We start from the raw sequence: 105,635 nt of genomic DNA, 5'->3' as shown, positions 1-105,635 counted from the left end.
CCCTGTCATTCACATGTAAACTCCCTCAATAGCTCCGCAATTCTTTTAGTTTATGTTGTGTCAGCTGTCTCAACACGAAGCAGATGACAGGGTCAAGTCAGGATAATTCACAGTGAGCTTATGTACAAAGGTGAGCCACGCTGGAGGAACTGCAGGCACCGTGCAGTCCCTCGGGATTCGTAGCCAGGAAGCTGTTTCCACCCTTGTGCCTGCCAGGATGGGTATAGAGAGGGGGCATCAAGCCCAAAAGGAAAGCGGAGCTTCTCCAGCCATCCGCTGAAACCAGATTTGTGGGCTTTGTTTTCATTTTGTTTGATTTTTTTTAAATCTAATTCTTCTCAGACTAGTTCTTCTGTAAAATACAATAAAAGATTATTAGAAAAAAATAAAATTTGAACACACACATAAAATACAAGCCCCAATTTTTTATTATTAGATTCAACAGGTAACAGATATAAAATATCTCTTTCAAATTGCTATAAAAGTTTATAAACTCTCTCAATTTCTGTTCTTATCATAGGGCCAAGATAGGCCCGCCAGGAGAGAGCCAGAGGATTGAGCGCCCCAGCCTTACTCCTTACTCACCTCTCACTCCCACCACCTACTAAGCCCCACTGGTCAAACCCAACCAGAAACCAGACAGCAGCAAAGATCATTCACACTGCCTGCTGGGCAGCCTCCCAGGGCAGAGAGCGGAATGCAGAATGCAAATGGCGGGCCAAGGAACAAAAACCAACATCAGAGAGCCCAACCCAAGGTACCCCAGAATCCCATTTTCCACCCTGTCTTCTTCCTGCCGTCCAATATTCTTCCTACCCGAACCAAATTACCCATATTCCCACAGCCCCACACCCACAGCCCTGTACTGTTCCTCATGCCTGGAAGTTTCTACTCCTCTGCTCCTGGCCAAGTCTTCCTCATGCCTCAGGACCTTAGAGGTGATCATGGTCTGGGGTACTCAGAACATTTGTCCATCAGGCTCCTTCTTTAAGTAGCAAACCCCACTTTCCTACATATGAAGTAGGCACATGGCCAAAATTTAGTTGGTTCGTTCAGTTAACAAATGTTTACTGAGAATTTAGTATGTGCTGTTCTGGGTCATAGTGTTCTAGGTACTGCTAATACAGCACTGAACAAAAGAGTACTCATTCAGATAGGGGAAACACTTGTTTACTGACTGCTAATCATAATTACGGGCTTCCCCAATGGCTCAGTGGGTAAAGAATCTGCCTGCAATGCAGGAGCCACAGGATCAATCCCTAGGTGAGAAGATCCCCTGGAGGGGGAAATGGCAACCCACCTCAGTATTCTTGCCTGAAAAATCCTATGGACAGAAGAGCTTGGCAGGCTATAGTCCAAAGGGTTGCAAAGAGTTGGACACGACCGAGCGACTAAGCACACAATTATAATCCACCCCCAGAACCAGGCTATTGTCATGTGGAAAGCCCTGTTCTTTGTTCCACTAGGGAGGCCAAGCCAGGAGGACATGCATGTAGCCCTCCTCCCTGGCCACAGTGAGAAAGCATATCCGTCACAGAGAGTGACTGGGAGGGGAAGAGAATTGAGACGAAAAGAGAGCACCTTGATTACCTTGTTATGCCTAGATCTAGTCAAGCCTGAAGTCTACACATGAGTTTCCCAGTTACATGAGCCAGTAAGTTCCCCCTTTTTCTTTTAGGCTTATTTGGCTTTGATTTGTGTCACTTGGAACCAAATGAGACATGGTTAATACAAGAACTCAACTCAAATGTTACCTTCTTCTTGGTATTTTCCCAGAATGCCTGGTGTAAGACGGCACAGTTTGAATGCTATGACCACATACAGATGGGACCTCTAGTTTGACACTTCATGGAAAGAATCAAACAGAGATCCCAGAGGATAAGGACTTGGATTTCTGAATACCCAGGGGCCTTGAGTATATTAGATGCCCCCCAAATAATTGTGGAAGTAGCTAATAATGAATTCTTGCAGTCAGTGAAGCCCTATAGCCAATAGTATATATCATATGTATTTGTATATCCTGGAGAGATGAATTGACTGATATTAAGAGACTGAAAACAGGTTCTTCTGTGATCCGAACCTACCAGGGGCCCAAAGGGTTTCCCTGGGTCACACAGCCAATGGGAGGCAGATTTGGGACTCAAATCCAGTCTTGGATCCAAAACATGTATTCTTACCCATCACCCTGCATGGGCTAATCTATAATGCTGACAATTTCCCAACTCTGAAAGTCTGTCAAAATGAGGCACAGAGTTGTGGTGGTAACAAGTGACAGAATCCATCTTTCTTGCTAGAATAAGGATGTTGGAGAGTTGTCATGACCCCATTTCTCCCAGACAGGGAGGAATTTCTAGTCTGAGGGGAGGCTGTATTTCTGAGTGCTTCATTCAACTACTAGAGTCAATGTCAACAATAATAGCTACAGTCTATGTACCAAACTGCTAAAAGCTATACCTCAATTCATTTAATGCTGGCATTAGCTCTGTGAAGTAGGGATCATTAACCCACTCTACAGGGGACAAGGTGGTGATTAAAACATGTGAGAGGGATGCTATCAGCAGTCAGTGGGAAAGCCAAGACCCAAATCCTGGTCTATGGCTCCAAATCCTGTGTTCTGTCCATCTGTGCCTCAAGAGATCTGAACCCAGTTTGTGACAGAACAGCACCAGGGTTCCTGCCTGTCTGCACTTCTGTGGTCCTGGGTGTGGCCCCAAATGGTACCTGAGGGATGCAATTACAATAGTTTTACTACATGCAAACATGGAAAATTTTAACTTCATTTAGAGTTGTTCATAGCATGCACTCCTCCAGGAAAGTTATTTTTCAAAAATCAATATTGGGGGAGAAAACTGTTCCATGTGTCACCATCCATCCTTCTCAGCTGTGTCTTGTGATCTTTCTACCTGCTTCTTGCAAAGTATTGACCTTGACTTTCTCCAGCATAAAGACAAGCAATCTCCTTAACTACTTAGCAGTGAACCAAACCAAAGAGACCTGGTTTTCACTCATCTTTTCAGAAAGCCTTATCTCGTCCAAACCATTGCTCTTGATCCTTCCCTCCCTGAAATGATCACAATGAGCTTATCTGAAATGAAAGCTTCATCTGTGGCCTTAGGGCATAAAGGGGGACTTTGCTTTAAAATCAGACTAAAGTTATCCTGTGCATGCAAACAATCAGAGGACCCACTCTTAAATGTTACATTACAAAGCCACCTTCCTCAAAAGAACAATATTCCTTATCTTTGATAATTCTACCTTCAGGATTGTTGGATAATTATACATTTACATATATTTGCTACATTAATTAATTTGCAGTTTTCTCAGCCAGGATAAATGATCTGTACACCTTGAGTAACTTACTCACCAATCTCCTTCTCCTCCCAACCAACCCCTGAGCCTTCAACACATATTAAGTGTAAAACACAGGTCACAAAGCAGTACTTACAGTATGATCCTACTTGTTTTCAGGAACTTTAACAGCAATCATTAGAACATTAGAGAAAAAGACACCAAGATGCTATTAGTTGTTACAACTGGGTCATGGATTTGAAGTGATTTCTATTCCTTTTATTGATCTCCATTCTCTGAATTTGTCTACAAATTTAGAAATAAGAGGTTTCATACCAAAATAAAAGAATCTACTAAATCTGAAACCCTGTGTTCCCCCTGTTGACTTCAGTCTCACTTCTCTCCCTGGAGCTCAGTGGTCCCCAAGCTGCCACCCAGGTCCGATTGCACTGTACCCTCAGCTCATCCAGGGGCTGACGCCAGGGCAGAAATTGAAAGGGAAGAAGCTCTGGGACAAAGGGTGGCAGCAGTGGTGGGGGTGGGGGTGAAGCCAAGAAGGGATTTCCCAAGCCAGCTGTCCAGCCCTGTGTCACTTCTGGACTCTGGATGGGACCTGCAACCTCACCCACCCCAGGCACCATCTTTGGAGAAACCGCCAGCTACCCTGGTCTCACCCCTCCCCCGTTTACTGCTGCTGACTGGAAAAACTGAAGGCAGTCCCAGAGCAGGGCCTCTCCCTTGAGCAAGCCCACATTTGTGGTTAAGAAGATATGGTTTCAGAAGTCAAACTTTTCTGGAATTCAGCACATTTCTGATCTTTCCCATATCAAAGGAGTGAAAGCTAGAGACCAATGTACTGGTCAATAGTGGTTACTCCTCCCCCCAGCCTTGGCAGTCAATTCTGCCCAGCATAATGTGAACTGAAGCAACTTCCTGATGCTTGGAGGTTTATTCAGAATACACAGTCATAAACAGACACAGGAGACGCCAGCTCACCCTGTGAGGGATTTCAAAGTGACTCACCCAGGAGCCTCAGCCATTCCCAGAAACACAGCTTCACTCTTTGAAAATGCATTTGTGTCCACATTTAGGGACGCTACTCCCAGGACTTCGTGGACCTTGCAGAGAAAGATCATTTTGGGTGAACAGCCCCCAGCTCTCCCTGACTCAGCAGCCCACCAGGGGCCAGGCTGCAGCCGGCTCAGGAAGGAGCTCTGTGAAGGCCCAGGGACTCAGAGCGGGACAGAAAACCCCCACCTCTGCCTGTTCTCCAGCAGCACAGACAGAAACAGCACCACCTACTGTAGCACTGCTCTCTTATTCTAGAACCCCGGTGAGGGTGGGAGGGTGGAGTGGTCAATAAAATCTATTGTCCAAACGGGACATTTGGAAAGTGAAAACTGGGACGGGGAGCGGTGCTATTAAAGCTATACCAGAATAATAGATGCTAAACAGGGAAACCCCAGACAAGCCAGAATGTGGCCATCCAGAAAACATCTCCCATTTCTATCGCCAGATGAGAAGTCTGTTGCGAGGATGGTACTCCCTTTCCTCCTCAGAAACATGTGCTACTGAAGAAAATCTACTTTCCTAATCAAACCAAGGCCTTTTTCAGCAAGCTTCCCAGCATCCCAGGGAAAGGAGAAGAGACTATCACGGGAACAACGAGGCTGTAGCAGGGCCCTTATCTGTCTGGATCACAACTGCATCTCCAGGGCCAATGCAGTGTTTGGCAGCTCGTAGGAGCTCAGTAAATCCTTGCTAAATTAATGAACAAATGCCTGAGCAGAGCTTCTAAAGCCATCCAGGAACTTCAGGAAATGAGAGACTTAGCAACCCTAAATAACACTGTTCCTCAAACTGGGTAACAGTTTAGGTTTGAACTCTATTGCATAAACAGTTACACATTGCCCTATCATGGAATTTATAAATAAATATGAAACATGCAAGGCTTTCAAATACCGGGTTGAACTTAAACCTGAAACTGTAAGCTTCCAAATAAACTAATTATAGAAAAAATGATTTTGAAGCTGCTGCTGAACTTCAAGTCAACTGAAACTATGTCCTGAAGTGTTTCTAACGTGATCTCATTAAAAATCTTGGCTAAAACTGGTACTGCATCAACCCCATCCTCACTAAGTGTACATTCTCTGCTAAGCAGGGGCCATGACAGAATTGGATTTGCAAGAGATTTAGTGGAGGAAATGTCTGTCAAGGCTAAAGGAGAAGGCACAGGAGAAGGCAAGGGAGGGCTTTCAGACCATGATGTGAGAGGGACACCTGCAAGAGGAAGGGAGAGGAAGAGGGGGAGGAAGGAAGGAGGGATGGGGAAGAACCACCTCGGGCCTGATGCACTTCTAAGTCGGGCCTGATGCTTTGGCCAGACTGATGGGCAATTCTGGAGCCAAAGTTGCCAGTGGAAGACTTACGCGTCCCGTAGGAACAGGCCAGCACGAGCACTCCCTGTGTCCGTCACGGGTTGGGAGAACGTGGCCTCAGCACGAACACAGTGGAGGAGCAGAGGGGCAGCAGCCAGTCCCCTGTGCCCCCACAGCACCAGCTCTAGGCCACATGTCTTCACAGCCTTCACAGGCACTGTTTCAAATAATACTCTCCCTGGAAATAACTCGTTTTTATAAATCCAGACAGGCTCTGGTGAAATTATGCCAGCTCTCAGTTGAATAGTCAAAGTAGGTAACAAGTAAACTATCCCACCACCACAATCTTTTCCTCCCTACAGCTAGAACTTTCCATACCACCAATCAAGATCAAATTTTCTCATAGAATCTCAATCAGTGGAAGTTTTTATTTAAAAAATAGAAGTCTATTTTTTCATTTGAATGTTTCCAAATAATTAAGCTTGTCCTGAGCAGCCTGCATGGGAGCTGCCCAGAGGGATGAGAAGGGAGGCATTTGGTCACTGTCATCCAGCAGTAAATTCTTTATGGGGTTGGGTTTTGAGTTCTTCGTGCTGCTCTTGGTCAATCCATGGCTGTGATTCTGGTCCAGAAGCCATCCGGGGAGAGCAAGGGCTGGGCCATCCTTAGCTCTTACCCAGATGGAACAATTTCCGCAGAAACGCTGGTCCTCCCCAGTAGCCCCTGTAAGAAATGACACAGAACAGTTCTTTGCATCAGAAAAAGGGTGTGACTTCAGGCAGCAGGATATTTAAAGGGAAGCCAGGCTGCTCATAGACACTGTTTCTCAGGCTATAAAGCAAGACTGACAGCAAGGTAGAAAGAAACCATGTCTAGGAGGGCGCAACTGACCTTAACACTGACTTGCTATGTGAGCCTGGACATACTGACTCAATTCAGCAAACCTGTACGAAGCCTCTACTATGCACAAACTGCAGTCCTCTCTACCTTGAGCAGCTCATAACTTAGGTACAGGTCCAGGTTTCCAAACCTATTAGCATTTTGGACCATATACTTCTCAATGGTAGGGGGCAGTCCTATTCAGCAGCATCCTTGGCCTCTGCTCACTAGATGCCCATAGCATCCCCTCCAGCTGTGACAACAAAATATATCTCCAGATATTGTCACATGTTCCCTGGGGAACAGAATCATCCCTAGCTGAAAAACACTGGTGTCTACATTTTGACTTACTTTTCTCAAAGGGTTTGGGAAAGTCAAATGAGATTTTTTTTTTTTTTTTTTTTTGCAACAAGGAAGAGGAATTATTAAGTCTGTCACTGTTTACTTATTGAATGCCTACGATGGACCTGTCTCTTTATGTATTGTCTTATTCATCCCATCCTGTGAGGAAGACAATGTTCCTTTCATTTTGCAGGTAAGACACTTAAACACAGAGAGTTTAAGCAACTTGCCCTAGGACGCATAGCTGGTAGGGGGCATATGTGACTCAAACACAGGTCTCCAAAGCTTAGCTCTTAATTAGTATGTTTTCTTTTTCTTATAATAAAAACAAAATTAAGGGGGCAGATGATAAAGTACTTGACAGGTCAAAGTGATTCACTATGATTATGATGATGATGATGGTGTATCCAGCAGCAAGAGAGTGCCAGAACATGAAAGACAGGAGAACTGGTCACTGCCGATTATAAAAAGAAGAGGCTGTGTCCTTGGGTGGAGGGTAGCTGTGCTACGGCTCCTTCTCTCACTCAGGGCAGCCTCTTGCCCACCACATCTGGCTGAGGCTTCAGAACCCTTCTCAGACTGCCATTACCAATCCATGAGACATGACTTAGCAAGGTGCATCCCCTTTGCCAGTCCTGCTCAGGGTCATATCTCCTGAAGCTGGAAGGCCTCCTTGAAACAACCCCCCTATACAGGCTGTTGCAATCTGCTAACAGGTATGCCTCTCCCCCAGGTGACATACTTACCTCAGCATCAAATTCCAATACAGGAATGGCATCATGTCAGCCTTCATGAGATACATGGAAAGTCTCTCTTTGCTCTGGTCAAAAGGGAAGGTTTCCAGGGGCTCAGCGTTGTAGTTAAACTCCGCGAGAATCACACGGTTGTAGCCAGTCACCAGTGGACACGATGTGTAGCCATCATACTGTGATTGAGACAGAGTTGGAAAGCGGCTTTTTTTCACATGCTATCTAGACACCTTGGCTTCCCAGGTGACTCAGATGGTAAAGAATCTGCCTGACAATGCAGGAGATGCAGGTTCAATCCCTGGGTTGGGAAGATCCCCTGGAGACAGAAAGGGCAACCCACTCCAATATTCTTGCCTGGGAAATCCCACAGATGAAGGAGCCTGGCTGGCTACAGTCCATGGGGTCGCAAAGAGTTGGACACAACTGAGCAACCAAACAACAACCACCTAGACATCTTAGAACTTATCATTTACTCTGAGCAGTGGTAATGTTTTCCTTTTTTGTATATTCTACTTTTTGTACAATGAAAATATAGAAATTATATAGCAAGGATATACTAAAGGCAAAAATTGAAGTGCCCATAATAGAGAAACTAATTAAGAAAGCAGCAAAACTGTGGGAAAAGTTTTCATGAGGAATGGAAGATGGTAAGTTGAGACAGTGATTCTTATAAGGCATACAAACCTTCTTCACTGGTGTTTGATTCTTCATAATCAGAGAAATTGTTCTGTCAAGTATTCCTGACTGGGCAGCTATATAAGAAATGGAAAAGTCAGAAATCAGAAGTGTCTAGATTTTCCAGGAAAACTAATTTGCAAATAATTTTAACGTGAAGAAGTTAAGACGGATATCCCATCCGTCTAGATTGTAACTAGAACACAACTCAACCCAGTGATGGACTGTAGCTTCACCAAGGGCCAGACAAACTAACAGGACAGGCTCCTGAGGTGACACAGTGGGAGGCACAAACATACAACCCGAATCTGATCACAGGAAACTACCAGACAATTCTCAATTGCGGTATTTTCCATATAATAACCAACCAGCACTCTTCAAAAATGTCAATGTCATGTAAGTGAAAAAATAAATGTCAGAGGCTTGTTCTACATTAAAGAAAACCAAAGAGACATGACAATCAGTGTGGAGTGTGGCCTTTGACTGGCTCACAGATTTAAGGGGAATTGGGGATGGTGGGAGGAAGAGTGGATAGGTAAAGCTAAAAAGGACATATTTAGAAAAACTGGAGAAATTCACAATGGGTTGTATTGATGATTTCATAATGTAATGTTCAATTTCTTAGACATGAAAATGATCTTGTGGGTATAAAGGAGAAAGTCCTTTTTCTTAGGAGACAGAAGTTGAAGTATTTGAGGGTGAAGTATCATGATGTCAAAATTTACTTTCAGTTGACTTTAAAAAAGGTACATAGAGTGATCAGACAAAATATTCATTTATTGGATAATTATTATATTGGTCACAAAATATGAATAATTGGTTAATACCTGAAGGGTATATGGGTATTCATTGTACTTTTAAAGTTTTCATAGGTTTGAGATTTTTGAAATGAAAAGTTTGGGGGAAATGACTATAAATAATAAGAAGGACATTCAGTGGATTTCCTAGAATGCCTTTCTTAGGTTGATGTAGTCGACAAAAGTAACACATGTTCTGTGGGTATGCACTTCACACGAAACGCTCCCATAGCCACCGGCAGGGAGGTTCGTGTTTTATAGCATCTAAAAAAGACAGTTCCTGTCTACAGAAAACAGAATCCAAAAGGCAATTCTCTCCATCACTGCTAGAGCGGAACATCGACGTGAAGAATTTAGTTGCCCAGGCTGAGGCCTTAATCGTGTACCAATCAGGGCACTCTCCACTGTATCTGTCTTAACACAGCAATTTTCTGCTCTGCAAGCTTTCATTGACTTGCATGTGTTTTCTGGGGAAACAAATGCTTCCCTAGTTTTACGGTGTTTCAGGCAGAAGAAAAACAGCCAACCTGCCCAGCATCAGCGATGTTCCAAAGAAGACCAGGGATGTGAGCACGGTAGCATGAGAAGTTAACAGAATTCTAGAGAGCTGGAAAAGTGGTACCACTCTCTCCAATGTCCCCCTCCCCTGAAAACCACCCCTCTGACCCAGAAAAGGCAGATGAGGTCATGCTGGTCTGGTGCAAAGCATTCAACAGATACTGTCTTCTTTACACAACACTAGGTTCATTGACAACACTTCTGTTTTGGGGAGGCCAAAGGCGTTTTTAGGCACAAAAGTTTCTTTATTAATATAATTAGTATATAATGAAATGCCGCTGGTGTCCAACTTTTGCTTTTGTTATGGCGGTGCCTCAACAGAAGGCACCCCTGCTTTGAGTGAGCAGGGAACATAGCTCAAGGCCTTACCTACGGCGGCAGCAGTCTTTGATGTCGGCAGGTTGGTACAGTCCCCGATCCCAAACACATTTGGATACCGCTTGTGCTGCAGAGTGTCTTTGTCCACGTCCACCCAGCCGGCAGCATCAGCCACAGGACTCGTCTTGAGGACATCTGGTGAGCTCATGGGTGGTGTAACGTGAAGCATTTCATACTGCAAAAAAGGAGAGCATCCAAATGTGTGTTTGTTCCATTATTTCATAGCCCCCCAGGCTCTGGCCCCGACTCCCTGACACACACACAGACTACGGCTGCACGGAGCACTGTACAGTGAGTGCTCGTACTGGTGCACACGCTTGCCAAGATCATCCATGCTCCCATGCAAGGCAGTGATAAAATAACTAACGTGGTCTCCCCGTACAGAGTTCATGGGATCCCTTTGGCAGCTGACATGGGGAAATCTGAAAAACTGGAGTGAACTTCACTAACATTTTGAAAGAACTCAATGATACTTCTACTTATTACTGAAATGAAGCAGGTGATGTATCTCAGTTGCTGTCTTCCTGACCCTCGGCTGATGACTTGTAAAGTCTGGTTACACCAGGTGTATTCTGCAAAGAGGTTCTAAAAGTGCCTAAAACTTGTAAAAACCCATGTTAGGAGCTGATAAGTGAGCACCATTCTCAAATACAAGTCAACTCTCAAAACACGAAAAGGAAACCATCAAAACACCAATTTAAGGTGAAATAAAGGCAGCAAGAATATTGGCTAGCACTATGAAGAAGGAGGGGTCTAATTCAGTATTGGGTTTACTGAACTGTGTAGGAGTCAGGATGGATTTTTTTCCCCAAAAAACCTTTATCAAGGAAGGCTACCCTTGGCAATTAGGCACTGACCCAACCTAATCAGTTCTGATGGCTCATGTAACTCTTTTGTTTATGTGATATGCTTTTTTGTTTGTTTACATAATATTTTGTAGTTTATTCTATTTCTTTTAACCAACTCCATCTAGCAATTTCAACTTGATTAAGTATTCACAAAACATTTCATTATAGTGAAAACTTTAGCATCTTAGGACAATCCTAACCTTGCAATAGTCAACAGCCCCTGATTTTCATAACAAGTTCCGCGTCTTCACCAGGGCCTGGGAGTCATGATGGCAGAGGGAGTTAGGGATGTGACTTATATTTATTCCCACTCTCAGTTATGAGCTTAGTCAGCCTTAAGGTGGAAGAAGTGGAGCGAATGTGCAGTGCTTTGCGAAGTACTCTAGTTGGCTCTCTAGTGGCCTGGGTCCCTGAGGTTGTGTCTGTTAATTTACATGCAAACTGAGCACATGTCTGCAGGACAGCAGATGGAATAGTCAACAACCATCATTCACCAAATTATTAAGGCCATGTCTATATTTCTGAGGTTAACCAGAACTGAGGGCCAAATCTTACTAGCATCATCTCTATCTATTAGAGTTAATATGTGCTTGAATTTCACAAATACACATGAATTTCATACATCTTTTCTAGAAGGGAGATTAAATATTTCCACATAATCATCATAAAGGAATGACATTTTACTTGAGCAGAAGAACTACTAGGTTCATTTTATAGATTTGTTGGAAATTAATATTGCCATTCAGTTATAGCTTGTTTTTTATCAATTATTTCCATAAACTGAATCTAGTGAATAACATGGTTCTCCTTCATTAACATAAATAACCTATTCAGAGTAGTGGTGTTCAAACTTTTATCTTTATAAAGAAGATCTGTAGAAAATTCAGGTTCCTGGGCCCTACCACCCCAAGATCCCAATCCATTAGGTCTGGGAGAAGAACAAGAATGTGTACTTTAACAACCTCCAGCCCAGTGATTCTGAAACATGAAACCTGTAGATGACAGTATTAGAAACTCTGGCTTGAAGGAATAGGTTCATTTACAATGAAAAATGAAATGCTATTACTTAGTCACTTCACCTTTCCTATAAGGAAATGCACTGTACTGGATAATCTCCAAAATCTCTTCTAGTTCTAGGATGCCGTTATATAAAACAAGTTCAGATCTCTAAAAACTGGAGACTTGGGCCAGTTCACAAGCTCTCTATGAAGGATCAGAGACTAGAGACTTTGGGTACATTTGATTCTTTACAGGAGTGGTGCTCAGTCCTGGTTACACATGAGAATCATTAGGGGAACTTTGGAAACTCCCCATCCTCAATCCAGACCCCAGACCAATTAATCAAAATCTCTGGGAGTTAGACTGAGGCATCAGCATGTTTTGAAAGTCCTCTGGGTGATTGAAATGTGCAGCCAGAGCTGACAGTCACTGCTCTAAAGCCTTTCGGTAGATTTTTTGAAATTCATATTTTAAACAGTAGAATTAGGTCTGAAGAGAAAATCTAATCTAAAAGCCTATACTTCAAAAGGGACACAAATAATCTTCTTTCTTTATAAACCCTTCAGAAGAACAATCAGTTCAGTTCAGTCGCTCAGTCGTGTCCGACTCTTTGCGACCCCATGAACCACAGCACGCCAGGCCCCCCTGCCATCTCCAACTCCCAGAGTTCACTCAGACTCATGTCCATCAAATCAGTGATGCCATCCAGCCATCTCTGGATGGCTGTCATCCTCTGTCGTCCCCTTCTCCTCCTGCCCCCAATCCCTCCAAGCATCAGAGTCTTTTCCAATGAGTCAACTCTTTGCATGAGGTGGCCAAAGTACTGGAGTTTCAGCTTTAACATCATTCCTTTCAAAGAAATCCCAGGGCTGATCTCCTTCAGAATGGACTGGTCCAAGGGACTCTCAAGAGTCTTCTCCAACACCACAGTTCAAAAGCATCAATTCTTTGGCGCTCAGCTTTCTTCACAGTCCAACTCTCACATCCATACATGACCACAGGGAAAAACCATAGCCTTGACTAGACAGACCTTTGTTGGCAAACTAATGTCTCTGCTTTTGAATATGCTATCTAGGTTGGTCATAACTTTCCTTCCAAGGAGTAAGCATCTTTTAATTTCATGGCTACAGTCACCATCTGCAGTGATTTTGGAGCCCACAAAAATAAAGTCTGACACTGTTTCCACTGTTTCCCCATCTATTTCCCATGAAGTGATGGGACCAGATGCCATGATCTTCGCTTTCTGAATGTTGAGCTTTAAGCCAACCTTTTCACTCTCCACTTTCATCAAGAGGCTTTTTAGTTCCTCTTCACTTTCTGCCATAAGGGTGGTGTCATCTGCATATCTGAGGTTATTGATTATTTCTCCCAGCAATCTTGATTCCAGCTTGTGCTTCTTCCAGTCCAGCGTTTCTCATGATGTACTCTGCATATAAGTTAAATAAGGAGGGTGACAATATACTGCCTTGACGTACTCCTTTTCCTATTTGGAACCAGTCTGTTGTTCCATGTCCAGTTCTAACTGTTGCTTCCTGACCTGCATACAGGTTTCTCAAGAGGCAGGTCAGGTGGTCTGGTATTCCCATCTCTTTCAGAATTTTCCATAGTTTACTGTGATCTACACAGTCAAAGGCTTTGGCATAGTCAATAAAGCAGAAATAGATGTTTTCCTGGACTCTCTTGCTTTTTCCATGATCCAGCGGATGTTGGCAATTTGATCTCTGGTTCCTCTGCCTTTTCTAAAACCAGCTTGAACATCAGGAAGTTCACGGTTCATGTATTGCTGAATCCTGGCTTGGAAGAACAATAACCATTTATTTATCCAAGTCCATATCTGCAAGCCTCAACTAGCCACGGCACAGCAGAGAACCAGAGAGAAAAAGACCTAATAACAAAATTAAGTTCGTGCACTCGAGCTCATACACTTTGCTCATAAAAATATGCTGTGGGCCTCACACACCACCCATCTGCTTTTACTTTACATAGAATTTAATGAGTTTGGCTATCTCATTTTCCAGCCAATAAAAAGATTAGAAGTAGCAGTTTTAAAACGCTGGAGCTAGAAGGATCTCCCAGTCACAACTGCCTGACAGCTAGGAAGGAAGAAAACAAGAAAACTACAAAGAGGATGCGCACAAAATCAAATAACAGAGTAGACGGACATCCTTTCATAAGAGGATAATTAGCCCTAAACAACCCAGTAGGCCCTAGATGCATAACTATAAAAGAGCTACTCAAAATGATAACCGTGAGCTGGGGCAAGGAGACAAGCCTGGGATATCCTGGGACACCAGAAAGCAAGGAAGTGCTCAAAAATGTAATGGGGACATGTCACAAGGACATTAAGGGCCATTCTGAAAGGGTTCCTGCTGACCCAGTCTGGGACAACTTGAGCACCAAAATACTTAAAGACAGAATGAATTATAAACTGAAATGAAAGTATCTCCTGACATATCAATAAACAAGAAATGTCACAGCCATCAGCAATTTCTGGCCTCCAAATATGAATGAAGGCTCCCAAAACTGCAATCCAGTGGGTGCAGCCACCCCCCACCCCGACCTCCCCAGTGACTGCTGAGGAGCTGGGGGAATAAAGAAGCAAGGTGAGCAAGGAAACAGGATGGGCCCCAGATAGCTGAGGCGCTCATGAAAGGAATGAATCAGTGAGCCTAGAGGCTTGCATCTTCCCATACACAGAATGCTGAATTCCTTAGCTTGCTACCTGATTTTTGATGTTCAGAGTGCCTGCTCCCTTTGTTGCAAACTTGTATATAGCCTGACTTCCCCTCCTGCCTCCTTGGAGCAGTTTTCTCAGAGCTACTGAGATGCTGTCTGCCTGACTCAGAGTACTAAACATTCCCACCAAATAAAATAACTCTCTACTTTTAGGTTGTGATTATATATATATATATTTTTTTTTTTTTAGTGACTATATTTTTTAGTTGACAAACCAGTGGGGGAAACTACAGGCATTCATAAATTCATCAGTTCAGTTCACTCGCTGAGTTGTGTCCAATTCTTTGCAACCCCATGAACCGCAGCACGCCAGGCCTCCCTGTCCATCACCAACCCCCAGATCAGATCAGTCGCTCAGTCATGTCTGACTCTTTGCAACCCCATGAATCGCAGCACGCCAGGCCTCCCTGTCCATCACCAACTCCCGGAGTTCACTCAGACTCACGTCCATCGAGTCAGTGATACCATCCAGCCATCTCATCCTCTGTCATCCCCTTCTCCTCTTGCCCCTAACCTCTCCCAGCATCAGAGTCTTTTCCAATGAGTCAACTCTTCGCATGAGGTGGCCAAAGTACTGGAGTTTCAGCTTTAGCATCATTCCTTCCAAAGAAATCCCAACCCATGTCCATCGAGTTGGTGACACCATCCAACCATCTCATCTTCTGTTGTCCCCTTCTCCTCCTGCCCTCAATCTTTCCCAGCATCAGGGTTTTTTTCAAATGACTCAGCTCTTCACATCAGGTGGCCAAAGTATTGGAGTTTCAGCTTCAACATCAGTACTTCCAATGAACACCCAGGACTGATCTCCTTTAGGATGGACTGGTTGCATCTCCTTGCAGTCCAAGGGACTCTCAAGAGTCTTCTCCAACACCACAGTTCAAAAGCATCAATTCTTTGGCAGCTTTCTTTATAGTCCACCTCTCATATCTATACATAACTCCTAGGAAAACCACAGCTTTGACTAGACGGACCTTTGTTGGCAAAGTAATGTCTCTGCTTTTGAATATGCTATCTAGGTTGGTCATAACTTTCCTTCCAAGGAGTAAGCATCTTTTAATTTCATGGCTGCAATCACCATCTGCAGTGATTTTGGAGCCCACAAAAATAAAGTCTGACACTGTTTCCACTGTTTCCCCATCTATTTGCCATGAAGAGATGGGACCAGATGCCATGATCTTAGTTTTCTGAATATTGAGTTTTAAGCCAACTTCTTCCCTCTCCACTTTCACTTTCATCAAGAGGCTCTTTAGTTCTTCTTCACTTTCTGCCATAAGGGTGGTGTCATCTGCATATCTGAGGTTATTGATATTTCTCCCAGCAGTCTTGATTCCAGCTTGTGCTTCTTCCAGCCCAGCATTTCTCATGATGTACTCTGCATATAAGTTAAATAAGTAGGGTGACAATATACAGCTTTGACGTACTCCTTTTCCTATTTGGAACCAGTCTGTTGTTCCATGTTCAGTTCTAACTGTTGCTTCCTGACCTGCATACAGGTTTCTCAAGAGGCAAGTCAGGTGGTCTGGTATTCCCATCTCTTTCAGAATTTTCCACCTAAGTTCATACTAATAATTAATTGGCTATTCGAGGTTTTTTGTATTTCCATACAAACTGTGAAATTATTTGTTCTAGCTCTGTGAAGAATGCTGTTGGTAGCTTGATAGGGATTGCATTGCATCTATAGATTGCTTTGGGTAGTATACTCATTTTCACTATATTGATTCTTCCAATCCATGAACATGGTATATTTCTCCATCTGTTAGTGTCCTCTTTGATTTCTTTCACCAATGTTTTATAGTTTTCTATATATAGGTCTTTAGTTTCTTTAGGTAGATATATTCCTAAGTATTTTATTCTTTCCGTTGCAATGGTGAATGGAATTGTTTCCTTAATTTCTCTTTCTGTTTTCTCATTACTAGTGTATAGGAATGCAAGGGATTTCTGTGTGTTGATTTTATATCCTGCAACTTTACTATAGTCATTGATTAGTTCTAGTAATTTTCTGGTGGAGTCTTTAGGGTTTTCTATGTAGAGGATCATGTCATCTGCAAACAGTGAGAGCTTTACTTCTTCTTTTCCAATTTGGATTCCTTTTATTTCTTTTTCTGTTCTGATTGCTGAGGCCAAACCTTCCAAAACTATGTTGAATAGTAATGGTGAAAGTGGGCACCCTTGTCTTGTTCCTGACTTTAGAGGAAATGCTTTCAGTTTTTCACCATTGAGGATAATGTTTGCTGTGGGTTTGTCATATATAGCTTTGATTATGTTGAGGTATGTTCCTTCTATTCCTGCTTTCTGGAGAGTTTTGATCATAAATGGATGTTGAATTTTGTCAAAGGCTTTCTCTGCATCTATTGAGATAATCATATGGTTTTTATTTTTCAATTTGTTAATGTGGTGTATTACATTGATTGATTTGCGGATATTGAAGAATCCTTGCATCCCTGGGATAAAGCCCACTTGGTCATGGAATATGATCTTTTTAATGTGTTGTTGGATTCTGATTGCTAGAATTTTGTTAAGGATTTTTGCATCTATGTTCATCAGTGATATTGGCCTGTAGTTTTCTTTTTTTGTGGGATCTTTGTCAGGTTTTGGTATTAGGGTGATGGTGGCCTCATAGAATGAGTTTGGAAGTTTACCATCCTCTGCAATTTTCTGGAAGAGTTTGAGCAGGATAGGTGTTAGCTCTTCTCTAAATTTTTAGTAGAATTCAGCTGTGAAGCCGTCTGGACCTGGGCTTTTGTTTGCTGGAAGATTTTTGATTACAGTTTCAATTTCCGTGCTTGTGATGGGTCTGTTAAGATTTTCTATTTCTTCCTGGTCCAGTTTTGGAAAGTTGTACTTTTCTAAGAATTTGTCCATTTCTTCCTCGTTGTCCATTTTATGGGCATATAATTGTTGATAGTACTCTCTTATGATCCTTTGTATTTCTGTGTTGTCTGTTGTGATCTCTCCATTTTCATTTCTAATTTTATTGATTTGATTTTTCTCCCTTTGTTTCTTGATGAGTCTGGCTAATGGTTTGTCAATTTTATTTATCCTTTCAAAAAAACAGCTTTTGGTTTTGTTGATTTTTGCTATGATCTCTTTTGTTTCTTTTGCATTTATTTCTGCTCTAAGTTTTAAGATTTCTTTCCTTCTACTAACCCTGGGGTTCTTCATTTCTTCCTTTTCTAGTTGCTTTAGGTGTAGAGTTAGGTTATTTATTTGACTTTTTTCTTGTTTCTTGAGATGTGCCTGTATTGCTATGAACTTTCCCCTTAGGACTGCTTTTACCGTGTCCCACAGGTTTTGGGTTGATGTGTTTTCATTTTCATTCGTTTCTATGCAAATTTTGATTTCTTTTTTGATTTCTTCTGTGATTTGTTGGTTATTCAGCAGCGTGTTGTTCAGCCTCCATATGTTGGAATTTTTAATAGTTTTTCTCTTGTAATTGAGATCTAATCTTACTGCGCTGTGGTCAGAAAAGATGCTTGGAATGATTTCTATTTTTTTGAATTTACCAAGGCTAGCTTTATGGCCCAGGATGTGATCTATCCTGGAGAAGGTTCCATGTGCGCTTGAGAAAAAGGTGAAATTCATTGTTTTGGGATGAAATGTCCTATGATATCAATTAGGTCTAACTGGTCTATTGTATCATTTAAAGTTTGTGTTTCCTTGTTAATTTTCTGTTTAGTTGATCTATCCATAGGTGTGAGTGGGGTATTAAAATCTCCCACTATTATTGTGTTATTGTTAATTTCTCCTTTCATACTTGTTAGCATTTGTCTTACATACTGCGGTGCTCCCGTGTTGGGTGCATATATATTTATAATTGTTATATCTTCTTCTTGGATTGATCCTTTGATCATTATGTAGTGACCATCTTTGTCTCTTTTCACAGCCTTTGTTTTAAAGTCTATTTTATCTGATATGAGTATTGCTACTCCTGCTTTCTTTTGGTCCCTATTTGCATGGAAAATCTTTTTCCAGCCCTTCACTTTCAGTCTGTATGTGTCCCCTGTTTTGAGGTGGGTCTCTTGTAGACAACATATGTAGGGGTCTTGTTTTTGTATCCATTCATCCAGTCTTTGTCTTTTGGTTGAGGCATTCAACCCATTTACGTTTAAGGTAATTACTGATAAGTATGATCCCGTTGCCACTTACTTTATTGTTTTGGGTTTGAATTTATACACCATTTTTGTGTTTCCTGTCTAGAGAATACCCTTTAGTATTTGTTGGAGAGCTGGTTTGGTGGTGCAGAATTCTCTCAGCTTTTGCTTGTCTGAAAAGCTTTTGATTTCTCCTTCATACTTGAATGAGATCCTTGCTGGGTACAATAATCTGGGCTGTAGGTTATTTTCTTTCATCATTTTAAGTATGTCTTGCCATTCCCTCCTGGCTTGAAGAGTTTCTATTGAAAGATCAGCTGTTATCCTTATGGGTATTCCCTTGTGTGTTATTTGTTGTTTTTCCCTTGCTGCTTTTAATATTTGTTCTTTGTGTTTGATCTTTGTTAATTTGATTAATATGTGTCTTGGGGTGTTTCGCCTTGGGTTTATCCTGTTTGGGACTCTCTGGGTTTCTTGGACTTGGGTGATTATTTCCTTCCCCATTTTAGGGAAGTTTTCAACTATTATCTCCTCAAGTATTTTCTCATGGTCTTTCTTTTTGTCTTCTTCTTCTGGGACCCCTATGATTCGAATGTTGTAGCGTTTAATATTGTCCTGGAGGTCTCTGAGATTGTCCTCATTTCTTCTAATTCGTTTTTCTTTTATCCTCTCTGATTCATTTATTTCTACCATTCTATCTTCTAATTCACTAATCCTATCTTCTGCCTCTGTTATTCTACTATTTGTTGCCTCCAGAGTGTTTTTAATTTCGCTTATTGCATTATTCATTATATATTGACTCTTTTTTATTTCTTCTAAGTCCTTGTTAAACCTTTCTTGCATCGTCTCAATCCTTGCCTCCAGGCTATTTATCTGTGATTCCATTTTAATTTCAAGATTTTGGATCAATTTCACTATCATTATTCGGAATTCTTTATCAGGTAGATTCCCTATCTCTTCCTCTTTGGTTTGGTTTGGTGGGCATTTATCCTGCTCCTTTATCTGCTGGGTATTCCTCTGTCTCTTCATCTTGTTTAAATTGCTGAGTTTGGGGTGTCCTTTCTGTATTCTGGCAGTTTGTGGAGTTCTCTTTATTGTGGCGTTTCCTCGCTGTGTGTGGGTTTGTACAGGTGGCTTGTCAAGGTTTCCTGGTTAGGGAAGCTTGTGTCGATGTTCTGGTGGATGGAGCTGTATTTCTTCTCTCTGGAGTGTAATGAAATGTCCAGTAATGAGTTATGAGATGTCTATGGTTTTGGGGTGACTTTGGGCAGCCTGTATCTTGAAGCTCAGGGCTGTGTTCCTTTGTTGCTGGAGAATTTGCTTGGTATGTCTTGCCCTGGAACTTGTTGGCCCTTGTGTGGTGCTTGGTTTCAGTGTCGGTATGGAGGCGTTTGATGAGCTCCTGTCAATTAATGTTCCTTGGAGTCAGGAGTTCCCTGGAGTCAGGGTTTGGACTTAAGCCTCCTACTTCCAGTTATCGGTCTTATTTTTACAGTAGTTTCAAAACTTCTCCTTCTATACAGCACCATTGATAAAACATCTACATTAAAGATGAAAAGTTTCTCTACTGTGAGGGTCACTCAGAGAGGTTCACAGCGTTACATGGAGAAGAGAAGAGGGAGGAGGGAGTTAGAGGTGACCCAAATGAGATGAGGTGGAATCAATAGTGGAGAGAGTGGGCTAGCCAGTAGTCACTTCCTTATGTGCACTCCACAATTGGACCGCTCAGAGATGTTCACAGAGTTATACAGAGAAGAGAAGGAGGAGGCAGGAGACAGAGGTGGCCAGAAGGATAAAAGGGGGAAATGAAAAGGAGGGAGACAGATCCAGCCAGTAATCAGTTCCCTAAGTGTTCTCCACCGTCTGGAACACACAGAAATTCACAGAGTTGGGTAGAGTAGAGAGGGGTTAGGGAGGAGATACAGGCGACCTGGTGGAGAAAACGGAGAGTCCAAAGGGAGAGAGAGCAGTCAAGCCAGTAATCTCATTCCCTAGTGAAAAATGGGTCCTGAAGATTGGGTTCTTAAAGGTACAAAATTGGTAACAAATACATAAAAGCAAAAATTAAAATCTAGAGTAGAGTTTGGAATTTCAAAAATGCAATGTTAATGAAAAGAAGAAGGAAAAGAAAGAGAAAAAACGAACAAAGAAAAACAAACAAGGTCGCAAAAATTATAAAGAAACTACAGGTACAAAATTGATAACTAATACCAAAAAGCAAAAATTAAAAATCTAGAGTAGAGTTTGGAATTTCAAAAATACAATGTTAAAAAAAAAAGAAGAAAAATAAAGAGAGAAAACAAACAAACCAACAAAAACAATGTCGCAAAAATTATAAAGAAAATACAGGTACAAAATTGATATCAAATACCAAAAAGCATAAATTAAAAATCTTGAGTAGAGTTTGGAATTGCAGATATACGATGTTATATAAAAGAAGAAGAGAAAGAAACAGAGGAAAAAAAAAAGTCACAGAAATTATGAAAAAAACTATAGGTACAAAATTGATAACATATACCAAAAGGCTAAAATTAAAAATCTAGAGTAGAGTTTGGAATTTCAAAAATACAATGTTAAAGAAAATAAGAAAAAGAAAAAAAGAAACAAAACATGGTCAAAAAATTATAAAATATATATATGAAGTTTGCTGAAGAAGAAAAAAAAAAGGGTCTTTTTTTTTTTTTGCAAAGTAATAGTTATAAAAGTGAAAATTAAAGGACAATAGAGGACTTAAAATTTTTTTAAAAAAAAAATTTAAAAAAGAAAGAAAGATTGATCGTAAAAATAGTAAAAATATATCCAGGTCTTTCTCTGGTTTTGTTGTGAGTACTGTGGGTTCAGTTCATTTTTGGCTAGTTCCTTGGTCCAACTTATATTTCTCAAGATCTATAGGCCCCTTCCTATGTAGTCCGTAGTAACCACAGGGTTTTAATCTATGGCCTGTAGCTTCCAAGGCGTTTCCCTCTGTTATAGCTTCTTCTGTTTGCTGGTCTCTTCAGTGTCTGGTTCCCGCCCTGACACAAAGGGGACGGTGGAGGACACTATTTTTTTTTTTTTTTTTTTTTTTTTTAGGCTCACTTGTTCAGCCGCGCTGTGGGGAGGGTGGGAGGGATGCTGCAAACAGATAACACTGGCGTGCGCTCGCAGTGCCTCAGCCACACTGGGTCTGCCCCCGCTCGTGGCGCGTGTAGCCTCCCTGCCCACACTGCTCGGGCTCTAGGTTGTTCCTCCGGGAACAATCAGAGGCCGGCCCTGGGCTGAGCTCCCAGGTCCAAGCCGCTCAGGTTCAGGCACTCGGGTAGTCCTCAGAGGCACAGACTCTCGGTTGGGCCTGCGTTTTGTGCTCTTCCCAGATCCGAGCAGCTCAGGTGATGAGGTGTTTGGCGGGCGCCAATGCTGCGACTTATAGCCTCCCCGCCACTCGGTTATCTGGGTGTAAAACCGGTGCACCTTCTCAGGCATATGTTGACCGTCCAGACCCCCAAGAAGTTTTAGTTAGCAAAGAAGCCTGCTTACAGTTTTATAGATAGTGTCTCTCTGGGGCTGCGATTGCCCCCTTCCGGCTCTGGCTGCCTGTCACCGGAGGGGGAAGGTCTGCAGCCGGGTATCTCTGTTCAGTCCTTTGTTCTGTGCGAGGGCCTGAATAGCCAAAGCGATCTTGAGAAAGAAGAAGGGAACTGGAGGAATCAACCTACCTGACTTCAGGCTCTACTACAAAGCCACAGTCATCAAGACAGTATGGTACTGGCACAAAGACAGAAATATAGATCAATGGAACAAAACAGAAAGCCCAGAGATAAATCCACGCACATATGGACGTCCACCTTATCTTTGACAAAGGAGGCAAGAATATACAATGGATTAAAGACAATCTCTTTAACAAGTGGTGCTGGGAAATCTGGTCAACCACTTGTAAAAGAATGAAACTAGAACACTTTCTAACACCATACACAAAAATAAACTCAAAATGGATTAAAGATCTAAATGTAAGACCAGAAACTATAAAACTCCTAGAAGGGAACATAGGCAAAACACTCTCTGACATACATCACAGCAGGATCCTCTATGACCCACCTCCCAGAATATTGGAAATAAAAGCAAAAATAAACAAATGGGACCTAATTAACCTTAAAAGCTTCTGCACATCAAAGGAAACTATTAGCAAGGTGAAAAGACAGCCTTCAGAATGGGAGAAGATAATAGCAAATGAAGCAACTGACAAACAACTAATCTCGAGAATATACAAGCAACTCCTACAGCTCAACTCCAGAAAAATAAATGACCCAATCAAAAAATGGGCCAAAGAACTAAATAGACATTTCTCCAAAGAAGACATACAGATGGCTAACAAACACATGAAAAGATGCTCAACCTCACTCATTATCAGAGAAATGCAAATCAAAACCACTATGAGGTACCATTTCACACCAGTCAGAATGGCTGCGATCCAAAAGTCTACAAGTAATAAATGCTGGAGAGGGTGTGGAGAAAAGGGAACCCTCTTCCACTGTTGGTGGGAATGCAAACTAGTACAGCCACTATGGAGAACAGTGTGGAGATTCCTTAAAAAACTGGAAATAGAACTGCCTTATGATCCAGCAATCCCACTGCTGGGCATACACACTGAGGAAACCAGAAGGGAAAGAGACACGTGTACCCCAATGTTCATCGCAGCACTGTTTATCATAGCCAGGACATGGAAGCAACCTAGATGTCCATCAGCAGATGAATGGATAAGAAAGCTATGGTACATATACACAATGGAGTATTATTCAGCCATTAAAAAGAATACATTTGAATCACTTCTAATGAGGTGGATGAAACTGGAGCCTATTATACAGAGTGAAGTAAGCCAGAAAGAAAAACACCAATACAGTATACTAACGCATATATATGGAATTTAGAAAGATGGTAACAATAACCCTGTGTACGAGACAGCAAAAGAGACACTGATGTATAGAACAGTCTTATGGACTCTGTGAGAGAGGGAGAGGGTGGGAAGATTTGGGAGAATGGCATTGAAACTTGTAAAATATCATGTATGAAACGAGTTGCCAGTCCAGGTTCGATGCACAATACTGGATGCTTGGGGCTGGTGCACTGGGACGACCCAGAGGGATGGAATGGGGAGGGAGGAGGGAGGAGGGTTCAGGATGGGGAACACATGTATACCTGTGGCGGATTCATTTTGATATTTGGCAAAAGTAATACAATTATGTAAAGTTTAAAAATAAAATAAAATTAAAAAAAAAAATTAATTGGGAAGGGAGAGCTTTTGCTGACAGGATGCCAAGAATCTACCAGTACAGGTGGAAGGAATGCTAGACTGGAATATCATTTTGCAACCACCATAGTAAAGACTGACTTAGGCAAAAATCATCAATGGATGCTAAATCTATTGGGAAACTTTAATGAGTAGGGAGTAGGGTGTTTGCATGGTCTTAGAGTGCCCCTGTCCTTATTAGTAGCAAAAAAGAAAAAGAATAATAATTCTCTACAGTGAAGATACTGGACCATATTTGGACTTGTGATCAAAATGAATATCATCAAGGGGCAGATGAGCACTGTGTGCTTTCTAATGTGTTATCCTAGAAAGACACACCACTTATGCAGCATTTCAGCCCAAAATGCAGAGCCTGAAACTCATCACCAGGGAACACAGACAAACCCAAAACGAGGACACCCTATTAAAAATAAAAGTAAGGGAGGGAGCTGTATTATTTCAAAATGCAGGGTCACAGAAGACAGAGAAAGGCTGTAGAAATGTTCCAGATTAAAGGACACTAAAAACATATGACAATTAAATGCAATACCTGCCTGTAGACCAACTTCTGGAGGGTAGGAAGTACTATAATACTATTCATCAATCAACATAACTTGAATACAAATCATAGATTAAAATATTTTATCCTTGTTAAATTTACTGAATTGATAACTGCAATGTGGTTATATAAGAGAATACTCCTAACTCTTAGGAAAATTATGGTGAAATATTTAGGGGTAAAGGGCCATGACACATAACGTACATGAGTGTGTGCTAAGTTGCTTCAGGCTTCTCTGTCCATGGGATTTTCCAGGCAAGAACACTGGAGAGGGTTGCTATGCCCTCCTCCAGGGGATCTTTCCAACCCATGAATCAAACACCCATCTCTAGTGTCTCCTGCATTAGCAGGCAGGTTCTTTACCACTTTACCAGCCTGGTGGCTCAGATGGTGAAGAGTCTGCCTGCAGTGTGGGAGACTCAGGTTCAATCCCTGGGTTGGGAAGATCCCCTGCAGAAGGAAATGGCAACCCACTACACTATTCTTGCCTGGAGAATCTCATAGATGGAGGAGCCTGGCAGACTACAGTCTATGGGGTTGCAGGGAGGCGGACACGACTGAGCAACTTCACTTCTTTACCACTAGCACCACCTGGGAAGCCTGTGATGTACATAACTCACCTTTAAATGCTTTAGGGAAAATATATTACATTACTTAATATTTCTATATGGAGAGAGAAGCAGTGAAGGCAATGATAAAGCAATGGGGTAAAACTCTGCAATAAGTGAACCTAGGTAAAGGCTATATACAGTTTTCTTTCTACTATTTTTATTTTTGCAACTTCTCTAAGTTTAAGATTATTTCCAAATGAAAGTTTTTTCAAATTATGACCTTGAGTCATTAGCAGCATTTTAAATGACAGTCACTACACGCCAACAACACAAGAGAAGACTCTACACATGGACATCACCAGATGGTCAACACCGAAATCAGAGTGATTATATTCTTTTCAGCCAAAAATGGAGACGCTCTGTATAGTCACCAAAAACAAGACCGGGAGCTGACTGTAGCTCAGATCATGAACTCCTTATTGCCAAATTCAGACTTAAATTGAAGAAAGTAGGGAAAACCACTAGACCATTCAGGTATGACCTAATCAAATCCCTTATGATTATACAGTGGAAGTGAGAAATAGATTTAAGGGCCTAGATCTGATAGACAGAGTGCCTGATGAACTATGGACGGAGGTTCATGAAATTCATTGTACAGGAGACAGGGATCAAGACCATCCCCATGGAAAAGAAATGCAAAAAAGCAAAATGGCTGTCTGGGGAGGGCTTACAAATAGCTGTGAAAAGAAGAGAAGCGAAAAGCAAAGGAAAAAAGGAAAGATATAAGCATCTGAATGCAGAGTTCCAAAGAATAGCAAGGAGGGATAAAAAAGCCTTCCTCAGCGATCAATGCAAAGAAATAGAGGAAAACAACAGAATGGGAAAGACCAGAGATCTCTTCAAGAAAATTAGAGATACCAAGGGAACATTTCATGCAAAGGTGGGCTCGATAAAGGACAGAAATGGTAGGGACCTAACAGAAGCAGAAGATATTAAGAAGAGGTGGCAAGAATACACAGAAGAACTGTACAAAAAAGATCTTCACGACCCAGATAATCACGATGCTGTGATCACTCACCTAGAGCCAGACATCCTGGAATGTGAAGTCAAGTGAGCCTTAGAAAGCACCACTATGAACAAAGCTAGTGGAGGTGATGGAATTCCAGTTGAGCTACTTCAAATCCTGAAAGATGATGCTGTGAAAGTGCTGCACTCAATAGGCCAGCAAATTTGGAAAACTCAGCAGTGGCCACAGGACTGGAAAAGGTCAGTTTTCATTCCAATCCCAAAGAAAGGCAATGCCAAAGAATGCTCAAACTACCGCACAATTGCACTCATCTCACATGTAAAGTAATGCTCAAAATTCTCCAAGCCAGGCTTCAGTAATACATGAAGCATGAACTTCCAGATGTTCAAGCTGGTTTTAGAAAAGGCAGAGGAACCAGAGATCAAATTGCCAACATCCACTTGATCATTGAAAAAGCAAGAGAGTTCCAGAAACACATCTATTTCTGCTTTATTGACTATTCCAAAGACTTTGACTGTGTGGATCACAATAAACTGTGGAAAATTCTGAAAGAGATGGGAATATCAGATCACCTGACCTGCCTCTTGAGAAATCTGTATGCAGGTCAGGAAGCAACAGTTAGAACTGGACATGGAACAACAGACTGGTTCCAAATAGGAAAAGGAGTATGTCAAGCCTGTATATTGTCACCCTGCTTATTTAACTTATATGCAGAGTACATCATGAGAAATGCTGGGCTGGAAGAAGCACAAGCTGGAATCAAGACTGCTGGGAGAAGTATCAATAACCTCAGATATGCAGATGACACCACCCTTATAGCAGAAAGTGAAGAAGAACTAAAGAGCCTCTTGATGAAAGTGAAAGAGGAGAGTGGAAATGTTGGCTTAAAGCTCAATATTCAGAAAACTAAGATCACGGCATCTGGTCCCATCATTTCATGGGAAATAGATGGGGAAACAGCGGAAACAGTGTCAGACTTTATTTTTGGGGGGGGCTCCAAAATCACTGCAGATAGTGATTGCAGCCATGAAATTAAAAGATGCTTACTCCTTGGAAGGAAAGTTAAGACCAACCTAGATAGCATATTCAAAAGCAGAGACATTACTTTGCCAACAAAGGTCCGTCTAGTCAAGGCTATGGTTTTTCCAGTGGTTATGTATGGATGTGAGAGTTGGACTGTGAAGAAAGCTGAATGCCAAAGAGTTGAAGCTTTTGAACTGTGGTGTTGGAGAAGACTCTTGAGAGTCCCTTGGACTGCAAGGAGATCCAACCAGTCCATTCTGAAGGAGATCAGTCCTGGGTGTTCATTGGAAGGAATGATGCTAAAGCTGAAACTCCAGTACTTTGGCCACCTCATGCAAAGAGTTGACTCATTGGAAAAGACTCTGATGCTTGGAGGCACTGGGGGCAGGAGGAGAAGGGGACAACAGAGGATGAGATGGCTGAATGGCATCACCGACTCCATGGACATGAGTTTGAGTGAACTCCGGGTGTTGGTGATGGACAGGGAGGCCTGGCGTACTGCGATTCATGGGGTCCGCAAAGAGTCGGACACGACTGAGCAACTGAACTGAACTGAACTGACACACAATTTAAGAATGGAAAGATGTATGCAATACATTTTAGAGACAGCTCCCACTAAAAAGCTTAAACTGTGAAGTTCTGATGTTTAGAAAATTCATCTTTGGCTCACTTCAAAATTTCCATTTATGGAATCCTTCATTCCTCTAAAAAGGCTGAATGAATAAAATGTGACTGCGTACTGTTTCCTCGTTGCTAACAGCTCTTGCCAAAATGATATAAACAAATGATGCGTCTCTGCATCTTCTCTGGATGCCTTTACATCTTGTTCTTAATGTACTATTCCCACTTCACAGAAGAAACAGATGCACAGAAGCCAAGCCCACATACAAAGACTAGATCTCTCCAAGTAGGATGTGGCTCTGCCATATCTTTCAAGGATTTGTAAGCATTTCCTTTGATGCACAGGTATAAGATGTTTAAAGATACTCTCTTTTACAGGTAAAAGATATCCATCATTCCTGAACTACCCACAAGCAGGCCTGGCTGTCACAAACCATAAATGGAGACAATCACTATACCCTGCATTTAAGAAGCCCTTCCTGAACTCTAGGCAACTAAAGTTGTGAAATGTTTCTGGCTGCCTCAAATGACTCAGTGCCAAAAATACAGACACAAAACAGGATAAAAATTCACTTGGTACCACTATATGAAGGCTTCTCTGGTGGCCCAGTGGTAAAGAATCTGCCTGCCAAGTAGGAGATGTGGGTTTGATCCCTGGGTTGGGATGATCCACTGCAGAAGGAAATGACAACCCACTCCAGTATTCTTGCCTGGAAAATCCCATGGACAGAGAAGTCTGGTGAACCACAATGCATGTGTCACAAAGCGTCAGACACGACTGAGAGACTAAACAACAACAGTAGATGAACCTTCCTCATCTCCCATGGACACAACCTCTTATCTCTTCCTCTTCCCCATTTTGGTCCACCTTCTCCCCATCACAACCCTGTGATGCTCATTGTAACCAGCCTCCCAAGCACAGGACAACGACAGACAAAGAAGTGGGGCCCTCAGTGTCGCCTGCTCAGCTGACAGCTTCGCCTCCACACTCACTGAAATCACTTGGGTCTCTCCAGGTTTGTCCAGATTCTCAAAAACAGCCTCTTGCTTATCAGCTCGGACTTCAATGAGATTTTGCTTGTAGTTAACGGTGAGGGCCCTCTCCTGGATAATCTTCTGTAGGGCATCTGCATACTTCTTGACCCCAAAAATGGCTCCAAGAGAAGTGTTGAAAATGATATTGGCCTTGGGTCGCTTTCCAGTCTGAAAAAAAGAAAAACACAGAAACAATCAACATCAAAGCATTACTCCAACCACCCTTTTTTTTTTAACCTAGACAAGACTTAAAACCCTCCAGAGACCTCATCAGCTTTCTCCATCACTATGCCCTGGTGGGATGAGGTGTGGATCACAGCCTCCTCCTTCTTTAATCTCCCACCAGTGACACAGCACCTCAGTCCAACTTGATTCAGGGGCTGAGGTGGACCCTGTTCAGTGAGGTCCAGAGATGAAAGTCAGGTCCAAGGGAACATAGACCTGAATTGTTTATTCATGTATTCATTTGTTGATTCACTCAGTAAACATTTAATGAGGTCCTAGAGTTGACCAGGTACTGTTCTAAGTGCTCCACATTCGCTGGATCATAGAAAAAACAAGAGAGTTCAGAAAAACATCTACTTCTGCTTTATTGACCATGCCAAAGCCTTTCTTCAAGAGATGGGAATACCTGACCACCTTTACCTGCCTCCTGAAAAATCTGTATGCAGGTCAAAAAGCAACAGTTAGAACCAGACATGGAATAACGGACTGGTTCCAAATTGGGAAAGGAATACATCAGGGCTATGTATTGTCACCCTGCTTATTTAACTTATATGCAGAATACATCAAGAGAAATACCACCGTGGATGTAGCACAAGATGGAATCAAGATTGCTGTGAGAAATATCAATAACCTCAGACACACAGATGACACCACCCTTATGGCAGAAAGTGAAGAGGAACTAAAAAGCCTCTTGATGAAAGTGAAAGAGGAGAGTGAAAAGCTGGCTTAAAACTCAACATTCAAAAAACGAAGATCATGGCACCCGGTCTCATCACTTCATTGCAAATAGATGGGGAAACAATGGAAACAGTGATAGACTTTACTTTCTTGGGCTCCAAAATCACTGCAGATGGTGACTGTAGTCATGAAATTAAAGGATGCTTATTCCTTGGAAAAAAAGCTATGACCAACCGAGATAGCATATTAAAAAGCAGAGACATTACTTTGCCAACAAAGGTCCCTCTAGTCAAAGCTATAGTTTTCCAGTGGTCATGTGTAGATATGAAAGGTGGACCATAAACAAGGCTGAGTGCCGAAGAACTGGTGCTTTTGAACTGTGGTGCTGGAGAAGACTCTTGAGAGTCCCTTGGACTGCAAGGAGATCAAACCAGTCAATCCTAAAGGAAATCAGTCCTGAATATTCATTGGAAGGACTGATGCTAAAGCTGAAGCTCCAATACTTTCGCCCCATGATGTGAAAAACTGACTCATATGAAAAGACCCTGATGCTGGGAAAGATTGAAGTCAGGAAAAGAAGGGGACAACAGAGGATGTGATGGTTGGAGGGCATCACCGGCTCTGTGGATATGAGTTTGAGCTAGCTCCAGGAGTTGGTGATGGATAGGGAGGACCAGCATGCTCCAGTCCATGGGGTAGCAAAGAGTTGGACATGACTGAGTGACTGAACTGATAGTATGATTATAACCATGTTAAAAAATACAGAAAACAATGGAAGTACATATCAAATTGATAGCAGTAGCTATACCAAAGCAATTGGATTATGAATGACATCTTTTTTCTATTTTGCAATCTTTCAGTTACATAATTTTATACATGCAAAATAAAAAATAAAAACTGATGCTTTCCAATTGTGATGCTGGAAAAGACTCTTAAGAATCCCTTGGACAGCAAGGAGATCAAACCAGCCAATCTTAAAGGAAATCAACCCTGAAAATTCACTGAAAGGACTGAGGCTGACACTGAAGCTCCAATACTTTGGAGAAGTGGGCAGCAGAGGAAGAGATGGTCAGATAGCATCATCTACTCAATGGATATGAATTTGAGCAAACTCCAGGAGATAGTGGAGGACAGGGAAGCCTGGTGTGCTGCAGTCCATGGGGTTGCAGAGTTGGACATGACTTAGCGACTGAACTACTAAATTTAGAAACAAAAATGGTATTTTGACATGGATAAAAATGATATCGCTTCTGCCCTCCTTGCCCATCCCTGGAAAGGAAGCATACCTTTCTGAAATAGGCTTCTGATAAGTACATGATCTTCTGCGGGGCCCCAGCGCACTTCACTGGAGTGTTAGGGAAGGTAAAGATGGCATTGCCCTCCTTGAAGTCCTGCAGAGCTTTCCATGTCTTCTCCACTGTCCTCACTGAATAATTGGACCCTATTTTGGGATGGGCAAAACCTTCAGGGAGGCCCTTGATCTGCAACAGAGCACACAAAGAAATTATTATTTAACAAAAGTGAAAATGGAATCTGTGTTTAGAATCCTTCTTCGCTGTCATTTCTACCACCTCTCATGCATTTCAGCACAATTTTGAGCCTCCTGGACTCACACACAGAGGCGCTAGCAGGTGAGTGAGGGGTCTGCTAAGCCCAGAGCTGTGGGGCCTGCAGTCATCTGCCAAAGTGGAGAACAGGCAAGGCTGAAGGGAAACCCTGGGCCTCTGTGGCCTGGAAACCAGAATTTGAACCTCTCTTCCCATAATCAGAGTGAGAACAAGAAGCCAGCCTTACTTCCTTTTTGGAGAACAACTTTTCTTATTAGGAGGGAGGAGAAAAACAGGCAGAACCAAGAGCCACACCATCAGTAATAACAAAATTAAATTACCCTGTATCAGGTTGGACCAGGCCAAGCGCTTGATAAAAGCAGCAAAGGCAGGAAATTAAAAGCATGGACTTGAGAACCTACAGACTCCAGTTTGAGTCCTAGCTCTTCCATTTACAAGCATTGTGATCCCCAGTAAATGGCCCAATAAATCAGGTAGTGGGTCTCAAGTGTGGTCCCCAAAACAGTACCACCTGGGAACTTATTATAAATACAGATTACCAGACCCTAGCTCAAACTCACTGGATCAGAAACTCAGAGGCAAGTCCAGAAATCTGTTTAGGTCCTCCAGGTAATTCTGATGCTCACTGAAACACTTACGTTCATCATCTGTGAAATGGGGATAAAAGTAACTGCTCTGTAGGATTGCTGGCAAGAGGAAAGAGACCATGGTATAAGATGACTAGAAAAATGGCATGTGTATGGTACATGCTCTGTACACGTCAGTGTATTCCTGTCAGGAAGATTAACTGGGTCCTTCTGTTAAATGTGAGAAGGTTCATATAACACAATGGAGATGGGAATGAGTGAGTTAAGAGACTCAAGGATAATCAGATAACCATCAAAAACAGTCTCAAGATGAGCAGTCCTTCAAAACCTCTCCAGGCTGAAGGGCACCCACTCGTGACTCATGAAATCGCCCAACACCTATTCCTCAAGTCTCAGGGAAAGAGTCCTGCAGTCTCCTCCATTACATGTTAAGAGCAAGTATTCCCCTGATTGTTAACCATATCTTCTGCTACAGTTTAAGTAGCTGTAATATTAGCAGCCTCAACAACAGTAACCACTTACTATTATAAAATCACCCTGCATTTTAATGTTTCTGCCGTCTCACATCTATGTTAATATTCACTCTACTCACTACACTCCCTATGAGGGAGGGGATGGAATATTACTGACCCACAGACAAAGATGAGGAAACAAGGTTGAGAGACCCACCTAGACTTTTATACAACTAGATACTGAGGCCCCGCCCACTGCCTGCAGCCCTTCCCACAGGTCCTCCATGCTTTCCAGCTCCCAAAGCAAAACTCAGGATCCAGGAGATAAATAGCCAATCTGCCTTCATCATATTTCTCTAATCTGAAGAAGCTGTTATCAAGGAAAATGGTGCCATAAAGTAGTAACCGAGTTCCTTTCAAGGAGAGTTGTTCCTAAAGGGCAGTTTATGACACCACTGAATCCAAGACGCTTCCCTGGGAACCCAGAAGCAGAAGGAGCAAGACAGTCTAAGAAAGAGATGAGATCTGACCCCCACTCTGTGGGGAGCTGTGGACCATCCTACCACACTGAGAAGACCAGAGAGCAGGACATGGCACTGCAGAGATTCACTGGGAGCTGGTGGGGGAAGAGGCAGAGGCGGCTGGGCAGAGAGAAGCTGCTCACATTCAACAAAACCCAGATCACAGATCAGTCCTTCTGGAGGCCCAACAACATCCTGCCCTCGAGATCCACACACCTTGGTATCCTCATCAAAGCCATCTCTCCTTTGTTTACACTAACCTGGGTAGTTTTCTAGTATCTCCAAGACTGCTAAGTAACACAGTAGCCCTGGAAACATTACTCATATCCTCTTAGCCTCGGTTTCTTCATCTATTAAAGAGAAGATAAAAAATTTCTACCTCGCAAGCAGTCATGAGGAATCAACATTAGATTCTTTTCATAGTCCCTGGCACATGGTAGAGACTCCATAATAACAGCTCCTTTTAAATATTATTGTTTTTTGGTTTACTGCAGGAGGGTGCAAGCACTCTCAGCACTGGTGTATTCAGACAGTTCTCACACAGCGAACCATCAGGGTGACATGACCATAGAGATAGGCTACCTTTGATAAGTTGACTCTGGTGGACCTTTTGAAGAGGCATGGACTTCCAAGAAACTATCACTGGCACCTTTCTCCATAGAGTCCTCCATGGTTTACTGTTTATATGAGGCTCATGACCCATGGCACCAAACTCATCACAACCTCCACACTAATCCATGGCTTGTTTAAACCTTCACAGACCAGGTCCCAGGTCATTCCTTCAACTTCCTACACTGGGCATGTCACTATTCTGGTTTTTAATCTAGAAACACACATCAAACACCCTGCGGATGAAACTCAGATGAGGCCCTCACCTAAACCACTTTCCTGAAATTTGTGACCTGGTTATCACAATGCTTTATGTGCTTTAACTACTTATTCATATTCCCCAAGAAGCTTCTGGAAATCATAGTTACTAACTCACTCCATTATGCTTTAGGAAAATAAATTTGAATCTCACAAATTGTCAGAGGGCATCTGGCTCCCTAGCTCACTGAAAAGTGAGGTCTAAGGAACTGCTGGGGCAGCATTTATATTGTGTCAGTCACTTTATACCAAAAACCCAGCCTCTATACAACAAAACTTAGACATCCCTTCAGCGCCTGATAAGCTAACTGCCGGTATTCTACCCTTAGAGTCTGCTTAAGAATTCACAATCTAAATCTTACTTTCAAAGGAAATACAACCAACTCAGTCCTACAGAGAAAGGTAGTTTTCTTGTAAGTGTGGGAAAGGCTGCTGTTTTGTAAGAATTACCATCAGGCCCTGGATATGTTGAACTCTGATTAAAGCCTGAAGCTAGAACATATCATGATCACTGCCAGAATCTTAGAGAAGACTTTCTTAAAACCATAAAAAGGCTGCTGAGAAATAAAACTAAAAGAGGATTTCTTAATACTCTTTCTTGTCCAAATGAGTATAAAACAACTAAATGCAGTTTTGATCATAGCATAAGTAGGCCAGTATAACATACTTATATAAGCATGCTCAGTTGTGTCTGACTCTTTGTGACCCCCATGGACTGTAGCCCACCAGTTTCCTCCGTCCATATCATTTTCCAGGCAAGAACACTGGAGCAGATTGCCATTTCCTACTCCAGGTGATCTTCCCAACCCAGGAATCAAACCCATATCTCATGCATCTTCCACACTGGCAGTGGATTCTTTACCACTGAGCCACCTGGAAAGCCCATGACATAGTAATAGAAGTAGCTTAAAACAGTATGTTCTCAGACTTTCCTGGTGGCACAGTAGATGGGAATCCACCTGCCAACACAGGAGACATGGGTTTGATCCTTGGTCCGGGAAGATTCCACATACCACAGAGCAACTATCCCTGTGCACCACAACTATCGAGCCTGTGCTCTAGAGTCTGTGATCCACAACTATTGAAACCTGTGCACCCTAGAACCCATGCTCTGCAATAAGATCTGCAATAAGAGAAGCCACTGCAATGAGGAGCCCATGCACTGCAACTAGAGAGTAGCCTCTGCTCGTCACAACTAGAGAAAGCCGGTGCAAAAGCAACAAAGACCCAGCAGAGCCAAAAACAAATTTAAAAAAAAATTTTTAAGTACCTTCTCATAGTCCAGCTGGATTCCAAGAGCAATGATAAGGTATTTGTAGGAGATCTGCAATACAAACAACGACATTTTAGACCAAGACCCAAAAAGTGGCAGCTCCAGAACCGACTCAGACCCCAGACATGAGTAGCCCCTACTGCGTCTCCATCTTGTCACATGATGACGTGGGACTGCAGATGGTGGGCAGGCCAGCAGGCAGGGATGAACACTCCAGTGTGCCATTATGCCCACCTCTCTGCTGCCCGTTCTCTGCTGCCTCACATGTCAGTGCTTCACAAATATCTAACACGCCTGGCTTCTGGGAGCTTGAGATACCTGTACTTTTACACAGTGGAGCACAACAGAAAAGAGACCACAGTTATTTGTGTTAACACTGTTTCATGCCATCATTGACTCGATGGATATGAGTTTGAGCAAGCTCTTGGAGTTGGTGATGGACAGGGAAGCCTGGCGTGCTACAGTCCATGGGGTCGCAAAGAGTCGGACATGACTGAGCAACTGAACTGACTGTTTCATGTTGAAGGCTGGGAGGATGACTTTCTAATCTTAAAACAATCAACTTTCTTTAAAAGTTAACCTGTAAGTCCCACCTACAGGGTAATGTGTGAATCTCAGGCCAATCTGTCCTATTGTATAGACTGGATCAACAGCATAACTGAGAAACTGCTCTTTTGAGGGACACTGAAAAAGATGTGATAGAACCTACCTGATCCTACTGAACGAGCTGTTTGGAATTTAAAACTCTTCTCTTTAAATATGGGCATTGTGCTCATCCATGCTGAGGGCAAAAGTATCCATACTTATTATGATGGAAATGTGGGTTCAGGATCAGGAGGAAGACAAGCTGAAGTACAAAAGTGTAAGCAAAAATGATATAAAGTAAAGGGACTTGCCTACAGAACTGGAGAACGACAGCAGTGAATGTGGGAGCCCAGCCTGCAGCCACAGGTGGTGACTACCACAGCCTTGTAGAGAAGGCTGGATAGGTGGAGAGGTGGATGGTTGGTTTCAGTTGCTTGTGAAAAACACAAATAGAGAAGCAGAGCAGCCAGCTTGGCAGATCACAGTGGAAGAGAGGGGCCTCTGAGACCTGAAAGAGCTTGGCTTGGGCTGGGGAGCCAAGGGGAGCAAGTCGCTGAAGTCCTGCCCTAGGAGACTCGGCTCCAAGGTCACCTCCACCGTGAGACCTGGCTATGACTCAGTCCCCCTCCCTGCTGGCCCCTCCCGGCAGCTCCCTCAGCACAGTGGACTGATGCTTTTTAGCCCTTGTGTTATTCAGCAGCAATGCCCTCCTCACTACACTGAACACTCCTAGAGGATAAAGGTTATATCTTATTCCTTATAGTCCTAGAATCTAACACAAGACACTAAAATGAGGAAGTCTATAACATTTGTTGGATGAATGGATAGGTAGATGGTTGATTTCGGCTGCTTGTGAAAAATACAATCTATCCAAGTGGACAGATAATAGATACATCTTCAACTGTATGATTTGCCTACCCATAGAGACCGAGTGCCCTTAAATTCCTTGTTCTGTAGGAAAGTGTACCAGGCTCATTAAATGGTTGAGTGAACTCTTCAGGATGTAAGGTCAGAGATGGCATAGGATCTGGGGGTCCTGACCCACATGTAAGACATGTGAGCACTGTAAAGAAAAGCTTTTGGTTTGTGCATGCATTGATGGTTCTATTAGAGCATAATATTGATTATTTTATGGACTAATAATATACAAGCTTAAGATTATGAAAAAAATAAGGGAGAATAAATCCTAAAGTAGCAAAGAATACAAGAACACTTCATGTATTTTGAATGAGTTCAAGCTTCTAGGCCAGATGATCTAACCTCTAAGGAATTACAAAACCTCGTAAACAAAACTTCTGAGCAGTTTCAGAGAACAGTGCAGACCTTGCCAAAAGGCTAAATATGGACAAATGTTTTGTAATTTTATATGAGGGGGTGGGCAGAGAAGGCAATGGCACCCCACTCCAGTACTTTTGCCTGGAAAATCCCATGGACGGAGGAGCCTGGTAGGCTGCAGTCCATGGGGTCGCTGGAGTTGGACACGACTGAGCGACTTCACTTTCACTTTTCAATTTCATGCATTGGAGAAGGAAATGGCAACCCATTCCAGTGTTCTTGCCTGGAGAATCCCAGGGACGGGGAAGCCTGGTGGGCTGCCATCTATGGGGTCGCACAGAGTCGGACACGACTGAAGCGACTTAGCAGCAGCAGCAGCAGCAGCATGATGGGGTGGGAGAGGTAAATTATGACACTAACAATTTAGTAAACAAGATGTTTATCCATTTCAAAATTCCAGGCTCATCTAATAAAAGATGTCTCGTAATAATTTAGAAAAAGAAGGGCATCAGCAAGTGTTTGCAGACTGCAAACCTGCTTCCCATCAGTCGGCAGTCAAGAACTCTGTGAGCAGAGTGGATACTCAATAAATATTTCCTTTTCCTTTTTTTTCCCCATATACTCTTTTTTCCTTTTTTTTTTTTTAACTTTTTGGTTGCACCACACAGCATGTCAGATCTTAGTTTTCTGATTAAAGATCAAACCCACACCCCCTGCAGTGGATGCATGGAGTCTTAACCACTGGACCATCGGGTAAGTCCCTCATGTATTCTTTAAAAAGTAATAACAGCCACATTTCTTAAGCATTCACTTTGTACAAGGCACTGTCCTGAATATTTTACATGTTTTAATTCATTTAATCCTCACAACAACCCAGTGAAGTAGGTATTAGTACCATTTTACAGAGGAAGAAATTGAGGTACAACTTGATTACAAAGATTAACTGAACACCTTCTATGTGACAGATATTATGCTAAGTCCTGGAGACAGAACACCGAACAAGAAAGACCCAGTTCATACTCCTCCAGGAATTCAGTCTAGTGGGCAAGACAGACGCGAACAGTAAGCCACACAGACAATTACTAAATCACAGAGTGCTGGGATGGCAAGTCTAGGGGGAAGGCCATGTCTAAGATAAAGATCAGTAGGAGTTAGCTAGGAGAAGAGGTGGAAGCAGCCTGTGCACATGTACTAGGTAAGAAGCCGGCTGAGGTGTCTGAGGAGAGGAGAGGCCAGTGTGCTGAAGCAGGAACAAGGAATAGAACCAGGTTAAGTCTGGAGAAGGAGCAAGGGTCCATGTACACACTGGGCCTGTGGAACACACTCCAGACAGACCCCTGGGGCGGGAAGAGTCAGAGACACACTGGGTCTGGACTGCAGCAGTGCCCTCGCATTGTGGACAGGACAGGAAAGCGTAAACAAATGATGGAAACGATTATGTAAATTGTTTAATATTTTCAAAAGAATACTGATTGATTCATGTATGCTAGAAAAAAAAGTTCTCTAGGGACATGTTAAAGAATTCAAACCTTGAACTTAAATGAACCCATCATGGATAAAGGCAAGGATAAACTGCTAACTGGATGACAGAATCACAAATGTAAAAGATCCAGGCAAGCTGGGAGGATGAACCAAAAGCAAGATGAGACATGATATGTAGATTTCTGATACTTGGCTATGGAATAGAAAGTGAAAAGTGAAAGCCACTCAGTCACGTCCGACTCTTTGCAACCCCATGGACTATACAGTCCACGGAATTCTCTAGGCCAGAATATTGGAGTGGGTAGCCTTTCCCTTCTCCAGGGGATCTTCCCAACCCAGGCACTGAACCCAGATCTCCTGCATTGCAGGCAGATTCTTTACCAGCTGAGCCACAAGGGAAGCCCTGGCTATGGAATACTTTTGCTTAAAAAATCCTGGACAAAAGTCTCACCAGTTTATGTATCACCTTATTCCTTAGCCCTAACAAGGCACTACAACTCTCCCAAGCGTCTAGACCTTAGAGTCTAAGCAGGGTTCAAAAGTGAGGGCGCCTCCCAGTACCTCTCATTCTCAAGAGGTGAGACAAGTTTACGTTCCTTAAGATACACACAAAGCCAATCACAGAGGTACTGAGCTACTCCTGCAATGCAGAGGGGTCTGGCTAGGAGGCAGGCACTGCTGTACCAAAGGGGTGACGTGTCTTCAAAGATACAGGTCTGCTGGTCCCTTGAACTGGCAGCAGACTGGTGAGAAAAAGAAGCCCCAAAGCTCAATCCTGTGAACTGAAAACAGTCTTGTGTTTAATTCAGTCTGTTCTCCTGGAGATGTTGGGGAAAATAAGGAAGTTTATCAACATGGGAAAAACAATATATAAAGAATATATAAATTTTTAAATTTAATGTAAATAAATGTATATTTATTTGTATACACATATACAAATATATTTATATATACATATATGTGTGTATTTATATATACACACATATATGTATATTTATATATTTGTATATTTAAATATTTGTATATTTGTATATACACACATATATATAAATATGTCTATATTTTAGGATGGGGGATGCCTGACTTGACAGTAGATCATGTGAATAAAAGGCCCATGGTCTCTAGGCCAGCATGAATCAATACTGTGAGAAATGTCACTGGCAAATGCTAGCTTGGGCTCTAGCCAGCTGTGGAAGAGAACGGTCCCACACTATTCTGGGCTGTTCTGTAGCATTGGTTACTCTCCCAGACACCTACTGGGGCCATGGATCTCAGAGTACTAACAAGCCAGATGATGTCCAATACAGGATAAAGAGGGTGGGGAGGGGATTGGAGCCCATGAGATCTGAGGAAAGTGGGGACAGGAGGAAAAGTCTACCTGAGAAGAAGACAGACACGGACTCTGAGAGCCACTTTCAATTAGCTGGAGGGTTTCTCCGCTGAAAAGAAAGATCTTCTCTCCCACACTACAGGAAGAATAAGGAATAAGAAAAGTATTATGGCCACTAACACCTTAGAGGCCAAAGACAAAACAGAAAAGATGTTACAGGAAGGTGGGTTCTGACTCATTAAAGGAAGAACCTTCATATAACCTGTCTGCCTAAAAAAAATGAAGAGTGCTAACTTTCAGAGAAGTGGGACATGTAAATACTGTTACTGCTGCTGCTGCTAAGTCGCTTCAGTCATGTCCGACTGTGCAACCCCATAGATGGCAGCCCACCAGGTCCTCTGTCCCTGGGATTCTCCAGGCAAGAACACTGGAATGGGTTGCCATTTCCTTCTCCAATGCATGAAAGTGGAGTTGCTCAGTCGTGTCCGACTCTTCACGACCCGTGGACTGCAGCCTACCAGGCTCCTCCATCCATGGGATTTTCCAGGCAAGAGTACTGGAGTGGGTTGCCAATGCCTTCTCCAACCCACTTCCTAACCCACTTTAAATTCAACCCCCTAACCCCTGTGCCCAAGTCCAAGTAACTCAGCTCTATTTTTGAATTTATATTCATCACCTTCTAACACACTATATAACTTACTTATTATGATTATTGTTTATTGTATGTCCTCCTCCACTAGAATATAAAATCCTGAACAATAAAGATATTTGTCTTTTTTGGTTCACTTGTATATTCTTAAAACTGTATACACAGGTTATAATAACGCTTAATATAAATAAATACTAAGGGAGGAAGGAAGAAAGGACTAACAGAAGCTAGGCAGGTAATCTTGATCAGGGTTCAGGGAAAAGCTACAAAAAATCTCTGTACTCCTTGAAATTTAATGCAAAATTAGGCACTTATATGCATTCTGTAGAGCAGGCTAAGGTCCTGCTTGGAAAGATCCATGACCTAAGGAAAGGCTGAAAATGCCTGCAGCCAATGGTCCCTGCTTAGAACAAGAGGTTAGAGATGAAAGATTTCCACCAACTCTGATTCTACAGTTCTGTGAAAATGCTGGAGTGCCCAGTTTGGAGGGCTATGGGTCAGGGTATTAAGGCCAATAACACCCTGAGGGCCCAAGAGCCACCAGACCCTGGGACAGGCCGGGGACAGCATAGCGGCTGCTGCAGGCTCAGCAGCAGATGAGGGGACAGGATGGCTTCTGAGCCTGTCTTCTCACCATCCTGCCCTCATCCCCTCAGTCAAACCCAGGGGCTGCAGCTGCTGAAAAGTTGGGATCCAAGTGTGGTGGGGATGGGAGGAGACGTCTATGGTGCTGAGCAATTGTGACCCTCAAGCTGCAGCAGCAGCAATTCTTAGCCCTAACACTAACCGCAGTCACACAGCAGAGCACCCACTAGTGTGACTGAGACGGATACTCTCCAGCATCCCCTTCCTCTGCAGGGCCATCTGTCAGGTGGAGAGGCCCACTGCTTCAAAGGAAAAAGGAGGGAGGTACCTGGTATTTTAACACAGAGCAATAGTGTCTGTTCAATAAGAATTCAGGTACATGATACTATAAGCAACAGGGCAAACAGTGGTTTTCAACAAATGCTTGTCTTCATTGTTCATTTAGTAATTCAGCTTCACTCAGTCCTTCCATCTATCCCGTCCTCCTTTCCCCACACCCGTCCCATCTCACACAGTATTCAGCACACACACACACACACACACACACACACACACAGATACCCCCACCCTCTCACCACGAAGCTGTCCATTTTGATACAATGTGCATTCAGTATAAACCCTCAGGTTAACAAAAGCCAAAGGACTCCAGTGGTTACCTTCTTGTCGTCATCTGTGTGGATGCAGTTCTTGTCTGGATTCAGATCAACCACCCTAGCTTTGATCCACTCCACACCAGATGGAATCACATTTGCTGTGGGACGGCCAGATGAGGATAATGGTTTGGCACCAGCACCCACCAGGGTCCAGATGGGCTGGTAGAAATGTGTCTAAAAAACAAAGTATTTGGAGATTCATTACAACGTGAGACTGATCAAAAGAGTCATAGCTAAAGGTACATGAGCTAGACTCTCCCAATTCCTCCCTCCTGACCCTTGAAGCATCATGGAGAAGTCTCCAAAAGGTTAGTCTTCCCCCACCAACTCCACTGGTGTTTCCTACTATGTTAAATTCTGAAGGGCAGTTACCTTAAATCCACTTTAAGCAATAGATAATACAGTGGTCACTAAAGATAGTTTATGGGGTTTTTTTGCTGATCTTGGCTGAATTCTTTCGTAGGTAAGATAGCTCAGATGGTAAAGACTCTGTCTGCAATGCAGGAGACCTTGATTAGATCCCTGGGTCAAGAAGATCCCCTGCAGAAGGGGATGGCAACCCACTTCAGTATTCTTACCTAGAAAATTCCATGGACAGACCATGGTGTCACAAAGAGTCGGACACAACTGAACGAGTAACACAAAGTAGATCTGGTGTTTAACATGTACATGCTATATTTGTTGCGTTAGTCACTAAGTCACGTCCAAATCTTTGCAACCCCATGGACTGTAGCCAGCCAGGCTCCTCTGTCCATGCAATTCTTCAGGCAAGAATACTGGAATGGGTTGCCATTTCCTTCTTCACTGGATCTTCCCAACCCAGGGATCAAACCTGTGTCTTCTGCATTGGCAGGTGTATTCTTTACCGCTGAGCCACCGGGAAAGCCCACATGCTATATAAACAAGCATACATACATACACGGGCTTCCCAGGTGGGGCTAGTGGTAAAGCACCTGCCTGCCAGTGCAGGAGACATAAGAGATGTGGGTTCGATCCCTGGGTTGGGACGATCGCCTGGAGGAGAGCATGGCAACCCACTCCAGTGTTCTTGCCTGGAGAATCCCATGGACAGAGGAGCATGGCAGGCTATAGTCCATGGGGTCACAGAGTCAGACTCAAGTGAAGTGACTTAGCACTTAGCACACACACACACATATTATGAGTCCATTTCATGTATACAGATATAAAGAAAAATTAAGTCCAGAAGGCTAAATATCGTTACTCAGAAGTTTGTGAGGCGAGTCTGAAAAGTTTTCTGCCACTTTGGGGATGCTCAGAACTTCATTAACTTCCCCCTGTGTTTCCCAAGCCCATGAGGAGGACAGCAGATATCCCAGGTCAGTCCTTGGAGTCCCTCTTCTCCTTTCTCAGAGGTCTTTACACCCAAAGCCAGGAGGCATCAGATCGTACCCCCTGATACCCAAACTTTCAGTATTTTCTGGAGTCCTCTTGCTTTAGATGGTCCACTCTTGATCTCAGTTAGTTGTGAAAGTCCTAGACTCAGGGTCAAAGGGCAGATTGGTTTAATGGCCTCTGAGAATTACCATGTATCCATGGAGCAGACTGGAGGACCAAGAGATCTCAACATTATCAAAACGCCTCAAACTGACCAGACAGAATTGCCAACAGCCCCAGAGAGTGAAGAGGACATAGGAACAGCTTTGCAATCTCCCTACAGCCATAACGCATAGGATCAAACAGGGGCAGAGGTCACCAGCTGTGAGAGCTCAATGATGTCAAGTCCATCTTGAACAGAAAAGGGAATGAAAATACAAGCTCGGATCATTTTTTTAGACTGCCAACAAGCATGAGCTCCAGCAATCCCTAAACCAGACACAGAAAGGAAAGTACCAAATACCTGAGCCACTGGCAGCTCCTCTCAGAAGCCCTGTCATGCACATCCTCACGGAGCAAGGCAGACTCCATCCTGGTCTCTTGAATTGTGTCCAGTGCCTCAGAGGAGCCTGTCGCATTGCAAAGAGTAGCCCCACAGGAGACCTTCTGTGGGATAACTACAATCCAGAGGCCACTTAATACAGCTCTCAAACCACTGTCATTTTAAATATTGTCCCTGAATTAAAGTCACTTTAAAAAGGAAACTGGGGCTTCCTTGGTGGCTCAGTGGTAAAAATCCACCTGCCAATATAGGATACACAGGTTGGTATCCCACATGCCTCGGAGCAACTAAGCCTATGAGCCATAACTACTGAGTCCACGTGCCACAACTACTGAAGCCTGAGCACCCTAGAGCCTGCGCTCTGCAATAAGAGAAGTCACGGCAGTGAGAAGCCCTTGCACTGCGACTAGGGAGTAGCCCCACTCACCGCAACTAGAGAAGGCCAGTGTGCAGCAACAAAGACCCAGCGCAGCCAAAACTAAGTAAATAAAATTTTTAAAAATAATTTTTTAAAAGGTGGGGAGAGCTGAAACTTAAACTTAGCTCTTCTATTTAAAAAAGGGGGAAATTGACAGAGAGCGCCCTACCATCTCCCCACAGATCACAGCATACCAATCAGAGAATATAGCAAAGCCCTGGACAGCCCATATGGTACAGGGAAGACTTGCTGAAAAGAAGTGTGCCTTTCTTGCCCCACCCTCTCCACTAAACAGGCATCAAGTCCATTTTGATTTTACCTCCCAAAGATACAACTCCCCACTGATGCATGTCTGGTTCCTTAGGAAATATTAGGCAAACCGTCAAAAATCTTGAGTCTTCTTCTGAAGCGCTGCTGCTGCTGCTAAGTCACTTCAGTCGTGTCCAACTCTGTGCAACCCCATAGATGGCAGCCCACCAGGCTCCTCTGTCCCTGGGATTCTCCAAACAAGAATACTGGAGTGGTTGCCATTTCCTTCTCTAATGCATGAAAGTGAAAAGTGAAAGTGAAGTCGCTCAGTTGTGTCTGACTCTTCGCGACCCCACGGACTGCAGCCTACCAGGCTCCTCCGTCCATGGGATTTTCCAGGCAAGAGTACTGGAGTGGGTTTCTGAGGCTCTGGACAACCTTAAAATGTTAGTGCCTTACAAACACTTCCCAGCTTCCCTTTTGGTGTCTGCTACCGTTTTCTGTTTCATAATCTGTTTATAATCCCTTACACTTAAATTTCTCAAACTTACTGACACCTTTTCAGAGGCCTCCCCACCCATCAACTCATCATCTTTTCTCCAGACTGGAACAGGGAAAGGAAAGTGCAATGACCACCGATTTTCCTCTGCACATGAGATTGAAGGTGGAGGGTAATGTGACTTGAACTGTCTCTCTTCAAAATATATGCTGACATCCAACCCCTGGGACCTGTGATCGTGACCTTATTTGGAAATAGGGTCTTTACAGATGTAATCAATTTAAGATGAGGTCATACTGGATTAGGGTATGCCCAGGGGGCCCAAGTGGTAAAGAACCTGCCTGCCAGGAGATGTAAGAGACACAGGTTCAATCCCTGGATCCAGAAGATCCCCTGGAGGACAGCACAGCAACCCACTCCAATATTCTTGCCTGGCAAGACCCATGGACAGAGGAGTCTGGTAGGCTACAGTCCATAGGGTCACAAAGAGTCAGACATGACTGAAATGACTTAGCACGCACACATATTGGATTAGAGTGTCCTCAACTCTCTAATGTTTATCCATTGGATTGTCTCTAAAATCTAATCCAATGACCGATGTCCTTGTGGAAAGGTCTTGTGCTGACACGAGTGGCACACACAGAGAAGGCCACGTGAAGACTGAAGTGACGCACGACCAGCCAAGGAACACCAAGGACTGTCCACAACCACAGAAGCTAGGACAGAGGCATGGGACAGCCTCCCCTTGCCCTCAACAGCCTTCAGAGGAACCATGGCCCAGCTAACACCTTGGTTTTGCACTTCCAGCCTCCAGAACTGTGAGAGGATAAATTATCTGTTTTAAGCCACACTGTTATGGTCATTTGTTACGGCACTTCTAAGAAACTAACACAGAGGAGATCATAAGAAGCCAAGAGATCTGTCCTTGCTCTCTCCCTCCCCCCACCTTCTCCCAATCCTTTTGGACAACCTGCTTTTTATGCCCAGAAAGAGAAGCATGAACCTGGCAACACGGAGGCCCAGGGCATGACAATCATCCCCACCTCAGCCCCTAACCCGCACGTGCCTGTGCACAACACAAATCAACACACACACACACACACACACACACACACACACTCATAAGGGGGAGACTTACCTCGCTGGGCTCAACGATGGCCACGTTCTCCGCGCCCACTTTCCTCTTCATGCGGGCGGCCATGCTGATCCCACCACTGCCCCCACCCAGCACCAGCACCTCATAGTAGCTCTTGGCTGCGAGGCTGGCCCCTGTGTGCAGCTGCAGGGGGCTGGCCTGCTGAGAGCCCAGCCTGAGGAAGCAGGCGAAGAGCCGGACACGGGAGCAGGACACCACAGAGGCCAGCAACGTCATCTTCAGGCCGGATCACGCTACAAAGGAACAGATAAGACTCTGAATAAAGAAAGAGCCACTATGAGACTGAAGCATTTTCTTTTAGGGAGGAAGGGGAGACTGGCATCTGGCCGGCTCCAGCTGGTTCCCACCATTTCAAGACCACCCTCCCACCTGGCCATGATCAAGAGCTTCTTGAGAATGCTCCACCAGCTAAGCTTTCCATTTCTCCCTCTCCTCCTTCCTTCAGGACATCTCAGGCTTTGTTTGAACCAAGTAAACCTCACCTTTTAAGTTCTCTCTCATAACATGCCTGTCCCCATCCTTGTCCATCCCTAAAACGAGGGCATCATCTAGGGTAACCCACTGTCACCCTCTTCTCGCTGGCACATTCTTCAACTCTTTCTTTGGCTGTTTGGTCCATCAGAGATGTATGAGTCTGCAATTCCTTGCCACCTGAGACCTTGCTGAAAACAGAGAGTTCAGCAAGAAACCCACCTTCTACAGCTCAGGGTTCAGGTCACAGAAATCAGAGCCTCGGTCCCACTCAGAAGTACCTGGATCTGCTGTGCCAGAGACATGCAATTTAATCAGATCACAGGCTATATATGAGCAAAGGCCCTTCACACCTTTGGCAATTTCAACCACATGATTAAAAAGCCATAAAAGGAGCCCTTCCCTAGTATCATAAGCTATATTTTATGTAAAGAATCTGCATATCCTTCTGACAAGTCTTTTATTATATCCAATTCAGTAAAAATCTCCCCTTGACAGGTTTTCCAAGAGATGTACTTCACCTTTAGGAAAAGGTGTTTCCGCTCTAGCAGTTGGTGCTTTGGCAGTGAGGAAATGAAGGCTACTCAGAAACTGGCCTTGACTTCATCCCATCCCCAGACGGGCTTTATATCTTGGATGTGATCTATCATGTAAGTTGAGGGGCCCCGGCCAAAATACCCCCCACCTTGTGTATTACAGAGCCCTAAATTTCACCATCTAGTGCCATCCTGTGGGTTCCCATGTTCCACGAACCCTTTATAAAAAGTACCCAGCTGGGGGTACCCAGCAAGTACCCAGCTGGGGGATTACACTTCTAGCTGCTAAGATCACTAACTTCTAAATGGGAACAATTTAATTATTTGACTTCCCACCGGTGGAGAAGAGGAAGGCTACACAAGGGAATTAGAGAAAGCTGGGAGGGGGAAAGGCTAAGAAAGGAAGAAGGAAGGGCCCTGGAGGAGTGAGAAGGAGGAGCCAGAGTGATGATCTTAATTAGGATTAACTCTGTTCCAGTGTTTTGGTACCCATGACAATTTCCTCAGTATTTCAGATCTGACAGGCAACCCAGATCTGGGGGAGGGTACATGGGGTTACAGAAACTGACGAAGGTTCATTCATGGTTGCCACAAATTTAAGTCAGTATGACTCTTACCAAAAACATTTCTCATCCTTTGACTCTGCTCTTCCATTTCTGGGACTCAGGTCTAAGGAAATAACCTCTAATACTTAAGAAGACAAGACTCTACAAAGATATATCTCACATATTCATTCATAAAACAGTCAAATCTGAGTTAACTGGCCTGTGGATTGGATCTGATTTCGTTCTGGTTACAGAAAAAACAACTGCAGGCTCTAGACTGGCCAGGGAAGGCTCAGGTTCCAGACTGTTCTAACCAAAGCTAATTTATGATTGCTTCTATTTAAAATGGGTAGGGGGAACAGAGATAGCCATCCACATGTCAAACTTTGAGGAAAGGTTACATAAAATATTGTTACACAAGATGATCTATGTAGTTTTTTCAAATTATGTTTACAAAGAGCATATAAAATACTTATGTTGTGATCAGAATATTAATTGGAAATACAAGTTCAACTATGTAAGAGAAAAATGCATTTTAAAAAAATAAGATGTTAACATTGGTGATTTTCTCTGGGTTTTAGAATAATGGGTGATTTTTATTTCTTCTGCTTTTCTGTATCTTATAAATTATCTACTATATGCATACATTAATATTACAATAATAAACTGTTTTGATGACAATAACAAACATGTTCTAAGTCCTTTATACAAACATTTAACCTGTGAGCTGACTATCATTATCACCATTTTACAGATGATAAAACTGAAGCAGAGCTCACATGTGGATTATGATTTGAACCTGGACACTTTAAAGCCAGGGTGTCTGCTTTAAACCACTATATCTACTATCTCTATCAACAACAAACAGTGCTAACATGAAAATCTTAAATGAAAAAATCCAGATATTTTCCATACTTTCCACAACAGGGAAACCATTTTTTCACGGTATTGATACCTAAAATAGTAGCAATGTTTTGATATAGCTATAATTGATTTTTTCCCTCTTCTTTGCATGTGCTTTTCTCACATTTTCTTCAATGAGTTTTAAATTTTAAAAATCAGTCAATTTGGTTTTGTTTGTTCGAGTTTTATTTGTTTTTTTGTTTCCTAATGGTAGGGACCTAACAGAAGCAGAAGATATTAAGAAGAGGTGGCAAGAATACACAGAAGAACTGTACAAAAAAGATCTTCACGACCCAGATAATTACGATGGTGTGATCGCTCACCTAGAGCCAGATATCCTGGAAGGTGAAATCAAGTGGCCTTAGGAAGCATCACTACAAACAAAGCTAGTGGAAGTGATGGAATTCCAGTTGAGCTATTTCAAATCCTGGAAGATGATGCTGTGGAAGTGCTACACTCAATATGCCAGCAAATTTGGAAAACTCAGCAGCGGCCACAGGACTGGAAAAGGTCAGTTTTCATTCCAATCCCTAAGAAAGGCAATGCCAAAGAATGCTCAAACTACCGCACAATTGCACTCATCTCACATGCTAGTAAAGTAATGCTCAAAATTCTCCAAGCCAGGCTTCAGCAATACATGAAGCATGAAATTCCAGATGTTCAAGCTGGTTTTAGAGAAGGCAGAGGAACCAGAGATCAAATTGCCAACATCCACTGGATCATCAAAAAACCAAGAGACTTCCAGAAACATATCTATTTCTGCTTTATTGACTATGCCAAAGCCTTTGACTGTGTGGATCACAATAAACTGTGGAAAATTCTGAAAGAGATGGGAATACCATTCCGCCTGACCTGCCTCCTAAGAAATCTGTATGCAGGTCAGGAAGCAACAGTTAGAACTGAACATGGAACAACAGACTGGTTCCAAATAGGAAAAGAAGTACGTCAAGGCTGTATATTGTCACCCTGCTTATTTAACTTATATGCAGAGTACATCATGAGAAACGCTGGACTGGAGAAAGCACAAGCTGGAATCAAGATTGCCGGGAGAAATATCAATAACCTCAGATATGCAGATGACACCACCCTTATGGCAGAAAGTGAAGAAGAACTAAAGAGCCTCTTGATGAAAGTGAAAGAGGAGAGTGAAAATGCTGGCTTAAAGCTCAACATTCAGAAAATGAAGATCATGGCATCCAGTCCCATCACTTTATGGCAAATAGATGGGGAAACAATGGAAACTGTGTCAGACTTTATTTTTCTGGGCTCCAAAATCACTGCAGATGGTGACTGCAGCCATGAAATTAAAAGATTAAAAATTAAATTAAACTTCTTGTAAGGAAAGTTATGACCAACCTAGACAGCATATTAAAAAGCAGAGACATTACTTTGCCAACAAAGGTCCATCTAGTCAAGGCTATGGTTTTTCCAGTAGTCATGTATGGATGTGAGAGTTAGACTATAAAGAAAGCTGAGTGCCGAAGAATTGGTGCTTTTGAACTGTGGTGCTGGAGAAGACTCTTGAGAGTCCCCTGGACTGCAAGGAGATGCAACCAGTCCATTCTAAAGGAGATCAGTCCTGGATGTTCATTGGAAGGACTGATGTTGAAGCTGAAACTCCAATACTTTGGCCACCTGATGCGAAGAGTTGACTCATTGGAAAAGACCCTGATGCTGGGAAAGATTGAAGGCAGGAGGAGAAGGGGATGACAGAGGATGAGATGGTTGGATGGCATCACCGACTCGATGGACAAGGGTTTGAGTGGACTCTGGGAGTTGGTGATGGACAGGGAGGCCTGGCGTGCTGCAGTCCATGGGGTCGCAGAGTCGGACACGACTAAGGGACTGAACCGAACTGAATGATTGAGGAGTGGGGGAAATCACCAAGTAGAATGTTACTCTCTTGTTGGGAAGAAGATACTTTATGGTGAATAGACAGTCCTCATATTCTGCCTTTCTATATGACAGCAAATCTCCTCACTTGACTTTTAGGAAAACCACTTTTTCATGGTCCCCACACAACATCTTTTTTGGGTTTTTTTTTTGGCCACATGCCTTGTGGGGTCTTAGTCCCCCAATCAAGGACTGAACCAGGCCCTCAGCAGTGGAAGTGCAGAGCCTTAATCACTGGACTGCCAGGCAATTCCCCTGACACAGAACCTTAACTCCATGGAGTTACAAAATAATGACCTAAAAGGAGGCCTGGCTAAATTTCTGATTTCAAGCCACGCAATCTGAGGCCCTTCAACCTCCTAATTGCCTTCCAGCCTAGTACCCCATGGTTCTCCTCTTGAAAGAGGAAGAGTTTATGCAAATACTTCCCTCATTCAGCCAAGAAGGCAAGTTCTATTTTATTTCAGCAGTTCCCCACAGCTTATTTCTGGATTCTGTATTAATAAACACAAAGTCCTCTGAACTAATTCTATCAACTTCATTAATAATCATCATCAAGCAGAATGTCCCGGCCTTTGCAGTCAAATTTCAACCACAAACAAAAATTTCACAAACACAAATAACATGTTAGAGGAAATGTTCCAAGTTTCAAAACACTTGAAAATCTCAGTAACACACTCATTCTAACAATATAATGTCATCCTAACTTTCAGATCAGAAAAACCAGAACCACAATCTAATGCTAACAATATAATGTCTCATTCTAACAATATAATGTCATCCTAACTTTCAGATCAGAAAAACCAGAACCACAATCTAATGCTATCGTAGAGAAGGTAGGGCATGATACAAAGTCAAAGACCAGAAAGAAACCAGAACAATAAAGCAAAATCATAATTTAGATCCCACTTTGGAATGTTGGAACATTGACCTAAACCAAGACTGGCGAAACAATAAAAAAAAAACAGACAATTGAAGGAAACAAGTCACATAATCTGAACCAGAATGAAAAAAAAAAAAAACAGAAAAAAAAAGGCCAAACTTGACCCTGGAGTCAACAGCAAAGAAATAAAAAATCTGTCAACAAAATAACTAAGGAGCATAAATCTAAGTCTCTGAGTCTCCCTAGAAGGTAGTCTGAAACACATGTACCTGAAGTTAAGAAATAAGAATTACCAACAATGCAGGAAACGTAGCTGCTTTCTCTCTACACTCTTACAAAGTGAAACACACACTCTTTTTAAAAGAATCAATAAGGCAAAGTTAACTTTCTTTTAACAAGTGCCACATTTATTTAGTGGAAATAAATGTATTTCATTTATCAAATACATGTTCTAATTAAATAATGTCATACTTTTAAGTTAGATAAAAATTCCTCAATTAATCCTAAATCAATTGAGAGCTTCCTTCAAAGAATCAAAATAAATGCTCTGATATATCTGTAGTCTGACTGAAGAAGTAAAACCCCTGCTAACTGAAAGATAAGACGGCCTGCTAGCACCTCCTACTTACATTTCTGGCTGCTGATCTGGGGTCCTGGTCCAGACAAGTCTTTGGAACTCCACACCTTTCCACAGCCAGCCCTTCTGGGAAAATCAGTGCAGACTGCCAGTGTCGAGAGTTCCCTAATCCTGGGCCATGTGACATGCCACTCACTGGATGTCAGCTAGGACACTTGGCTGAGTTCAAACAGAGCTGGCCTCTACACAAGAATTATTCAGAGCATCTTAACAAAAGATCCACCAGGCCAACAGGACTTACAGTCAATCTTTCAGTTATTTTTGCTCTTGAGGAAACTGAGGGGTCTTTGTATGGGGTCACTATTATTTTATCTCAAGCCCACAACAGGCTGGGCCCTCTGCTTGGGGTTTCAATAACCACAAGGCCATCTTTTTAACATATCACCTTCATGGAGGCTGCCTGTTGTCTGTTTTTCTCTTTGGTTTTCAAAGTTTATATCACCTTCATATAAACTTTGAAAACCAAAGAGGAAAAACAGACAACAGGCAGCCTCCAGCATTCGCCACCTACCCCATTTCTCCTACCTGCACTCTGGGCCTCCAGCTTCCCTATCAAGCTTACACAGAGCTGTGAAGTCCTGAAGTTCTGGATCTCTGTGGGTCCCAGTCTCTGAGACACAAGTGAACCTCATCTACACACAGCATGGGTTGGGCTTACACCTAGTACCCAGGTGGCAAAATGTCTGGAAGGCTCCGCCTCCTTCATTAGCTCCTCCCCCTTGGGCTTTCTGGGCTTTTTAACTAAAGCTGCTGCTGCTGCTGCTAAGTCGCTTCAGTCGTGTCCGACTCTGTGCAACCCCATAGACAGCAGCCCACTAGGCTCCTCTGTCCCTGGGATTCTCCAGGCAAGAATACTGGAAAGGGTTGCCATTTTCTTCTCCAATGCATGCAAGTGAAAAGTGAAAGTGAAGTCGCTCAGTCGTGCCCAACTCTTCGCGACCCCATGGACTGCAGCCTACCAGGCTCCTCCGTCCATGGGATTTTCCAGGCAAGAGTACTGGAGTGGGGTGCCATTGACTATCATCAGTTATTTACATCTCTCCACCAAATTACTTCCAGAAGACAGGATTCAATAAAAAAAAAGTATGGAGAGACTGTCATAACAGTAACAGCTAACATTTGTTGCGAGTTTTAGTTGTACTTATGGTATCTCTGATGTTGGGAGGGATTGGGGGCAGGAGGAGAAGGGGACGACAGAGGATGAGATGGCTGGATGGCATCACCGACTCAATGGACGTGAGTTTGAGTGAACTCCGGGAGTTGGTGATGAACAGGGAGGCCTGGAGTGCTGCGATTCATGGGGTTGCAAAGAGTTGGACACGACTGAGCGACTGATCTGATCTGATCTGATCTGATGGTATCTCAGAGACAGACTCCTTACAATAACTTTGTAAAGAGAGTGTTAGTATCCCCATTTTACAGAAAAGAAAATTGAAGTTTAGTGTAAAGTGGAGTACCTGCTTAAGGTCACATGACTAATTGAAGAGGAGAGTTTAATTCAAACTGACTCCTCCACTGAGGAGTCTCACAGCATTAGACTTAAGAGATAACTCAAGGAAAATGCCTACCAGCTGAATTTTATTTACATTCAGATATAATATAGATTATGCCCCATGGAGTGAGATGGGAGGGAATATATGATATTAAATTTTAGCTTACTAAGCAAATTGGAAGAAAAAATTTAAGTTTTGGGGGGAATGAGCCAGGTAGAATAATAGTATTGATATTAATATAATTTTAAGGGCTCTTAAAATTTAAAAATACATACTGATATTCTTACAGTTGAAATCATTTGGATTTGCTTGCAAATATTACAAGTGGCAAGTAGGTAGGAGTGTAGATGACACAAGATTGGCCATGAGTTGATAATATTTTTTAAATTTTAATTTTTTATTGAAGTATAGTTGATTTACATTTCAAGTATATAGCAAAGTGATTCAGATATGTATGTATGTGTGTGTGTATGTATATATACTTTTTCAGATTCTTTTCTTTTATAGGTTACTATAAGATACTGAATATAGTTCCCTGTGCTGTACAGTAGCAGGTCCTTGTTATCTGTTTTATATACAGTAATCTGTATCTGCTAATCCCAAATTCCAAATTTATCCCTGCCTCTCCTTTCCCCTTTGGTAACCATAAATTTGTTTTCTATGTGAGTCTATTTCTATTTTTTAAATAAATTCATTTGTACCATTTTTTTCAGATTTTACATATAAGTGATATCATATGATATTTGTCTCTGTCTGACTTACTTCACTTAGTATAATAATCTCTAGGTCCATCCATGTTGCTACAAATGGCATTATTTCAGAGTTGATAATTTGAAGCCAATTTATGGATTTATATGGGCATTCCTTGTGGTAATCTGTGGTTTTTTGGTATATTCTGGAAAGTTTCCACAATAAAAAATTAGAATGAATGAAACAGCAAAAAACTGTGTGTCAGGATGGACATTAGCTTTGCTCTTTAGTCACTGAAATGCTACATCTATGAATATTTCAAGTAATAGCAAGATAATGGAAATACAAGTAGCAACACAATTATAATCATACTTCCCTCCCATGTGCCTAGAACTTTACAATTTACAAGGCCCATACCTGAGCCTACACTGGAGGTATTGATACCAGTTTACAAATGGGAAAACTGAGGCTCAGAGACCCAAGGTGATCTCCCAAAAGTCACTTGAATCTGCAGCAAGACCAGAGCCACAATGAGTTCTTTCTGTGTAAAGCAACTTTTCCTGAATGCCCTTAGGAGCAGCAATGCAGGCATTAGAAGGAGCCAGCAATTCAGAGGTGGTAAGCTCCCAGTCTGGACCTTCTCCAGCTCTAGATCTCTGGACGACCTCTTTGCTTGGCCCTCACATGTCATGCCCCAGAAGGGCAGCCTTATAGGCAGATCCAAGTTTTTTGGGCAGGGACGTCTATACAACTTGGGGACCAAATTTACAGATACAAAATTAGATAATATTGAATCAGAAAATAAGTCACAATAAATGTCTGGATCCTTGGTGATTCAGGATTCTTCTGAGATCTCTGTTGCTCGTGGGAGTGTTAGCATTTTTGTTCTATTCAGACCTCCAGCTAATTGTATGACACCACCCACACTGGGTAGGGCAACCTTCTTTACCCTGTCTACTGATTCCTCCAGAAACACTCTCATAGACACACCCAGAATAATGTTTAACCAAATATCTGGGCACCCTATGGCCCAGTCAAGTTGATACATAACAGTAGCCATCACACCCTCTGACTTAAACTATCAAAGGGAAATTGTCACCATGATTGCACTGTCATAAAAATGACACACACTGCCCCTCAAAATGCTGCTGCTGCTGCTAAGTCGCTTCAGTCATGTCTGACTCTGTGTGACCCCACAGACGGCACCCCACCAGGCTTCCCAGTCCCTGGGATTCTCCAGGCAAGAACACTGGAGTGGGTTGCCATTTCCTTCTCCAATGCATGAAAGTGAAAAGTTAAAATGAAGTCGCTCAGTTGTGTCCGACTCTTAACCCCATGGACTGCAGCCTACCAGGCTCCTCCATCCATGGGATTTTCCAGGCAAGAGTACTGGAGTGGGGTGCCATTGCCTTCTCTGCTCAAAATGCTATGGTTCCTTAATGTGATCACATCTCAATCTGAAGCACATGCAAGTCAAGTCTGTAGGCATATCTGCAGCATTTACTCAGTGGCACTGGATAAGACACTTCCTGAAACCTTCCTGGAGATATTCTGAATCCTACTGTATTAATCATGTTTTTAATTTCTGTATTTTATGATTGTTTGACATCTGGGGGCTTTATTAGACCTTAAAGAAATGCTGTTTCTAGGACTAGCCAACTTCTAAAAATGTAAACACCTCAGTCTGGAAGCACACTTTTGGTAATTATACCAGCCAACCCAGAGCCCAAACCTGAACCACTTCCTCTATCTGGCTTTTACATTCCAGAAGGCAATATTCCTCGCCCCTAATCATCCCAGGGCCAGACATCAAGACAACGAGTGCAGCTCCTACAGTCTAGAGTCCACTAAAATTATTCAAATTAGCCAGCACCAAACCTGGTCAGTCTGCTCCCCCTTGCCTCATGAAAATCACACCATAGGTTCTGCCCATGAAAAGTGAAAGTGTTAGTCACTCAGTCGTGGCCAAGTCTTTGCAACCCCATGGACCATAGCCCTCCAGGCTCTTCTGTCCATGGGATTCTCCAGGTAGGAACACTGGAGTGGGTAGCCATTCCCATCTGCAGGGGATCTTCCCAACCCAGAGATCAAACCCAGGTCTTGATTCTTTACCATCTGAGCCACCAGGGAAACCCAGGTTTTGCCCATGCTTTCCTCTTAATTTGCCCGCCTCCTGACCAATCTGGGTGCTTCCCCATGTGACCCAGTGTGGTGGAGCAGGCCACCTGTTCCTAGGGAACTGGGAGTCAAAGCTTCGTCTTTCATGGCAGTCATCTCCTGATGGGCTGGCCTCACCATGCCTGATTGAAAACAAATCTCAGGTACATTTTAATATACTTACACTAAAATGCATTCACTACTATTCAGTCAGATGGAAGATTTTACATGTTTAACAAATTTTGCTCTGCTCCTCCTTACAAATCTGCTCAACTGTCAGGTGGCATTTAAAAAGCAATTTAATTATGTATTACTGTTGAAGGCTATAATTATGTGAATGAGTGGGCCAAATTTTACAATTAAATAACACAGCTACGGTGTGATTTTTTAATGCAATAATTACTCCTGGAGAATACAGCATGGGGCCTTCCTTTCTTTTGTCACACTCTTTCACCTGCAGTATCGAAACAAGATATCTTCTCCACCAAGGAAAGTTCTCTCGTCTTTTTTACCCATTTAACCTTGATAAAAAGGGAAATGTCATCAATCAGAAGTGCTCAAAAAACATTGTCTAAGCTATATTTTTATTTACAGATTTGTCTCCTACACAAAAGGTATTCAGATTAAATTACATTTAGCAACACTAGATGTGCAAGCATATCTTTACGGAAAGAGTTACATGAAATTTGCATCATCACAGCTCTGCTATAGCTGAGAGTGCTTCCACAAGTATGCACTGCATACCTGCTGCTCACAGGGACCTGTGCTGACACACAGCGATTTCCCCATCTGCCCTGGTCCCATTCCCAGCCTAGTAGCTTTAGATGCTAATGGAACAGCAGAGCTTGCCAGCTGCTCATAATGCAGGCCAAGAGCAAGGTGAGCCAAATTTCAGGGGAAAGTTTTATTTCTTTAATGTTAGAAGGTCTCATTTAAATATTGGAAAAGTAAAGGTAATGAGATGTGTGCACATCTTTTTTTTCCTAGCTTGAAAGTGTTAATGCCTTCCTCCACACCCGATACAGTTTTTCTGAATGAAGTTCTACTTTCATTCATCACGTGTACATCTGACATGTAAAGGTACTAAATAAATCCAGCCATCTATTAATTCACTCTATGGCCTGAACATTTGTGTCCCAAAAAAAATCCACATGTTGAAATGTTAACTTCCAAAGGTTATGGTGTTAGTCAGGAGGTGGGGCCTCTGGGGTTGATTAGGTCCTGAGGGTGGAGCCCTCATGAATGGTATTAGTGCCCTTTTAAAGAGGGTCCAGAAGGCAATGGCACCCCACTCCAGTACTCTTGCCTGGAAAATCCCATGGACGGAGGAGCCTGGTAGGCTGCAGTCCATGGGGTCGCTAGGAGTCGGACACGACTGAGCGACTTCACTTTCACTTTTCACTTTCATGCATTGGAGAAGGAAATGGCAACCCACTCCAGTGTTCTTGCCTGGAGAATCCCAGGGGTGGGGGAGCCTGTTGGGCTGCCGTCTATGGGGTCACACAGAGTCAGACACGACTGAAGTGACTTAGCATAGCATAGCATAGCATAGAAAGATCCCTCACCCCTTTTACTATGTGAGAACACAAAGAAATGACATCGGCCCTGACCCAATCATGCAAGTACCTTGATCTTGGACTTTCCAGGCTTTAGAACTACAAGAAATAAATTTCTGTTGTATATAAGCCAGTTAGTCTTTGGTACAGGCTTCCTAGGTGGCTCAATGGTAGAATCCACCTGCCAATGCAGGAGACACCAGTTTGATCCCTGGGTCTGAAAGATACTCTGGAGAAGGAAATGGCAACCCACTCCAGTATTCTTGCCTGGGAAATGCCATGGACAAAGGAAACTGGCAAGCTACAGTTCATGGGGTCACAAAAGAGTCAGAGATGACTTAGCAGCTAAGCAGCAGCAGCAGTCTGTGGTTCCACAGTTCCCCTTATTCACAGTTTTGCTTTCCGTGGTTTCAGTTATCTACAGTGAATGGCAGTCCAAAAATATTAAATGGAAAATTTCAGAAATAAACAATCCACAAAGTCTAACCTGCATGCTACTCTGAGTGGAGTGATGAAATTTCATACCATCCTGCTGCATCCCACCTGGGACATGACATCCCTTTGTCCTGCTTATTCTGCCAGTTAGTCACCTAGTGGCCACCTCAGCTATCAGATAAACTGTATTTCAGTGCTTGTGTTCAAGTTACCCTTCTTCTACTTAATAAAGTTCCCAAAACACAAGAGTAGTGATTCTGACAATTTGAATAAGGGAAAAAAAAAAAGCCATAAAGTGCTTCCTTTAAATGAAAAGGTGAAAGTTTTCAATAAAGGGGAAAAAAAAAAAAAACCTATGCTGAGACTGGTAAGTGGTATGGTAAGAACAAACCTATCATGAAACTGTGAAGAAGAAAAAGAAATTCATGCTAGTTTGCTGTCACACCTCAAACCGTAAAAGTTACAACCCCAGAGTGATACGTGCTTAGCTGGGATGGAAAATTAAATTCATATTAAATTCATAAATAAGATATTTTGAGAGATAATATTCACACGACTTTCATTATACTACACTGTTCTAACTGTTCTATTTTATTCTTATTGTTAATCTCTTATTGTACCTAATTTATAAGTTAAACATTATCACAGATGTGTAGGTAGAGGGAAAAACAGTATATACAGGATTCGGTACTATGCATGGTTTCAGGCATTCACTGAAGAGATCTTGAGACATATTCCCCCACCAATAAGAGGGGGCTGCTATATTTGTTATAGGGGCCCAAGTGGACTAAGGCAGTGACTGAGATCTTATCCTTCATTATGACAGGAGCTGTGCTGGATGCTGGGAATAGAATAGTGAACATGTCACATCAGGTCCTTGTGCTGACAGAACTTGCATTCTAGTGGAATGGAGAACACATTAGTCCCTCACCCTCCACTACTATAACACCTTCCTGAAATGCTCCCTCCTCCCGTTTCTTCATCTTAGCCATGGCCCAAAGTCCAGCCCAAGTCCCAGCTTCTGTAGTACCTCCAGCGAGGCTAGTCTACAAACTGTGGTACCTATCCTGCCCTTCTTAGAACTTTCTGGTGGTCACCGTTTATTTGTTGGCATTTTGATGCATCTGTTTTCCCAGAGAGTCTGAAATTGCCTGATGGTTTGAGACTCTGGTTCAGTGGTTCAAGACTCTGGTCCCATCTATCTTCACAACACTTACGGAGTATCTGAGTCCTTCTTGTCACCCCTTGGGTCCAGACAGTTGGGGGAAGCAGGCAGAAAACCTCTGTACCCTACCAAGAGTGTAGCACTCTCTAGCCACCTTCTCAGGAACAGCTGCCAAAAAATGAGGCATCTGTATTTTTCACCACCTACATCATCTCTGGATCAGTGGGGAGGAAAGTTGGGGTTGGCTTCCAAACCTCTGGGTTTATATCCCAGTTCTTAGACTTAACTTGAAGAAGCAAAATGCAATGTAATCAGTAGGAGCTAAACACCTCTGGTGTTTTGAGGAGAGAAATAACAAATGACAGTTTGGTGAAACAGACATGATCTGAGCAAGAGATAAAAGACTAGCAGCACTTGGACACGTGGAGAAGCTATGCAAGGGTGCACCAAGGGGATGGAACAGCACAAGTAAGTAACAGAGTGGGGTACCACCCTCCAGGCCTCTCCCCAGCCTTCTCTGCTCTCTCCAAGCTCTGAGAGCCAAACTGTGAGATGGGCATCAGCTGGCCTCCCTGGTCCTCTGGCTTCCAGTTGGATTCAGCCAGTGGGAGGCACCAGTAGATTAGAGGATGGGAAAAGAATGATATTAGGATATTTGTTGCCCAGACCCCTCCCAACCAAGCTTCAGCTCAGCGATACTGGATTGCTCTAGCCAAAGGCCTTGGGTCTTATGGGATGGCCCTCTCCTCAGCTACAGCTTTTTCTCAAGGTGCCAGTAATCACTCCCTCTGCTTGCTTCCTCATGCCCCAAATCAATACATTTGCTTCACTACTCATGCTGGTTCCCCTTAACCCTACCCACACCTTTGTAAACAGTTGTTTCATTAAACCCTCTTAACAGCCTTGAGCATGCCAAGTATTTTCCAAGACCCTAACTAATAAGCTGGGAAAGCCAACCAGAATTGACTGACATTGAGAGGAGTAGATAATAAGGAAACACCACAGTCCAATTATAAAGGGCCATGCTAGGCAACTGAGGCTTTATACTGAAAAACAAAAAAACAAGTTTTAAGAAGTGATAGAACAGAGGAGGCAGCATTGAGAAAATGAATCTAGTGTCAGGGAGAAATTAAATCGAAGGAGAGGCAAAACCAGGTCTGGAAGTCCGGAGACTAGTGCAGAGGTCCAGGTGTAATGATAAGGGCCTAAAATACAGTGTTAGCATTAGAAATACAAATAAAAATTTAGATAAGACAGAGAAAAGGGAAAGAGAATGATTGAATGAGAGGTAGGAAGGGCCCCTTCAGGAAAACAAAAGCCAAAGTTGGTATCTAGGCAGCTGAAGAGAGAGGAATTGTTTGGGCAGAAACAGGGAAGTCTAGGCAAGGGCCTGTCTGAGCTAGTCTGGGACAGTTAAGAGATTTAGGAAACAGAATCACCTACAATAAGCATGGCACAACTGTGGGCAAGGAGGAAGGGAGTCTAAACCAGAGTCCACTGGGAACAGGGAGAAAGAAGACTGGGTGGGCATATGTAAGTAAAGTTTGGGGTTGGAAGCTTAATCCTAGACAATAGTCATCTAATCTAAGGGTCACAAAGAAGAACCTGCAGGCCCAATGCAGACCAGAGCTGTGTTTTGTTTGACTCACAAATTCTGCCTAAATTCTGAATTAGTAATGTGAGAACATTACTAACCCAACATTAAAAATTTTGAATATGCCAGGTGGCGCTACTGGTAAAGAACCCACCTGCCAATGCTGCTGCTGCTAAGTTGCTTCAGTCGTGTCCGACTCTGCGACCCCATAGACAGCACCCCACCAGGCTCCCCTGTCCCTGGGATTCTCCAGGCAAGAACACTGGAGTGGGTTGCCATTTCCTTCTCCAATGCATGAAAGTGAAAAGTGAAAGTGAAGTCGCTCAGTCGTGTCCGACCCTCAGCGACCCCATGGACTGCAGCCTTCCAGGCTCCTACATCCATGGGATTTTCCAGGCAAGAGTACTGGAGTGGGTGCCATTGCCTTCTCCAACCTGCCAATGCAGGAGACATAAAAGACACAGGTTCAGTCCCTGGGTTGGGAAGATCCCCTGGAGGAGGGCATGACAACCCACTCCAGTATTGCCTGGAGAATTCCATGGACAGAGGCGCCTGGAGGGCTACAGTCTATAGGGTTACAAAGAGTCGGACACGACTGAAAGGAGCACGAACACACCTTCAAAATTCCAGATCGTTGGCCTCTCTGACAACACTAAGCCCACATTCTCTCATGTCAGCTCTCAGCTGGAACTGCCCATCTATAGATTGGTCACTGACAATCTACACACTGAACGAAGTTAAAGCTCACCCAGCCCCACATAGCCAAGATTCGTATTTGTTACCACTTAGCCCTGGCTGTGTGTGAGCTGTGGTCCCTGCTAAAGGCAATGAGAGCCCTTGGAAGTTCTTAAGGAAACTGAAGAAGACCCCCGCGGGGGAGTTGAGAGGATGACTTAGAGAAACAGATGAATTCAGCATTTCTGAGTGTTTACTATGTGCCAGGCACTGTGCTACGATGCACCGGGATGAGTAAGACCAGGGATATGAAGGTCATTCAACAGCTGATTCAGAAATTTAGGAACCAGCCAGGGTTTGGAATAGACATGAGAAGAGAGATAAAGGTGTGAATGCAAAACCGATATTGAAGCCATTTTTGTGACAAATTAGCCACAGGGGATAAAGAAGGAAGGATGTGAAATGGGACCTTGCTCTGGGTGGCTATATGGAAGAGAGGGGGTAAGTGCAGCAAAGTGCAGCAAAGGTCCAAAGCACCAGGGGAGAGAAAGAAACCACACCCTCTGAGAACCTTGAGAACCAAAGGAGTGAAGCCCATGGAGGTATTACACAAGCAGCACCCTTCCTCTTGGCTCACTTCCCCTTGAGTAATGACATCGCCTGTGTGTTCAGGAACTGGATTACTATTTTAACAAATAAGAAAATGAAGCAACCTTCATTTAGGCCTGCAGGGCCATGTCAGAACTCTACCTCTAGAGCTGTGGCAATGCCAAATGTTTGTTTAAACATTAAGCTGTGAGACTAGTGCTCTAGGAGTGGACCAAGAGCAAATAGATCCAGGAAACAATTCCACACAGCTCCTTGATGATTCAGGGCTTAGAATCACATTGGGGTTCTTTAGTTCCCTAACTCTTTAGGAGGGAACTATAGGAATTTTCTTTAAAGAATTGCTGATTAAGAGTTACTAATGAGGACGCAGCAATGAAACACTGACTCCCTTTGCTGCTGAGAAGTTTCCTACAAGTTTTCCTAGCCTATATACATTTTACCGGAGAAGGCAATGGCACCCCACTCCAGTACTCTTGCCTGGAAAATCCCATGGATGGAGGAGCCTGGTAGGCTGCAGTCCATGGGGTCGCTAAGAGTCGGACACAACTGAGCGACTTCACTTGCACTTTTCACTTTCCTGCACTGGAGAAGGAAATGGCAACCCACTCCAGTGTTCTTGCCTGAAGAATCCCAGGGATGGGGGAGCCTGGTGGCTGCCGTCTATGGGGTCACACAGAGTCAGACACGACTGAACTGACTTAGCAGCAGCATACATTTTACAGTCAGAAAGCCTTATAATAGTGAAGGACTGACAATTTCCCCAAACCATACATTAACTAAGCAGAAAACAGAAACTCTATTCATGGGAGGGAAATCAGCTCACATTTCAGCTCCAGAAAAGGGGAAAATGTCAGTCAATCGGATTATTGCAACTGAAAAATTTCAGGTTTTGAATGAATTATATGGGGGGAAGTGTCTTGTTTCCTTGCTTGCTTTAGCCAATGGGAGCTTGACCACTTAAGTTCTAGTGCATAAAGCATCACAATTTAGCTCCCCTTTAACCCCACCATTCACAGTTGGCCTTCAGTCAAATAAGTATACTGAAGGTTTCAACATGTGCATAAGCCTGTGCGTGTCCATCCTGAGACTGTAGAACAAGGCACACAGGAGAGGGGGAGCCTAACATAGAATTAATTTGCTTCCAGTCACACAGCAAGGATCCAGCTTTGCCTTGATCTCCTGAACCCACTCAATGATCACAATAAAAGTATGCATCAGCCTCAGGAGTGTTGTGATTCCCACTCAGAGTTTCACATACAAGAAGACTCTGAGGAATGGAGTTTGATTATAAATAGGGACTGGCCAATTTGTCAGGCATACTGTTGCCTGGAATCCAGCATGTGAGGTCTTAACACAATGAGAAAAGACTCTTTAAATATAAGTTATACAAGTGTTCTTTGAATGTGATTGAAGAGATGCCAAATTCAATCCTTTAATGGCTAGGACAGAACAAGGGGGTGCCAGGTAACAGGTGTGCCAGGTTCCTCAAGCTCGTGTCTTTCCTGCATCTAGATAAATGACACAGTTCCCCATTACTGCATAAGGGATGAGGATATATTGTATGAGGATATATCAGCAGTCAGAGACCCAAATCCACCTTCCAGGTAGTGCCAGGTAGAGCTCGTCCTTAACTATTCTGGGTCATGTTTTCTTCAACAATGGAATAAAGGATTGAATTGCATAGGTTCAAAGGTCCCTTCCTTCTCTAAACATTGTGATCCACTAAATGAGGGGGAAAGGGAAACAGGTTCACAAGCAGATACTCAAATGGGAATACTTGTTCTACTAACTCTTTAAACGGATTGGGCTCTGAATTATTGCAGCAAAGAATGACAAGGGTTTGTTGCCAGGGCTTGAACATAATCAGAATGGGAACCATATCTCCCTTTCTGTTCCCCCAAGTCTGACCATGATTCACTGGGAGTCACTGTGCACTATCCCAGACACTAGGAAAACACCAGAAAAAAAAAATCACCGAAGGTTTTCTATGTGACGGGACAGGCTATGTTTTTCACGTAATTTCTCACAACAACCTGAGAGGTTGGTATTATTATCCCTGTTCTATAAGTAAGGAAACAGACATTGTGGAGCCATGGGCAAGTCACAACCACTTTGAGTCCATTTCCAGAAGTGTAAAATAAGTCACTGTGTCCAGCTGACTTTAAAGGCCCCTCCTTCTCTGTGACTCAAATACAAGCTTAGATTTGACCACCTAGACCTTGAAAGGCTCATGATTACCATCCAAACCCAGTTGTCTAGTCCCCCACCTTGAGCACCATTCACAGGCTCACAGAAACACAAAACCACATCTACTAAACCCAGAACCTCCTTGGGATGCTCTCACATTCTGTACTGTAAGCAAGGTGATTATTAAAACCCATTATCGTGGGCTGCCTTAAAGCAAACTGCCAAGGAAAAGAGAAAGTACATCGAGTGAAATCACCATAGGCCCCAGAAGTCAGAGACTGGTCCCAGAATAAAAACAGAGGTATCTCCTCTCCATTACTATAGATAGGGCCTGAGCTTGCTGCATGAAATGAAAGCTCCCGAGAACCAAGCTAGGGTCAAAACTTGGAAAATCATTATGATTAGAAAGGAATTACCCCATGGTCCTTAAGAATCATCACCAGCAGCATCAACCCATCACCCACCACGGAATTATAAAGCATCTGCTCTGTACATGGCTCAGCAACTAGGCTGGTGATTTGCTTAAAATGTCAAGTTCTGTTTTTTCCTAACTTTCAGGATCATGAAGGGGAAGAAGGTCTTAACAACCGCAGACAGGATCCAAGGGACAATACAGAGTATCTCTAGAAAGAGCATATGAGATTCTCTCGGGTAGGTAAGGGAGAGGGGTCCTACGAGAAACTGAAGGACCTTCTGGGATCATGACTTAGAGTGCCCAGATCTATTTACTTGCTAGAGCTGCCCTTAAAAACAAAACCAAACAAGAAAAAAAGGCTAAACGACAGAAATTTATGTTCTAACAGTTCTGGAGGCTGGAAATTCAAGGTCAGGGTCCCTTGGGGCCCTATGTAAAAGGAGCAGTATAATATTTTGATATATTAACCAACTCTTTTCACTTTGATATTCCTAGTTACCCTGACAGTCAACCCCACTCAGGCAACCAGACATGTGGCACGGAAGGTTCATCCCATGGATCTGCAGAACCAAAGGGTCAGATGCTTAAGCTTTTGTTTTCAAAGGGCGAAGTCCAGATTTAATTAGTCTGCCTCATCAGGCTATCCTACAGCAAAAATTGAACCAGAAATGTCAGTGGCTCGGCAAAACAAAACTTATTTGAGCTGAGCCTTCCTCCTCCATCTTTTAGCAACATCATTTGGAACACAGAGCCTTGAAGGTCAGTGTAACCTTCAAGAAAGAGCTTGGAAGGAAGAAAGAGCTCATTATTCCATCTAACATTCCTCAGCCTGTATAGTATTCTGCTCAGGCTTTCACAACAAGATACCACAAACTGGGTTGCTCAAACAGCAGAAATTTATTTCTTACTATTCTAGAAGCTGGAAGTCCAAAACCAAGGTGTCAGCATGTATAGTTTCTCCTGAGGCCTCTCTCCTAGGCCTGGACCTCCTTACATCCTCGTGTGGTCTTGTCTCTACATGCACCCCTGGTGTCTTTTTCTTTTTTCATAAAGACACTAGTCATAATGGATTAGGGTCCTACCCTTATGATCTCATTTAACCTTAATTCCCTTTTTAAAGGCCCTCTCTCTGAATAGTCAGATTCTAAGATATGGGGATTAGGATTTCAACATACGAATTTTTAAGGGGATGCAATTCAGTCCATAATACCAGTATTTGCCCCTTCTGAAGTTGCGGCCATAGACAGCCCCAGTGTGCTCTAAATTTACTGTTCTTTACAAAGTACTCTCCCCATCTTTCCACCCTAACTTAGCAATTTTACAAAGTAAATCACAGGGGTCCCTGGCTGAGTCTGATTTTCTTCTTCCTATTAACATCCACATTTATTGGATTATATAGACTTTTAAGGTTGGGCATTAAGAAACAGCTAGCTGGCTTTAGGTCTAATCTGGCCAGCCTGTAGCAACTTCTATCTACTGCTCCTATTTACCAAATCTTTAAGGGTCATAGAGGAGTTATGTAATGTGCAATGGGGCAGGGGAAGGTGAAAAGAAAAGAGGAATGAGAAATATGCCACTGGGCCCAGAAATGCCTCATCATGGGTCAGTCTCCACTCCCTATAAGACAACTTCCTGTGTTACATCACATCAAATTAACAAGCCTAGACACAGGTAAGATGTAGAAGAAACTGTTCTGCAAAAGAGTTCTAGTTTCCTATCAACATTAAATTTCATTTTCTGTGGCAGAACACTAGTCACAAAGACCCACACACATAGACCCAGGGCCCTGACTGACATTTCAAGCATTCCAGCTCCAGATGTGTTCAGCCACTAGGAAAAAGAAACCCAAATTATTTTAAGCAGAGTCATTTCACAAACCACCAGCTGTCCCCTGGATAAATTCTGAGTGTTTTAGTTGTAGTTACAAGCAATAATTTCCAAAGTACTTATTTATTCAAAAAATATTTATTGACTAATTTCTGGAGAAGGAAATGGCTACCCATACTGGTAATCTTGCCTGGGAAATCCCATGGACAGAAGAGCCTGGAGGGCTACATTCCATAGGATGGCAAGAGTTGGACTCGACTCAGCGACTGAACCACCACCACATTCTGTGGACCAGGACTGGGGACATAATGGCAATGGCTTGGGGTCCAGAGAGGAACACAAGTTCTAGCAAACAGTACTTATTTCACTCCCTTGTGCCAGGTATAGCACTGGACACCTTAAATACAGGGGAAGGTATGATTATCTCCACGGTACAATGAAGAAGTCAAGGTGAAAAGAAGTCCAAAAGACAAGCTCACGCTGCTAGTCAGTGGAAGCATCAAGATCAGAAGTCATGTGACCTGACTTCCTGGGCAGGACCTTCCACTTAACCAGGAACTTGGGTAGAAAATAAACATTTACATCTTCACTAATTTCTAACTGAAATTTAGCACTTTCTTGAATTTTATACAGTGGCTCAGATGGTAAAGAATCTACCTGCAATGCAGAAGACCTGGGTTTGATCCCTCGGTGGGGACGATCCCCTGGAGAAGGGAATAGCTACCTACTCCAGCATTCTTGCCTGAAGAATCCCATGGACAGAGGAGCCAGGCAGGCTACAGTCCATGGCATCACAAAGAGTCTAACACAACTGAGTAACAAACACTTCTTTCTTCTCAGGCAACAAACCCCAGCAAATACATGCAGTACCTATGACTTTATCACCAATAGAAGTCACAGATATTTTCTTATATTATGGGCATAACCCAAATCTTGAAATATTATTTATGTTTGTTACTATTTCAAAATTATGATAGCTATTAGATCCACTGCTAGATGATATTACTTAATGCATTATTTTTAAAAGGCATATATACTACTACATCAATTCTCTTAATATTTGGACAAGTGTTTTGGAATAGGTTTCCCTTATAACACTCTGCCTTTTATTTTACACCTTCAAAAGCACTGAACCTAAAAGTGGTTCTTAGTCTCCCCAAAACTGCCAAAGTGGTACATGGCACAAAAAATGGGTCAGAACCCTACACTACAACAATGGGCAGCCCAGGCAAATCCAGAGCTCTGCTCCCTGTGTCTTTGAGTAAAAGGCTAGGTTGGGATTTTTATTATTAAAAGAGAGAAACGAAGAGAAAGGAAAGCACCCCAATTTCACCAGAAAACACTTTCCTCCAGTTCCTGTTTAGCACAGGCCCTAAATGCTCTCCACGGCTGGTTCCAGCCATAGCTGAAGGACACTTCTTGAGCCCCCGCCCCTCCATCCCACAGGCTGTGTGGATAAATGCGCCCCACTGTGGGCAGACCAGCAGACGTCACCTCCTACCCCTGTGGGCTGAGAACCCCTTGCGCGCTGGGACCACGCTGGATTGACAGTCAACAAGTGGAAGATGCCAGAAATTCCTACACACCAGGGCACCAAGAAATTCCCATACACGAGACCACGGATACATTGGTTTTTAACCTCCCCGCGCAGGGCAGCAGCTCCACGACCCCAGGACGTCGCAAGACCAGGGTTCCAGCAGGGGCTGCAAGAGCTGTGGATGACGCGGGTGGAGAAAAAAAACGTGTGAAGCGAAATCGAACGCGATGCACAGGGGCTGCGCTGTCCCAGATGCGGGACAGAGCTGGATTAACAATCGGCTTTAGGGGTGACCTCAATCCCGCCGGGTCCCTTTTCCCTGGCCAAGTGCCTGATATCGGCCGCGGGATGCCTCTTACCCAGAGGTGCGCGGAGCCTCGGGCCACAGCGTTGGCGCAGTAAAAGCTGCCGCTTCCTGCTAGGGCTCGCGGCCTCTGCTGGGGCCCGTGCGGTCCCTGGGCGGAGGCTGGAGGCGGGGAGAGCGAGCCTCCCCCCACCCCCGGGAAAGTTCCGGAAAGGTCCCGCCGCTGCCCCGCCCGGCGCCACAGCCCGGGGAACCAAGGCCAAGTGCAGGCTACACCCGGGCTTCCAGCGCGCACGGGGGACAGCCGGGGGCGCGGGTCAAGCGGGTCAGGGGCACTGCCGGCAGGGCAGACTCGCCCCTACACAGTGCACCGTGCGGTGCAGCCGGGACCCCTTGGTGCCTCAGAGGAGGGCACGGAGGCCACCTGTCGCCCCCCACCCCACCCCACCCCCCATCCCGTGTGCCTACATTGTTGCGTAACTGGGAAGGACAAAGGTGAAGGCGGGTCTGTGGATAGAGGCCTGGCGGTTTGTGTCGGGTCCTTCAGTGAGCCCTGTGCTTCTCATCTGGTCCCCAGGGCTGTCCAGAGAGACCGCTTTCCCGCGCTTCTTTCACACGTAAAAGGTAACCGAGGCTGAGAGAAGCCCCCAAACTTGCCTTGGTAAGCAAGCGCCAGAGCAGCGCTCTCAACCCCAGGATGGAGGTCACGGTGAGCAGGCTTTCAGACACTAATCTCCACGCAACGTTGGGTCCTACTTTCATGAATGGACGTTTCAGTTGGCTGCTCTTTCTAAGTAGGTGTGAAACGCAGGTGAATAGTTCTCCACTACGTCAGATCTAGAACACCTTTTTATAACATATAGGATGTCCAGAAGTCTTACTGCAATTTTAAGCTTTAATAATTTCAGATGTGAGTTAACAAACTTTCCTTTAAAAAGTGCCTTGAAAGTTTAATTATTTTTTTTACATTTCATTCTGTGAATTTTGAATAATCTCTTTTGAATTTTTTCAGTCAACTTTTTAAGGTCAAATCCTAGCAAACCAAAAATTGAGGCAATCACAGAGAAGTAGGAGCCTAATAAAGTTGAACTTCTGAGCTCCTCCCTCTGGTTTTGTCTTGTCAGGTTTATCTTTTGAGGTAACCCTGGTTTATATTATGTGTTCCACTTCTGTCTGTATACCCTACAGCACACTTACCACCAAAAATTGTTTCCATCTAATTTTTTAATCCATCCAACACTCTGTGTCTTTCAATGTGTGAATTCAACCCATTTACATTTGGGATGATTATTGATAAATGAGGACTTAATATTGCCATTTTATCCTTTAGTTTCTGGTTGCTCTATATCTCCATTGTTCCTTTTCCTTTTGTTTCTGTCTGCTATTTTAGTTTGGTGGTTTTCTGTGATATTTTTGTCAATTTCCTCTTTTTTTTTTTTTTTTTTTTTTAATGTTTCATGTCTCTGCTCTAGATTTTTGTTTTCTGGTCACCATGACATTTGTATAAAATGTCTCATAGGTAAAATAATCCTTCTGCTGGTAGTATCTTATCTTTATTTACCTATATAGGCTTCTTCCTTTTCCTTTCCCGTTTTTTGTTTTTGGTTTTTTTTTTTTTTTCTGTTTCTGTTGTCTCACATTACCTCTCTACATTGTTACAAAGTTGAAGTATACACTAGTTTTTTTTTTCTGCTCTCCTCCTTAACCTTTATGCTATAATAGTGTTTAAAACCTAATCTTATTGAGAGTTGCAATTTTCTGGTTCTATGTATTCAGTTCAGTTCAGTCGCTCAGTCCTGTTCGACTCTTTGCGACCCCATGAATCACAGCACGCCAGGCCTCCCTGTCCATCACCAACTCCTGGAGTTCACCCAGACTCAAGTCCATCGAGTCGGTGATGCCATCCAGACATCTCATTCTCTGTCATCCCCTTTTCCTCCTAACCCCAATCCTTTCCAGCATCAGTCTTTTCCAATGAGTCAACTCTTCGCATGAGGTGGCCAAAGTACTGGAGTTTCAGCTTTAGCATCAGTCCTTCCAAAGAACACCCAGGACTGATCTTTAGAATGGACTGGTCGGATCTCCTTGTAGTCCATCGGACTCTCAAGAGTCTTCTCCAACACCACAGTTCAAAAGTATCAATCCTTCGGCACTCAGCCTTCTTCACAGTCCAACTCTCACAACCATACAAGACCACTAGAAAAACCATAGCCTTGACTAGACGGACCTTTGTTGGCAAAGTAATGTCTCTGCTTTTGAATATGCTGTCTAGGTTCTATGTATCACCTTGCTCAAAGTTTTATGTATTTTGCCTTTCTGTTTTCTGGTAGAAGAGCTCCTTACAAGACTTCTTATAAGGAAGTGTAGTAGTGATGAACTCCCTCAGTTTTTGTTTGCTTGGGAAAGTGTTTATTTCTCCTTTATATATGAATGATAATTTTACTGTATAGAGTATTCTTGGGCAACAGTTTTTAATCTCTCAATATTATAAGAATGTCATTCCACTTCCTCCTGGCCTGCAGGGTTTCTGCTGAGAAATCTGCTGAAAGCCTAAATGGGGTTCCTTTGTATGTTACCATCCTTTTTTCCCTAGTTGCCTTTAAAATCCATTCTTTTTTAAAAATAATTTTATTTATTTTTGGCTGTGCTGGGTCTTCGTTGCTGCCAGTGTGCTTTCTCTAATTGCAGGCGCTACTCTCCATTGTGGTGCATGGGTTTCTCATCGCAGTTGTTTTCTGTGGTGGAGCACAGGCTCTAGACCACCAGGCTTTAGTAGTTGTAGTGCACAGGCTTTGTTGATCCATGTGGGATCTTCCTGGACCAGGGATCAAACCCGTGTCTCTTGCATTGGCAGGTGGATTCTTTACCAGTGAGCCACCAGGGGAACCTCTAAAATTCATTCTTTGTCACTGACTTTTGACAGTCTTAATGTGTCTTGAAGAAGATCCTTTGGCATGTGTCTTGGATGCTGTCTTAGCTTCACAGACTTGTATATCCAGTTCCTTCCCTGGGTTTGGGAAATTCTCAGGTATTATTTAAATTCTCTGCTCCCTTCTCAAGCTTTTCTTTCTGAGATAGTCATTACCCTAATGTCACACTTCCTAAGAGAGTCAGATAACTCACAGAATTTCCTCATTCTTAAATATCTCATTTCTCTTTCCTCTTCCAGTTGTATCATTTCTAGATTTGTCCTCAAGCTCACTAATTCTTTCTTTCATACAGTCTGCTCTATTTCTGATGCTTTCTCTAATACATTCTTAATCTCATTTATTGAGTTATTCAGCTCCAGAATTTGTTTGGTTCTTTTTTGTTAAAGTTTCACTGTCTATGGTGAAATACTCCTGTTCATTAATTTTATTAGTAAGCTCATTGAACTGCCTGAGTTTTCTTTTAGCTCACTGAGTTTCTTCACTGAATTGTCTACCAGTGTGACTGCAATATTCTATGACGTTGTTTGGTTTCTGGAGAACTGTCATTTTCAATTTGTGGTATGTTGTTACTGTGGTTCGTCATATGGTGCTTGATGCAAGTTCTTCTGCCAGTGCATCTGAAGTAGCCCAGCGGTCCCCAACCTTTCTGGCACTAGGGACCAGCTCCCTAGGTCATTTTCCATTGACCAGGGGTGGGGGATGGTTTCAGGGTGATTCAAGCACGTTACATTTACTGTGCCCTTTGTGTGTGTGTGCTCAGTCGCTCAGTCATGTCCAACTCTGCAACCCCGTGGACTGCGGCCTGCTGGGCTCCACTGTCTAGGTAATCTTCCAGGCAAGAATACTGGAGTGGGATGCCTACTCCCAGGGATCTTCCTGACCCAGGGATCAAACCCAAATCTCTTGCATTGACAGGCAGACTCTTTATACCACTTTGCCACCTTTTATTTCTATTATTACATTGTGATGTATAATGAAATAATTATATAGCTCACCATAATGCAGCATCAATGAACTTGTTTTCCTGCAGCTGTAAATACAGATGAAGCTTTACTCGCTTGCCCACTGCTCACATCCACTGCTCACCTCCTAAGAGACTATGGACCAGTACTGGGGGTTGGGGATTCCTGAAATAGCCAACACCTTTCTGCCAGATTCTAACAATTCAACAGATTAAAAATTAAAGGCCTTTCTTTTGTTTTCCTGTAGGTGGCACTACAGCATAAGTTTTTGGTTTCTTTTCCATGCACTGCTTCTGATAAATTATATTCAAGAATCAGTACTTTGCACTCTCTACCACTTCTGTCAGAGATGTGGCCCTATGCCCTCCTTAGCACATCTGTTCCTCTGGGGTCAGTGTTGCTGGTGTGGCTGCCTTGTGTACCAGGATGGTAGGCTCCTCTGTTTGGTCCAGGATCCCCTGAATCACAGGCTCCATCACCACTGAGGGGCGGACAGTGGTAGCAGGCTGGGGATGGGTGGGTGCGTCTGCCATGTGGTGGTGTCAGGTTCGCAGGTGGTAGACCAGGGGGCTGGAGCCAGAGGCACCTCAGCAGCTGGTGGGCCAGTGTCCCATGTACAACTGCCACTGCAGCCCAGCTTCTTGTGCTGCAGGCACTGCCATGGCCAAGGAAGCCCAAGTCATGTGTCTGCCTCCCCTGCCACTAGTGGGTTCTCTGGGGCTGCAGTCTCAGCTGCCATGGTTGGAAGGCCAGGATTACAGGCACCAACTCCACTGGTACCTCGGTTCTGCCTTTTCTCTGTGTTACAGTCAAACCACCTTTTTTTTCTTTTTCTTTTTTTTTTTCATACTTAATGTTAGGGCAAGAGGGAACACCAGAAATCATGCAAGACAGTTACCTGTGTGTGGAACTATCCACACAGCACAGGAAACTGGCATTCCTGGCTCCCACTCTCTAAACGCCAATAGATTATTTCCCAGTCATCTTGACAAAAATGTCCTTGAGTGTTTACAAAATGCCCTACCTCACCTCCTAGTCTCACCATTTGAATGACATTAGAACATTCTCTAGTACCATACACAAAAATAAACTCAAGATGGATTAAAGACCTCAATGTAAGGCCAGATAACTATAAAGCTCTTAAGAGAAAAACATAAGCAGAACACTCTTTGACATAAATTGCAGCAGTATCTTTTTGGATCCACCGTCTAATGAAAATAAAAACAGAAATAAGCAAATAAGACTTAATTAAACTTAAAAGCTTTTGCACAGTAAAGGAAATCATAAGCAACAACCCACAGAATGGGAGAAAATATTTGCAAATGATACAACCAACAAAGGATCAATCTCTAAAAATACAAACACCTCATGCAGCTCTTCTAAAAACACAATAAAAAAATTGGCAGAAGATCTAAATAGATGTTTCTCCAAAGAAGACATACAGATGGCCAACAGGAACATAAAAAGATGCTCAACACTGCTAATTATTAGAGAAATGTAAATCAAAACTACAGTGAGGTATCACCTCACACCGGTCAGAATGGCCATCATTAAAAAATCTAGAAACAATAAATGCTGGAAAGGGTGTGGAGAAGGGAACCCTCCGGCAGCATTGGTGAGAATGTAAATTGGTATAACCACTATGGAGAACAGTATGGAGACTCTTTAAAAAACTAAAAACAGAACTGCCATATGATCCAGCAATCCCAATCCTGGACATATCCAGAGAAGAACATAATTCAAAGAGATACTTGCACCCCGGTGTTCACTTTAGCACTATTTATAACAGGCAGGACATGGAAGCAACCTAAATGTTCATCAACAGAGGAATTAATAAAGAAGATGTGGTACATATATATGAAATGGAATACTACTCAGCCATAAAAAGCATGAAATAATGCCATCAGCAGCTACACTGATGGACCTAGAGATTATCATACTAAGAGAAGTCAGAGAAAGAAAAATATCATATCAGTTATATGTGGAATCTAAAAAAAAAATGATACAGATGAACTTATTTACAAAACAGACTCACAGACTATGGAAACAAAGTTATGATTCCCAAAGTGGAATAAATTAGGAGTTAAATTAGGGATAAATTAGGAGATTGGAACTGGTAAACAGACACTAATATATATAAGCTAGATAGTCAACACAGACCTATGGTATAGCATAGGGAACTCTACTCACTATTCTGATTAGAGTTTCAGAAAGGAATCTGGGGACAAAAAGGATATATGTATGACTAAATCACTCAACTGTTGCCTGAAACGAACACAACATTGTAATTCAGCTAAGTGCATGCTCAGTCCCTCAGTCATGTCAACTCTTTGGGACCCCATGGACTGCAGCCTGCCAGGCTCCTCTGTCCGTCCAATTTTCCAGGCCAGAATACTGAAGTGGGTTGCCATTTCCTACTCCAGAAATCAACTATACTCCAATATAAAATTTAAAAATTAAATTTTAAAAAGAAAAGGAGCAGCAGCCCTGGTGTGAACCATAAAAAAGCAGCCTTGGTTTAGATGGGAAGGATGCAGATAGGAAAGAACCACAAGAGATGTGCTGTTGGTGCATGGTTTGAGGTTGCTGGGTGTGGGGTCAAATTCAGATTTTAAAAAGGTGTCCTGAGCAGATCCCACATGCTGGAGACTTCTACCTATATTTATCCTATTATCTTACCCAAGACCTCTCTTTATCCTTTGAAGAAGAGCCAGGACTAGAACATCAGACAGCCAGGAAGGGGGCTGAGACTTCACTCACTCACTCTGTTATTCTTTCACCGGATGAACGATCATTTGGTCCCTCTCTGCTATACCACAAGCAAACCCTGTGCCTACTGCCTGGCCACACACTGTTGAAAAACTCAGACTCGGTTCCTATCCCTGTGGGACCTGCGAAGTAGTGAGAGTGCACTTTGGAAGCTGGGAAACTAGGAGACGCACTGTGGAAGGGTGGGAAGACAAAGTGATAGGCAGTGAGAGTCGGGGCTGGCACTAAAAGGAACACACCCCAATTCAAGAACATCCAGGAGAAGGAGTAGTAAGCTGACAGGGCTCTGGGAAGATACACAGGCTCGTGAACAGGAAGGGCCAGCAATAGGAATGGATGGGCGGGCGAGGGGAATAGAACAGAAACATGCACTCCCTGGAGAATAGGAAAGGGAAAGCGCAGGACGAAAAGCATTGTGAAGGGGCTGTTTCTGCAGGCATGCAGCTTAAAATAGTACCCTCTGCTTTGCTGGATCCACAAGCCCCATCTCGTCCCTTCCAGGTAGCAAATTCTTCCCTTGGCCAGTAGCTAGAGAAGCAGCTTCAGGCCTTGGGCCCAGCAAACCCTCCCTAGCTCCCTAGCTGAGAGAGCAGCCCAGCTGACGGGGAGCAGTCATGTGGGAAGGGGAGCTGGGGGTGAGTTCCTACGGTAGGGACCCAGAGTGTTCATCCCGCCAGACCATTGCATTCTCAGAACTGGAGCGGGGTGGGCAGACACACAGAGCATGATGACTGTGCACCATACCAGGCTTTTCTTTTTCAAGGAAGACCAACTCCTCGCAAATGTACCATTTTCCTCACAGCCATGCTGCATGTCAAATAAGAACTAAAACTGTTATCGGGCTACAGGGTGACTAGAGTTTCCTTATCTGTTACAGAGAAGATGAAGTTGTTTTTCAGACTAGAAGCACTAGTGCACGTGGAGGTGCTTCCCAAGCTACAGGACTCTTAATCAGCACTCTTGGCTGTAGGCAAGAAACAGCTGTGGGTAACTTATGCAGAAAGATGTAAAAAAAAAAAGAAAGAAAGATGTATAACGGCTCTCAGGGGTTCACAGAACTATCAAAATGACAAAGTAATGATGGCAGGAAATGTGCACAGGAATCACTGAACCTCTACAAAATCAAAAAGCAGAAAACACAACGCCATCTTTCATCAGGAACAGCCTGGCTGCCCCTTGAATACGCCCACTGCCTTCACAATTCACTCTAGAGTGAGTGACACAACTATACAGGGAATGAGAATTCAAGTCCTCATGGGAGTGTCCACTGACCAAATCTATGTCATAGGCCCGCTGTCAGAGGAAGGAGACAGCATACGTGGCCCTTCTGACTTCCACCTGGACTCTTATGATGAGTATTTCTCCCAGACCGGAAAAGGGACTGAAAACTAGGTGCCCAAAAGGAAAAAGGAAAATGTCAACTCTAGGCCCTGTAAATATTAGATCTTATTATATATTGTTTTGTACATATATAAGCAAGGTGGTGTGATAGTAAAAATACTCTGCCCTTGAGCAACAAAGACTTCTGCCAAATACACGTACATTAGAGTGCTGGAGAATGTAGGCGTGGCTTGGGCAGGCTCAGACTCTCCATCCAAAGGGGTCTCTGAGGACATAAGAGAAAGACTGGATCTGGAATCAAGCCTTTCTCAGAAACTTAGTTTCAAACTCAGTTATGGAAAATGTTTGCCTGAATTTCCTCATCTATTTGATAGGAATAAATGTGTTCTCCTACCTCAGGGATATTCTGGAAGAATAAACATTATGTCTTTTGGGCCACAAAACCCTCAGAGTATGTGGAACTACAAAGACCAGAGGTTATCTTTGGGTTCATACACCACCACTCTCAGAGAGAATGAGTTGGTGTGCCTTGGTTAACTGTATCAGTAAAACGGGTATTTTTATGAGTACCCACCTCATAGTATCCTTATGAAAATTAAGAGTTAATATATAGAAAGTGATTGGTACCATATCTGGCATAGAGTAAGTATTCAGTAAGGAAATCAACCCTGAATATTCACTGGAAGGACTGATGCTGAAGCTGAAGCTTCAGTACTTTGGCCACCTGATGCAAAGAGCTGACTCACTGCGAAAACACCTGATGCTGGGAAAGACTGAGGGCAAAAGGAGGAGGGACAACAGAGGATGAGATGGTTGGATAGTATCATCGACTCAATGGACATGAATTTGAGCAAACTCCGGGAGAGAGGAAAGGACAGGGAAGCCTAGTGTACTGCAGCCCATGGGGTCGCAAAGAATCAGACATGACTTAGCAACTAAACAACAATAATCACCAAAATAACTATAGCTTTATAGATATTACTGTTATCCAGTGTTTGGATAGGCATTATATAAGGAGTTGAAGAGAAAGTAGTTCAACAGGCCTGCTCTAAGACAAACGAAATAGTATGAGTATTGGGCCTAGTATAAGAATCCCAGACCACCTGACCTGCCTCTTGAGAAACCTGTATGCAGGTCAAGAAGCAACAGTTAGAACTGGACATGGAACAACAGACTGGTTCCACATAGGAAAAGGAGAATGTCAAGGCTATATATTGTCACCCTGCTTATTTAACTTCTATGCAGAGTACATCATGAGAAACGCTGGGCTGGATGAAGCACAAGCTGGAATCAAGATTGCTGGGAGAAATATCAATAACCTCAGATACGCAGATGACATCACCCTTATGGCAGAAAGTGAAGAAGAACTAAAGAGCCTCTTGATGAAAGTGAAAGAGAGTGAAAACGTTGGCTTAAAGCTCAACATTCAGAAAATGAAGATAATGGCATCTGGCCCCATCATTTCATAGCAAATAGATGGGTAAACAGTGGAAACAGTGTCAGACTTTATTTTTCTGGGCTGAAAAATCACTGCAGATGGTGATTGCAGCCATGAAATTAAAAGACGCTTCCTCTTTGGAAGGCAAGTTATGACCAACTTAGACAGCATATTAAAAAGCAGAGTCATTACTTTGCCAACAAAGGTCCGTCTAGTCAAGGCTATGGTTTTTCCAGTATCATGTACGGATGTGAGATTTGGACTATAAAGAAAGCTGAGCACTGAAGAATTGATGCTTTTAAACTGTGGTGTTGGAGAAGACTCTTGAGAGTCCCTTGGACTGCATGGAGATCCAACCAGTCCATCCTAAAAGAGGGCAGTCCTGGGTATTCATTGGAAGGTCTGATATTGAAGCCAAAACTCCAATACTTTGGCCACCTGATGCAAAGAGCTGACTCATTTGAAAAGACCCTGATGCTGGGAAAGATTGAGGGCAGGAGGAGAAGGGGACGACAGAGGATGAGATGGTTGGATGGCATCACTGACTCGATGGGTGTGAGTTTGGGTAGGCTCCAAGAGTTGGTGTTGGACAGGGAGGCCTAGTGTGCTGCAGTTCATGGGGTCACAAAGAGTCAGACACGACTGAGTGACTGAACTGAACTGATAAGAATAGTAGTAGTAATAGTGTTCGTCGCTCAATCATGTCCAACTCTTTGTGACCCCACGGACTGTACCCACCAGGCTCCTCTATCCATGGGATTTCCCAGGCAAGAATACTGGAGTGGGTTGCCGTTTCCTTCTCCAGAGGATCTTCCTGACCCAGAAGTTGAACCTGGGTCTCCTGCATTGCAGGCAAATTCTTTACGGTCTGAGCTATAGGGAAGTCCTTTAGTATCAGAACAGTAGACTTCATTTCTCAAAGATGAGAATGATCAGAGATGTAGAAAAGCTAACTATTTATAGTATAGGCAGATAGACTGCACTGCAAAGTGCCCCTTAGACATAAAATTGAATCTGAGAGTGGAACTGATATTCCCAAGTGATGAAGCAGAGTGGAGGAGGTCTCAATCTACCACCCAGGGCAAATAAATGCTTATGGGTGTTCCTTCTGCCTCAAAGGAGCCCCTCCTACTCACCTTCCTCTGGCTCCCTGTCAGTGACAGTTCCTTCAAGACATCTCTTCCCAAACCTGCCTTCGTGGCAGCAGTGAGCCCCATGGTTCCCGGTTTCTGTTCCTTTGGTACTTGGTGTCATGGTTAATTATGACCCTCTTTAACAAAGTTATGCATAGTGACACAGTCTCTCCATGAGAAACACGAAGCCACTGAGGGCAGGAACTGGGTCTTCTCCGTTTGTCCCCAGAACTTAGCAGTGTCTTTTTCCCAACAAAAGTGTGTATTGGGTTCCATGGAATGGTTCCCAGGTAAGAGTACGAGTGCCAAAAGAAGTTAAAACAAGCTGCCTCAAAGGACTGTCAGAAATCTAGTAAACTTACCGCTCACATTTGATAAGCACCTGGAAAATAGCATTCAGTGAAACACTCAGGAATCGCAGAGTGTGTGAGGATCTGAGGCCTTCTTGACCCCAGGAGCAGGTAGCAATTCTTCCACTACTTCATCTGTGTCTTTTCTCTGCATGTTTGAATAGGACAAGAGAGTTCATCTAATGAGGGAGCACTGGGAGACCATGGAGTTGCACAGTGAGGTTCTGGGCAGCAAGCACTTCCCTGGAGGGGCTGGGAACCAAATCTCCTGTCCACCAGCCACCCTTGTGTCATATAGAGCTACTTCTCCTCACAGGTGCAGGGAGCAGTTCCCCATGGACTTGTGGGCTTTCCTTCCTTGAGGGGTAACTAAAAAGAGGAAGTATTTGGGTAAATTACTGTCCTCTGAGAGCACAGAGCTGATCCCAAGGCCACATTTTTCTCACCATCTCCCCTTCCTGCCCTCCACTATCCACTCTACAACCCCCTTTGCCCTCAGCTCTCGTCTTGGCAGGTCCTGGTGTCTTACCTGGTGGTGTAACCCAAACCTTTACTCCTGAGGGGTCTGAACACTTGACAATCAAACCCTCCTCAGGCTGGGTGGCTGCACATCTATTCACACAGTTAAATCGGGGCAAGGAGTTCAGGAGGTGCCCACCTGAACCCAAGTCTCACACACATTCCTCCTCGCTCCCCTCGTGTGAAAGCAGCCTTCCTCCTCCTGATGACCAGGGTCCGTCAGACCTGCCGGCACAGCAACTCCTCTCTTGCCTGCTGCTCCCCGGACACAGAAATTTCCCAGTGTCCTGTCAGTAGCTTAACCATATAGATCACTGGAACATTTATGGTGCCCCTGGAAAGAGTGTGTTCTCTTTAGGGACCAGAAACTACAATTATTTGGAGCCGATTTGCAGGGAAAAGCAGCACAAAACTCCACAGTGGGTCCTTCAGAATGACGGTAACCAAGCCTGTCCCTGCTTCCACCTCTTGGTTTCCAGACCCTTGATTTCTTCCTATTGAGGACACAGCACCACAGAGGTCTCCAATTTAATACACTATGTGCTGAAGGACAGCACTCCATCCTTTCAGAGTGCTTTCTCAGAGCTGGCATTCCAGTTGAGTTGAGAAGGCCCTCTCCCAAAATTACCTCTGGGTGGTCAGTACATGACACAGCCAGAGGGCCCCTGGTTCCACACCAGCTGCATCTGAAGTACAGCCCCTGCTTGGATGCTCTGCTGTATGGGATTCCGTTCCTGTGGATCAGACATTCGGTAAGACTCCAGATAGAAGGGCTGGTTGAGGATCTGTAGGCAGGATAAAGACAATACTCACTGACGGTTTGCCTCAGGGTTATGCTAACTCTCCCACCTTCTTTCATACTATAGACTGAGAACTCTGCAGTGCTGACATCCAAGAGAATATCATACTGATCCATTACACCAATGACCTCCCTGTCAGAACAGGACAAGGGGAGTAAGCTAGAATGCTCCAGGTCTTAGTACTGATACTTGTGCTTCAGATGGGAAATAAACCCTATGGGCAGACAGAAAGAGGCCATTTCAATGATGTTTTTAGAAGTCTAGTGGTCAAGGGTATTATGGGACAGCCCCTTTTAAAGCAGAAGACAAACACTGCATCTGACAGTCATGTCTCAAAGAAGGAAGTACACTGCCTCTTTGTGTTCCCCAGGGATATTTCTCTGGCCCACATACTGAGTGACACAGAGGCTGCCAGCATTGAGTGGGGCTGGAGCAGGAAACGGTGTCGCAACAGGTCCAATGGGCCCAGTGCAGGTAGGCCTGTTAGCTGGCCCCATGGTGTTGGAGGGGTCAGTGGTAGGAGAAGACAGGGTAACCACTGCATCAATCTGTAGATGTGGGCCCACTCTAAGCTGGACTTTACACAGGACTTCATTTTTCACCTAGCCCTCAAAGGCCCCCCAGTCCAACAGGATGGCCAGGATGCACCTTTTGGGTCTGTAGGTATTGGCATCAACTCCAAACCTTTGTCCAATAGTATTAGTGTATAGTCATGTAACTAAATGGCCATGAGTAGATTCTTTTGAGGAAAGTCTGGAACAATTGCCACAGTATATACTTGTGATAGTGTTGCAGGGTCCCTCCTCCTGCTACTTCTACTGTCAATGGGTTTCAGATCTGAAAACTGACTCAAGTCTGGGAACTGAGCATGAGATCATGATTTTTTATTCAAGTGACTGCTCTCAGCCTCTTAATCCAATTTTAGTTTGGGGTTGTTTTTTTTTAATAGGCAAAAGATTAGCAAATACAGCTCCACTGGCTAAATCCAGACAACCACTTGTTCTTGTAAATAAAGTTTTATTGAAAGACAGCTTTACAATTGTTTACATATTGTTTAAGGCTGCTTTTGTGCTACAGCAGCTGAGTTGAGCAGCTGTGACAGAGAGCATGTGACCTGCAAAGCCTAAAATACTATCTGGACCTTTAAAGTTTGCTCATCCCGCTAAGAGATGCTAAGCAGCATCCTTGCCAACCATTTTGCCTCTAGGTGCAAATCTACACGTCACCCCATTAACCTTCTCCATAACCCTCTGCAGATAAAGCCCACTGACAGCCCTCCGACCTTACCTTTTGAAGAGTGAGGTAATTATGGGCTCCTGGCTTCTGGCAGGTAAGCGCCACCTCCTGGCCTATATCACTCCTGCAGATGCTAACAAGCTCAGTTTGTAACCATTTCTCCTTCCATCATCCCCAGCCTGCACAACTTCTTAGTGATGCTGGTGTCCCTCTCATCAGTGCATTTCAATGGTTTGGGGACTGGTATATCCTCTTGTGGGATGCATTCTCTAGTTGGTCTTTTGGCTTACATAGAGCCCTTCCAGCATGTCCACTTTCCTCAACCACTTTATTCCTTCCTGGACGGTCTTCTGGAGTTAAGGAGAGAAGGATGGGGGAAGCATCCTAAAATACTGAGCTTAATCCAAGCCAACATGGAGTCCCTGAGCCAAAGCTGACATCAGAGATACCCCATGTCTCCCAGGAGTGGACACTGGCTGGAAGCAGCCTGTAGGAAACATGCCCCAGTACAAATGTAGGTGGGCCTCAGAACACTGTGGCTGGAGCCCTTGGTCAGCTATGGCCCCTCTAGTTAGAGGTGTATGAGATGTAGTCTCATGGTTACGATAGGGGCCCAGAATGAAGTTTATGGTGCGTGTAACAAAACCCACTTTAAATGCCAGTCTGCATCTTTAGTAAGAGGTCTGACTTCTAAGGGGGCACAAGCTGTCGATTAGAGTGACACCTCTCTTAGAAGAGGAGAATGATCAATAGAGTAAGAGGCTCCAGGACAGACTGCAAAGGCAGGGTGACTCACATGTGTTTCTCCTCTCTCCTCACCATTATTCTTGCAATCCAGACAGAAAAGGATCCTCTGCCTTCATTCAGAAGTGATCTCTTCCCAGCTCCCTCACTGTGCAAGGATAAATTCACAGACCTTAGGATTCTTCTGAGCCCAAGCTGTGAGGTAGTTAAAGGCTAGAAACATCTCATCTGTGATGAATGCTTTTGCCTAGATGCTGCCACTGTACCAAGCAGATGGACTGGTACCATCAAGTGAAAACAACAGCCACAAGCCTACATTCATTGACTGCCGTGAGATACAAGGTATCTCATGATGTTAATGCTGGAAGAGTCAGGGATCACCTCCTATCTGCATGTTTACCCCTGACAGGAAATGAACTGCTTGGAAGCCTCCAGTGAGAGAACCTGGCTTCTCATCCTGTGTTCTTTCCCCAAAGCCATAAAGATGCACAAAGAAATGAAACTGGGCAATAGGCTGAAGACCCAGCAATGCAGGCCCAGCAAGGCAACATCCATGATAGCTTTCTCAAGGTGGTGGTGGTAGTGAAATGTCCAAAAGCAGCTGCAATGGGAACGCCCTGGCCCTTCTGGAGTCGCTCACTTCTCCCAGCAGCTCTGCCTTTCCTGACTCCAGCAGCACCAGCATCTGAAAGGAAGGTTCCAGAGCCACATCTCAGCCAGGTGGTCTCACTGTTGCTTGCTTCTATTAAGTAAATGTGGAGCTTCACAATCAGTCTAGAATTAAAACAGCCTTGCAGGAAAACCGAAGAGTTCTGTGCATTCTTCCCACTAGGCTCTCTCCTAACAAGGAAAACCATGCCTCCTCCATTTCTTCCAATATCATCAGACTGGATTAAACAAATTAGCAGATGAAATGGTGGGTCCACATGATTCCCTACCATTGGAATAGTTTTATCAGGTTTAAAGTAAAACTCCTAAGCCTATTTCTATCTCTGTTCCTAGGGTCTCTGACCCAGGAAAACTCCCCAGCAATGTGGTAGCTCTGGCTTTTTCCCAGAATCAAATCTCACTCCACCAACTGTGGTTGTGTGATCTGGGCAGTTACTCAGACTCAGTGCGTCTCAGCTGTCCTCAACTGCAGAATGTCCTCATCGATAAAATGCGGGTAAGGATATGGTGCTGGGTGGCAACTCCTAAGGTTGCTGTTACAAGATGATGCGTATAAAGCACCTGGCATGTGACAGATGCTCAACCGACCTGGAGCTCTGAACTTCAGGCTTGGGAATGAGCTGGAAGAAAACTTGGGATTATGGATCCAGCCAGAGATGAGAATTCTCTAAGAAACTGGACAAAACAAGAAACAAACGCTGCAAGCAATGAGAACAAGTGTGGGCTAGAGGCAGGACTCACCCGGGCGCTGGCCAGTGTTGCCTTCTGCCTTGAATTCCTAGATTAGCAGGCATGGAAACACATAATCTCCTAAACAGCATCCTTATTATTAAATTAGATCATGCGTTTGTGTGCTCAGTCCAACTCTTTGCAACCCCATGGACTGTAGCCCGTCAGGTTCCTCTGTCCATGGAATTTTCCAGGCAAGAATACTGGAGTGGGTTGCCATTTCCTTCTCCAGGGAATCTTCCTGACCCAGGGATCAAACCCAGGTCTCTTGCATCTCCTGCACTGGCGGGTGGATTCTTTACCACTGCACCACCTGGGAAGCCAGAGTTCCTTATTAAACTAGATAATGCACATTAAAACATTTTGAAAAATATAATATGCTATAGCAACCCAGGAGACAATGACAATGTTAGATGCTTAAAGTTGTAATAAATAGAGAACTGTTAAGGCTGTCTCATAAATAAGGGAAGTAGGGAACAGAAGGGTGGTACTGTAAAATATCTGTGGAAAATAGCAATCTTAGCCCAGTAATCAAAGCCCATAGGAAGCTAAGAAAAACCCAGCACCCAGGTTGCACAAAGCCTTTACAGGAAAATAGCTCTCAGGATCCAAGACATTTTAAGGGGCCTAAGACCTTGTCCCATTTCAGAAGCAGAAATTCATGGCTCCCTACTCCTCCCCTCACCCGTAACACTCAGCTGTTCTGTTTCCATGTATGTTCTCATTTCTCCTTCAAGTACTAAAAGTGAGTACTCTGATCTACATATTCCCAAAACAGTAATTGACTAAGCCAAAGAGATTCTCTATGTCCCCATCTAGCCAGAGTTTTTTACTGCCAGACTAATTTTTCTACTACTGAGCCCACGGGTTGGTTGCCCTTGGGCCAGGTGCTCACCCCAGATCCTATCAACAAAGGACCAAGGGGAAGAATCAGGTGAATCAAAGCACAGAACTCTTGGGATCTTTGCCCACAATCAGATCTATTTTTGGCCTAGAATGCTTTTCTTAGAACAGGATTCCAAGCATGGTGGATGATGACAAATTATATGATTGGAGGAGAAGAAAAAAAAAAAAAGAAACTTCAAGCCTAACATCAAACTGCAAGATTAAAAAAGTTAGAAAAATGCAATTTAAAACCTTATCAAATATTTCACAGATCAAACATTTCACTGCTTAAACAAAAATTCAGATCATACAGAAAATCTTGACTTACAAAAAAACTATAGTTGAAAATGCTTAGGCCAAACTTCATCAAACTAGTTGAGACAATACAGAATTCGTAGACTAGGGGAGCGCAGTACCACAAGATGGCAGCAGCATCCCTTCTGTGTTTCATCTGGTTTTAAGTCTAAGGTGTATTCATCTGTTGAGTCTTTTCTAAAACTATTTACCTATTCCTTGAAGCCATTTTTAAGAAAACTGAACAGACCCCTAGTTAGTACACAAGGAATAATGCTACAATAGATGTGGCATCAATTCTTCTACAGCCTAATACACACATTCTCTGAGCTCATTTTACTCCCAAGATCTTGGGACTGCCTATCTTGTTAAATCTAATAGAGTATGTAATCAGGAATAGAAGCAATGGCTTGGATTATCCAAGGATTACCAGCTCCTAAGCCATGTTACAATTTCAGGAACTTAATCTTTTTAATATTCCCTATTTGGCATTTATGTAATACAGGTTTTTATTATAGCCATTTTAAGTATCCGTTTATCTCTCCTATTAGATTCAATTCAGTCTCAACTGTGATGGCTAATTTTACATGGTAAATTGCCTCAGTCATGTCTGACTCTTTGCAACCCCATGGACTGTAGCCTACCAGGCTCCTCCGTCCACGGATTTTCCAGGCAAGAGTACTGGAGTGGGTTGCCATTTCCTTCCCCAGAGGATCTTCCCAACCCAGGGATCGAACACAGGTCTCCCACATTGCTGGCAGATGCTTTACCGTCTGAGCCACCAGGAAAGCCCCAGTAATTTGGCTGCTGCTGCTGCTGCTAAGTCGCTTCAGTCGTGTCCGACCCTGTGCGACCCCATAGACGGCAGCCCACCAGGCTCCCCCGTCCCTGAGATTCTCCAGGCAAGAACACTGGAGTGGGTTGCCATTTCCTTCTCCAATGCATGAAAGTGAAAAGTGAAAGTGAAGTCGCTCAGTTGTGTCCGACTCTTAGCGACCCCATGGACTGCAGCCTACCAGGCTCCTCTATCCATGGGCTTTTCCAAGCAAGAGTACTGGAGTGGGGTGCCGCTGCCTTCTCCGGTAATTTGGCTAGACCATGTTATATAGTTATTTGGACAGATACCAGTCTAGATGTTGCTGTGAAGGTATTTTCTAGATGAGACTAAAATATAAATCAGCAGATTTTAAGATTTTGTTTTCATTCACTTGTACCAAATTCAATATGCTTTTTGACTCTCTTTTTCAAAGCCCTAATAAAAGTCAAATCTGGAATGAAAGTGAGCAGCACCTATGTACACTTACCCAGATTTGAGCCTTGCAGGCCTCCTGAAGCACTTTGGGAATATGCATGATCTACACCAGACTGAACAGCTAGCTACAACCTTTCTTCAGTTTAAGATGAAGGGAAGGGGGGGGAGGGGGGAGATGTTAACCTAAAACAGGTGAATATTATTGATTTATTATTCTTCACATGCATATAAACCTCCCTTATTTCAGGGTTCACAAAAGATACATCACTGTTCCCTTCTATTTCAGTCTTAGCCTTTCCTTTTCTCTTACTCAACTACCATACTCAACCCATTCCAAATTTTCCTTATCGTCTCTTTGACTGCCTTCCTTTACCCTGTATTTCTTTGGAATTTTTCCTTTAAGTGCTTTTTAAACCAGTCATTAGAACCGTCTCCCTTGACTACTCCCTTAAACACTCTTGGTGGCTCTGAAAACAAACCTACTGAATAGCTTCACTCAAATGTTAACCTGAAGACTAGATGGCACCTGGCCTCATACACGCAAGCAGAGCTAAACTAGAACAAGTCTTAAATGTCTGAGTCACCTGTACAAGCATAATTTCTGAACAAACATATAAAATAGGAACAATCTTCCTTCAAAAGGAAAGCCTAGAAACTACTTTTTAAAATATGTGCACAGTGAGGTCTGAATGTTAATGATTAAAAATCACTGCTTTAGAGGAAACTATATATATATATATATATTTGTAAAAGAATCTAATGAAATCTGTAGACTCAATCCTGAGAAACATATATACAAATCTCTGTGAAAAATTTATGAGAATTCATGTCTCTTTCAAAAGCCATCCACAGAAATCCCTCCTCCAGAGGCCCAAGGACTACCAGCTTAAAAAAATAAAAAACTTGACCTAAAATATTCTATTATAGTTGGAGTTTCCATAGGCTATGCATGGTCTTCATGAAGCACTTTTTACCAAACCACTGAAAGTATAACTTATTCTCAAATAGAGAAGAATTTTATAAAGTTGGGTTATTTCAGCTAGAATCTTTTCGTAACACTTGCCATCACCTTTTCGAAAAGGATCTCATGAGCACACCAGTCATTCTGTGACACACCTACAGAGAACACTGAGACGAAGATGACAGGAGAGGAAAGCAAAGGAACAGAATGTCTGAATAAAGTACATAAAGTGAAGTGTACAGTGCTGGGTGCACACCAGTGCTTGAGAGATGATACTGGATAATTCACAGACCTTTTTTTCTTTATTAAATGTGTAAAAACGAGTTCTCATTTTTACAAGCTCAAAATCAGACAAGTTATATAATTGGCATGTATAAACCGTACCCACCAAAAAGCTCACTGCGGACATAATCTGTACTACATTCAATGTCTGCATATTTACAAGATATTTCCTGCAAAGTAAATACAAAATTAATTCCCATCACTTTAGTACGTATATGATATACGTACTGAAACATATACAAACATAATCAAAACAAAGGCAGTTTTTTTCAAACAAAATACCAAAGGCAATTTTTTTCAACTTAAGTACCAATTCATTATTTTGTACAAAAAACAGCAAGACTAATTTAAGGGTTCTGCTCAGTTTTAGTCAACAAGATATGTGTGTATGCTACTGAAATACAGCGAAAGTTTTAGATTTTAATTACCAAGGTAACAGTACTTCTGTTTTACAATTGACCTAAAAATAGTGGTGTGTGCTCAGTCGTTCAGTAGTGTCAGACTCTTTAAAACCCATGGACTGGGGCTCACCAGGCTCCTCTGTCCATGGAATTTTCCAGGCAAGAATACCAGAGTCGGTTGCCATTTCCTTTTCCAGGGAATCTTCCCAAACCAGGGATCAAACCCAAGTCTCTTACAAAAGTCTTCTGCATTGGCGAGCAGATTCTTTACTGCTGCATCACCTGGGAAGCCCCAAAAATAGTGGATGCCAATACATATTCTCGACATTTTAAGAAATCTTCAAAAAGTAAATACATTTCTAAAAATATATGTACCTTGCCATTCATTCAATAAACATGATCTGTTTTAAAATAGATCACAAAAATTCAGTTTACCAGAATTCTATACCTATTTCCTGACTATTTATTTCAGTCTTAAATCTGACTTTGTATCAAAAGCAGTAGTTTAAGAATTTATTCATAAGAGTAATCCCAAGAGTTACTGGGTAGCTTTCACATTATTTTATTCCTTATAAATCTAATCACTACAAAGTCTCAACCAGTGGTTCCTTGAATCAGACTTATATCTAGGAGGGTCCTTAAAATGTGCATGGGCCCTATCTAAGAACTAATGAGTAAAAATCTTCCAGAAAATTTTTTTTTTTTTAGCTTCCAGGTGATAATATGCAGCCTAGACTGGAAGACTCTGCCCTGGATCACCAGACCAGTGGTTCTCAACTTATAAAGTACATCTGAGTCACTTGACAAAACTTTTTAAAAAAACAGGAAAAAAAAGAAAAGCAAACAGATTTGCTTCAGTAGTTTGAGAGTGGTATCCAAGAACCAGTATTTCAAATAATCTTCACAGGTGGACCACAAACCACTCTTAAGAAACAATGCACAGATTTGTCGGGTTGTGAATGAGCACATTCAGCAGTTTAGGTGACGTCCTGCCAGTACTCACGATCCTGCCACCCCTGTAGTTTTAACTAGTGTTTTGAGGGTAACACTTAGCTTTTAAAAATAAAATGTATTTCTACTCTTACACATACGGTCAAAGTCAAGTGAACTGTGAGATCATAATTCACTAAAGAAGGAAAAATCTTTAAATAGACTGGTTCTTAGCACTTAACGTAAATCTAAATGCTTTCTCCATTCTGGGATGTGATCAGAGGTAGTGCTTCCAGCCCACCAAATGTAATGTAGTTTATGAGAGACACACATTCTAATCATAATCTGTAACCTAACCTACTCTGTACAGTCTCTGTGTAACAGAGATTGGACATCAGTTGGATATTAAATAATACTAAAACAGTGAATAATACACTCTCAATTTAAAATAATGAAACTTCATAATATTTCCCTCACATAATAAATTTCTACATTTAATACTGGGGGGGGGGATCTAGAAAACACCAAGGGTATCATGCTGCCTCCCTTGTGAAGAAGTTATTTACTAGTTTTCCACCATTTTTGTCACTATCTGTAAAATGGATAGTTGCCATGTATAATTCTACTTTAAGAATTTTTTTTTAAAGCACAAAAAAGTAACCACACGTAAGGCCAAACAGCAAATCAGAGGATAGCTGGAAATAGCAGTAACACTTTCCACTTGGGAAGTCAAGTTCATTATCTTATCAGCTTCACAATTGTATCTCACAGAGTGGGATGACTAAAAATTATAAATATTTAAGTGCATTTGTGTGAAAGCTACACCACCCTCACCCAACTTTAGGAATAGATATAATCTACTTTGAACCCAAGAACTGCATAAGAACTAAACAGCAAAAACAAAGCTAGGAAGCAGATAAAAGTATATGGTCAGTGGAACCTCTATGGCATCTTGTTCACCTATCCTATGTCTAAGATGCTAATATTTCCTGTGTACATACATTTTTATCATGTTCTTCACAAAGGCTTATACCACCTCTTTTCCAGTGGCATATGTGATTAAACAGTTGGCATTTCTTAACCAAACAATGAAAAGGCAACTGCCAAAACCCAGTATTGTATTGTCAGAAAGGCAAATCATTTCATAAAATAAGAAACTGAAACTTTCAAATCCACAGTTTTTAAGAAGCTAAACAATGCATAATAAATTTTAACCATTTAAAGAGTCTAGACTATTAAAACAATCAAACCATTTTTCAGTTTATAAATGACCTAAGGCCAAAATAATGAATTTAAAAATTAAGCAAAACAAAGTTGAATACAAATATCCAAATATCCAAACCAGGCAACATTATATCTTCTACTTAGAAAAAAAGCTTCTTGAATGGCTGAAATGAAGAGAGACAGCACTCCTGGAAAAGGATTTCAAAACAGAACACAGTGGTATAAGGCACTACCTTAACATTAAGTCTACACCGGATCGTCTTAAATCCAGAACATGAACAGGAAAAGGAAGGATACAAACATCTGACTTCTCATGTCCTTTTAGCTGGTTTGGCAGTTAACTGCTTTTCTCTTTCAAATTCCTTCTCTCGTTGCTGCTCCCTTTCCAACTCTTCTTTTTGCCTCTTCTGCTGCAATTTAAGTGCTCTTTTCTAAGTCAAAAAAAAAAAATAAAATAAAAGCCAAGAGAACAAAAGGCTTACAGGTTATGGCCTAGTTTAAAAGCAGTAGGGCTAGTGGCTACGGGGAGTGCAACTGGGAGGCACGAACTACTGGGTGTAAGACAGGCTCAAAGATGTGCTGTGCAACAGGGGGAATACAGCCAGTATTTAGTAATAACTGTAAATGGAAAATAACCTTAAAAAAATTTTTTTTAATTTAAGTAATGGTGCTTTTATATAGTAATAAATTTCATATTTAACTTTTAAATTTGTCTTGGCCAATTTTTTTATTGAAGTATAGTTGCTGTACAATATAAGTTATAGGTATACAATATAGTGATTCACAATTTTTAATGTTCTAGGTAATTTAAAATCTCCTTGATACAAAAAGTTTGTTACTCAAAACTCCTATTAAATGACAATTACAGTGACATATTCAGAGAATGTGAGCCCACTAGCCCAGCTATTAGTAGAAAAGCCCAGTGGTGTTCATAAGAATGTGTTTTAAAAGAAACTAATGTACCATGAATTAAGTATGCGCTTGTATATGAATATATAAAAAGTCAGAAAATGAATTCTGAAGAAAAAGAGACAATCCTCTACTTCTATAAAGACTGTAAAAGATTTTTCAACTCACTTTTAACTTGGATGTCTTTTCATGAAGCATCAACATCTCTTTTCTTATATTCACCAACTTGGCATGATAGTGTTTAGCTTCAGTGAACTTAAGATGGAAAAGTAAAATGAAAAGTCAACTTAAAACAGACTGAAATATCAAAATGGATAAATAAACCAACATCTAAGTTATAGTTCATTCTTCCTAAATTAGTCAAAACTTTTGAAGCTTTAATTATCTCCACATTTTAATTCCAAAAGTTCAAATTTAATTTAAACCACTAGTAGGGCTTTTGAGAATACTGGATTCAGTTCAGATTGATTAAAAAGTTACTAAACAGACGTTTATATTGTGTACAAATAACATTTTGCCTTAAAAACATGCAGTATAATCCTGAAATTTTAGTAAGACTATCCAACAAGGGTACCAGTTTCATTCAAGAAAAGTAAAACACTCTGTACTGCCTTTACAAGGGAAAGACCGAGCAGGGTACACAGGACAGTTCCCATCTGGAAAAACCAAGCTGCGGCCAGAGAGCCCTGAGAAGGCTGTGGACAAGTTTGGTCATGTTCTTTGGGTTTCTGAAGTCAGACCAAGGGGAATAACCTTTGTAAGGACACTTTTCTTTCCAATGAATGATGTACAAGACTTTCCATTTTAGCCAGAGATAGGAGAGAAGGAAAAAAGCACTTCTTTCTCAGGAAGCAAGATGACAGAGAGAGAAGATCAGGTAACAAAAATGAAAGATGTGTCAGTAGTGAGCTTAGCAGCCTTAACGTAGCTACAAGTAAAGTCAGAGTCTGATGAGCTCAAGAGCTTACAGACCCTCTTTCTCTCTCTGGCCTTCTATTATCAATTCCTACATGACAATCAAAACCACTCTTGGGCTGAGAGAAGGAAAAAGACTTAGTTTCTGCCCCTTCAGATGGAAGCAACAGTATTACATCTTCTTGGTTCTTTCATTTATCCTTAATTCATTCAACAAATATGTGCTCTGCTGCTATATGAACTCAGTGGGAAAGACAAAAGTTGGTGGGTTTTGCCCACTTCTTTCACAAATCAGGGACTACTGAGTAGGAGACTGTACTTACAACCACACATCACTGCCTAACACTAGAGAAGGTGGACTTGATTTTCGATTGTTATAAAAGGAAAACATTAATCAGCCACATTTTTCCAATGAAAAGTCCATTTTTTGACATATATATGAAAGCCCACAAAATCATGCAAACTACACTATTTCTAATGTTCAGGGTAAAGAGAAAGGCAGCCACAAGTTCCTTATTTCTGTCAATTCTCCATTTCTTAAAATAAAGTGTATCAGTTCCTCTCATCAAAAAGCTAAAAAGCTTCTGGTGAAATTCAACTGTCACTTATATTCAAAGATACAAAGGGTCCATGAAGGACAGTCAAACAGTCTCTTTCAGCATTAATTTGTTATAGCATTACAAAAATACCATACAATTAAATAAATGGTAATTTTAAAAACCATGTACCTGATAAAGAGAGAGGGTCTTCCTTAAGGGGAAAAACAGCACCCCCAAAATTCCTTATGTTTACTTTTCTTTATTATCTTTACTTATGAGCAGATCTACTCCAGACTTTCATATACAAGTTCAATTTCCTATCACAAGTTTAACATCTGAAAGTTAACAATTCAAGACAATAGAAGATCTAATAAAGTAAATCAAGGTTTCCTGTTAAACAACACATTCTAAATTTTATTAGAGAAAAAAAATCTCAAACATACATAAATACAAAATTGGGAGGATAAAACTATTTCTAAAACAACCTGTCTCTAAGCTGTTGTCAAATAAATCATACTTGAGAGTAAGTGCTGACTCTGTGATCCCACGGACTGTAACCCATCAAGGTCCTCTATCCACAGGATTATCCAGGCAAGAATTCTGGAGTGTGTTGCCAATTCCTCCTCCAATGGATCCTCCTGACACAGGGACTGAACCCACATCTCCTGTGGCTCCTGCATCGGCAGGTGATTCTTTACCACTGAGCCACCTGGGAAACCCCCAAATCATACTTACCAAAGCATTAATGTCCAACATAGAATGACATTCTTTAAATTTTGAAATTTCTTGTTCCAGTGTGTCTAATAATACAACTTGGTTCTGTCTGAAACAAAAGCATACAGCCAAAATAAACTCGATATACTTTAAGTGATTGTTCAGTAAAAGGAATCACATTCATCTTGGTTAATGCTAAAAGTAGATTAAGTTGGAAATTATTGACTTTCCAACGCTTATTTAGTTTAACATAACCTTTTTCAAAATAATATTCCAAAGCCACATTCTGATAACTAAATATGTCTTTTATTCTGGCCTCAATTTCAGAATCCAGTAACATCAAACTATTTTTAATTATTTTATTACTTATTTCTAGCAACTCTCTGTATTATCCCTGAAAAAGTTTTTTTATACTATCTTGCCCAAGAATCTGATGTTTTATATATATTAAAATTGTAACATTACCATAAAGGAAAAGAAGTCATGAATTTTTAGATTAGAGCTGGGAAAATGCAGTATCAAGGGATAATAAGCAGTTGAGTTATCTTGGAAATTTAGTTTTTCTGGACCTAAATTCATTTACAAAGTAACAAGGTCACATCAGGTAATTTCTAAGATTTCTCATTAAAATCTGATTCAAAACTTTCTATTGGGGAAAAAAAAAAAAAAAAAACCTTCTATTGAGGAAGGGAAACCAACTTCTCTGATATTCTTCTCCAGATCAACCAATGCTAGGATCACAGGAATAAGTGACACGGCGGTGGGGGGCGGGGGGGGGGGGGGGGGGGGGGGGGTCATTTAATTAAATACTGTGAAGAATAATATAGACAAACAAAGGTATGACATGATGTGCTTGCAAAACTATGTTAAACAGAGAACAATGATGACAAAAAGAAATAGCAATGAAGAGACTGAAGGTCAGTTATAACATCTCCTCATTCAGCACACAAACCCCACAGGTCCCAAGTGTCCCTTCAGCTCTGACTAGAGATAACAGAGGGTGAAACACTGAATGGATGAGAGGAGAACTCAGCAAGTCAATGATCCAAGACAAGTAGGACAGCAAAAACACAGTGTTACAACTGGAAAACACAGAAACAGAAAGAAACCAAAAGTGGGTTCTTCCGAAAAGACTGATAAAATTTATAACCTTCTAGCTAGACTAACAAAGAAAAAGAGGAGACACAACTCACTAACATAATTTATGGAAAGGGAGTCATCACTACTTATCCCATGGACATTAAAAAGGATAATAAAGGAATACCACAGATAGCTCTATGCCCACAAATTTGATAACTTAGAATGGAAATGACTAATTCCTTGAAAGATACAAACTACCAAAACTCACACAAGGAGAAAGATAATCTAAGCAGGCCTATACTTATAATTAGCAACTTTCCAGAAATGAAAGTACCAGGAAAGATGACTTCACTGACAGTTTCTACCAAACATTTAAGGAAGAAATTATACCAATTTTCCACCCTCTCCCTTAGAAATGGAGGCAAAGGAGGCACTTTCCAATTCATTCTATGAGGCCAGCATTATCCTAAAGTCAAACCCAGATAAAGACAAGAAAGGAAGGAAAACTTTAGGAAGGAAAACTAAAGGAAGAAAGGAAGGAAAAGTTTACAAGAAAGGAAAACTATAGACCATTATCTTTCACAAACATAGATGCAAAAATCCTTAACAAAATACCAACAAATCAAATCCAGCAATGTATAAAAAAGAATTATATACCACAACCAAGTGGGATTTATTCCAAATACACAAAGCTGGTTCAGCATTTGAAAATCAATCAATGAAACCCACCACATCAACTGGTTAAAGAAGAAAAATAATATGGTCTTATCAGATTTAGAAAAAGCATATGACAAAGTCCAATACACATTCATGATTAAAAACATTCTCATCAAATTAGGAAGAGAGAAACTTCCTCAACTTGATAAACAATATCTTTTAAAAAAAAAAAATAGCCACAGCATCTAGTAAGAAACTACATGCTTTCCACCTAAAGATCAGGAACAAGAAAAGGATGTCCACTCTCAGTAATCCTAGGCAACACTGTATCGGAAATCCTAATGCAGTTAAGACAAGAAAAGGAAATAAAAAGTATACAATCAGAAAGGAAGAAATAAAACTGTCTTTATTCACAGAAAACATGATTGCCTATGTGGAAAATCCCAAAGAATCAACAACAGAAGAAAATTAGGAATGAAAATATGAATACAGCAAGGTTTCAGAATACAAAGTTAACATACAAAAGTCAGCTGCTTTCATACATACCAGCAATGCATAATTAGAATAAAAAATCAATACCACTGACAATAATCCCTGTCAGATAAAATATACTTTGGTATAAATCTAACAAAATACATATAGGCTCTATATGCAAAAGCTATTAAAGTCTAATGAAAGAAATAAATGAGATCTAAATATGGAAGATATATTCTAAGTACATGGAATAAAAAACTCCACATGCTAAGATATCAATTCTTCCCAACTTGATCCATAGGGTCAATGCAATCTCAATCTAAATCCCAGCAAGTTATTTTGTAGATGTCAACAAACCGATTCTAAAATTTACATGGAAAGCCAAAGACCCAGACTAGCCAAGACATACAGAAGAAAAATAAAACTGGAAGACTTATATTACTTACATTACCAAATTTCAAATTTCATTACAGAAACTACAAAAATCAAGATAGCATGGTATTACTGAAAGAACAGAAACACTGATCAATGGGATGGTCTAGAAAGCTCTTAACTTGACCCATAAATTTCTTTTTTCTTTCTCTGAAGTCTGCTTCAGCTCAGTTCAGTTCAGTAGCTCAGTCGTGTACAACTCTTTGAGACTCCAAGGACTGCAGCCCGACAGGCCTCCCTGTCCATCACCAACTCCTGGAGGTTACTCAAACTCATGTCCATCAAGTCGGTGATGCCATCCAACCATCCAATCCTCTGTCGTCCCCTTCTCCTCTCACCTTCAATCTTTCCCAGCATCAGGGTCTTTTCCAATGAGTTAGTTCTTCACATCAGGTGGCCTAAGTATTGGAGTTTCAGCTTCAACATCAGTTTCCAATGAATATTCCAATGAATATTTAGGACTGATTTCCTTTAGGATTGACTGGTTTGATCTCCTTGCAGTCCAAGGGACTCTCAAGAGTCTTCTCCAACACTATAATTCAAAAGCATCAATTCTTCAGTGCTCAGCTTTCTTATAATCCAACTCTCACATCTATACACGACTTCTGGAAAAACCATGGCTTTGACTAAACAGACCTTTATCGGCAAAGTAATGTCTCTGCTTTTTAATATGCTGTCTAGGTTGGTCATAGTTTTCCTTCCAAGGAGCAAGCGTCTTTTAATTTCATGGCTGCAGTGACCATCTGCAGTGATTTCTAAGCCCAAAAAAATAAAGTCTCTCACTGTTTCCATTGTTTCCCCATCTATTTGCCATGAAGTGATGGGACCAGATGCCATGATCTTAGTTTTCTGAATGCTGAGTTGTAAGCCAACTTTTTCACTCTCCTCTTTCACTTTCATCAACAGCCACTTTAGTTCTTCTTTGCTTTCTGCCATAAGGGTGGTGTCATCTGCATATCTGAGGTTATTGATATTTCTCCCAGCAATCCTGATTCCAGCTTGATTCATCCAGCCCAGCATTTCTCATGATGTACTCTGCATGTAAGTTAAATAAGCAACGTGACTATATACAGCCTTGATGTACTCTTTTCCCGATTGGGAACCAGTCTGTTGTTCCATGTCCAGTTCTAACTGTTGCTTTTTGACCGGCATACAGATTTCTCAGGAGGCAGGTCAGGTGGTCTGGGATTCCCATCTCTTTATGAATTTTTCACAGTTTGTTGTGATCCACCCAGTTCAGGGCTTTGGCATAGTCAATAAAGCAGAAATAGATGTTTTTCTGGATCTCTCTTGCTTTTTCGATGATCCAACGGATGATGGCAATTTGATCTCTGGTTTCTCTGCCTTTTCTAAATCCAGCTTGAACATCTGCAAGTTCACAGTTCACGTACCACTGAAGCCTGGCTTGGAGAATTTTGAGCATTACTTTGCTAGCATGGGAGATGAGTGCAATTGTGCGGTAGTTCGAACATTCTTTGGCATTGCCTTTCTTTGGGATTGGAATGAAAACAGACCTTTTCCAGTCCTGTGGCCACTGCTGAGTTTTCCAAATTTGCTGTCATATTGAGTGCTTATCTTTCCTTAACACTTAAGAACTTTACTAACTGCTTATTTATCATATTCAATTGTTATAAATAGTAGCTGAAATTACTATCATCCTCATCATCATGGTCCAGATGCCTAAGAAGATAAATGGGGCTATTCAAACACTAAATTTCAGCCAATGTCCTCACCAATTACACTTTCCATTTACTTGATTCCCAGCTTTTTATACATAAAGTGTTATCTAGATGTGTTTTGCTTGAAGAGTTGCTTACCCTCCTTCAGTCTATCATACATTATCCAAACTCACTCACAAAATCTTTATGACTTTTCTGCCACAAGCACTGACTGGCATTAAAATGTAAGACATAACACACACAAGGAATAAAAAAATATCTCACTTGGAACTAGCAAAAAACTAAGAATGTTACAAACTCCCTTAACTACAGTAGGGTACCACATGTAATAGAACACAGTATCATCTTTGTACTCATTTATCATCTCTGTACTCATTTATCTTCTTCAAACCCAAGGATTGTAACACTGGTTACTAATATTTACAAAATAGACACAGTTGTTGATTACTCCTCTCCTTTTGCCCTAATAAAGGTTTGTGAGATCAGTTTTCAAAGAGTAAGCCTTGGGGCAGCAGCTGGTCATGGCGAGTTTAAAGCTGACCACCACAAACAAGAAATAACAGGCCAGTGTGGGCAATTCAGAGAGGTCCTAACCCAAGAGGAATTAGAAACTCAGATATTTATTTCTGGGTGGGAACTGATAGTCAGTGCAATGTCTGCATACTGATCACACTCTGGGTTCACACTCTGATCACACACTATGGGTTCCATTCTCCCTTATCCTGTTCCTCTCTTAGCTTATTCCCCAATCTTATAGTTAGCTAGTAGAGCTCCATTCCGTTAACTAGGACTGAAATGGGTCATCTCAAAAAGAGGTAATTGGAAATTTCTGGCAACTCATGTGAACCAACAATAGAAAACAAATGTGACTCTCATGGAGACAATTTTGCAACTCTACTCAGAAATAGACATAAACCCATTTGCAACATTCCCAAGAGACAGTACTTTCCTAAAATAGTGGTTAGAAACCAAAACTAATCACTTCTTAGAAGACACCAAATACTCTAGGAGCATTCATCTCACTTTTTACATTTAAATCACAGTATAGTATATGTGTAATTTAATTACTCCATGTCCATTTGCTATCACAAAAGATAAAGAAATACTCTATTGTATTATATGCTATAAAGTATTATCCCTAATACAGTATACACTTTACTTATACAGTAAATTATGACCATGCCAGAAGAGAGATGAGGGCATCAGTGTTTTTTGTCAGCTCACGTGAGTTCCTGGAGAGCTTGTTTTGATCTCTGCAGATCTGGCAAGTAGTGAGAAAGCAAGCCTTCTGCCAGTTGCTCCACAGCTTTGTCTTCTATGGTCAAGTCCTCTATTAACCCTTCATCTGGAGAAGTGTCACTTAAACCTGTCCCCGAGCAAAAAATCATATTTAAGAAGCTTTTAAACTGACACAGGGATAAGAGAGTAGTAGGGATGGGGGGAAGGAGGCTGGCAGTGGAGCTCAGAGTACACACACAGAGGATACTATAAGTAACTTTTTTTTTTTTAATTTTACCTTCTGAGAAGCCTCTATAAATTAAGCTATGAGCACTCAAAAATAAATTTAAGTTACTAGCACAAGGTTAGGTCTAGATTAAAAGAACATTAACACACGCAATTTCCATGTTTATGTATTTTTCAGGGTAGAGGATTTAGAGTTTTCAATGAATTATTAAAGGAGTCTGAGGCCTAAAAGGAAGGAATAATCACTGAATGGAAGTAAGAAATTCTTCTTTTCCAAATTATACATATTTTAAATGCAATGCCTAAAAATATGCGATGGATTGAAATGGATAAACATTTATTTTGCAGATAGCCTGATATATTACTTACACGTAAAAGGACAGTTGTTTTGTCAGCTGTCAGAGAGCAGGAGAGAGATTTTCTAAGAATTTCTTCTCTCTTGAGAACAAGTACCTTAATTTATCATAGAAGATAGTGTATAGTAAGCATTGCTGTGTAAATCCAGACATGATGCCAGGAAATATTTTATTCATACTCTTCCTTTGAATAATAACCGTGTAAGCCCTGTGCTGTGCTAGGCATTCAAAAATGTCTAATATGAATACCCATCAATCACTACTTGTACCAAGAAAGATACAAAACATTTTCTAAATAGGGTTCAGTGATTGTAAGATTTTAGAATCACTGGTCTAGAATGAAAAAAAAAAATGGTGAATGGTCACATTATTAAAACTGTAGTACAAAGCATTTTAAAACTAATATTAAACTCTGAAATACCTATTTTTAATCATAATCTGGTAATAACCTATAATATCAAATTAGGTCATTATATAGAATACATTTACCACAATACACTGTTTATAGCTCTTTTCCAAGTATAGTTTTTACCACAGATTTAAATTTTGGCAAGACTGAGAAAAACAACATGCGGTCATATATTCAAAATTAGCTTTTAGAGATCAAAATAAAATAGCATGGTTTTTATTTGGATCCTGAGAAACACATGAACAAACTGGATTTCCCTAGGTTGCAAGGCAATATTAAAACAAGAGCTAGCTAGAAACTGAAGCACTCCACAAATGAAATAAAAATGTAATGGGAAAAGTGACGTATGTACAGATATTGCCATTGATGTACCATCAGATGGGAACCTAATAAAATATATCTGATGATTCATGCCACTGCTAAAGCCTTCTTTACAAAATAGTGCAAACAGCAGCAACTCTCTTTAAAAAAATATAGAAAACAAAAGTATCACAGATAAGCAGAAACAAATAAGAATATTTCAACCTTAAGGAAAAACAACCAATACACCTTCCTTACGCTATATAAACATTTTAATTCACAGACACTACCCTCCCCCCCACCCCAACCCCAGACTTCTGGTTAGTACTTGGAAGAGTTTAGGTTACTTGTCTTTTTACACACATTTATTCCCTAAGTTCAAGGTACTTTATTGTCAGAGACAAGAAACTTTTGCTGCATGTATACTGTACGCACTAGTTTCTGAGGTCACAACAATAAATGAGGCAAGTCCCCTTCCCTGAAAGGGCTCAATACAGGGCAATCAGAGAATGTGAGAGGTGCCCTTGGATGAGAGAAAGACTACTTTCACCAGGGATATTGGGGACCAATTCTAAAGGAGGTGTGGGCATTTGAGCTGAAGCTTGAAGAATGGGATAGAATTTTCATTTCTTTCTTTTTTCTTTCTTTTTAAATGTTACTCATTGTAAAAAACTTAAAATACAATAGAAGAGGGCATAACCTGAAAAGTAAAAATATGCCTTCTCGCTATCTTATTCCAGACAGAGTCACTCTGGAGTGTTCTTAAATAGCCTTCAAGAAATTGTCTTTGCAAACTCATGCTTAAACCCTGTTTTTATCACAAATGAAATATTGCTTATACTGTAACTTTTCTCATAAATATGTATCTCAGGTATCGTCTGTATCAACATAGATGAATTTACTCCATTGTTTTTAACATAATACAACTCTACCATATTTTGTTTAACCAGTTCCCTGCTGTTATGGACTGAATGTTTGTGTCCTCCCCCAAAATGTATACACTGAAGTCCTAACCTCCAGTGTAAAGGTATTTGGAGGTGGGAGTCTTTGGGAAATAATTAAGTTTAGATGGGGTGTGAGTGTAGGGCCCCCATAATGGGATTACTGGCCTTAAAATAAGAGGAAGAGAGACCAGTACTCTCTCCTTCCACCCTGTGAGGGCACAGTGGAAGGCAGCCATCTGCAAGATCTGAAGAGTGTCCTCACCAGGAACATATTTTGCTCACACCTACACCTTGGACTTCACAGCCTCCAGAGCTTCAAGGAATAAATATCTGTTTAAGCCACCCAGTCTATGTTATTTTGTTACAGCAGCCCAAGTAGACTAAGACACCTACAGAAAATAAGACATCTATTTCACTTCTTGCTATTTCAAAGAATGTTGCAGTGAGCAGTGCTTGTCTTTGCATATTCATGTCACTGTTTCTGTAAAATAAATTCTTAGAACTAGGTTAATGGGACAAGGGGTTTATGCATTTGTTAACAGACATTGGAAAACTACCTTCCTAAGAGATGGCACCAATTTACACTTCCACCCACAACCTACAGAGGGCTATCTCCAAATGGGGAAGAATTCTAAGACTGGAGAAGGGATGCAACAAGAGTAAAGGAAGAAGCATAGGATTGCTCTGGAAAGAGAGGTTAGTTTGGGGTGTCTGGAGCATGGGAGATGTTCAGTAGTGAGCTCTAAGACTATGCGGCCAGCGATGACGACCCTTGAGTGCCAAGCTAACGTGTTTGGCCCTTAATTTAGTAAGGAGCCATTTATGGTTTCCAAGCAAGTAAATGACATGATGGTACCTATATCTTGGGGCAGTGATGTGACAGTGTGATAGATGGGATGGAAGAGTAAGAGACTGGAGGTGGACTAGCCTTACAACTGTTATTGTTAAAGGGTGAAAATACAAAGGGGAGAAGGAACTTGTAGGGTAGAATCCCTTGGAATAGATAGGGGTGGGAGGAAAGAGTTAAGAATAATGTCAAAGTTTCAAGAGATCATGACTTGGCACCATTAATAGGATCAGACATCTACATTTAAGTACATGCTGTAGGGTAAGATTAGTGCAAAATAACCATGTTAAAGTACCCAGAAAGCAGATGTAGGAGCAAGCAGCAGAGACCCAATCTGCATTTACATACAAGGAAGTCATATTTATAGAAGCAACTTAGGAAGGTGTGAAGAGGGAGATCACTGAGGAAAAGCATGACCAAGAAAGACCTGAGAGCACTATTTCGCGGTAAGTTCTGTATTTCTGGAACAGGAAGTACAAGTAAAGGCACGTCCAAAGTCCTGCAGCCTTTCGTATCTAGGGTTCCTCATCTGAACCACAGAACACAGAAACTGTTTCTCAATTCTCCCAAGGATGGTGCATACACATACATAGTACCATTACGGATGCAGTACAAGTCGATTCATTACATTCAACAGATGCCGTAGGCCATTCAGGTTTAAATCTTTCCTTGAATTCGGGTTGAAAAAGACTGCAGGATGAAACAGGGATGCAATAAGGTCAACAAGCAAGACAAGCATTTCATGAGTGAGTGGTAAGTAATACCGGATACCTCAGCTCTCTGAATAACAAACCAATCATCCTGGCAAATCCATCTTCAACCACTAACTTGTAACAAATAGCCAACAGTGTGCTGGAGTCAATAAGCAAATTCAGAATGGCTTCACTTTCAACCCCCACGAAAAGCACCCCAAACGCCATCTTTTCCCACCCCGCCTCCACCCACAAGATCTCGTTTCCCGCCCCCTCCTCTGGGTAGGAAGGCCGGCAGGGCAAGGTTCCCTTATTCCGCGCTGCGGCCAGAGTCTCGGGTCAGCAGCTGCTGAAAGCAACTTAACTCCCGCTGGGCAGCCCTGAGACCCACCCACTTGGGTGAGACCGCCGCCCCGCCCAATAGCACTTACCCGGCGTCAAGTCCCCGGCCTCCAGGCCTTCGGGTGGCCCTGCCAGGACCCCGTCCGGGGAAGGTGGCCCAGGGATACTCATGTCCCTCCCGCTGGGAACAGGGAAGGGGCTGTTGCACAGACTGTCAGACGCAGTGAGGAAGCGCCGAATGCGTGCAGAGCCCACCCGGACAGAAGCGACGGTCGCACCCGGAAGTGACGAAGGCGGAAGATGGCAGGCTCAGGGCACGTGACAGCGGACCTTCCCGCCCCCCCCCCAACAGCCTTTTATCCTCCCCGCCCCCCCCCCCCCCCCCCCCCCCCACCCACCTTCGGCGCTTCTCGGAGTTCCAGCTGAAGTGCTAGTGGGGTGGGGACTGGGAATCTGATAAGTCAGCGGCCGCGGGCCTCGAGTCCCCGACTCTGGTGGTCGGGGGGCGGGATGAAAAAGGCGGTGTCTGGAAGGGGCTAGGTTGGTCTCCAAGACCAGCGAGCTGTGTGTTGAGCCTGGGCCAGTAGTCGGACTTTGATCAGTAGACCAGGCGCAGCTTTTCATTTTTGTGTCCTTATTAAGGAAATACCTTAAGGACTGCAATTTGAACCCATTAAAAATTCACATTTAGCTCTCTTCAGCCTTGCTAACTAGGAGTTTGTCAAGATTCATCTCTCTTGTTGATTGTAGGTGAACTGTGTAAGGCCTGCCTTGCAGCATCTATTAATATCCACTGAACAAATTCAGCCAAATTACTGTAAACTGCACTTACTGACATCCTATGGGATGATGTCATGAATTTTTATGAAAAACAGAAATGGGCAGAACCTGCCTCAGACCAATAAAATGATTACCTCCTTACTTTAAACCCTCTCACTTAAACTGTAATAGTGGCCTCCTACATGGGAAATATATGGGGAAACAGTGGAAACAGTGTCAGACTTTATTTTTGTGGGCTCCAAAATCACTGCAGATGGTGACTGCAGCCATGAAATTAAAAGACGCTTACTCCTTGGAAGGAAAATTATGACCAACCTAGATAGCATATTCAAAAGCAGAGACATTACTTTGCCAACAAAGGTCCGTCTAGTCAAGGCTATGGTTTTTCCTGTGGTCATGTATGGATGTGAGAGTTGGACTGTGAAGAAGGCTGAGCGCCGAAGAATTGATGCTTTTGAACTCTGGTGTTGGAGAAGACTCTTGAGAGTCCCTTGGACTACAAGGAGATCCAACCAGTCCATTGTTAAGGAGATCAGCCCTGGGATTTCTTTGGAAAGAATGATGCTAAAGCTGAAACTCCAGTACTTTGGCCACCTCATGCGAAGAGTTGACTCACTGGAAAAGACTGTGATGCTGGGAGGGATTGGGGGCAGGAGGAGAAGGGGACGACAGAGGATGAGATGGCTGGATGGCATCACTGACTCGATGGACGTGAGTCTGAGTGAACTCCGGGAGTTGGTGATGGACAGGGAGGCCTGGCGTGCTGTGGTTCATGGGGTCGCAAAGAGTCGGACACTACTGAGCGACTGAACTGAACTGAATGTTGCACCTCCAAATTGCCTGTCCAAACAATTTTCTATTCAACAGGCAAATCTGTTTAAAAAAAAAAAAATGAGAATTTATATCCAGCCTCAGAAACTTGCTCCCCAATTACCTTATCAGTGCATTCACACCCCTTCCTCTTTTGGCCTTCTCTCCTCTCAGGGTTAGGTGCTCCTTACTACCTGTGGTAAGCAGAACAATGCCCTCACCAAAGATGTCCACAGACTTCATCCCCAGAACCTGTGAACATGTTGTTTCACTCAGTTCAGTTCAGTTCAGTCGCTCAGTCGTGTCCGACTCTTTGTGACCCCATGAATCACAGCACGCCAGGCCTCCCTGTCCATCACCAACTCCCGGAGTTCACCCAGACTCACGTCCATCAAGTCAGTGATACTATCCAGCCATCTCATCCTCTGTGGTCCCCTTCTTCTGCTGCCCCCAATCCCTCCCAGCATCACAGTCTTTTCCAATGAGTCAACTCTTCGCATGAGGTGGCCAAAGTACTAGAGTTTCAGCTTTAGCATCATTCCTTCCAAAGAAATCCCAGGGCTGATCTCCTTAACAATGGACTGGTTGGATCTCCTTGTAGTCCAAGGGACTCTCAAGAGACTTCTCCAACACCACAGTTCAAAAGCATCAATTCTTCGGCGCTCAGCCTTCTTCACAGTCCAACTCTCACATCCATACATGACCACAGGAAAAACCATAGCCTTGACTAGACGGACCTTTGTTGGCAAAGTAATGTCTCTGCTTTTGAATATGCTATCTAGGTTGGTCATAACTTTCCTTCCAAGGAGTAAGCGTCTTTTAATTTCATGGCTGCAGTCACCATCTGCAGTGATTTTGGAGCCCACAAAAATAAAGTCTGACACTGTTTCCACTGTTTCCCCATCTATTTCCCATGAAGTGATGGGACCGGATGCCATGATCTTCGTTTTCTGAATGTTGAGCTTTAAGCCAACTTTTTCACTCTCCTCTTTCACTTTCATCAAGAGGCTTTTTAGTTCCTCTTCACTTTCTGTCATAAGGGTGGTATCATCTGCATATCTGAGGTTATTGATATTTCTCCCGGCAATCTTGATTCCAGCTTGTGTTTCTTCCAGTCCAGCATTTCTCATGATGTACTCTTCATATAAGTTAAATAAGCAGGGTGACAATATACAGCCTTGACGT

At 42.5% G+C, this 105,635-nt stretch overlaps 2 protein-coding genes across 6 annotated transcripts; both read right to left on the bottom strand.

Moving 5' to 3' along the window:
- Nucleotides 1-6,074: 6,074 nt before the first annotated feature.
- On the bottom strand, nt 6,075-68,465 carry SQOR (sulfide quinone oxidoreductase). 4 transcript variants are annotated; one of them, XM_025295519.2, is made up of 10 exons: nt 68,314-68,465; nt 45,729-45,979; nt 41,531-41,701; nt 34,966-35,019; nt 30,987-31,181; nt 28,756-28,965; nt 10,036-10,219; nt 8,321-8,388; nt 7,634-7,812; nt 6,075-6,389 (listed from the first exon to the last, which is right to left on the bottom strand). In XM_025295519.2, the coding sequence occupies exons 2-10, from the start codon at nt 45,960-45,962 to the stop codon at nt 6,332-6,334; spliced, it is 1,353 nt and encodes a 450-aa protein (XP_025151304.1). In that variant the 5' UTR covers nt 45,963-45,979; nt 68,314-68,465; the 3' UTR covers nt 6,075-6,331. The 4 variants fall into 4 exon arrangements, with proteins under 4 accessions (XP_025151304.1, XP_044780915.1, XP_025151305.1 ...); XM_044924980.1 differs by lacking the exon at nt 68,314-68,465 and adding an exon at nt 52,140-52,274; XM_025295520.2 differs by lacking the exon at nt 68,314-68,465 and adding an exon at nt 51,607-51,749.
- Nucleotides 68,466-87,553: 19,088 nt separating this feature from the next.
- Nucleotides 87,554-103,147, bottom strand: BLOC1S6 (biogenesis of lysosomal organelles complex 1 subunit 6). 2 transcript variants are annotated; one of them, XM_025295518.3, is made up of 6 exons: nt 102,950-103,096; nt 102,416-102,516; nt 98,731-98,872; nt 93,206-93,293; nt 91,185-91,271; nt 87,554-90,538 (listed from the first exon to the last, which is right to left on the bottom strand). In XM_025295518.3, the coding sequence occupies exons 2-6, from the start codon at nt 102,423-102,425 to the stop codon at nt 90,419-90,421; spliced, it is 447 nt and encodes a 148-aa protein (XP_025151303.1). In that variant the 5' UTR covers nt 102,426-102,516; nt 102,950-103,096; the 3' UTR covers nt 87,554-90,418. The 2 variants fall into 2 exon arrangements, with proteins under 2 accessions (XP_025151303.1, XP_006076383.1); XM_006076321.4 differs by lacking the exon at nt 102,416-102,516 and having other exon boundaries at nt 102,950-103,147.
- Nucleotides 103,148-105,635: the final 2,488 nt, after the last annotated feature.

Source organism: Bubalus bubalis, chromosome 11, assembly GCF_019923935.1.
Source record: "Bubalus bubalis isolate 160015118507 breed Murrah chromosome 11, NDDB_SH_1, whole genome shotgun sequence".
Taxonomy (NCBI): Eukaryota; Metazoa; Chordata; class Mammalia; order Artiodactyla; family Bovidae; genus Bubalus; species Bubalus bubalis.
The sequence above is the reverse complement of the archived record's forward strand: the minus strand, read 5'-3'. Positions and strand labels throughout refer to the sequence as shown.

Excerpts from the sequence above, each read along its gene's own strand:
- SQOR (XM_025295519.2), bottom strand. The coding sequence starts at position 45,962 with ATGACGTTGCTGGCCTCTGTGGTGTCCTGCTCCCGTGTCCGGCTCTTC. Across the intron at positions 35,020-41,530 it reads ACACAGATGACGACAAGAAG|ATCTCCTACAAATACCTTAT; the intron begins GTAACCACTGGA and ends TTTGTATTGCAG. Across the intron at positions 31,182-34,965 it reads TCCAGCTGGACTATGAGAAG|ATCAAGGGCCTCCCTGAAGG; the intron begins GTACTTAAAAAT and ends GCTCTGTTGCAG.
- BLOC1S6 (XM_006076321.4), bottom strand. The coding sequence starts at position 103,031 with ATGAGTATCCCTGGGCCACCTTCCCCGGACGGGGTCCTGGCAGGGCCA. Across the intron at positions 98,873-102,949 it reads GGCCGGGGACTTGACGCCGG|GTTTAAGTGACACTTCTCCA; the intron begins GTAAGTGCTATT and ends GCTCGGGGACAG. Across the intron at positions 93,294-98,730 it reads CAAGCTCTCCAGGAACTCAC|ACAGAACCAAGTTGTATTAT; the intron begins GTGAGCTGACAA and ends CTTTTGTTTCAG.